This window comes from Crocodylus siamensis, chromosome 5, assembly GCF_052110815.1.
Source record: "Crocodylus siamensis isolate JL-2025a chromosome 5, ASM5211081v1, whole genome shotgun sequence".
NCBI lineage: Eukaryota > Metazoa > Chordata > Crocodylia > Crocodylidae > Crocodylus > Crocodylus siamensis.
In genome coordinates this window covers 161,566,298-161,670,588 of record NC_143399.1, presented here as the reverse complement: position 1 = coordinate 161,670,588, position 104,291 = coordinate 161,566,298, and the positions used below count along the sequence as shown (strand labels likewise).

The 104,291-nt window shown below is 42.2% G+C and overlaps 1 protein-coding gene across 2 annotated transcripts; it reads left to right on the top strand.

The window, feature by feature from the left end:
* The first annotated feature begins 8,553 nt into the window (after window positions 1–8,553).
* Window positions 8,554–99,232, top strand: SCIN (scinderin). Of its 2 annotated transcripts, none has more exons than XM_090046895.1 (16): window positions 8,554–9,052; window positions 16,209–16,363; window positions 18,858–19,019; window positions 39,931–40,080; window positions 76,246–76,338; window positions 80,203–80,335; window positions 81,748–81,836; window positions 83,362–83,454; window positions 84,933–85,054; window positions 85,245–85,335; window positions 90,210–90,380; window positions 90,852–91,029; window positions 91,576–91,697; window positions 93,970–94,047; window positions 95,934–95,994; window positions 97,312–99,232. In XM_090046895.1, exons 1-16 carry the CDS (start codon window positions 8,854–8,856, stop codon window positions 97,443–97,445), a joined length of 2,031 nt encoding a protein of 676 aa, XP_089903021.1. In that variant the 5' UTR covers window positions 8,554–8,853; the 3' UTR covers window positions 97,446–99,232. The 2 variants fall into 2 exon arrangements, with proteins under 2 accessions (XP_089903021.1, XP_089903020.1); XM_090046894.1 differs by having other exon boundaries at window positions 8,558–9,052; window positions 83,362–83,577.
* The last annotated feature ends 5,059 nt before the right edge of the window (window positions 99,233–104,291 follow it).

Genomic DNA, 104,291 nt, shown 5'->3' with positions numbered 1-104,291 from the left:
GATATGATAACATTTTGCTTTCTCTTGATTAAGAATAAAACAACACATTTGGGGGCAAATGCTTTTATGATGGGAGAATGTATGATAATATGTTTCCCTTTCCTTACTAGTTATTTTGTAGTTGGGAGAGTTTAGAAAAAAAGAAAGAAGAAGAATCGGTAAAAAAGTATTTTAGGGTGTGGTTCTGCTTGTAATTAGCTTCAGGGGAGTATTGTATAAGGGCTATGTCTGCATTGAAGGCCTATTTGATTTAAAGACAGTTCATATAATCCTGGCCCAGCAACGTGTAAGACTATTTATCTTGTAATAACTTGCTAGGAGAATGTAGTGGAAAAATTATGAGTCTGAAAATGGAGCAAGAACTGATGCGAAGATGGTTTTAGATCTGAAAATAAGTAATTTATTCTGAGCCAGTGATGGTTTAAGTTTCATCAATCCAGAATAACCTTTATCCACTGAGTCATGTTACTGTAATTTGCCTTAACTTTTTTTACTGGGAAAAAATGCTGGGGTGACGGAGATAAAGGATTACTATTTTTTTTATAAAAGAACTGGGTGCCTAAAGAGGAGGGGGTTGGAGAAAACTAGGCTTTGTGGTTTGATTAATTGTTTTTTGGTGTTTTCCTTACCCTAAAACGAAGTGTTGCTCTTATAATGTCTATGGAAAAAACCCTAATTATCCGGACTCCTGGGGGGGTGGGGGGGCGGGAGGGGGTTTTCCTACGGATTCTTTGAGGAGCCTCTGCTGAAGCAGAAGCAGCAGTACCGAACAAGGAAATGCAGTAATGAGGTAGGGAGAGTTATGGTTGCCTTCTGGGAACAGACATACAGATTCTGGTAAATCCAAGCCCTGCAACAAGCATAAATGGCAATAATTCCAAGAAGTCAGATAAGAGTTGCTCACAAAAACAAACCATATGTGCAAATGATATAAGCAGGCAGCACAGGGAGATTAACAACCATAATGAATGGGTTACTTTGGCCAGTTGTATTTTGCTTCCCTAGTAGCTTCTTCACAATTCACTTTCTTCTAATTTTAGACTGAAGAAAGGATGTCTCCAGGCAGGCCCTGCTGATTGACTGGTACTTCATTTTAGAAAGGAACCGGTTCTGGGGCTTGGGCTGAAGAAACTAGTACGGCTGATGCTTAAAGCGGTTCGTTTCTCTGGAGGCCACTAAAATCACAGACACACACTCATTAGATGGCACAAAAGGTGTATTTGCAAATAGGGTCAGAGCAGAGTCAAAAACTCAGATTACTCTGAACCCACCAAGGAATTTTGCAGGCTGTATTTATCTTTTTCCTCCTGGGCACGTGTGCAGAAACAGGAACTCTTACAGCTCACTTCCGTTTCATACAAGCATACATGTGGTTACATCACTACATACATCGCATGTATATGATAATTAACTACTTAAGTATGCAGGGCGGAGAGGTAAATATGCATCAGCTAATTAAGCATGCTCAGAGACTACTATAGGTCACCAAGAGTTTAAAACCCCCACTCTTTCAAGGACACAGTCAGTTGAATTCCAGCTTCTGTAATCTGCATGAGAAAGGCTAGGGAGAAGCTGGGGGAGAGTGTGCAATTTAGTATAAGAAAAGCTGTGGCAAGGCTGGGCAAGGAAAAAAGTCCTTGGCAGTGTTTCTTTCTTATCAGGTGCAAGATGCAAGCTGTGCATTTCTAACAATACTCCATTTCTAACAATATTCCCCCCTCAAGATGCTTTCTGCTCCCCATTTTCATTTAGGCAGATCAAGATAATTATGAGGAATTTTTCTGAGTACCATGACTTTTGCTACAGTCTGCGCTTTGAGGGGGACTGCTGCAACTTGCATCCCTTCAACTGTGGTGGTTATCAATCTAGTGAGACAGGGAGTAAGGCAAGGAATAAAAATCAAACCAGTCAGAGCACACAAAAATACAAACCCTACTTTCTTCCACCAGGGTCCTTCAAGTAGATTAGACCACCAGTCTTTATCCCATGTGTTTTCCCATGTTTGTATTGGTACATGGGCTATTTTCCTAATCTCTTTGGCAATCTCTAAGACTGCTTTTCCGTTATCATCTATTTGGAGACAACAATTAGAAAGGTTGAACTTTCCGCAGACTCCTCCATCCTCTGCGAGTAAATAGTCTAAGGCCATTCGATTTTGGTATATGGCTTCTCTCATCTGAGAACTCTGTCGGGCCAGTAACTCGAGAGCAGTGGCAGTTTGGTTAGTAATTATTTCCAAGACTGCCTGCAACCTGATGATTCTATTTAGCATGTATATTGGTGTCCGGTATCCCCAACTCCCATCATTAGCCCATGTAGCTGATCCATAATACTCAATAATCCTTTGAGGGGGCCACCCATCCTCCTTCCACTTTTGGGAGCCACCCCGTGTCAAACTTACATCAATACTTCTCTTGGTCCTTTTCTAATCATCATACAAAGAGACTCCCAACTTATTTCCAACCTCAGATGGTAGCAAAAAGAAAGCTGGTACAATTACCCCAATACAGAAGGTTCCTGTCCACCTTTGTGGCAGTACCGTATAGGCTTGCCTTCTGCAAATCCAATAATGTCCTTTTAAGGCCCTGTTCTCCCCTCCCAAGGCCAGGGGATCACGGTTCCACCAGAAAAGAGGGGGATAGTATTTGTTGTCCCTATGCCCTAAAGGGCCGGTGTAATGGTCACTCAGTTTAAGCTGACATCTCCATACGCCATCTTTATCCCTATGCTCGCACTCGGTTATTTCATTTGTGTCATTTGAGGCACTCCAATATCTATTAAACCATGCCATTGTGCCATTCGGGTGCGCCCATTGCCAATTATAGAAGTAAGGTATGAATCGTTCACTTCGGGTCTCATTATATGCCTGACATTTTGTAATGTTAGGATCGAAACGTGATACTCTTGCCCTTCTGACCTTTTTGAAGCAGGTGTCTTCATCATACAGGGATGATTGTGGAGTGGATGGGTTACATTTCATCCACGTGGAGTTTGGGAGCTTAACAGCAGTAGAATTCCATTGACCTGCATACTTGCTGCAATTAAGGGCATAACAGGTAGTGCATGTTCGGATCCATTTCAATGTCCATGTACACTGGCTATGTCCCAAACTCCTCCCTGTACCATTATTGCTAATACAGTACTCTCCTAATGCCACTTGGGAAAGATCCCAGCTGCGGTTCTCATCCCATTTTTGACCAGTACTCTTAACATCCGCCTTATCACTTACCAACCATTTTGGGGCCAAAGGAAAAGCCCTCCAAGGCCACTGTTCTCCAGCCTCTCGGAGTCCCCCACAGACCCAGCAGTTGGTAAGATTGAAGGTACTTGCAATTCTTTCCATCATGTCAACATACAAATTTGTCCCTGGGGGAGCAATTGGAGGAAGCGGGGATATAGGCTGGTGGCTAGGGCTGCTCAATCCTGCTTCTCTTACTACATAGATAACAACAAAGCATATTAAGATTCCCACCATATTCTCCCTTTCTTGAGATCAAATACAGCCTAAACTTTTTCTTTTTACTTTCTTGTCTAATTTTCTGAACTTTGATTAAGCCGTCTCAGGCGCACTTGGAGATCACCAGTGGGTTCACAGCTCCACTTGCTGGCTTCTTGTTCCAAGGACGACTCAGCTTCCGGAGTGAGTTCGTCCTGGGAGTTGGTGTCCTCTGACGCTCGTGGATGTTGTTTCACACGGGTATGGTGTATCCAACGGTCATGGCCAGCAATCTTTACAGGGGTGTGGGTTGTTAGAAGTACCTGGAAAGGGCCACTCCACCTCTCAGTCAAAGGTTCCTTTCTCCACCGCTGCACCAAGACCCAGTCTCCTGGGCAGAAGTCATGTACCGGTACATCTAAAGGCAGACGCTGAAAGGAGGCTGCATACCTGTGAAGAGAAGACAAGACAGACTGCAAAGCAATAACATACATATGAAGCTCGCTATTACCTAATTCAAAAGTTACACTTTCTCGCATCCCAGGGGGTAAGATTCGAGGGGGCTTGACAAACATAATTTCATATGGGGTTAATTTAATGCCCCGTCGGGGAGTGTTTCGAATGCAAGTAAGAGCTAGCGGCAATGCTTGAGGCCTTAAGCAGATCAAAGGCATGCTGCATTTCTTTATTCCATTTCCATTTAATGAGACTCTCCTTAATCAGTGAGTCATACAGTGGTCTAGCCTTTCCACCATAATCTGGTATCCATAGTCGACAGAACCCAGTTAGCCCTAGGAATGCCCGTAACTCCTTGGGTGACTTAGGTGAGGTTAGACCTTGGATTGCCTGTATGCGGTCTGCACTCAGGGCTCTGACTCCTTTTGAGAGCTTATATCCCAAAAATGTAACTTGAGGCTGACATATTTGGGCTTTCTCTCTAGAGACTTTATATCCTTTTTCCCCTAGAGTGTTTAACAGTGACCTGGTGGCTTCCTCACAGAGTTGCAAGTTTGGGCTTGCAACTAGCAGGTCATCCACATACTGGAGGAGAGTCACTGCAGGGTGTGATCCCTTCCACTCCTCCAAGTCCTTCTGAAGGGCAAGTCCGAAAATATGGGGGGCTGCTATGAATCCTTGTGGAAGAACTGTCCACATGAGTTGGGCTTTATGGAAAGTATCTGGATCCTCCCATTCAAAAGCAAACAATTTTTGACTCTCTCGGTGAAGGGGAATGGAGAAGAAAGCATCTTTCAAATCTAGCACTAAAAATATTTCAGCTTCCCCTGGTACTTGTGTCAAAATCGTGTGTGGGTTCGGGACTACAGGATGGTCTGAAAGGACCTTCTTATTTACTGCTCTCAGGTCTTGGACCAGTCTGTATGAGACCCCATCTGCCTTCAGCACTCCAAGAATGGGGGTATTATATGGTGAGGACCCTTCCACTAGCCATCCGCATCTCTTGTATTTCTCTATTAATGGCTTGAGTCCAGCTCTGGCCGCTCGGCTGAGTGGATACTGCTTTACCCAAACGGGCCCCTCCCCATCCTTGAGTATGATCCTTACCGGGGAGACCGACTTAGCTCGTGCAGGGGTTCCATCAGCCCATACCGAAGGGTCTACTCCAGTTATGTGATCTTCAGAACTTACTACAGGGCGTCGGTCCTCCAGGAGAGCCATCTGATAGTTCGAGCTCTGCTTGACAGGTAGCTGGACCACCATCTGGTCGTCTCTGAAAAATATCTCAGCTTGCAATTTTGTGAGTAGGTCCCACCCAAGTAGTGCAACCGGGCAACTTGGAGAATATACAAAGGAGTGCTCAAGCAAATGATCCCCCACTTTGGTGAGAAGTGGCTTACAAACAGAGAGTCGGGATTGCATTCCCTCAATCCCTTCCACAAGTACATGCTGTTCACTAGTTCCTGCACAGGGTTTTTTTTCTGGAATCATTGAAAATGTAGCCCCAGTATCCACCAAGGCTTCAAAGTTTTTGCCACCAACCCTAATGGTTACCATGGGATCTTCTCGGGCTCCAACCCGAAGGGTAGTGGTCTTAGATCCCCGTGCTCTTCATTCTGTGTCCTCACCCTTTTCCTCTGCCCACATGAGGTGACCTCTTGGTTCACCCTCTCTCTTCTCCTTCAACTTCGGGCATTCCCTCTTCCAGTGTCCTTTCTCCTTGCAATAAGCACAAACGTCTGCTCCCACTCTTTCTCCTTTCCCTTTCTGCATCCCAGCCTTTCCAGGGTTACCTCCAGTTATAGCAGCTGCCAGCGCTGCCATCTGTCGCTGAGCCTTTTTATCCTCCTTGTGCTCCTGCATATGCTCACGATTCCCATATACCTTATATGCAATTTCCACCAGCTCTGAAATCGGTTTCCCAGCACCTCCCTCAGTTTTCTGTAACTTCTTACGAATATCAGCAGCGGATTGACCAATAAACATAAGATTTACCATGCGTTGATTATCTGGGGCTTCTGGATCTAGGTCCGAAAACTTGCTCATACAGCCTCCCAAGGAAAGCTGAGGGATCCTCTTCGCTTCCCTGTCTCACTTCATACAATTTAGACAGATTAGTAACCCGAGGCACTGCCTTCCCCATTGCTTCCGCTATAATCCCCAGATACCGTGCACTCAGCTCTCTTCCTTCTGCAGTATGATTATCCCATCTCGGTTCGTCAACAGGGCAGGTATCACGCAAGGTACGACCAGCAGCTCCCTCCGCTTCTACCCTGGCTGCTGCAATGCGCTTTGCCGTCCCCAACACTAATCTCCTCTCCTCCGGGGTCAGGAGGGTTTGAAGCATCATCTGGACATCAGCCCAAGTGGGTCGATGGGTTTGTCCAATAGATCAAAACAGGTCTCTCATCTTTTCAGGGTCTTCACGAAAAGAGGGGCTCTGATTCTTCCAGTTAAATAAATCTGAAGTACTAAATGGGGTGTAGACAAAAGTTGCATTGCCCCCCTCTCTGATAACCTCTCGCATCGGGCAGTTCAGCAGCAGCTGTGATTCTACAGTCTTGCACAAATAATAGCCCTTATTCCCTGATTCAGATGGGGCACTTGGCTGAGGCTCACGCTCTGAATCATTAGGTATGCTTTGATACGCCGGTGGTGGTTTCCCTGAGGGAGGAAGCGGTGGTACAGAGGGACTGGATCCCGAAGAGGTGTCTGATTCATCCTCGCTACCCGACAGAGTGACCGGAGAGCAGGTCTGATACTCAGCCAATTCAGAATTCCCCGCCTCATTAGACTCAGGGAGTACAGGCGGTCCTCCTCGAGTCTTTCCTTTAACAACCATCACATGAGACTTTACTAAGCATTTCTTAATCCAAGGTGGCTGATTTTGAACCACCCACAACAAACAATCGATATAAGGAAATTGATTCCAATATCCGTTCTACATAACTATTTCATGGATAGCTATCACTTCTTTTACTACAAAGGATCCTTTTGGGGTCCAGTGGACCCCAAATGTTGGCCACTCGAGTTGACAAAACTTAATTAAATCACCCTTTTTCATCTTCACTCCATAATCTGCCTGCTTTGCAAATTTACTGAAATTTTGTAATATATAACTTAAAGGCGTATCCGAGTTTTCTACACGGGAGCGACCCGCACCCATATGCCCACAAAAGTGTGTCCAACGCACACCAATTACCAAAAGATCCTAGTTACAGATGGTTCGCATATACCAGGCCGAAAATTTCCCAGTATTAAACCAAATCGAACGCGTCTTTGTTCCCGGATCCGGACCAAATTGGGCAAGGGAATTCATATACTCACTCAGATACCCCAGAGATCTTGATCAGAATGCCGGAATGTGTGTCTGGCGTCCTCAGAAAGCAAAAATTTTGCACAGGAGCCTTTAATCTCTTGGGTACCCTGACTCACGTCTCAAACCCCCTGGGCAAGCCCAAAAAGGCGGCTCGGTGCCCACTCCCCGTGGTGGCAGAGACGATCTTGTCACTGAGCCCCGAGGTGATCCAGAGACGTCCCATCTGACGGTGCCAAATTGATGCTTAAAGCGGTTCGTTTCTCTGGAGGCCACTAAAATCACAGACACACACTCATTAGATGGCACAAAAGGTGTATTTGCAAATAGGGTCAGAGCAGAGTCAAAAACTCAGATTACTCTGAACCCACCAAGGAATTTTGCAGGCTGTATTTATCTTTTTCCTCCTGGGCACATGTGCAGAAACAGGAACTCTTACAGCTCACTTCCGTTTCATACAAGCATACATGTGGTTACATCACTACATACGTCACATGTATATTATAATTAACTACTTAAGTATGCAGGGCGGAGAGGTAAATATGCATCAGCTAATTAAGCATGCTCAGAGACTACCATAGGTCACCAAGAGTTTAAACCCCCACTCTTTCAAGGACACAGTCAGTTGAATTCCAGCTTCTGTAATCTGCATGAGAAAGGCTAGGGAGAAGCTGGGGGAGAGTGTGCAATTTAGTATAAGAAGAGCTGTGGCAAGGCTGGGCAAGGAAAAAAGTCCTTGGCAGTGTTTCTTTCTTATCAGGTGCAAGATGCAAGCTGTGCATTTCTAACAATACTCCATTTCTAACACGGCCATGAGTTGCTCTTGGAGGCGGCTTAGGATGGAGGAGTCTTTCCTCCTCAGTGTAGCCGTAGCAAAAGGCATGACAGAAATCAGGTCCACTTCAAACGAAACTTGCCAAGTGCTCTAAGAGCCATTATTGATCTATACCTGAACGCTTGCTAAGAAGAAGTTTTCCAGCTATTTGAGTTGGTCTCATAAAAAAAATGAGATCGGATTCACCTGAAGAACTGTGTCTGCCTTAAGAGCCATTAGGCTGAGATGGAATCGAACAATTAAAAGCAGTCTTGGCCTCTAGCAGCTGCCTGAAATGCGCCTTCCTTGCTCCAATCAGTCCTTTGGGCAAATGTGATACCTTTTATTAGGCCGCCTACTTGGGTGTGGGGAGTGAAAAGTTGGTCTGTGCAAGCTTTTGGGCACAGCCCCCCTTCCTGAGGGGGAGGGAGCCCATCCATATCCAACACGCAGGGCTGTGGAAATGCCAAGAGGGAGGGGGCAAAGACCCCCCGAGTGACTCCGACCGGCTCTCCCCTCCCGAGGGAAGCGGCGGCGTGAGGGCGGCAGGCCGGCAGCGCCCGGGCCGTGCAGAGCGGGGAGCAAGGCTGCGACTGAGCGGGTCTCGGGCTGGGGAAGGGGCTCTCCTGAGAGTCCCTCCTGCTGTCGGCGCCGCTGCCGCTAGCCGGCGGCGAGCCGCCCTCCCGCGCCCCGCCCCGCCCCTTCGCCGCGCCCCGCCCCGCCCCGCCCCGCAGGAAGCGGGGCTACTTCTGTAGTTGTAGCTGCGGCGCCTGCCCTGTCCCGTCCTGTCCTGTCCTGCCGCCGGCGGTCCGCTCGCCCCGTCCGCCTGCCATGGCCAAGGAGCTGTACCACAAGGAGTTTGCCAGCGCCGGCCAGAAGAGCGGGCTGCAGGTCTGGAGGATCGAGAAGCTGGAGCTGGTGCCGGTGCCCGAGAGCCTGCATGGCAACTTCTACGTGGGAGATGCCTACCTGGTGCTCTACACCGTCAAGAGGAACAACGGCACCTTCTACAAGCTGCACTTCTGGCTGGGTAAGAGGGTGGGGAGTGGAGGAAACGCTGCCCCTCTTTGCTTGTGGCCGAGACTCAGGCACCTCCTGGGGACTTCTCTGTGATGCCCCCCTTGGAGATCTGCAACTGAGGGCTGGAAGCCACCTCCAGAGGGCTTCTCCAAGCCCCACCTCAAAGCTGGGCCAGCCCCAACTACATGGCCCCAGCCAAAGCTTTGTCTTTTAGCCTGCCCGGGATGGAGAGTCCACCACCTCTCTGGGTAACCTGCTCCGGTGCTTTACTATCCTCCTAGTCAAAGCTTTTCCTGTTATCTAACCTAAACTTCCCTTCGGCAGCTTGAGATCGTTGCTTCTGTCCTCTGCCGCCACTGAGAACAGCCCAGCTCCATCCCCTCTGTAACTGCCCTTCAGGTACTTGAAGGCTGCTATTAAATCCCTCCTCAGTCTTCTCTTCTCCCAAGGTGCAGGTGTCAGATCTGTAGTTTAGACAGTGAACTGGGGGTAAGTTTTTGTTTTAGTTAAACTGTAAATATATACTGGGTCCCTGTTAGCGGTTTCTGCCTAAACCTGCCAGATCCAGATCCTAGACCTGAAGGCTCTTGTAGTGTTGTATGTAACTCTGTCTAAATGTTTAAGGAAGTGCTTTTTTTAGACTTGGGGTACCCCTTGTTGGACTCAAGGCACTGCTCAGAAAACACCCCCTCTTCGTTTCCATGAAAAAAACAACAGCAGGCTTTCTGCTGCAGAGAAATCAGGACTGCAACAGGTCAGCATGTTTTTAACACTATGGATTCCCATTTGAAGTTTCTGGGTTTCTCTTGTTTGCACAGCTAACGGTACTAATATTGTATGGCATGCACTGGTACCTTTGAAAACATCTCAAAGCACCCAGGGGGTTGCAGTATCCGGCTTGAGAATCATTAATTTAAGGTGCTGAAGGAAGAACTGAGCGTGTTCTGTACTTTAGCAATGGATCTAGGTCCAAAACCAAGCAGGATCTAGCCAGGGTATTTGTGATATGTTTGGGCTGGGATGCAGAGGCATCCAGGGTGCATTTGCATAAGAAGAAGTTCTACTATAAAGTGTAGTTGGAGAAGGGAGGGGGTTATGGCCAAAAATCTACACGTAAATCCTGGCCCACTGAAGTTATTGGAAGCTTTGCAGTTGAATTTTACTGGGGCCAGAATCCTTACTTCAGCATCCAAAGGTTTGGCAGTTTGCAGGGCTGTTGCACCAACATGCATCAGGATCTTGAATTTATTTGTAGACAGAACAGCTAGACTTCCATTTTAATGGTACACTGTGTAGGGGGAGGGGAGCAAAGAGCCTCTTTCCCTCCATCCCTGTACAAACAGACCTTCTAGGTGAGCACGAGGTCTTCCAAAGCGAGTAGAACAACTGAGGCTTATGTTTGTCAATTGGCAGCTATAGTCTCCAGGAAACAGGTTAGTATAATGTTAGAATCCTAAAGGGGGGAAAAAGGAAACATCTCAAGGGACTGAGACTTCCCATAGTCACCAATGTCATCTTACTTTTTAAGGCTATTTATGCAGCTGTAGAAACGTTTTTAGCTTATCTTCTCCCCTATCTCCCACCATTCCAAGGTCTGTGCTTGCATGTAGCTATGAAAAGTAAAATTGGTTGTGACGCCCATTGTCAGGTATCTGCTAATACATGGCAGTCTGTGTGAAGCCTCATTTCCCAGGGATCCCAACATTGCTCTGATTTTTCCAACAGGTGTTTTGGATGCGTTGAGGAGAAATCTTGGAGCAGAATTGTGGATCTAGTGTTATTCCTGGCAGGGTTATACTGGGCTCACCCAGTTTAATTTTTCTCCAGTTGAAAATGAGAGGCATTGTATAGGTGGAATATTGGACAAAATCTGCCTTATTGCCAGAAGTGCACTCAGATGTGGTAGAAGAGAGGATATTTTGACAGATATTCACTTATGCCAAAGGCATTGGATGCTATTATCAGGGTTTGACAATGAGAAACTTTGCAGTGAAATTAATCAGTTTTGGCACTATGCTGTATATTTTGCATTTATCTTTTATTATTTGTATAGTGGTCAAAGTATGGAGCTGCTTCACAGTCAATAATAAACCCCTAGCCTCTGCAGAACTTTTGATCAAAATAAGAACTGGCATTTTAATTACCATTAGAACCACATTGAAATAGGAACTAACCAGTTGTTTTCTGCTTGTCAAACTTTAAAAAGTGTAGAAAACCACGTTTGCAACTTCTGGCTTTGTACAAAACAGAGGTTCGTTGACATTTCCCCGCTTTATGGTGATATTGTAAATACAGTATTGAGGAATCTTTGTTTTCCATATCTTTGCACATGTAAAACAAATAAATACTTACCAAATATACAGTCTGGCTCTCTTTGCAAGTGGCCCAAGGCATGCCACTCTGTGAAATGTGGTATATCCTTTATACTAAGGATAGCTTCATGTGGTATAGATAGACATTGTTCTTTGTGCAAATGGAAGCTAGAGTTATGCATTTAGTTACTTCAGGGAATACATTAAATATTTCAAGAAAACTTTTCCTGCTATAAAGCAAGTCAGTCAAGGTGAGTGAGGTGAAAGCTCGAGGTGAAAGGGTAATGACAAAGTACATATTGTTAGGAAAAGAACATGGGTAGATCTTCAAGGGCCTATATGACAGCAAAGTGCATAAGTTGCACTGAATTTCTATTAGTGTGAGGCCTCTTAAGATTTTTTTCTATTTAGAATATCCCTGTATTCATGAACAAACTAACAGGGCATAGCAGGTAGAAAAAAATATTGGTATCCAGAAAAGTGGGTGCTTCTGGAGGAGGCAGGTGTATAGTGCTCTAAATATGAGTGTTCAGGCTTCATATTGCGTAATGTTTGGGAGAAGGCATTTGGGCTTAGGGTAGGAGCCCATCTGGATGGTTGTGATTGTCCTTCCAGCATCCCAGGCATTGGCATTTGTAGAGATGAGTCTCTGTTCATTTCCTTTCATGGAGAAGAAAGAGGATGAATATAGAAAATAGGATTGGTTTGCTTTACCTTTATCTTGTTGCAAATGTTTGTGAGGGCAATGATTGTAGTCAGATCTCATGTAGCAGGTTTAAACCAGGGGTCAGGAAGGAATTGTCTTCTTCTGATGCATGGGTTGATTTGTACATTTACTTCCCTTTCCTCCAAAGCCTCAGGGATCGGTTATCTAGGGAGACAGGGTAATGAGAAGCATTTGCAGATGCTCTGATGGTACAGTAAATCCTCTTAGGTGTCTAGCTGGTGTATCTTCCTCATACTCTCAGGCTCATTATTTGATCAAAAATCAGGCTTGTATTTAGTTGCATTTAATATCTTTGGCTTCCAAATGTTCATGGAGTTCCCATTTTCCAGGCATGCACTTTAGTTGGTAATTGGCTCCAGGGATGAAATCTCTGCATTTGTATAATAACCTCCCTGATCCCATAATTAAGCTAAGTAATATAACAGGGCCAAAGAAATATTGGAAGTATTCCAATGATGCATTGAACTTAGTTCCCTTATGTGGGGAGAACCTTGAGTAAAAGCATTTGAGGGTGTACTTTACAACAGTGAGTGAGGCTTTATCTGTGATATAATTGTAAGACTCAAAGTGCTTCAGGACAGGTACTGTCATTTTGTTATATCGATATAGTGTAAAAAGAACCTTGATCGTGGATGAAGCTTCTTGTTTGTAGCCTAGAGTAGAATCAGCAGAGTTTTTAAATGTGCATCTGGTTTTAAAAAGTTCCTTTGTATCCAGTCTCTCAAATGCTGTAAGACAGAAAGTGTACATACTTCAGTTGACTGAAGTATTCCAAAAGGCTCTTCTCTCCACTCTTCAAAAACATTTTTAAACAAAAGTCTCATGTAATTTATAGATGTGGCACTGGTGACACAAAAAAGAGTTTAGAATTCAAGAGATCTTTCTCAATTATTTGACTTTTCTAATCCTACTTCCCCCCCTGTAGAGCACACACAGGGCCAGATCATATAACAGTTTACTCTCATCTGCAAGAGCACTAAATGGACCAGCATCAACTAACTACTTGTATTCATAGCTGTCTTTGCTCTGTGTCTGTGAAGACTTCAACCTTGTGTAATAGGTTAGATCAGTCCCTTTTTGTGCAGCCTGTGTGGTGCAATAGGAAGTGGAGAAAGTTCATATGAGTAGGTCTACCAGGCACAATGCAGAGCTGTGCAGAAGGTTTCCAAATTATTGCTAAATGAGCCAGCTAGAATGCAGCTGTACTGCTGGAAGTAGTTTGGCTGCATTAGCAGAGTACTTTGCCTGAGCTAATATAATCTGCTGTCTAGAACCCAAAGGCTAAGACAGTCAAAAAACCCGAGGGTGAATCTTCACAGGTTAGTCTTTTGATTCCAGAAGTGCAGCCACATACTTGCAATGGCCCAGGTCAGAAGCCAGGGGCTGCTAGAGCATGCCTTCTTGCTTGGCTGGAGCAGACAGCTTGGGCCAAGGATAGCCTGCCTACCTCGAGAGGAGGTGCAAAGTATCCTAGGATGTTGGGGGACTGAGTTAATTTGAATCTTGGGGGCATCTGGGACAGAACTTCAATAAAGTGATTTGACCTCAATCAGTGGAGTCTGAAACTACATCCATCCAGGTTTATCTTATACCGGTTTCAGCCATTTTGTAAGTGGTTTATGTGCACTGAACTTTTTGTTGTGTTACACATTTAAATCGGTTTCTGATCACTTATACCTGTTTATGTGTCATTTCTGTCCCTAGCCAAAGTATCCTCCTGAGGCTGGAGAAGATCTCTGTGTCTCTTGGCATTCCTTTCAGCAAGTATTGGTTGGCGTTATTGCTGAGGGTAGCAGCTTGTGCTTTGCCCCCAAGGACTGGCTGGTTCAAACCATGCCTCCTTAGAACATCATTAATACCTAATATCCATTTACCAGTTGGATCTTCTGGTTCACCCTTGTAGTATATGGCAGAGCTCTTTGGATGCTTTATTTATGGGGTTTAGGTTTAGTTTTTGTATACCAGTGCTGCCAAATAGGATTGAGTGATCTGATGGTCAATGTTCTGGGTGCTTAGTTACTGAAAAAGTTAGCTGGCGATGCTGTCTTTGAAACCACACAAGTAAAGTCATGCTGGTCCATGACTTTTTCTAATTCTAAAGGCTTGGGGTTTTTTATATTTTTCCCCCCAGAAATTAATTAGCCAAGTAGACCCAAGGGGTGTCTACACACCTGCTCTGGGGCAGGGTGGTGGAGAGGTGTTTTAATTAAAGTAGGTCCTCACATGTATTCAGCGGTCCACATTTCAAATTGGCTCATTCAAAAAGTTTTAGGTAAAGTGCCTCCACCACTATTTTGAAATGCGGGCCACTGAATACATGTGACACTGCAGTGCTTGATTTAATTGAGTCTGCTTTGACATGTTCTAATTAGAATGCATTGAATCATGTGTATAGGTACCCAAGGAGCCCAGATCAACTCCAATATATATTAATTGGCCCTGAGTCTCTTTTTGGTTTACACTGAGGTAGACAAATGAAGAATTAGGCCCATAAACTTCCTTGCTCTATGTCTAGAATGATTTTCACCTGACTTTAAGTAATATCACACTAACAATCATCTTTGCATAGCACCTGTTATATTTGGTATATGAAAAGACTCAGTTGCATTTAATATCCTTGGTTTTTAAATGTGCATGGAGTTCCCATTTTCCAGCCATGCACTTTAGTTGGTAATCAGTATAAATATTTTATAATGGTACTCTAACGGCTATTTCCTTGAACCTTGAACCCTATATCATAATTGCATGCTGTAAAGATGTAAGATCTAGTCCTAATGGACTGATGTACAATTCTAATAAGACATTTAACAGTAATTTTAAACAGGTGCCCGTCTTCAGCTGTTAATAGATGAAAGTGTTTCACTACCATTCTGCCCTTGGCTCCTTAACGTTGTCTTGTGTATGACCTCACACTAACTGGTCTGGTATCTGGAAACGAATTGAGCTATGCTGTTCAGGATAAAGCTGTCAGGGACTGAGCTTTCTCTTGTCCGGTCCATCCTACATGAGGTGGAAAAGCCCATCAAAACTGTACTTTTAAAATTTCTCATAGTTGTCTTCTGGCTGGCTGATTCCTAGTTGTGGGGGTTGCTTGTCTACTAAACTAAAACATTTCTTTTAAAGCCAGGAACATGTATGATCCTGCCTTTTAGAAGACTGGTTATGCTAATACCCCTCCATTTGATTACAGTATACAGAGGAAACTCTGATACACAGGTAAAAACAGCTACACCATTCCTCTCAAAACCAAGTTTCAGTTGTAGTCACTAAGGTTCGATTACACGTAATGCACTTTAAGCATGCAGAAAGTGCTTTGCAGCTGTAACAGACCAGACATCCATGATGCACAAACTGCATTAAAAATGCAAATCCCACTTTAAGTTAACCCTGGATGGATGTGTACTAACCTAAAGCACTTTCTGTTACAGCGCTTAGTCGAACATCTGTGCCAGATCCCATCGAGGGTTAACTTAGCACAATCACTGCCATCCCAGGCGGCATTGCACAGGGCTGCTATAAGTCTTGGACAAAGCTTGTTTGCTCTGTCTGAGTGCTGGGCTGGCCCCAGCCCCATGCACAGCTTGCCTGGGGGTTGGAAATAGGGGTTTCTGTCCTGACACCCACCTCAGCCCTGTGACGCACTGAATTTATTGTACGTGGAAACTTGGTACTTCCAGTTCAGGAAACTTGGTTTCCCCATCCTATCTTGGATATTGGTATCCCAAGTAACCACTGTCTTTTGCCTCTTGGACTTGCCTAGGGTTTTCCATGCTTCAGCTCAAAACAAATAATAATAACAGCATAAAAAAAATGAAAGCGGCTTCTCACATAAAATAGTTTGTCTCATTAAACTCAAATTGTATTACTCAGGGAAGGTGAGATGGGAAAGAATCAGATATTTGCATCTCCTGTTTCATTCTATAGAAAGCCAGGTCTGAGAATACCTAAGACATGGTCCTGAAGGATGTTCAATGCTTTTGCTGAAGGGTCAGAACTCTGATGGGAAGGAAATGTTGGAATATACCAAATATATAATCTGCTGAACGTAGCCCTAAGAAACCACAAATCTATTAGGCAACACGTTGGGTTGAATTGTTAAATAAGTGTACTATTTCTTATAATTTCAGGAAAAGAATGTACTCAGGATGAAAGTGCAGCTGCAGCCATCTATGCTGTTCAGATGGATGACTACCTAGGAGGGAAGCCTGTGCAGAGTAGAGAAATTCAAGGATATGAGTCTACTGATTTTGTTGGATATTTCAAAGACGGCATTAAGTACAAGGTAGATCACCTTCAAAAACACCTTTATTTTTTTTTTTTCAGAAGGCAGAAACAACCCCTCTTGGGCAAAAGAAAATGTTTTGCTTTCTACCTACATTTAATAAAATGTAATCCCATTGGCACATTTAATGTCTTAGAACCGGTAGGGCAGGGTGACTGACCCAGGCACTGATTTAAGGTGAGGCTGGGGGCAGGGAAGGGGCAGAAAACCACCAGCTGCTACCACAGATGCACTACTGTGCCAGCTGGAAGTTTCTGCTGCTCCCATGTTGCAGCAGCCTCAGGCAGCTGGGTGCCTTATTATTCCTCTGCTTAGAGCTTTTGCAAAAACAGATTCTACTTGTAATTTTACAATTGTTTTTTATAGAAATATCATGGTCTGCAGTAATAACCATATGTGATCTGCTTCTACTTTGGTACTTAGCCTCGTACTTTTCTCCAAGTAACAGAAATGATTACAGCTGCAGTATTTTCAGCCTAAGGTGTTATTTGATTTATTGACAAAGAACAGGCATGAAAAGGAATATTTTTCAGAAAACATTACAGGCTTAAAGTCTGCTGACCGTGGTTGTCCAGCCTAACAGAAAAGTGCTTCCTGCTTGTCCACCACATGCCTGTTATAAGTGGAGGAAGTTGCCCAAAAATTTGAGATTTGCATAAGGGTTAACAGTTCAGTTCTGCAATCTCACAATCCTGAGGCTTTCTTTCATGTCTGCTCATAGGTGGGTGATAAATACCAGAGGAACAAAGCGCAGTCTTCTTCCTTCAGGGTATTTCTGCTTTTGGTTCCATGTAGCAACCAATGCATGGGGATAGATGAGAAAGAAGAACAATGTAGAAGATACCCCTCCTTTATTTATTTATTTTTGGCTTGAAAAAATCTTTTTGGTTTTCCTTCCCAACTAGATTAATTAAAAATGTTTGCTGGGTTTTTTGGGTTTTTTTTAAGCCAGCTCTTGTAAACAAATTATAATCAAACTTTATTCAACATTTCAAAACCTTAAAATCTTCAACCTGCACCACCCACCTCGTTTTTAGATGTTGCACTCTGAAAATATAACATTATAATGAAGTTGAAGAATCAGGTGTTATAAGCAAGTGTGCTTCAGTATAAATTCACAGTGGTGCTTCTTTCAATACAACCGTGTGAAGGGTTATTGTACTTAGGTTGTCCAATTCTGACTAAATAAATAAATGAAACCCTCAGGGAATGGCGGAGTTGTCACCAAGGTTCCACCTATTCTCCTACTTCTTTCTTCATCCTTATCAAGAATTATGTAGATGGATTCTTGGACAGTTTGTGAAGTGTTTAGTGTTGAATGTAGACATGTGGTCCAGGTCAGGCTAAGCTCTAAGGAAAAGAGTTTATGAATGCTCCTTTGTAGTAGCATGCACTTAGTCATGTTGTTTCCTGGATAGAAACTCCATGTTAGGCACAAGGGGCACCTATACACATGGAGCAAGGCTGCTCCGACGTACTGTAATTACTCAATTAATTACTGCACTCCAGCAAACTTGAGCGACCCCATGCTGAAAAATGGTGGCAGGGGCAATTTAACTAAAGTGTTCAATGAGCTTTAGTTAAAGCATCCCCACTGCCATTTTTCAGCGTGGGGATGCTGATACACGTGATGCTCCGAGTGCTTTAGTTAAAGTGCCGTCTTCACCCATACACTCCCCAAGCACATGTATACACACCAAAGAAGTTCACTCCATGCCATGTCTAGACCACAGACTTACTGTATCCAAAGCATAACCCTCAAACATGCTGCCTTGTTCTATGCATGCTTTTCTGCAACAGAAATTGAACTAGCTGTAACTGCCCCACTGGGGATAGAGTAACTGATTCTGTAGTTTCAATTAGCCTGCCCACAGGCTAATTAAGGGATAGGTAATAGGTAGTTACCACAGAGAGGCATCTACAGTGCTCCCGGTTAGTGTGTATGGAGCAGCATATTATGTTGGGTGCCACTACCAAGTCCAGTAAACTGTCTAGATGTAGTCCCGAAGAACTGTTTTAAAATCACCCTTCCTTTTTCGCTCACACTGTATTGTCCGTATAGACTGCCCTGTTGACTTCTGCCCTAACAGTTTGGGTCGCCAAAAGGCTGTACTTGATACCTCCACATGGCTGTAGAGAATGTGAAGAGACCAGTTGGTGCCACTTTCTCTATTCCTTATTCCAGAGGCTTTCCTAGGGATGTGTGCTGCTAATGTCAGGGCAGAATCCAAGGGTAGTCCCACACCACCAGGGAGCTGAATTTAAATGGCTTCCTTTTGCTGATAGAAATGCAGGGGCAAGGTCTGGCTGCCTGATACTCTTGGTGGTTTGTGGTCAGTACTGATGAGCTCAAAGTACACTCTGTGCGTCTCTTGTATGTATGTCTGAGGTCTGGGTTCTCACTTGCTGTTGTCATGCATCAAAAGCAAATTCACAAGGGGAAAAAAGCTTTAACCGAAGTGTTGTTTTTTTCTAATGCTCTTTTTATATTTAGGCAGGTGGTGTTGCTTCTGGCTTTAAACATGTGGTCACTAATGATCTGACTGCACAGAGGCTTCTGCATATCAAGGGCCGGCGTGTAGTAAGAGCCACAGAAGTTCCCCTCAGCTGGGCCAGCTTCAACAAAGGCGACTGTTTCATTATTGATCTTGGAACTGTAAGTTTTTTTCTAAAACTAAGATACTGAGACAATAAAAGCCACATCTTTACTTAAGTCTGGATCATATAATGGGTGTATATATTGATCTTCTCACTTGCATACAAACCAAATGGAAGTCCTACTGCCTCAGAAAGCTGATATAGCAACATATGAGGATTTAGAGGTTCTGTGATTTAGTATTCACGAATAACATTGGAAAGTTTATTTTTATTAATGTCAGAACATAATAAATCAGATTAGACTTAAGCTGTGACCCACCCCATCACTGAATGGTTTAATATTGACTTCAGTATGATCAGGATTTTGCTTGTTTCAGTTGCTTATACTGGGTGCATCTACACATGCCCTTTACTGCAGAGTTGACTAATTAGCTCTGCAGTAAATTGTCACCATCTACATGTGTGCCGATATTAAGGCACAGTAAATTAATTAATTTCACTGTAGGATAGTACAACATATGGTAGACTAATTACGTGCACTGAAATGCATGTGTAATTTGTTAAGGGCTTGCTGGGGCACAAGGATGCTAAAGTTAGGGGCTGCTTGCCACCTAGCCCCTCACTCTCGTGTCCTAGCCAGCTCCAAAGCTTCTACCTGAAGCTCAGGGCTGACCCACCTGAGCCTGCTGCCAGCCTGGGGCTGCTGCACCCCAGCTCAAACTTCTGTGATCCTGGGCACATGTGCAGATACTATGTCTGGGAAGCTTGCACTGGAGTTTATCGTGTCGCCTTAAATGGCATGGGTAGATGGACCCATTGGCTGGATCCAGGCATGCAGACACACTCAGTTTGTGGCTCTGCAAGCCTCCTTGCCAGGTTACAAACCACACATGTTGCACGTTAAACTGTTCACGTTGCTGCCGGCTCCCCCATCATGCACACTGCGGAGCCCCTGCACTGTGGCACCCTGCGCCTCAGCCAGCTGGGGTGCAATATGCCTTGAGACGGGGGAGTAGCCAGCTGCTCCCCTGTCTCTGCATGCCTTATACATTTAAAGAGACATATGAAGGGCTTAACCTTCTATGTTCTGCTCTTCTTACATGCATGATTCCTATGATGTTTTGTTCTTTATACAAGGAATGAACAAAAGATTACAATTGTTAAATGAGGAAATTGGCTTTGCCTAAGATTAAGTACTTAATATTCTTCATCCCTTTACGTGGTTTTGCATCAAAAAGAATGTGCTTTAAACGTAACTATAAAAATAACATTGCTATAACAATCTTACTACATATATTAAAACAATGATAAGCTCACTGTAAAATTATTTAGAGGCTCCTGTGGGTGCAGACAGAAGTGACAATTTTCACCTGATCTGGCCACAGAAAGCAGTTTATAGCCATGACCAAACACAGCGCGCAGCTACAGACAGCTTCAAAAATGGCTAATCGGGTGAAAATTTGACCGCTCATTGCATGCTTCTGTGTGCACTGCCTGTCACTGTTTTCAGAATGGAAGGGGGGGGAAAGGGAGCAGAGGGAGTTCAATCTGAAGGGTGGGTGGGGTGGATGAATTGAAGCCCCACCTTCAGATCTGGCTGGGGAATCCCTAGAACGAAGTTATCCCTTTTCTCCCTTTCCCCGCCCCCTCTGATCCCTTTTTCCCCTTCTGTTTTGAAACAGGGACAGGCTGGCAGGGAGGAAGGGCCATTGCTAGGGGAAACCAGCAGCAGGTTGGGAGCCGGCAGCTAGATTCCCCTATCCCCGTGGAACCAACAGTGAACTTCTGTTTGTTCCAAGGGATCGTTATAACTCAGAATGCTTCCTGCAAAGTGTTCTCAGTTACAGCAGGTCGCTGCACTTCTGTCTGCACCCTCTATTTCAAGACACAGTTTCCAACAATGTTTACAACATGTTGAAGATATTTGAACATAATCTTTTTGATGAGCAGAAGGGGATGAAGAGAAGCAATCCCCTACCTTCAGGCTCTTGAATGAAAAGTATAGAGAATGACTTTCTGCAGATGGCTTTTCTTATGTACTTCATACAGAGGTTTCCCTGATTCAAATAAGCAGTGGAAGTGTGGCTGTAGAATTAGCATTTAGCATCTGTTTTGTTTTTCATTTTTATATTAAAACTGGAATGTAATCATGATTTAAATGCAATCCATTTAGCTAAACAAGTTTAAGATTCTAATTATGCCTGACACATCTGTGTGTATATCAATTAATATATTTAAAGTATGAGAGCAATGTGAGGGAAAAATGTGGAGTCTTCTCCTTACAGCTAAAGTTTTAACTTGAACAATTTGGGAAGGAAAATGCTCAGCAAGTGAAACGGATTTTGAGATGAGGGCTTCTTAACTAGGGAACTCTAAACTCTTGTTATAAACTGACTTTACTATGAAAGAGTTGGGACTTGCATTATGTGGAAGTAGCCTCCTGAAAAACGCCTAGTATATGTCCTGATCGATCTTGTTGGGGCATAGGGAGAGAGTTATGTTCATTGTATAATTTCTTATATTTTTTGCTCGGAGAAGATATTGGCAGCAGGTAATGCTCTTTAGGGCTATGCAAAATGGGCTGTATTCAGTTTGGATTCAGCCTCAATCGGGAACAGTAATTCAGTTAATTGATTCAGATCACTGTCCTAATTTGATTCAGCTGAATCTGAAAATTCGATGCTGCTTCAGAGAATCAGAGATTCGGCCATAGACACAGCTTTAAATGTTTCTTTTACATGCCTCAAGCTACCAGATGCAGGTCGTGGATGAAGCATCTCACGGGAGTGCAGGGGGGCCCCCCTGTGTGTTTGGCGGCAAACCCGGAAGTGGATCGAAAGTACTTCCAGTCCACTTCCGGATCTGCTGCTGAGCATGCTGGGGGCCCCTCACCCCACCAGCTCAGTGATTAGCTATGGGGAGACCCTGGGTGCCCCCCCAGACCAAGGAGACATCAGTTACCATGCTGAGGGGATGCAGAGGAGCCCCCCCACATGCTTCTCAGCAGACTCAGAAGTGGACTGGAAGTGCTTCTGGTCCGCTTCTGGGTCTGCTGCTGAGCATGCTGGGGAGCCTCCCAGGCACCTATGGGACACTTTATCTGCCCCACCATCGCAGCATTCACAAGCTGCCTGGTACCTTGAGGTATGTAGAAAAAACATTTAAAGCTGTGTCTATATCCAAATCTCTGAATCTTTCTGAATCTCTCCAAATTGATTCAGAGGGTTCTGATTTGATTCAGAGAGATTAAAAGGTCTCCTGATTGATTCAGATTTGGAGATTTGGCCGCCAAATTGGGCCGAATCAAATCAGGGACTGAAGCTTCATACAGCCCTAATGCTCTTGATGGATTGTGTAGCTTCATAGTTTCTAGGGTCGGAAGGGACCTGAGCAGATCATCTAGTCCGACCCCCTGCCATGACAGGAAATAATACTGGGGTCAAACAACCCCAGCAAGATGTTCGTCCAACCTCCTCTTAAAAACCCCCAGGGTAGGAGCCAGCACCACTTCTCTTGGAAGTTGGTTCCAGATGCTAGCCGCCCTGACAGTGAAGTAGCGCTTCCTGATATCTAGCCTAAACCTGCCCTCTGCCAGCTTGTGACCATTATTCCTGGTCACTCCTGGCAGTGCACGGGGGAATAGTGACTCCCCTAATGCCTGCTGATCCCCCCTGACTAGTTTATGACATGCCACTAGATCTCCCCTCAGCCTTCTCTTTTGGAGGCTGAACAGGTTCAGGTCCCGTAGCCTCTCTTTGTAGGGCCTGTCCTGTTGTCCCCTGATCATACGAGTGGCCCTCCTCTGGACCCTCTCCATGCTGTCCACATCCCTCTTGTGTATTATAGTTAAAGTGCCCAGAGGTACTTGTTTCAACAGAAACATACATACGTACTTTTTTGTTGTTGTTGTTGAAACTTTCTCTCTCCTTCTACAGTAGTTCCCTCCAGTCATTTAACAAACAGCCAAAAGTGTTCAAAATTCAAACTCTTGTCTGTAAATAGCATCTTGGGATTGAACAAGAGACACCCAGGAAGAGCCAAATTCCCCTCTCCTTCCCTCCCTCCCACCTTTTTGCAAAAAATCCTTGGACAGATAAGGGGATAAACATAAATGGAAATGGCTGCTTTGGGAGTAGTCCTGTTGGAGGGCTTAATTCTCTTGTGGGGTACTGCTCCTAACCTTCAAACATTCACTGATTCAAGTGGGAGTTTACTCTACTCAGCAGTCCTCCCATTCAGGTTGCATTAAATAATTTACTGCTTACAGATCTGGCAGTGACATTAGAATTGTGCATGTGCTATATTTAGCAAATTAGTATCTGATTTACCCAGGTTGTTTAAAAAAGAACAACAACTATATTTTTCAAAAGAACTGAACAACAGTAAAACTTTTAGAGAAATTTCCCATTCTTTTGGGCACATCTTATTCAGTGAAAGGAAAGAATTAAGTCTTGCAAGTGATTTAACTTTTAGTTTATGGCCCAGATTTAACTAGGTTTTAAACTAATACTCACTTGTTGTGTCAACCTTGAGAGAGCAAATCAGACAGTGATTTCCTGTAGGCTGTTTGATAAACTAGAGGTGACATGGTGTTATGATATCATATGATGTCATATACAGGAAGAGAGAAGTCACAAAGCTTGTTGATGGAATCTATGTGATATTTTTATCATGCATGTTCAAATCATCGGATTGGCTGAAAGTTCCTGGTCTGCATATTTGTTATTGCTGTTTGTTTGATTTACTGAATCTTCAGGTTAATTGTGGGTTTAGAAAAAATGCATTAGCATCCAGAACAATGCCATTATTGTACTTTAAGGCATTATTTTGTAATATTTTTTTTTTCTGTAGGTTAGGTTAGGAGGTAAAAAGCCAAGGCATGTTACAATTTCAAAATTAAAAATGATATATGTAAGGTTTGGGTCACATATCTCCAAGAATAGAGCTGTCTTATTTGCTTTGCAAAAGGTTTCCCGTTATAACCTCCTGTTTTCTTAAAGATGATAATTTTGGGTGGAAATTTTCCATGGCTGGGCATCTCAATCCTTAGAAATAAAACCTCCTCTTTTTCAAGGAGATTTTTATTTCTTGGTTAAATATTTGAAATAAACTGCATCTTGAGTGAGATTCCTCTGAATTGGAACATCTGAAGGCTTTAGTAACTCTTCATTGAGGAGTGGAGTAATGGCTGGCAGTACATAAAACAGTGGCCTTATTGTGTCAGCACTTTAATACCAAGTTATTGTAGTCTGTCAAATTAGATGAATTTCCAAGAAGAAGCAATATTCCTATTTCCTTAGCTGCTGTAGAAATGGTCTCTGTGGTATTATAGAACATTTTGTATTTCCCATTTTGTGCCACACTTCATCAGGCCAGTCATCAAATATTAATATCAAGAAAATAAAACCTATCCTTGGGCATATTTCCTTGAAATCTCATTTGAATTCCTTATTGAGCTCAATTCCTTCAGTATTTTGAAACCTGCACTTTGTACAGATAATAAAGAGATCATTAAGAAAGTTTATTATGACCAGGACTAAAAAACTGTTGGCCACCAAGGGTTTTCCTGATTAAAGGCATGTGTGGTTTTTTTAAAGCATCTCTGGGCGCATCTACATGAGCCACTACGTAGTTGTAGTAATGACCTATGATGTCATAGTTTATTGCAACGGTGAGGTAGCGTCAGCGTCATGGTTGGTGCCCACCAAAGGTATGTTGCTGTAGCAATGAGTTATGTTGCCGTAGCCCATCACTACGGTGATGCAGTGTCTAAAAGTAACTCTGCACCACCAGCACTGTGCAATACTGGTGGGTACTGTTCAGTCATTTAGTACTAAATGACTGCACAGTACCAAATATGCAGTCAGGGGCACATGTAGATGTGTTCTCTGTGTATGAGGTTTGCCTGGGATATGTACAGTGCTGAACATGATGCTGACAGTTACTGATATCTAATCAGTGACAGCTACACTGAACTACTGCGTTTTAAATACCTGCCAAACTTTTTGAAGAGTGTTTAACTTCTCAGGACCTCCAAAACCTGAGGGAAACATTCCTACTATTTTATTTATGTGTTTGTTTGTTTGTTTGTTTATTGAGAGCATGCACTGACTTAAACAGAGACAGGAGGAAATGTATAAGTCTTTTTAAAAGTAAAAATGGAGCAAATTGTGTAGCGGAGATAGAATCATAGAAAGTTGGGGTTGAAAGGGATCTCAGGAGCTCATCTAGTCCAAGCTCCTGCTCAAAGCATGACCATCCCCAAATAGGTCATCCCAGCCAAAGCTTTGTCTAGCTGGGATTTGAAAACAGCCAAGGATGGAGTTTCTACCACCTTTATGGATAATCTGTTCCAATGTTTTACTACCCTCCTAGTGAGAAGATTCTAATATCGATCCTGAACTTCTCTTGCTGCAACTTGCGACCATTGCTCCTTGTTCAGTCATCTGTCACTACTGAGAATAGCCTAGCTCCATCTCTTTTAACCCCACCCTGGCTTTCAGGTAGTTGAAGACTGCTGTTAAGTCTCCTCGTCTAAACAAGCCCAATTCTCCCAGCCCCGTTACCATTTTTGTCACACTCTGATGGACTCTCTCCAATTTTTCCACATCCTTTTTGTAGTGAGGGGCCCAAAACTGAATACAGTACTCCAGATGCAGCCTCACCAGTGCTGAGCAGAGGGGAATAATCGCTACAATTGACCTGCTGGCAACACTCCTACCAATGCAGCCTAGTATGCCATTATCCTTTTTGGCAACAAAGGCACACTTCTGGCACATATTCAGCTTGTTGTTCACTGTGACCCCCCACATCCTTTTCTGCAGAGCTGCTGCCCAGCCAGTCAGTTTGCAGCCTGTACCAGTGCATGGGATTGTTCCATCTAAGTGCAGGACTTTGCACTTGTCTTTGTTGAACCTCATGAGATTCCTTTTGGCCCAATCCTCCAATTTGTCTAGGTCACTCTGAATCCTACTGTTCAGCATATCTGCTACTCCCCCCCAGCTTAGTGTCATCTGCAAAGTTGCTGAGAGTGCACTCTATGCCACCTTTGAGGTCGTTGATGAAGATATTGAACAAAATTGGCCCTAGGACTGACCTCTGGGGCACTCCACTTGATACTGGCTGCCAACTAGACATTGAGCCATTGATTACTATTATCTGAACCTGATGCTCCAGCCAGTTTTCTATCCTCCTTACAGTCCATTCATGCAACCCATACTTAGTTACCTTGTCTGTGAGAATGTTGTGGGAGACTGTATCAAAAGCCTTGCTAAAGCCAAGGTACACCACATCCATCGGTCTCCCCACATCCACAGAGGCCGTTACGTCATAGAAGGCAATCAGGTTGGTCAGGCATGACTTGCCTATGGTGAATCCATGCTGACTGCTCCTAATCACCCTTTTCTCCTCCAGGTGCTTATAAATAGATACCTTGAGGATCTGCTTCATGATTTGTCCAGGGACTGAGGTGAGGCTGACTGGTCTGTAGTTCCCTGGATCCTCCATTTTCTCTTTTTTAAATATAGGCACGGTGTTTGCCCTTTTCCACTCATCCTGGAGCTTTTCTGATTGGCATGAGTTTTCAAATATGATGGCCAGTGACTCTGTAATCACAACAGTCAATTCCCTCAGCACCCTTGGTTGCACTCCATCTGGCTCCAGGGTCTTACACTGTATAGCTCCAGCTGTTCTAAGTAGGTCTTAACCTGTTCCTTCACCACTGAGGGCTGCTCACCTCCTCTCCAAACTGTGCTGCCTAGATTATGTACAATTCCATTAAATTTTCCCATTATGGGGACATACATCATTTGCATACATTTTTAAATACATGACTAATATGGTGCACTAGTTCCATTTTATTTTTTTTTCTGATTATATTTAGAAACATGTATGAAAATGGAAACTAAAGACATCCTATTTAATTTTGCTCTTCACTTAATGCATGGATACCCAACTAGAAGCTCAGCAAGTTAATTTTTGTCCCCTCCTTCTCCCCTGTCCTCCTCAGCTTCTCCTTGGCTGCTGCTGCCTGCCCCCCCACCCATTTCTGTGGCTGCTGCTGGGCTAGGGTCTACAGCTTCCCCCTGCATTTTGTGGCTTTCATTTCCTGCTTTCACTTCAGGGCTAAGTACAGACAGTCAAAAAACATGAGGCTGCCTGAATTCAGTCTTCTAAGGCTGTGTAGAATGAACCAATAAGCAAATGAGCACACATTCATTTTTTATTCTGGAAATGCAGCCACATGCCGTCAGTGGCCCAGGCCAGAAGCCAGGGGCTGCTAGAGCAGACACCTGCTTGGCTGGAGCAGATATCTTGGGCCAAAGCTAGCCTGTCCACCTTGCGAGGCAAGGTTGTGGGGGAGGTACAAAGCATCCTGGGATTCTGGGGGACAGCGTTAACTTGAATCTGGAGGGGGTCTGAGACAGAAATTTAGTAAAGTGATTTAACCTGAATTGGTAAAGTCTGATACTGCATCCATCCTGGTTTATCTGAAACCGGTTTTGGTATTTTGAAAGCAGTTTATGTGCACTGAACTTCTGTTGTATTACAGATTTGAACTAATTTCTGATTACTTATGCTGGTTTATGTATAACTTCTGTCCCTAGCAGGGTGGAGATGGGGTATTGCAGCACATTTCAGTGCAGCCTGAAGTGATGGGGGAGCCCTCAGCCAAGGAGGCTGGTGGGCTTCTTGCTCACCCATGCAGTGCAGTGATGGAGGAAGCCACCTGCACAGTGGGAAGTGGAGGACCACCCACCACACTGTGCTGGGGGGAGCTTGCAATCAGGGAGATAAGGATGTGGTGGGGGAGTGGACAGGGACTTGGCTCTTGCTGTGCTGGTCTGGTCCCTGCTGTGTGCAGCTCCCAGCCGCTAGAAAAAAATAAAGCAGAAAATCTTTGCATTGAAAAATGCTAGTTTGTAGTGCTGTCACACATGAGGAAAAGGAACATGTCTCTAGATAATCCTTCAGGTAGGCAGAATTCTGATCCGATAACTATACAAAATGGTGGTTTTTCTTCTTAGATTAATAAGATTGCAACAATGTTATTAGCCAGTGGGCATTAGAGAGAAGGCTAGAATCTGTGCAGTATTAAGATTCCCTATAAGGAATTAGTGGAAGAATATCCATGCAGTAAGATAAATGGGGCTCCATATTAATTGGTACATATGTCTTTTATTAGGTAGCAATAGTGAGCAAGATACATTGCTCATTAAAGAGGTAAGATGCACTCAGAATTATTCCTCCTTCTGGTTCCTGGAGGATCAAGGTGTGGGATAATTCCAGGTTTCATAGATGCTAGGATCGGAAGGGACCTCAACAGATCATTGAGTCCGACCCCCTGCCTAGGCAGGAAAGAGTTCTGGGGTCAGATGACCCCAGCCAGATGCCTATCCAGTCTTCTCTTAAAGACCCCCAGGGTAGGGGAGAGCACCACCTCCCTTGGAAGCCCATGCCAAATGTTGGCCACCCTTACCATGAAGAAGTTTTTCCTGATATCTAGCTTAAATCTACTCTGTCAGTTTGTGACCATTGTTCCTTGTTACCCCAAGAGGCACCCTGGTGAACAAAGCATCTCTGATCCCTTGCTGTGTCTCCCTGATGAATTTGCAGGCAGCCACCAGATCACCTCTTGGCCTTCTCTTGCAGAGGCAGAAGAGGTCCAGGTCCCTCAGTCTTTCCTCACAGGCTTGTCCTGTAAGCCCCTGAACATACAAGTGGCTCTCCTCTGAACCCTCTTGAGTCTATTAACATCCTTCTTGAAGTACGGTGCTCAAAACTGGATGCAGTACTCCAACTGTAGTCTGATCAATGCTGCACAGAGGGGAAGTATCACCTCCTTGGTTCTATGTGTCCTGCATCTTCTGATTCATGATAAAGTGTGGTTAGCTTTGCTGACGATTTTGTTACGCTGATGACTCATGTTCATCTTGGAGTCCACTATGACTCCAAGATCCCTTTCTGCTTCTGTGCTGCTCAGGGGGTCACTTCCCAGCCAGTAAGTGTGCTGCATATTTTTGCACCCGCAGCACTTGGCACTTGTCCTTGTTGTACTGCATCCTATTGTGTACTGCCCACTTTTCTAACCTGTCTAGGTCTGCCTGCAATCGTTCTCTACCCTCCGGAGCACACACTTCATCCCACAATTTTAGTATCATCCACAAACTTGGACAGACTACACTTCACACCCACATCCAAGTAACTGATGAAGATATTGAAGAATACAGGTCCAAGGACCAAACCCTGTGGGACCCCACTACCCACATCCTGCCAGGTTGATACCGACCCGTCTCTCTAGGTGTGACTGCTAAGCCAATTTGCCACCCACCAAACTGTGTAAACATCTGTATCACAGCCTCTTAATTTATTTATGAGAATGGGATGAGATATTGTATTGAAGGCCTTGCTAAAATCCAAGAAAATGACATCCGCTTCTAGTCCTGTGTCTAAGCATTTTGTGACCCTGTCATAAACAGAACCAGATTGGTCAGGCATGATCTACCTGCTATGAATCCATTCTGGTTTCCCTGCTTCATTATTTTTCCCTCTGGGCTCCCACAGATACGATCTTTCATAATCTTTTCAAAGACTTTTCCAAGGATGTAAGTGAGACTGACTGGCCTGTAAGTGCTCGGATCCTCCTTCCTCCCCTTCTTGAAAATAGCGACCACATTGGCCCTTTTTCAGACCTCCAGTACCTGACCCGAGCACCATGAAGTTATCTAGAGTAAAAATCATATGACTATAGAGTTTCTCCTCTACTTGTGCTTATATCCCGAACATGGTGCCAGTAATATTTAGTAAGGAACTGAAATGTCCATCTCTTCTAAACTGCATTAGAGAGTGTCCATCTGTAAAATAATTGGAAAACTTCCTTTTTTTTCACTAAAATTCCTCTTTTCTTTTTTGTTTTGCCATCAGTGGCTGGTTTCCTTCCTGCTATAGATACAATGTTTTCTTTTTTTATTTCTTCTACATGGTATTAATAAGATGAAGAGCACAGATACCGACTTTGGATGTCTTACCAATAGCTATGATTTACTATCCCGCTGTCTACTTCTGCAATCTCCTTTCCTTTTTTTGGGTGGGTTTTTGTTCTGTTCCCCTGGGTATATTAGCTGCTTGTATTTAACCACTTTTTGGCAATAAACCAGATCAGTTTTAAATGTAGATTTTCAGTTTGGGGGGAGAGGGGAGGGTTCACCATCATGAATGTATTGTATTTTCTTCTCTAATCCTGTTCCCTCTGCCATGCTACCAGTAGTGTAGGAAAAATATTATGTATCTCTATCTCCTGATTGTCCTTCCTTCAAACCCCTTTTTCTCCTGCAACTAACTACTTCTATAATTTGAGGCAACTCTTGAATTAAAATTTTATGAACAGCTGTGATAGTTGTTAACTAAGAGTAAACTGAAATAGTACTTGGGATCCAGTTCAACTGATTCCATAACAGTTTAGCAGTTTAGAGAGACAGGGCCAGAATCAATTCCACCTATTAAACATCAAAGTGGATTTAGGTATCTATATGAAAACCTGTTCCGTTCTGTTCACGTTCCTGAAAATCTATTAATGTATCCACTTCCATAGTACACAGTGTAATCTTACTCTTAAGATAGGTCACAAAAAGCAGGAAGGAAGACAAGGACTTCCTCACCCTCTTTATTATCTGTTTTTCCAGGGACTCAGTGTAGAATGGAATTGCACTTATGTAGCTAAGAAGTGTAATAGAATATGGCCCATGGTTCATATCTAAATGCAGTATAGTTAACTTTGCTTGGTGTGACAGTTAATAGTGCTCTGTCCTTCCCAGTGAACTATGGTGGTTCTCATGTGAATATTTAGTGCCAGTATTGCTGACTTGGAGAATTCCAAAAACCACATTAGGCCTTCAGAGATGAAGAAAGGTAAACTTTGAATTTGATTTTTATTTGTGCTGCAGTTTTCCAGAGTCTATGTGGTGTTTTTAGCTATAAGAGCTACATACATAGTATTTTTAAATTCCCTGATTCCAAGAAAAACACTGCCATTTGCAGACTCCCAATAAAGGTGCGGTATCTGTAACACTATAATAGATGCAACTCTGTGCCTAAATAGATTCCTGACAATGGTGAAATGCTTACATGACCTTTCTTCCTAAAACTGTCTGTGGAATAAGAAATCCCTTGAGCGTATCATTCCTTGTGCTTCTCTCTGAGCTCATGTACCCTGGGTATTTATATCCTTTGCTGAGAGTCCAGAATAGTTCTGTAAGTTCCCCAAATGTACTAATACAATGGTTAGGTAATATGTCATGTGGAAAAATGGAAATGCTGTAGATGAATCATTGTGTCAAGCCAGTGGAAATATTTTTTTTCTCTCAGCTGTTTTTTATTTCTATCTGGATCAGATGGGAGAATCATAAATGGATTACAGAGACAATGGCATCCATATAATTGAGAGAGGGCCATGGTAGTCTCAGACATCAGTTTGATTGATTGAACTGTTTGTATGCTTCAGAGTCTCACAGGATCATGGTTTCAACAAGTTTGAGAGGCAGATTTAACAATTTAGCTGGGGAAGGAAAGGGCCGTGGGAGGGAGAGGCATGACTTTACTCCAGATTTCCTTTCTGGGTTCTGCCTTGCCCTCTGCTCTGAGCTGACAATTTGGAGTATTATTATTTTATTTTGGGGGGGTGCGGGGGGGGAGGCTTTTCTTTAACTTGTTTCATGCTCAGACAGTCTGTCTTCACAGGAGTTTACCAACAAAATGGATAACTGGTGAAATTTTTTTCAGTGTAGATTTTTAGTTTATTGATTAAATTCAACAAAGTAGGAAGCATTAGGAATGGCGAGAACAAGGGGGAATTCAATCAAGGGGTTTCAAATGCAGACTAAGTGGCCTGCTCCAATTACAGAAATGGGAAGTATTTAGGAGGCAGGAAAGCAATAATGGAGAGAAGACTCACTAAAAGGGCACATTTTTATTTGTATACAATATAATATTCTTGATGGGTGTTAATTAATCTAAGGTAAGTAACTTCATGTCGCACCTTACTGAAAACAGATCATGTTTTCATTTGGGTTAGACTAGTGGTGCTCAAGCATTTGGCTTCACAGTCCAGATGAATGGCATAGGGCTAGTCTGTGTGCCAGCCTGGTGCCATCCCCTTGCTCAGCCCTGCATGCTGGGATTGGGCCGTGGGGCCTAGCACCATTCCTACCTGATCTAGCATTCGAGGCTCCCTATGGGTCCAGAAGTTTGGCAGCAGGGGAGTGGTATCACCTGACCTGGCCCATGGACTGTGGGTTGAGTAACTCTGAGAGAGACAGTTGAGTTACAGAACTGGGCAAATTAATGCTGGGATTTGCCTTGACCTGCTAACAAATGTGAAAACTACAAACTATCTTTTCTCTGCATAGACTAACTGAATTGGAGATGTGTAAGCTTTCACGAGCAAGCTCTCACTTTATCAGATGCTGTCAAACGGCCTGTACGAAGTTTTGGTCACTGATTTGATTCAGAAGAGATTCAGCCTGATATGGTGGCCAAATCTCCAAATCTGAATCAAATCAGAAGACCTTTTAATTTCTCTGAATTGAATAGGAACCCTCCGAATCAATTCAGAGAGATTGGACGATTCGGACATAGACACAGCTTTATGTTTTTTCTACATACCTCAAGGTACCAGGTGGCTTGTGAATGTTGAGATGGTGGGGTGGATGGAGCATCCCAGAGCAGTGCAGGGGAGTCCGGTCTACTTCTGGGGACCTCCCCCTCCCTCCCCACCCCACTCCTTTGGAATGCTCCATCTGCCCCACCATCTACCATTCATGAGCCACGCCTGGTACCTCGAGGGTTGTAGAAAAAACATTTAAAGCTGTGTCTATGGTTGAATTGCTGATTCTCCAAATCATCATAGAATCTTCAGTTTTGGATTTTGCTGAATCAGATTGGGGCAGGGATCCAAATCAACGAATCACAGCTGTGTTCCACTAGCGAATTTGTAGGTGGCCACGAGATCACCTCTCAGCCTTCTCTTGAGGAGGCTGAAGAGGTCCAGATCCCTCAGTCTCTCCTCATAGGACTTATTCTGTAAGCGCCTAGCCATACAAGTCGCTCTCCTCTGGACTCCCTCAACATCCTTCTTGAAGTACAGCACCCAAAACTGGACGCAGTATTACAACTGTAGACCAATGCCGCACAGAGGGGAAGTATCACCTCCTCGGTTCTATTCGTCGTGCATCTGCTGATGCATGATAAAGTGTGGTTAGCTTTCCTGATGATTTTGTCACGCTGATGACTCATGTTCATCTTGGAGTCCACTGCTTCTGTGCTGCTGGGAGTGTCACTTCCCAGCCAGTAAGCGTGCTGCATATTTTTGTACCCGCAGCACTTGGCACTTGTCCTTGTTGTACTGCATCCTATTTTGTACTGCCCACTTTTCTAACCTGTCCAGGTCTGCCTGCAATCGTTCCCTACCCTCCGGAGCACGCACTTCACCCCACAATTTAGTATTGTGCACAAACTTGAACTGAGTACAAGTCAATGATGAAGATATTGAAGAATACAGGTCCAAGGCCTGAACCCTGTGGGACCCCACTACCCACATCCTTTCACGTTGATACTGACCCATCTACTACCACTTTCTAGGTGCAACCACTAAGCCAATTTGCCACTCACCGAACCATGTAAACATCTGTATTGCAGCCTCTTAATTTATTTATGAGAATGGGATGAGAATGGGTATTGAAGTCCTTGCTAAAATCCAAGAAAATGACATCCACCTCTACTCCTGCGTTTAGGCTTTGAAGAGTTTCCCCAGTATAAAAGAAAACAGAATTTAAGCCTTTTCTCTGTTAGTAAATGAATGAATAATGTTTTTGTGTGTGTGCGTGCATGTGTGTTCAGTGAAGCAAAGTTCAGATCTGGTTCCAGACTTCCCCAAAATCTGGGATTTTCTTGATCTAAGGTTTTGGTTTATTTTGTTTCAAGCTGTTTGAGTGGAAGGACCATGATGACAATATTTTGCTTCCTGTTTCTGTGTTCTGAATGCTTCAGTTCTAACTTGCCATGCATGTGATTCATAAAACAAGACATGGCAATAAATGGATAATCTATACAGAGAAAGGCGACTGCTGAACTTTATTTGGTGTATTCAAACCTTCCAGCTAGCTTCCCACTGTATTTACTTGGGTTCATTTAAAAGGAACACATTTTAAAAAGCCTTTGTGGCAGTGGGGGCTAGCCTTATTGGCAGGCATGCCACAGATTAGCCCCATACCCTCCCTGATCCCTTTCCTCTACCCAATCTGTTTCTCTGCTTTTGCTTCCTGCCCTGTCTGTTGCCGTTCTGCCTGTCTCCTCCCCAGTCAGCTGCATGCCATACACTTAGGATGCTGATGCCATACAGGGTGGATACAATTCTTCACAGCATGCACTGGAATGTAAAGACTCTGTGTCCTCCAATGAAAGCGTCTTTCCTTGTAAGCAAAGCTTAGCTTATTTCTCTACAATATGAATCTGTTTTTGCCACCAGGCCTGCTGCAGCTGTCCAAACTTGTAATATACTCAGTAGGTTCTAATATCTACTGAAAGTGCCTAGAAAAGAAAGGTGCCTATAGTACTGACTGCTCTTGATAATGCTGACTGGCTTCTAAAGTACGAGTGAGAGAGCTGCTGGGAACTTGAAGAAACACTGTGATATAAAACTCTTTTTACACTAGTGACAAAGATTCCCCTTTCCATGAATGCTGTTAGTCATGAAAAGCGGTGCAGCATGTGTTTTTGGCTTTTGCAGTCTTTGTGGGTTTTTTAGCCCTGAATAAGCCTTATAGAGCCTGGGCAGGTAATATGTTTTCATTTGCTTTCAATATGGAAAAGGAGCCAGTTGAATACAAAGGCTACTGTGTGTGGAGACAGAGAATAAGAACTGTTTTTATACCAAACCACCCACAAAATGAGCAAGTTAATTTTTGTTTTGTTTGTTTTGTTTTTTGCCTGCTCTGTTTTAGTAGCTCCCCATCCAGTTCAGAGCCAGAACTGGATATGCAGGGATGTGTTTCCCCTGTTTGTTGGATAAAAAATACCTTGACATTTTCCTTTTAAGATCTCAAAGAGACATGTAAACAAGCAGTCCATTCTCGTTTCACTTTTGTATTGTAGGCAAATATTTCAGATAGAAACTTCTTCATCTGCTTCTTTCAAATAGAAACTGTGTGACTTCCCCAGGGTCTCAGGAAACTCAGGGCAGTCTGAGGACTGCTGACTTCTACTGCCATGCTGTAACCAATACACCAAACACTATTGTACCGTTTGCTAGAGGGCTAGGTGGGAGAGGAGAAATTTTGAGATGGTAAATGCTGTCTTACTACATAGAAACAGCATGACAAGACCGCTTCTCACAGCTCTAGAAAGCACTAATAATGAGGACCAATTTCTTGGCTGCTTATGCTGCAGCCCCAAAAGAGGTCCACCAGTATGTGTCAATTCACATACTCTCAGGATGCATTTGCATGTGCTATTAATGTGCAGGAATAAACTTTGGCACATTATTGTACTGGAATTTATTGCTTCCGGGCACTGTATTTACATGTGTGCCTACACTCATGACTGCAGCATATTGTGCCAGGTCAGAGGAGCACCAGCTGGCAGGGGAGCTGGAGGGTCAGCCTGCCAGCCTGGGGCTCCTTTGCTCTGCCTTAATGTGATATGGAAGGGCTGGCTGGGGCACAAGGGTGCTCCAGTGCAGGACTAGTTGGCAGGCCGCCCCTGCGCTGAAGCACCCTCATGCCCCAGCCAGCTGGGTTAGCGTCTACATGTGTTGCTGAACACTAAAAAACTGCCACAGAAAAGTACTTGTATTTACAAGTACTAACCTGCAGTGGAGTTTATAGGGCCACATATGCAGATGTGGAGACTTTACCATGGAGCTAATTAAACATCTTGGGTCTCCTCTGCAGTAAACATTTTGTGTAGACGCACCGTCGGTTGTCTAGTTTAGTCACTGCTGACATCAGAACATAAGAGTAAGACGGCTGTTTGCTCTTTGTTCCTGGAAAGGGCACTTTCTGCATACCTTCTGGGTGAATTAATTATTGCTAGCGTTCACAATTTTATCGAGTTGTATCATTTGTTTTCCCCCTAAACATCCAGGGGGTTAGACACAAATCTCTTTTTTCATTTAAGAGTCCTGGTTTTAGAGAGAAGCTGGAAAATATGAACAACATATACCTTTGAGTCAAAACCCAGAAGGCCAATAAAGAATCTGACACTTAACATTAAAAACATACATTTAAAGCCACTTATAACTTTTTGGTAGCCAGATCTACAGTTTTTGATGTTGTGGGTTGATATGACTTCTATTCTGAACTCCTCGGTAGGTTACAGCAGCATATGTCATACTGGACAATATTGTTGAACTTCATGCTTTCATCAGCTGTGGCCTATTCCTTGTCTTTTAGAATATAGCATCAGATTATAACTTCCTTAGTCTCATTGTTGGTCTGTTACTCCCATACAGTTGAGAGTCGGTGTGTGTAAAGAGATAATTATTTACCCCACAGTTGCATTGAAAATTATATATAATAGAGGTGGATACCAGGTCTGTAACAAAACACAGCTCTGTAAAGTATTGTTTCCTCTACTTTGCTCAGCTGCCTTTTAAAAAAAAAAAAAAAATCAAAAAAGGACTTCTGAAAAATAAACAGGGTTTGGTACAGGAATTACTGATGAATGACACTCCTATTTTGAGGGGAGTGAACTTTTGAAGGTTATTTTCCCTTTAATGGATGTGTGTTCTTGTCAGTCTGCCAGTTCAGAATAAGACTAGAAATATAAAACTAAAAATAGTTTTCTTCAGTTAAGCCCAGAACTGTACCAGGCCCTGTGTCAGAACTGTATGAATAAAAGCAAACTGTAAACATTATGTTTTATGCCAGCCTGGAGCTTTTCACCCCCTGCCTCACCATGCTGCAGGGGGCTGGCTAGAGCATGAGGGTGCTCCAGTGTGGAGCTAGAAAGCAGGCAACTGCCACACTATAGCACCCTCATGCCCCAGCCAGCCCAGTCTCTGTCTACATTTGTCTATGGCAGAGTAAATTACTCCACTCCGGGATAGTACTTATATTTGGCAGTTACTCCAACCTAATAGCATCACGTGTCATGCTGACGTCTTACTGTGGAGCTAGTCAATTTTGCAGTAAACATCTCATGTAGATGTGCCCACTGAAGCCGAGGGGCACCAGATATAGTTTTCTGCAAGTAGGTCTGCCTTCCCACTGTAGACTGAAGTTAAGTATTTATGGTAATTCATCCCTGTCAGAAGGTCAGCTGTCACGTTCTGCACCAGCCACAGCTTGTGCTGTTTAAAAATAATTACTTAAACTTTTCAGCAAAGAAGCTGTATTTCATAGGTCAATTTTATGAAAAAACACTCAGATAAATTGCGGTTTTTGCCCTGGCTCGATTGTGACAGCAAGTTTTAGTGGCAAACAAGGACATGTTTAGAAACAGATATAAAGACTTAACTACCTCCAGCACTTTGGATAGTGGTAAATTGTCTGTACCTTTGCAGGAAAACAGTAGGGTTGTGCGAAATGTTGCCAAATGTTTCGTTCTGAAGCTGTTCAAGCTCAAAACAGCAAAGTCAAAACAAAACAAAAAGCATCGAGACAGCTTCAGAATGAAATGAGGGCACTCAAAACATTTTGAAAGTTTCTAAATGTTTTGAGTTTCAAAGCAGCTTGATAGTGGGAGGTAGGGGAGAGCCAGGGCTGTGCTCCGAGCGGCTCTGCAGTCCCATGTAGCTCCACAGCCCCGCAGAGACTATTTGTGAAAGTGGTTTCCACGGGATTTCAGCTTTCCTGTTTGCTTTTTAAGATAGAAGCTGTCGGCCATTTTGCAGCTTCTATTCCAGCAAAAAAAAAAATCCATCTTCCCCAGTTTAGAAATGAATTTGGGAGGGGTGAGGGGAGGGAAGGCATATGTGAGTACATATAGTTTCAAGAAATCATAGCCGCCTTTTTTTTTAACCATGTTTCCGGTACTGCTCCATCAACTACTACAACTGCTTGCTGTCCAGTGCTTTTTAACATCTTTATCAATAATTTGGATGTGGGGGTGAAGAGCTCACTGGCCAAGTTCGTGGATGACACCAAGTTATAGGGGAGTGTGGTCACGCTTGAAGATAGGCTGCAGATTTAGGCAGACCTGGACAGGCTGGAAAGTTGAGTGAAATGGAACCAGATGAAGTTCAACAATGAGAAGTGTAAAGTGCTCCATTTGGGGGCAAGCAATCCCCAACATACCTATAGGTTTGGTGGCGCCAATTTGACTAGCACCATGACCGAAAAGGATCTAGGAGTAATAACTGACCATTGCATGAACATGAGCTGTCAGTGCGATGCTGTAGCCAGCAGGGCAGACAATACTTTGGCATGCATCGACCGATGCATCTCAAGTAAAACCAAGGAAGTGATTCTTCTGCTCTAGTCAGCATTGGTGAGACCATAACTGGAGTACTGTGTCCAGTTCGGGGTGCTGCACTTCAACAAGGACATGGAAAAACTTGAGAGTCTAGAGAAGAGCCACCCATATGATCAGAGACTTGCAAGGCAGACCATACGAGGAGAGACTGGGGGACTTGGGCCTCTTCCATGTAAAAAAGAGAAGGCTAAGTGGGGACTGGGTACATCAGGGGAATACATTGAGAGGTCAGTGAACAACTGTTCACCAGGGCACCCTGCGGTAAAACCAGGAGTAATGGCCACAAACTCCTGGAAGTCCACTTCAAGATTAACTCTAGGAAAAGCAGCTAGGGTGTCTAGACTGTAGAATAAACTACCCCCAGAGGTGGTGCAATCACCTACTGTGGAAATCTTCAAGAGAGGACTGGACGATCACCTTGCTGGGGTCACCTGACCCCAGCTGTCTTTCCTGCCTAGTGCATGAGGGCTACACCCCATGATCTTGCAAATTCCCTTCCAGCCCATTACAATCTATGAATCTATTGATCATGTCCTGCTCTGCCAAGTTTTCCATTAAGGTCTGCAAGGACTGAAATCTGTATTCTTTCTCTGAAACACAATCTGCATTCAAGTCTGATGATTAGATTTGCCAAACACTTTACCTGTTCTAAACAAACTTTATAGTGAGGCTGCATTTGAAAGATTCCTGGTGATAACAGTATCTATGGAAGAGCTTACCCAAATCCTGAGCCTTAGTTAGTGAGCTTTCATGGGTTTTGGATCAGGTTCATATTGAGAAAATCCTCCAGTTAAGAAAATATTTCTTATGAGTGATTATATAGCAATGCTCAATTGGTGTTCACTTTCTGTGGTCCTAATTTTAAAAATGTGTCAGAACAAGAGTGGATGTACATGCATATGACTTTCTAGAATGAAAAGTCCCTAAATTAGGAATTGGTTAAATAATTTGAAGGACCTTCCTTCATACCTGAGTATATTGGAAGAACCTTTCTAAATGCTCTAAAATGTTTGAGCGATGTTGTTTTTGTTTTGCTTTCTGGATGGGATCAGAACTAGAATTATGTCAAAGTCATATAAGAGAGGCTCTAATTTTAACACCTTCCTAATTGTAAAATGAAGTGCCAGAAATTTCATGACGGAGCTGGACGAGAATCTCCGAAGAATAAACTTAAGAGAGCCATATTGTTTAGATAAGTCTCAGATACCCAAAGTACACAACCAGACACAAACTCTGAAGTTCATCCATCTCCTCACATGTGAATTGCTATACCTTAGATGTTACAGTTACATTGTTGTTCCAAGTAACATGGAAATACTCTTTGAAACAATTCTCAGCTGTTGTAAATTGATGTAACTTCATTGAAATCAAAGATGCTATCCTGATTTGAAATGTGCCTGATTTGAAATGTGTGCATTGGGTTAAAAACACTTTCAAACTATTGAGTCTGTCCAGTGTTGATTTGAGTGGCTGAAACATCTGTATTCATTTTTTTTTCCTAGAAAATTTTCCAGTGGTGTGGTTCAACATGCAATAAGTATGAGCGCCTGAAAGCTAATCAAGTGGCTGTTGGCATTCGGGACAATGAAAGGAATGGAAGGTCTCAGTTAATCATTGTGGAAGAAGGAAGTGAACCAAATGAAGTTATAAAGGTATTGTACAGTTATTTCTAATTCAGGCACACCATTATCCAAACACTTGGGCACATTTTACTGTAATACTACCTGAGGACAGAATGTCACTTTCATCAGAGCTGCTAAATTAAGCAGGATTAAGAGCAGTGTTTACATAGGTGAGATCTCTAATGGAAACCCAGATGCTTTATGTAGTTGTGAGGGTGGTGAATTCACCACAGGTAAGTGGTGCTCTTTTTCCCCAAATCATGCATTTTTGGGCATCAGAACTGAGAGTATAGGTGTCACCTCATCAGGGATCTTGGTATCAGTTGTTATTGTAATACACACTGGGCATGTCTACATGAGATGCTAACTGTGCAGTAGCCTAATACTATGGCACAGTAGCACAACAGCTCAAACAGTGCTAACATGCTACTGTGCTGTATTATTAGGCTACTGCACAGTAGCATCACTAAAATGGTGTGTGCCGGCATTACTGCATGGTAACTCTGGTTACTGTGCATTTAGTATTAGATTATACACATACTAAATTTAATGCGCAGTAACCACCGCACATTAATGAACATGTAGATGTTCCTACTGGGCTTGTCTACACAAGACGCTTTACTGTGCAGCAGAGTAATTTGCTGCACAATAAAGCATCACAGTCTGTATGTGCATTGTAATTAGGGCTGTCAGATACAAGTGGTATCCAGCAGTGTAGTAAATTGCTGCCGTTAAATACACATGTAGGCAGTGATATTGGGATTAGTTTACTGTGGCTCAGTTTGAGCCAGAGTATATTCAGTTGTGTTAATTGCATGTGTAGACTATGTATTACAGTTGGTACTGATTAAGAAGCATGCATGCTGCTTAGGGGAGGAAAACCAGTTTAAACACTTCTAGGCTTAGTCAGAAATGGCTGAGTATTCACACACTGGAACTTTGTACCATCACTAATTGTGCAGATCATACACTGAATTACTAACAAGTAAAATATATTCTGGTAGTTCTTAAAGTTATAAGTTTTATTTCTTTTTAATAACTGAGAAATGGTCAGATTTTATTTTTTTTCCTAAGATAATTCTTAAACAAAATGGAATGTGTCCATTTAAAATATTAATGTTTGGCTTGGATTGTTTACTCCCTCTGCATGAAGCAATAGTAAAGGAGTGTACCTGAAGAGCATTATTTCTGTTGGTGCTTACACCACTATTTTCTCATGCTGGTTTTAACTAATAATTACTTAAGAAAAAAAGAATGACAGATGCTGTACTTTTAATCCCTGTGGCATATTAGTCATACTGATTTCATGATTCATTACTGCTGTAGAGAAAGTGTTAGCTGTGTTTTTGCCTATGTGCAAGGTAATGCTAGAAGTAGTCAATGTGAATAGTTTCAATTGAACTGCATGCTTTCCAAATAGAAATTATTTCGGACTAAAAAAAAAATGTTGGGTAAAAATGCCCCTTATAGACTAATTAAATCAGATATGCAAGCTTTTTTCAGCCTAAGCTGACTTCATCAGAGCCTGTGAAAGGACATGCACAGAGCAGTCTATGGAAGTATCTACATGAGATGCTACATAAATTTCATAGACGTTAGGGCTGGAAGAGACCTTGGAAGATCATCGAGTCCAGTCCCCCGTCTGAAGGGCCGGAAGTCAGCTGGGGTCATAGGATCCCAGCAAGATAAGCATCCAATTTGCTCTTGAAGGTGTTCAGTGTAGGTGCTTGAACCACCTCCGATGGCAGGCTGCTCCAGACCTTGAAGGCTCAGACAGTAAAGAAATTCTTCCTTATGTTCAGCCTGAAACGGTTTTGTAGTAGTTTATGACTGTTCGACCACGTCATCCCTTGGGGGCTGCTGTGCCCTCTTGCTGCCTTTCCTCCGAGATGAAATAGACTTAGCTTGTGCACTGAGGATTGCTCCCTTGAGGAGCAACCACTCTTCCTGAACTACCCTCTCCCTGAGTCATGGTCATGGTCCCTTAGGGCCTGACTGACAGGCCTGACAGGCCTCATGAGCTTGTCAAAGTTGGCTTTCCTGAAGTCAAGGACTTCCGTGTTGCTGACTGCCTTGCCAGCTTTATGGCGGATGGTGAAGGTGATCAGCTCACGGTTGCTGTCACCCAACTTTCCATCAATCACTACATCGCCGATTAGGTCTTCCCTTGTAGCCAGTACCAGGTTGAGCAGAGCTTTGCCTCTCGTTGGCCCATAGACTTCTTGAGTCAGGTAGAGGTCATGCATGCATGAGAGGAAGCTTTGCGACTGCTCGGATTTTGCTGAGTAGTCCTCCCACGAGTTGCCCAGGTAAATGAAGTCACTCATGACGACCATGGTCCTGGAGCATGCGGCCTCAGCCAGTTCCCGGGCAAACTCCTGGTCAAGCTCAAGACTTTAGGTCTGTAGTAGCCTCCCACTGTTGTGTCCCCTGTGCCATGTTCCCCATGGATTTTAACCCAGAGGGTCTCCAGTCATCCACCCTGGTCACTAACATCAGCTTGCAGGGATGCATAGCTTTCCTTAACATAGAGAGCTACACCCCACCCCACCGCTTTTATCTACACGATCCCTCCTGTACGGGGTATAGCCATCTATTCCCGAGGTCCAGTCATGGGTGGAGTCCCACCAGGTCTCCGTTATCCCTATGACATTGTAATTATGTGCATTGAGCAGGAGGACGAGCTTCTCCTGCTTATTCCCCAAGCTCCTGGCATTTGTGTAGAGGCAGGCAAGTGTCCCCTTGGGGCTCTTGCCTTGCCCATGGATTGTACCAGGGCCGGGGCAAGGGTGGGCTTCCTTAAGTGCCTAGGTCTGCTGGCTTTGCAAGGGTTGCTCAGCGGGCCAGCAGTGGTGGTGGTCCCCCCGTCCCCCAAAGAGCTTAGTTTAAAGCCCGGTGGAGCAGGTCAGCCAGCCTGGCTGAGAAGAGCCTCCTCCCCGGGGAGAGAGGTGGAGGCCATCTCTTCCCAGCAGCTCGCTGCCTCTCTCACCAAAAAGCAGGCTGTGGTCATGGAAGCCAAAGCCTTCCCAATGACACCAGCGCCACAGTCTTTGGTTGACTATGTGGATTCTCCTCTTCCTCCTCAGCCCATAGCCCGAGACTGGGAGGATTGATGAGAACACCACCTGTGCCCCCAGACCCTTTAGCCCCGCTCCCAAATCCCTGGGAGCGCTCTGAACTGTGTCATTGGTGCCCTCATGAGTAAGGAGCATGGGATAGTGGTCTCTGGGCTGGAGGAGCTTTGGGATCTTCTCCACAATGTCCTGGATGTGGGCCCCCAGGAAGTAATGTGCTACGGCAATGTACCATCGGCGGACACAAATCATAACACCACAGCTATGTCACCAAGAGGCGCACTGATAGAGATTTTTGCAGCCGATACTTATAACCAATTTTTAAGGAGGCATGTTGGCTGATACCAATCCGATTTCCGATACCAGCCTCACAGCGTGGAGAGGTGCCTTCAGCTGGTAAGTCTGGTGTGGGGTGAGGGGGAAAAGAAGGGGAGTGGAGTGTGGGGGCAGATCAAGGCCCCCACAGGGAGGGAGGAGGAGGGGTGGGGCTGTCACCATTTTTCAGCATGGGGATGCTGGTGCACATGATGTGAAGTCTGCTGGAGCGCAGTACTTACCACGCTCCAGCAAATTCGATTAATCAAGTCAGCTCTGACATGCTGTAATTACATTTGTATAGATGCCCAAAGTTCCCAAATCCCTTTGCTTTGGAAAGACACAGTGATTGAGTTCACTACCAGACATTTCTGGCAGGGGAGCACATCCCAATGTTTGTGAGGGTAGAGCTTGCATTTTGTTTTCTTTGGAAAACAAGAGTCATACCATGTCACTTAGCTTGCCAGTTGCAACTAAGCATGAATAACTTAAATTTGTGTTATGGCCATCAATCCACAGAATAAAAATGGGAACGCTGCATTAGGAAAAAGAATAATGCCATAAATACATGTTCATGGTGAGTTATTCACTAAGGTTCTGTGCTTCAATCTCATTCTTTATACCTTCTGGACAGTAAGAAAAAGGGGAGAGACATCCCTTTCTTTCATCTCTAGCAGCTGTTTCTACACTGCTGATTCAGTCCCTGGCTGTGTTCTGGCTATCGCACAGCACTCTGCCTATTCAGCAACAGCCAGAGGACTGCAGAGACAGACTCTCATGCTGTTGGTTTGATTCTCTTGCTGCTGCTAAGGGAACAGTATGAATTAGGCTCCCTGCTAGCATAACCTAGGACAGCTGAAGTGAGGTACTGCTGTGACAGTTTCCACAGCATGTTATTTGCCTGTATGAATATGACAAAGAGCATAGGGACAGTTCTTTTGGGGTTTCAGAGGAGGAATTTTAAAAACTTGGAATGGCAGGGGAGGGGAAGAAAGGGTGGGATGTGTGGGTTACCTGTAGTCTCTGACAAAAGTTGATTCTTTGTATCCACTGTTGCCAGACTAGTTCTCATGATTTTTATCTTGTGTTTTTCTTAAAGCCCTAGCCCCTGAAGTCATGTGATTATGTGAGAACCTCAGCTTTATAAAGTCCAACCTTGTGGTTGTGGACAGAAGCTTCTGCATAAAGCCCAACAGCTCCAAAAACAAATAGCAAATAAAAAGAATTTAGACCTGATTCTTTTAATAACCTCATGATTTCCAGTGGTGGGAGGGTGATTCACTTTTGAATGTTTGGGGTTCGCAATAACGTGTGTCACCAGATGTTTAATAAAAATAGACTATTTCTTCATTGCTCAGTCTTTGGAAGGAGAGACTTATCTTTCAATTAAACAGTTTTGTTTTGCCAATTGGTATCTTTCTGAACTCAGAGTGACATCCCTAAAGCTTTCATTCACAGTCAAAGTTGGGGAAAAGTGATTCCCTGTCTGTTAATTTGCGAAGAAATTGTTATGCATGCTTGATGTGTGACAGAACTAGAAAAGAAGTTTTTGTCCTGCAAACATTAGTATGTAACTAGCAGAAAAGAAAGGGGTGATTCCATCCATAGCTCATTAGATTAAATAAATTTTAGTCACTGTTGATAACAGCTTGTATCCCAATATGCAGAACAATATCTGTGTTTCTGTTATTGCGCCTTGTTACTTCAATATCTCTTTAAAACTATTATGAAGACAAATAAATTTCAGTCATTATCCTGCAGTGCTTCTCCTGAACATATTCACACCAATTTTTTTTAAGTAAACCCTGTATAAATTATCTCCCATAGACATCCCTGTTATGTTTCAGTCTTTAGGAGGAATACCAGAACAGATGTTGTTTTACAACTTTCTTTGAAATTTACATGGGCACTAATGTATCAGTAACAGTTAATTATGAGCTTGGTTTGATTGTGAAAGTTTAAATGCTTGGCAAATAACTGGGTGTAACTTTATACAGGGTAACTATATATACAAATTTAAGCCAAGTCTTTCTTAATCTAACATATTTCCAATTCCAGTGACACTCCTTTTTTTCTATTTCTTTTTCTTCTTTTTTTAATTTTGTTTTTCTCTATTTACAAAAGTGTCCTTTGAGAACTTCTGTAAAATCGAATTAAGGTTTTTATTTTTAGAATAATTTTAGGCTAGGTGGGGAGTAAAGTTTCAAGTAAAGCCTTACATCTTTGTAGTTATGTGGACAAAAACTGTTCCTGTGTTAAAAATTTCCTGTAAAGAACCTAGACCTTGTTGACAATGCAGTTATTGTGGGGTAATTCCACTATAGCTATTCTGTTATAATGTAGGTATTCCAGATTGACATTCTGTTTCCAAAGGAGAGTGACTCTTTCAGAATAAAAGTGACTTGTATGGTTTATCTCTTCTACTGTTTCAAGAATTCTCTGTGCTTTGCCTTTTTTATAACGTTGATTAAATAGCTTTGACTACGTCTGTTCTTGGATTCTGTTCAGCAAGTCTCTATTAGGTGAGATATTGTTAGATATATTCTTAAACACTTGTTTTTAAATACATGAGTAGCAGAGTGGGTTTATTCATGTTCTTGAGTGTCTTGTTCATTCTGGAGTGCAAGTGTTCACTTCTGCGTTCCCTGTAGCCTTTAGCTGAACTTCATAAAACTAATCCAAGAACAGGTGTTAGAGATGCCTATTCCTTAAGGGTGCATACAGATGTTCATGGAGATTAGGAGTAGGTTAGATAGTTAAAAATGGCCACCTGAACTCAGGTAATTCAGGATGGGGGAGAGAGGGCTAGCAGGGGAGGAGCTTAGGGGAGAGCAAGCAAGCTCAGCAGGTGGGGGGGGATCAGAGGGATTGCAGGGGTGGGGGGTTAGGCAGGGTCCATGGGAGGGTTTCGGGAGTCCAACATTGTCCCTATCCAGCCATATTAGCATTAATCAGAAGGATCAAGGAGGTTTTTATAAGCAAAGAGAAAAGCTAGTTTTGTGGTTAGGAAACTGACCGAGGCCTTGCAAAACTTTTGAGTAGTTTGGACAAATTATTTTAACTGAATTAACTTGTTCACCCTTTCTGACTGTTTAGACTTGTTAGGACTTCACAGAGTTGATTCTCACACTGTTTTGTTTATGCATCTTCTATCATGCTAATCTAAATTGGGGCTTTAGGATGCACGTATAGTAATATTTATAGATTAGTCCTATCCTTTTGCCAACCTGTATTAACAAAAATAACCCCCGCTTTCTAGCCACATTAACATGTAATATTTTCTAAAATATCATGATTTGAATCTCAGATAAAATGCTCAAGGGAGAAAAAATGTTGCTAACTAAATACATTATCTTTAAAGTCACCTCCAAGGATCTCTTTAACCAGCACCAGTTTGAAAAATGAGCATGTGGCTGATTGATTTGGTGAAGTACAAGTGGTGTCTGCCTCCAGTAAAGTGTATATTTGCTTGGATTATGAAAGCTGAAAAGTTCATACTGCCAGTTTGTAGCATTCTGCGATTTGCAACTATAGATAAGTTAGGGTATGTTTATAGAGTTAAACTGAAGTGCAGTTGCAAACATGCCTAGAATCTTAAGCTAGTTTGGGTTATTAGGGGCAGTCCAACCACAGCAGCACAGAGCTCTGAAGGCTACAAATGCCACCTGTAAAACAGAATAAATGCTTGGGTTCTTACTGTCCTGAACTCCTTGCTGCTGCAGTTGACCTATTATCAGTACCTGAGCTAGCTAATATAAAACTAGTTTAGCTATGTATCAACCACACTGTAGTCACAGGAACTGCAATGTGTATCAGATCACATCCCATTCTAATCAACAAAGGTAGAGATGCACTTCAACTGCTTTGGCACATCTGTGCAAGGCCAGTCATAATTTAGCCCATAATTTTAATGTATTGTTATTCAACACTTAGTGATGAGACCTTAGTCTTCCCCATTAAGTTGAGTGTCAAATCCTTCTGCAGTCTTTGCATTAAAGCTGCAGCCACTGGTGTCATGTCACTATGCGAGACTCAGCTTCTACATAAAAAACAAACAAAAAAAGGTTTACTCTTTTGTGGATCCTGAGAGAGCTAGAACCATCTCCCCCACCCCCTGTAAAAGGACTGCATATTAGTATTATTTTAAAATTAACTTCCTGATTGACTAAACGTAGATCTCCTGCATTTTTACTTGTTTCTTGTCATTGGCATGGCTGGTTTTGATTAGAACACACACAATCTTGCAGAAAACTCTGGCACTAATTAATGTTCCATTACTTTTTCCTGTGTTTAAACTCAATTCTTATGAAGGAGTGCACACACATTCTTTTTACCAGTTAATATTGCCATTTTTGAAGTCAAGTAATAAAGGAAATATGGATGATATCTTCATTAATGTCTTGCTGATAAAGTTTAATAGTGCTTTCATTTCACTTTATCTGATGCACCTAATTAAAAAGGATATTCTGAAAATGTCAGACCCCATAAAATAAGCATTGTTGTTCAATGTCCTTGTGCCTCAAATCAAAGGAAAGTTTGTTTAGCTGACCTGTGAATAAAAATTAAGGTGTGGTCATTTTCCACAGCAAATTTCCCTCTCATTAATTGTAAAACTTCAGGATTGTGATGTGTTGAAGGAAGTTGCCAAGTAAAAGCCACACTTAATGTTGATCAAGAAAGTACTGTGCGTAAAATGTCAAGCATGTAAGGCAATAATGCATCTCTTAGGTTAGAGAAATAGAGACTGGTTCCCTAAGGACTCAAATAGTGCAAACATCTTTTTAGTGCTTGCTGGAGCCTGAGGTTCAAAATCTGGGGAGAGAGCTGGGAATATCCACAACAAGCAGATGCTCCTTTTAAAGAAAGGATCCATCTCATACATTGTTCTAAGCAAATAATATGCAGCGGTCTAAGTTTACCAGAAATATACATGGTTCAGCAGGAGGCAGAGTTACCAAACCAGTAGAAATTAAGTTGAAAACTTCAGAACCTTTACAGATTGTATAAACAGCTTCCAAATAGGTTTCTTCAGACAGGTGAAAGGATGTTATAGTTTGCTTTGAAGTCTGTATAATTGTTTCAAGATACCTGGGTCATTGTGAAGGGTCAGCTTACTTGGTCCTTGTAAGCTCATACATTTGTCAAGAATTTGCTTCTTTTGAAGAATATGGTCCCTACCAACCCAACACTGACAATGCTAATATATCAAGCTGCAGGTTCCTGCATGTTGGAACACAAGTGTCGGGGAATCGAGCCCCAAGGTCATGGTGGGCCGAGGGTTCGGATCGAACAGGTGGGATTAGCGGCGAGAAGTCAGAGCAGTTCGGGACACGTGCGGTTTCAAATAAAGTAGATTTTATTTTCACTTACGCTACAAGATGATGAAGCGTAGGCAGAAGACTTGCTTGTTCAGTTACAGTATACACGAACAAACAAACAAAGTTGTCTGTCGGTTCACGGGGTTCCCGAGCCGAGCCCTTGCTTTCTAGCCCGGAGGCTAAGTGCAGCTGCCCGACTCGATAGTCCCAGAACTGGTCGACAGCTCATAAAAGGGAAAAACGAACAACTGTAACACGTCGTCAGTGATGGATGAACGAGGTAAGGTGAACGGTCAATGAGATGAACAAGGAGCGAATGTGGGTGAAGCCAGGTCGGTAACAGCGATGATAACGATGCCGAGGATAAGCCGGGTGCGTAGTCGGTGAGGTCGGAATAAAGGTCGGTACCAGGTAAACAAGATGTAGACGAAATCGATCAGTCAAAGATGGGCTTCAAAGCCACGACAGCGGGGAGACCAGTGGAGCTCTGGGATCGAACCAGGGCTCTGGGCCTAAAGGCTCTCCTGAGGAGCAGTCCCTGCAATAGCAGCCTCTGCTCTCAGGTTGGGTCTGGTCTCCCCTTGGGCAGAAACGTACAAGCTTTTTATATGGTTTTAGGTGGCCAATCAAGTGATTCTCCTCGTGGAACTTTCTGGTCAGATTGTTATTCTTCAGGCAGAACTAGGCATGCGCATGGTAGCAAGTTAAGTTACCTCATGGCTGAGCCATGATTGACAAGCCCAAGGTCACACAGGGGGCACGTGCTGGGCATTTTTGTCAGCCCTCTGGGGATTTTCCACTACCTCGTATGCGTATGTCAACACTTAACAAACATGTGCCAAGGAAAGAAACGTCACATTAATACAGATGCATGATGGATGGAAACAATGACAATTACACAGAGTCCTTTTGAGACCGGCGAAACATAAACAAGTAGGGGAGAAAAGAGAAATAAAATTTTAATGAGAAAATAAAGGCTTCAGAGCATGGAGTCATCTTAACATGCATGAAACACTGAAGACTAGTGTCAGACATTTCAGATGAACAACTGTCAGGTGTTGGTCTAATAAAAGATATCAGATTTCCCCAAAGAACCTTGTCTACCTATGTCCTTAGACCAACATGACTACAGCCTCTACCCCTGACATGAGAACAGTACTTATTACAACAATGTCCTCTGACATACTTTGACGTGAGATCACACGTCAGGGAAATCAATTGGTACTTCATCTCCTAAACTCAAATTCCGAACCCCAGGTTCCTCCCTGCATTTCTGATGCAAGTTTTTGGAGTTAGCAATTGTAGTTCTGCGTCACAAGAGAAGTGCAGAATCCCTAACAAGGGAATTGCCAGCCAGTGATAAATAAGCTATTAAATCATTGTTTCTAGTTAAAATGTATGTATATTTGAAAGCTTCCAGTAAGAAACAACTTTTAAAGTTTTCAATGTCATTATTATTATTATTATTTAAAAAATGTATTTCAGGTCACTAACCACGTGTACTATACATCCAGTTAAATGTATTTGTTCAGCCTTCTAGTGTATGGATGTCCCGCCACAAGTGGTGCAGGGATCCTCTTTGTGTGGCATGTAGGAGAGGGCCGGCAGCACAGGGGCGGCTTGGGCAGGGAGCAGAAAGCAGAGCAGTAGATCAGGCAGAGTAAGGGAATTGGAGTGGCACTTGGGGAGCATGTGGGACTCATTTGTGACATGCCTGCCAAAAGGTTGTCCCCCCATCCCACCTGCCCTATTGTACTGTGCACATTTACATATGTATTCCTTTCATTTAGGAGGAACATAACTTAACAAAGGTAACATAGCCAATGTGTTTTAATAACATTTGTGTGGAAGGCCAGAGATAAAATTGTTAAGTTATCAAATTGTTGGCCAGTGAATGTCACCAAAGGTTGCGATTAAACTTTTTTATACTATGTTGTCTTGTGCCACCATACTTTTGCAGATGGCTTACAAACTTTTGGATGCAATGGGCTGAGTTCATCTTCAATAATAACAAAGTACATTTAGGAGTAACTCTGTGTATGTTATTGGAACTACTCTGGATTTACAGCTGATAGCAAAATCTGGGATTTAGTGTTTTTAAAACTTCAAGTAATAATATGCAGCATTTTGAATCAATAGAATCGGGGGAATACTGAGAATGCTTTTAAATTATTTAAATGAATAGTCATGTGACATGTTCATTTTAGTGATATTCATTAAAATAATTATATGAATGTTACATGATCAAACTATATATCCATATCTATAAATACAGTTAAAGTTGCTATTGTCCTATTTGCATATGTAGAAAAGCAAATACAATATTTTAAATTGAGTGTTTATTTAAACTGAAGTTTTATTTTTTAAATATATATTTTTGTTCTAAAATATAAATTTGAAAATAAATTTGAAGTTAAGATAACATACATCGAAGCCTAAATTAGCCTGATAACATAATTGCTGAAGTTTTAAAGAAAGTCAAATCACTGTACTAGTGAGGTCACTGACTAAAGTTATGGGCCTAGTTTAGTGAATTACTAACCCTAATTTTTTCAGCTGTGGGTACAGTGAGATGATTTTTTTCATTTCAGTTTATTCAGTTTACTCAGTTCAGTGACTAACTCAAAGCCAAAAAGAAATCAGTCAAATTGAAAAATCAGGGGACCTTGTTTGTCCTCTTTCAGTTAGTGAATATCAGTAAGGAATGAATAGATAAGACTTAGTAAATCTCAAACCATGAAACATATAGCGACCAGAAGCAAGCAATTTAATTACATGTAACCAGCTAATACTTCTGCTGTTTAAGAAAAATTTAAATGCAAGACATGTTTTCATCAACTAGATGCAGCACAGCCAAAGTTAGTATTATAGCGGTATTTTGTTAGTAAATTGTTTAAAATGTTATTGCTAATTTTAATTAAATTCCCTTTTCTACCCAAATACAGCTTGTCACACATCACAAGTAAAAGCTAATCATTTAATCATTTACCATTTCCTAAGGTAATGAAATATAAATCTCAATTAATGTATTTTAAGGTAGCCACTGCTTGAATAAATATTTAAAGAAACATATCCTTCTAGTTAATATAATTTGGTACTTAAAAAACAGATGTGAAACAAAATTATAATAACCTATTTAAATCAAGGTTTATTTTAAGTAAATAACGTTAAACTCAATAGCAGCTCCCAGTGTAAGAGAAAACAGGACCATCTTACAGTTTTAGACCGATTAAGTATACACTTAATGTATGGATCACTGAGGGAAAGTGCCATAAACATGTCACAAGGATCTTATTAGTTTTCAATACTACTTTGTATATATCTTTCATGAAGATATTTATTTGAGTAATACAAAGCATTTATACCTAAATAAACTTGACTTTGGCTTGGCATGTAAAATAATCTATAAAAGAATCCATAGCTATATTTCTTTGAATTAGATTATCTTTGTTTTTATTGCACCCTTTAATAAATTAAACTATAGATAATTTACCTAATGGATAATTTTCTGCTATGGTTTAATTCACCAGTGTTGTAAATTCCTGCCAGTGCTGCCTCCCAAATACCAGCTCCTTATTGTTGGTCCCTGCAGGATAATTTAACTTTATTGCTCTAATGTGTGTTTATAAAACTCATTTTCCTTGGAGTGGTGAATTAACCATTTCGATTTTTTTTGTTGTAGAAATAACCAAAATCCAGTGAAAATTAAACCATACACCCACATTTAAATAATATAATGGACTAGAGTTCAGCTTTTTAGAGAGAGGAAAACTGGGTATGAAGACTCATTACCTCAGATACATTTACACACTTATAAAGTTAATATGATGTCATAATCTCTTACTTCAGACATAATCTCTTACTTCCCTTTGAACTGCAGATTGTCTGCAGTTAACATGCGTCCAGCAGTGTTTCATGCATGTCAGATTGTGACTGATCCTTTACCATGTTGCATGCACTGTTTCCTATATACAGGGCACATCTACATGAGGTGTTTACTGTGTAGTTGACTAATTAGTTGTGCAGCAAACGTTGTCTGTCTACATGTGTGCCTCTAAACCAGAGTAAACTCATTTACTTTACAGCAGTCTAGCACTTGTAAATACAAGCAGTATCCTGCCTCAGAGTAAAAACCTCTGCAGCAGCATGCAGGTAGCTGCTGGAAGGGCTGGCTGGGGCATGAGGGTGCTTCAGTGTAGAGGCTGCCTGCCAGCACATTGAGCCATGGGGAGTAGCTTCAGGCTGGCAGGCTGACCCCCTTGAAGCCCCTGCCAACTGGGACTGCTCTGACTTGGCTCAACAGGCTGCACATGAATAAACTCTGGAGCTTATTGCTCCTGGGTGCACATTCAAATGGTACACCCAGGAGCAATAAACTCCAGCACAATAAGCTCCAGAGTTTAATCAACTGCATTAATTGCCCACCCTGGGTCAGAGAAGTACAGAAATTTCCTGTTCTCTGTTGATGTGAATGAATGCTTCTTAGGGCTGTGTGAAGCTTTGGGTGCTGATATGATTTGGAGGAGATTCAGCCTGATTTGGAGGCCAAATCTCTGAATCCGAATCGAATTGGGAGACCAATAAAAAGGTCCGAACCAATTCGAAAAAGATTTGGAGAAAGATTTGGAGAGTTGGCGATTCAGGCAGTCCCCGCTCACCACCGTATGTAGCTGGACCTGGGCTCCATGCTGGTAAGTAGAGGGTGAGGGGGGACTGAAGGAAAGGGGAGACAAGCATGGGGGGACCGCTGCCATACCCCATCCCCTGCCTGCCCCCCCAGCCCATCTGAGTGCCCCCCTGACCCTTGCTTGCTCTCCCAGCCCCGTCAGTGGTTGCCCTGCCCAGCCCCAGCTTCCCGGCACTTTTTAAAAAAAACCCAAAAACCCTGCACTCACTGGCTGCTACAGCAGCCTTTGGTGCTTCTGGGGACCCATGGCCGAGCCCCCCTTCATGCAGCGAGGTACAGTGGGGTGCAGTGGGAACCCCTGCCTGGCCCCCCTGCCTGGCAGGAACCGGTGCGTGCAGAACTTTTTTTTTTTTTTTAAACAAGCTGCAATGCTGAGGCCTGGGCGAGCAGCCATTGACAGGGCTGGGAGAGTGGGCGGGTGATGGGGCCTGTTTGATTCGGAGACTTAGCTGATTCAACGGTGGCCAAATCTCTGAATCGGATTTGACTGAATTGATTCAGTACAGTGATTCCAACCACCAAATTGAATCACTGACTGCTGAATCCAAATCTGAAGCAAATACTAGCTGCTTTGCGCAGGCCTAGTGCTTTTCCTTTGTTTTTGATGGACTATTGCATATTCATACAACCTAAATATTAGGCCAATCTCAACCACCAGTAACTGAATTTTCTTGTTTTTTTGTGGGGGTTTACAGTCATATCTCTTCTCTTAGCTTTGTCAGTGCTGGGGTGGTAGGGATTGCATTGTATGATTTACTTATTGTCAAACAGCAAAATCAGACTTCATGTATCCCATGCTAATCACTAAACAATTTTTCTTCATTAAAAGAAAACATGCGACTCAGTGCCACTGTGGCACATTAAGCAGAAAATTTTCAGCAAAGGGCTCGCTCCCACAGTCCTCTCAGTCCTTCAGGCCCAGATCCTCAAGTTGTGTACATCAGCACAACTCCACTGAAGTCAGCGCATCCATGCTATTTTACAGCAGTTAAAGTTATGGCCCGTTTATTTCAGTGAGTTTAATAAGAAAATGAAAGGCTTTCTGAGCAGGAACAGTAGAATCAAGTTATGAGTGTGATATATTTGGTAAAGATTGCTGTTACACACAACATTATGGAAACCATAGTTTTCAAACATGGGTACTTAAAGCCAGGCACCTAAATGTGAGTGAACTGAGTAGAAGTCCCAGCAACACTGCTATTATTCATGTATGAATTTAGGTGTCTAACTTCAGAAAATTATCTCTGAAAATGTTCATGTACGTTATATCATTACATGTTAATCTTATATTTTATGAAGTGCTCTAATTCATGGTTCTAAACCTCAATATTTTTTGCCAGAAGTACTCATATAGTAGGTATTTAAATTATTCTCTGAAGTAATTATACATGTCTGGAAGTATAATTAAATCATATTCTGCTTCATTTGCATTTCTGCAGGTGAGAAACTACTCATTTTTGCTATGTGGTCTCCTCACCCCAGCAATTGGCATTCTCATGAGGTTATCTGTTAGTCAATCATAAGCTTATAATTACACATTAGAAAATGCATGGAAGTAGCTAATGGCTTTTCTCCCACCCTGCTAAGCTATTATGAATTTGCTGATGAAGAAAAACTACTCTTAATTCACAGTAACTTAGTAAGGGGTAGTTAGGAAGAAAATCACACACAGGAGTTTCTAGCTGTTATTTCCATACCGTCCTCTGAGTATCTCCACAGGTAGAAAATGAAAGAGGAAAGCATAGATTTTTTTCTCTCCCAGTTCATCTCCCATGACCTAGCAGCCATCCTCCCCCTAAAAGTATATGCACTTTTGAACAAGTTAGTCTCTTCGGTGCCACCCTTTCCTGCCATTATTGGTGAATGCATATGGCTACTGAAATTAAGATATCATTTTTGTAATAATTTTCCTAGCAAAAAGGAATATTCAAGAACGGATCTTGCCAACGTAACTCCATTGTTGTCCATATATCAGCTGGCCCTACATGCTGAGGTATTTAGTACCTCATTGAAGGCCAAATTCATAAAATGTTGAAGCACTGACTGCTGTGACTCATAAGAGAATTTACACCCCTGAGTTAGGTGTCCAGGCTCCCTGTACAATGCCAGGGGAGAGTTAGACCCTCAAGAATGCGATTCACAGAAACCAGCAACATATTTGAGGACTTGCATGAACTAGCCAGGATTTACCAAATGGTGATCCACCTTAGTAAACTGGTAGGAAATGACTGTCAAATAGGAATAGGTGGAGCATAAGAATCAGAATCCTTCTAGCAAGTACTTTGATGGCCAAGCTAAAGACTCGTCCTTACTTTCTCTCTGGCCCAGATTTAATTATACAATGCACACTGGAGCAGCTTTAAGAGAGGAAAGTGAAAGAGCAGTTGCTAGTTTAGGGAATTCTCCTTGCACAGCTGCAGGCCAGTTCAAAAATGGCTGATTTGGCAAAAATTGGAGCCCTCATTGCATGTGAAAATCTGAACCCTCATTGCATGAAGCTTCAAATGAAGACATTTCAAAACAGAGCATCTTCTGTAACTTGTGTCTGCTCTGCCTCCACATCTGTTGCTGTTTTCAGAATGGGAGGGGTAAAAGGAGCAGAGGGAGTTTGGTCTGGGGGGTTTTCAGCCCCCACTGGAGAGTGGGGTGGGTATATTGGAGCCCCCCTGAGCTGGGAGGGTTCCAATTCACCCACTCCACTCTCCAGTGCCAGTTGGAGAACCCCTAGAAGGAGCTCCTTCTGCTCCCTTTTCCCCTCCCTTTCTGAGAACAGCACGGGCTGGGAGGGAAGAGGGGTAATTGCTAGGGGAAACAGGCTACAGGCTCACAGTAGCTAGATTCCCTCCCCCTTCACTCCCCCCTCCCCCCCCCCCCCCCCGAGCCAACAGTGAACTTCTGCTTGTTTCGGGGGACCGTTGTAACTCAGAACATTTCCTGCAAAGTGTTCTGAGTTACAGCAGGAAGCTGCACTTATGTCTGCATCCCAGGTTAAGCCTCCTCTTGAGAATCTAGTCCTAACTATTTTATCACTTGCCTGTTGCATGTGCATCAAGTGGATGGTATTGTACTGCTGCTTGATATACGAGGTATAGCATGATGTTCCCTTGTAATTTCAATTAAAATGCAATTAATAGTTGTTATTTTACATACTTACTTTTCAGTATACAAAGGTGTGATGGGACTATATTGCATGGTACCTAAGTTTTAAACCCTGTCTTGCGATGCTACAAAAACTTATACACAAACTTATCTTTATGCATTGAAGCCAAATGAACCCCAGTGTGTAAAGTAAAGAGCATGTATAATGGTGTAGGATGGGGGTGAAAAGACAGGGAGTTATGATAATAATGCAGGCTTGCTTATCTGAATAGGACATAGGATATTACATAAGAAAGAGAAGACCAGCAATAAAGTGGTTAGAATAGTCCAATGCAGTGGTTTTCAAGCTGTGGTCCACGGATTCCCAGGGTCCACAGACTGTCAAGGCATTCACAAAAGATACCTATGATCAAATAAAAGTATGTGAATACCTACACTTAAAATTCAAAGAGGTCCACACCTCCATTCAAACTTATTTAGGGGTCCACAAATGAAAAAAAGCTTGAAAACCACTAGTAGTGTAGTGCAGTGCTACTGTTGATACAAATAACTATTCTGGATCCACTGATAAATCCAAAGTGGCTACAATTTGAAAGGCAGTTTGCTTTCTTTCTCATCTTAATAGGATTACTGTATTATGCTGAGTAAGGGAATAACTCAGTTCTCATTGTTCAGCTATATGACTAGAAAAACCTAGAATTTTTGTGTGCATAATGCGATTCATTCTGTAAGTGTTTTAACTTCTGGGATCAACCTTCTCTGGGAGATACCCATCAGAGTCAGATGTCAGAAGTAAAATAAATGAGGCCTTTCTCTTCCCTCCTAATTAGGCATTTGCAGATTTTTATGGATTATGTTTGAATACTATGAACTCTAACACTGTAGAGCTGAAGACAAATAAGAAAGCCTGGAACTGTTTCTCTCTTAACTTTAAAGGTATGGGGAAGCATGCATGATACAGATAGGTAACATTGGGCAGGGAAATGCCCTGTGTCATCTGCTGCTTGGTGACTATGTGCCCACTTGTGGTCTGTGGTAAGTGAAAGAAACAACAGTTTAAGTCAGATCATAATCTTCTGATCACTATGGGTAAGGGCAGGTATCTAAGCCATTACTGCAGAGCAGCTGATGCATGGTAGATCTCAGCTCTCTTAACTTGCTGCCATTGTAAGTTTGTCCAGCTGGTCCAGAATTACTATTGCTCTCTCACACCACACTCCAGCTGTTTCACAGAAATATCTGTCTGACTGCTGTGTTGACAAGCCCTTAAAAGCTTGATTTTTCAAAAGTATTGAGATGGCAACCTAGTGGCAACATTAAACACAAATACTTTGAAAAATATGACCTTGAGAGTATGTCTGCAGGACTTTCACTGATGTGACTGTAGTGTGATTTAGAACTATGTTTACAATAGCTGGCTCAGGTACCAAAAGCAGTATAAATACAGCTAATCGATCCAAGCTAAAAATTTCAAAATCTCTTCTGAAAATTGGACTTTGGGTGCTAAATGAGCAAGGATGTGCCTGTATTGTGACATCTGTGTTCCCATCAAGACATTCCTGAGCATGCCCTCCCCACTTATTAACATACAACCCTAGAAATGTGCTGATGAGACTGCTCTAGGGACTTCTCTCAAGACCTGAGTCTCCAGGGTGCAAGAGAGTGGTCTCAATGGGCTGTCCTGGAGTAGTCTCTCTGGTGCATTTCTGGGTGTGGCGCATATATATGGGTGTGGGAAGATGGGAGCATGTCTTGTGGTGTCCTAGTCTGGTCATACTGCCATCGCATTGCAGACAAACCTGAGACTTTACCCTGGATTTATTTGTAGTGTAGCAAAGTACGTTCGTAAGATTTTTTTCTCAATAAGTTACTGAAGACTCTGAATTCAAATTGCCTATCCAACGTGTTTGCAAAGCTGAAAACTAATATTTGATGGAAGGCTGCCAAAGTATAGTGTCATACATTTAGGAAGTTCAGCATACAGCCATGAATAAAATTATGATTTATGCTTAAACCTCCAGAAACACCAGTTAGAGGGCAGACTGTAATGTGAATATCAAAAATGCATAAGCAAATAATTCCTTTGACTGTTTTACAGCATTGCACATGCTTACATATCAGGTTTAAACCCCAGTGTCATAAAGTCCTTTGATGAATAACTTGACTGAAAACTAGCAAACAAAAAAGCCAGTACTGTACTTGAGCATACAAACAGGTTTATCTAGTCCTTTTGTAACCTCCTTCATCTTAATCTCAACTTCCCTTGGCTAAGTGGGAGGTATTTCTGTTAGAGGCGTGCTTGTGAAGTAGTTGGTTGCTACTGGGTTTACTACTGATATGATCTACTCTGTGAGGCAGTTAGTCCAAACTTCCATCCCTTTAGTGTGTTCCTGCATTCATGAATCTCTTTGCACAGTTTTGAAGCTCACTGAGTGAATAATCAGTGAAATAAATTCATGCAGCTACTCATGGTTTGACTAGCCTCAGAATAGGTTTCTGATTATATCAAAATTTTACTTCGTGGTGTTTGTGCTAATGCATGAGAACCAGGAAGTAGAATTGATCAAACGCTGGCATTTTATAGATTTCATAGACATTAGGGCTGGAAGGGACTTCAGTAAGATCATCGGGTCCAGCCCCCTTCCCAAGGGGCAAGAAGTCAGCTAGGGTCAAAGGATCCCAGCAAGGCAAGCATCCAAATGTTTCATAAAAGTGTCCAGAGTAGGTGCTTGTACCTCTGGGGGCCTTGGGGGCTCAGACAGTAAAGAAGTGTTTTCCTTATGTCCAGCCTAAAATGGACTTGCAGGAGTTTGTGACCCTTGGATCCTGTCATACTCTGGGGTGCTCTGGTGAAAAGGTATTCCCCCAGATCCTGATGCACACAGCTTATGTACTTACAGGTTGCCACCAAGTCACCCCTGACCCTGCACTTCTCCAAGCTGAAGAGTCCCATAGCTCACAGCCTTTCTTCATAAGGCCTGTTCTCTTGCCTTCTGATCACGCACATGGCTTTCCTCTGGACTCTTTCAAGCTTCTCCATGGTCTTCCTAAATTGTGGAGCCCAGGATTGGACACAGTACTCCAGCTGTGGCCTCACCAAGGCCAAGTACAGTGCGAGGCTGACACCCTGGGTCTTGCTCGAGATGCATTGTGTTACCAGATTTGCCCACTACTTTGGGGTGTGCTCATTTATTAGGGCTAGGGTCTTGGTAATTCCATTAATGTGCTGCTTGTGTTACTGGTGTTTCTATGCGGAGCTGTATCTTTCCCCCTACAAGCCCTCACCCCCAATGGAGCTATCTTGCAGGACTCAGTTCAGTGAGGCTGGGTTCTTCCAGTCCCCAAATCAGTCATACACATAAACACACACAGATTAACGTGACACGCCTGACCTGGCCGGGTTGATCAGCGTGGACAGACTGACACCCTCATATGCCAAGAATCAATTCATCCGAGCAACAATAACTACAGTCAGACACAAGCACACAGTTAAACAGAATACCTCTGAATCTGGCTGGGTGTCCAGATGACACCCTCCTGGGCCAGCATTCAGTGCATTAGGGCACGTCTGAGCCAAACTGGGTCAATCAGCCTGTACAAGCTGATCCCCTTATGTGTTTCAAACTCAGCACGTCCCAATCTTTTAGCCTCTTGATGAGCAGACCCCACAGTATTTTTGGGCTACACAGGGATCTTTACCTTGGGTAAAAGGAGCATTGCTGCAGAGCAAGTGGGGGAAAGAGAAGTAAAGAAGGAAAAATATACCCAATTACCACCAGTTTGACTATAAAAGTTATTTATTGCTAAGTAGATGAAATATATATTGACACTAGTAGTAATAGACATGCAAAGGAAAAACAAACACAAACAGTCACAGTATACCCTGGTTTCACTAAGTATTTGGGGAAACTTAGCTCAAGCTTAACTAATACAGTTCAAGTTCAGAAATCTATGCTTAGAGAGAGAGAAGAGAAAAGAGAGAGAGAGCTGGGATCTCACCAGTCCAAGGCACTCAGGTTGCAAAGCTGACAGGTCAAAGTTCTCAGCACGATCCTTGAAGGGAAATGCTCTTCCTCCTGCAACCTCTCCAGAAGAAAGCGGGTGGTGTCAGCATACACTGCTGCTTCTTTTACAGATTTTTAAACCCCCAGTTCAGTTTCTTTCAAGCATTCTCAATAGTGTAAATCAAATTGTCCTCTCTATTGACAAGGGGTTATCTGGGTGGAACATCTCAGGAACTTGATTGATACTCAGGAAACACCTGCTTGGGAGCCAGCTTGACATTCCTATGGATAGCAGATATACTTGATGGGATATCTCTTGGTGTCTTCAGAAACCATAGATTGCAGCATCAGGGTTTTGGATTTTTACTTGCTGTGAACAAGCCTCAGCTTAGCATGACTTTTTCAGATCTTACTATAGTCTTTTAACAGACTTCAGGCAATTATTGGAATGTTCATAACCTGTTGTGGAGAGGAATTCCACCAGTCGTCTCGGGAAAAGTATGACAACACTTGTGGACAGGGCTCCAATGGGCTGGATGCTGTGATGAACCCTGTACCATTGTTCAAATGTTGTCCATACCCCCTCTGACTCGGTCTATTGCCTCAGCATTCCCTAACCCGGCAACCAAGTTTTAGCCAAAGTTTACATGGGCCTCCCATAGTGGGACCGGGGAATGTACGGCCTGAGATGCCTAATAAACTGAGTTTTGCTTAGAGGTGGTGGGGGGGGGGGAGGAAAAGTCCTTTATAAATCCAGATTAGAACTTGTCTGATAAATGCTGAGTTGGGTATGAGGGTTGATTAGCATTTGGAACACAGCTTCCCCATCATGCAGTGCTCCCCTGCTTCGCTGATCCCAGAATTCACTGCAGTCTCTGCTTCAGGTTTTCTGTTCTCCATCACTCATGTAAATGAGTTGTCATCTGGTTCCATCTCGGATGCAAATGAGACCTAGGGCAGTTGTTTCTTTTTTGTCACCCTTATCTGGAGGGTTTTAGGTGTGTCTCTCACTGCATTTTAATCAGTTTCTGTTTAGGTGGGGGGGATTCTTTGGGAGTCAGACAGTCTGCATCCTGTGTCAGGGTTCCCCAAGAACATGGAGCTGGCAGGTAACAACTGGAAGATACAAGCAAGGGTTTTATTTGCTTTGCCAGCTGCAGTATTGCATTGGTGGCTCATATTCATCTTGTAGTTAATCATGGCAATTCAGTCAGCAACACGGAAGTCCTTGACTTCAGGAAAGCCGACTTTGACAAGCTCAGGAGGCTTGTCAGTTATGCCCGAAGGGACCATGACCACAGGGGGAGGGGAGTTCAGAAAGAGTGGTTGCTTCTCAAGGGAGCAATCCTCAATGCACAAGCTAATTCTGTGCCAGCTCGGAGGAAAGGCAGCAAGAGGGCGCAGCAGCCCCCCCCCCCCCCCGCCCCCCCCCCCCCCCCCCCCCCCCCCCCCCTGGTTCTCCAGGGATCTAGCAGACCTCCTGAGGCTAAAAAAAAAGGCCTACAAAGGATGGAAGATGGGATTCACCTCCAAGGAAGAATATTCTGCACTGGTCCAGTCCTGCAGGGAGCAAACTGGGAAAGCCAAGGCTGCAACTGAATTCCAACTAGCTTCGAGCATCAAGGACAATAAAAAGTTCTTTTTCAGATATGTGGGGAACCGGAGGAAAAGAAAGGGAAACACTGGACCCCTGCTGAACCAGATGGGGCAACTGACGCCCAGGAAAAAGCCAACCTATTAAATGGGTACTTTGTGTCGGTTTTTCATCAGTCCCATGGGACGCCCATGCCCACCATGGGACAGGGAGGTCCGGGTGAGGGAGATCCCTTGCCCTCCATTAATGCTGACCTCGTGAATGAACACCTTGAGAGGCTGGATATCTTCAAGTCAGCCAGCCCTGACAATCTACACCCAAGGTTTACTCAAGGAGCTGGCTAGCATCATAGCCCAGCCTCTGGCATGGATCTTTGAAAACTCCTGGTGGTCTGGTGTAGTGCCCAAAGACTGGAAGAAGGCCAATGTGGTGCCTATCTTCAAGAAAGGGAGGAAAGTGGATCTGGAAAACTATAGGCCCATCAGCCTGACTTCTATCCTGGGGAAGGTCTTATAAAAATGTATTAAAGAGGCCATCCTTAACGGACTGGCAGATGCCAACATACTGAGGGATAGCCAGCATGGGTTTGTTGTGGGTAGGTCTTGCTTGACCAATCTCATTTCCTTCTACGACCAGGTGACCTATCACCTGGACAAGGGAAAAGAGATATATGTCATACATCTTGACTTCAGAAAAGCCTTCCATCTGGTATCCCATGATCACCTCTTGGCAAAACTGGCCAAATGTGGCCTTGGATCCACCATGATCCGCTGGCTGGGAAATTGACTCCATGATCAAACCCAGAGGGAAGTCAATAGTCATGGTGCCCTGTGACCAGTGGGGTCCCCCTAGGCTCTGTCCTTGGACCCATATTGTTCAACATCTTCATTAATGATATGGACATTGGAATCAGAAGCAGACTGGCGAAGTTTGCCGACGCCAAACTTTGGGGCAAAGCATCCACAACTGAAGACAGGAGGGCGATTCAAGCTGACCTGGACAGGCTCAGCAAATGGGCGGACGAGAACCTGATGGTGTTTAACACTGAAAAATGCAAGGTTCTCCACCTTGGGAGGAAAAACCTGCAGCGTCCTTATAGGTTTGGCCACGCTACACTGGCTAGCACTACGGAAGAAAGAGACTTGGGGGTCATCATTGACCACAAGATGAACATGAGCCTGCAATGCGATGCTGCCGCTAGTAAAGTAACCAAAATGCTGGCTTGCATCCATAGATGCTTCTCAAGCAAATCCCAGGATGTCATTCTCCCCCTGTGCTCAGCCTTGATGAGGCCGCAGCTGGAGTTCTGTATCCAGTTTTGGGCTCCACAATTCAAAAAGGATGTGGAGAAGCTTAAGAGAGTCCAGAGGAGAGCCACACGTATGCTCAGAGGTCAGGAAAACAGACCTTTTGACAACAGGCTGAGAGCCATGGGGCTCTTTAGCCTGGAAAAGCGCAGGCTCGGGGGTGATCTAATGGCCACCTATAAGTTTATCAGGGGTGACCACCAGGATCTGAGAGAAGGTTTGTTCACCAGAGTGCCCCAGGGGATGATGAGGTTGAATAGTTATAAACTACTGCAAGACCATTTCTGGCTGGACATAAGGAAGAATTTCTTTACTGTCCAAGCCCCCAAGGTCTGGAATAGCCTGCCATTGGACACCTTCAAGAGCAAATTGGATGCTTATCTTGCTGGGATCCTATGACCCCAACTGACTTCCTGCCTTTGGGCGGGGGGCTGGACTCAATGGTCTTCCGAGGTCCCTTCCAGCCCTAATGTCTATGAAATAACCCCCAAGTCTCTTTCGGTCATGGTGCTAGTGAGTGTAGCATTGCCGAGCCTAGAAGTGTGATGGAGGTTTTTATTCCCAAGGTGGAGCACCTTGCACTTCTCCATATTGAATGCCATCAGGTTTTTATCCACCCACCTTGCAAGCCTATTGAGGTTGGCCTGGATCACCAGCCTATCCTCAAGTGTGGACACTCTTCTCCAAAGTTTAGTGTCATCAGCGAACTTGGCCAGTCTACTTTTGACACCAGTGTCCAGATCATTTATAAAAAACATTAAAGAGTAAAGGTCCAAGAATGGAGGCTTGGGGGACACCACTTATCACCGAGTGCCACATTGATTTGGTTTTGTCAACTACCACTCTCTGGGTCCAACCTTGGAGCCAGTTCCCCAGCCATCAAACTATGGAGTAGTCGAGGCCACAGTTGCCCAACTTTTCCATGAGGACATCATGGGACATCAGGTCAAAGGCTTTTTTAAAGTCCAAATATATGTCATCAACCTCTTCCCTTTTGTCCAGGTGATGCATCACCTGGTCATAGAAGGAAATGGGATTGGTCAAGCAAGATCTACCCACAACAAACCCGTGCTGGCTATCTCTCAGAATGTTGCCTTTTGTTAGCCTGTCAAGAATGATTTTTTTTTTTGATAATTTTTTTTCCAAAATCTTCCTGGGGATTGAGGTCAAACTATAGTTTCCCATGTCCTCTTTCCTCCCTTGCTTGAAGATGGGTACCACATTGGCCCTCTTCCAATCTTCAGGTACTTACCCTGAGCACCACAAGTTCTCAAATATCCTCACCAGTGGCTGTTAAAGGAGTTAAGGAATTAAAGGCTGTTAAATTAAAGGAGTCAGTGACAACAGAGCCAGTGGTTACACTTGGGGGAGTGCTCTCTGGCAAATAATAGCTACTGATAATTTGGAGGAGATTGGGGGAGAAAAAATGTCTTACTCTCTTCTGTTAGCTTTGATTCTTCAACCTTGTGCAGTTTTAGGACCATCCATTTTCACAGTACACAATAGCTCAGACCCAAAGTAAGCTCCTGCCAGACTCCCTTTACTCTTTTTTTTTTTTAGGCTGCATCCAAAAGTAATGTAAGGAGAAACAAGAGGAGTCTTGGCCTCCCTACCCAGCTGGCTGCTAAGAGGGGTACAGAGAGAGTATTACTATCTCTTTTCCCCTTTAGAACTACTTCTATGATGCAGCCACACATTGGTTTTAATTTGGGGCTGAGCCTACAGGGTTTTCAAGTGATTGTCATGAAAGGCGTAGTAACTAGGGGTGCACCAATAAAGATTTTTGGGGTTGATACCGATATCCAGTTTTTCAGGGGACATATCGGCCGATACCAATCCGATTTCCAATACAGCATGGAGAGCTGCCTCCAGCTGGTAAGTCCATTGTGATAGAAGGGGAGGGGGCAGGGAGGGGGCATGACAGTGAGCAGCTCAACCCTCCCCCCACAGTGACGGATGAGACAGAAGTAGGTGCTGCCCAACTGGGGTTGGGCGGGGTGCAGGACAGAGCTGTGGCTTGTCGGGGTGGGGGAGGGTGGCTCCCAGCGCTGTGCTCACCTCAGGAGGGCATGGAGCGGGGGGTGCCCTTGGACCTGCACAGGCAGGGCGGGTGGGCTGGACTTGGGCTCTCCTCAGCAGGGGCCCTTTTTTTCCTCCAGCTCCCCACATATCTGAAAAAGAACTTTTTATTGTCCTTGATGCTCAAAGCTAGTTGGAGTTCAGTTGGGTTTGGAGGGGGGCTATGGAGGGGGCTGCAGTCACCCCAGATTTAGCCATAGCTCCCTCCCAGTGCTGCTGCTGCATGCCTGACACAGCCCTAGCTTTTCCCAACTCAACCCCTTCCTCACCCCACATACTAGGAAGATCCGGAGCTGCACAAGGTGTGTAGGGGCAATGGCACTGGGAGGGAGCTATGGCAAAGTTTGGGATGGCTGCAGCCCCCTCTGCAGCCTTGCCCTGAGTCTAGCCACCAGTGAGAAGAGCGCGGTGCAGCCCCGGTTCCAGCCTGCAGCTGCCGCCTACCTGCCCGCCCCGCCCCATGAAGATCTGGGGACACCTACCCCTTCCCCCTGGAGTAGCTACAGTGGTGCAAGCTGCCCCCTCCCCAACGAGCCGTGGCTCCATCCCGCATCCACCCCACCCGGGCAGCACTTACCCCTGCCCCTCCCTCAACGCAGTGGGGCTGGTGTTGATCTGGCCCTGTACTTCCCTTCCCTCCCCACCTCTCCTTCCACTACAATGGACTCACCAGCTGGAGGTAGCTCTCCATGCTGCAGGGCTCTGCTTCTCACTGTCTGAGTGTTGCGCTGTGGCTGTGCACACACAAATTATTGGCTGCATCAAGCCAATTTCCGATGCAGCCAATTTTCTTTATACTGGTACCAGTCCGATCTTGGACCAATGCATCAGTGCACCTCTAGTAGTAAGATCTTACTCATGGAAATCAAATGAGTTACTAATAGTTTTGAATAGGCAATTGGGGAATGCTGCATTCAGGAAGTTCTTTGCTGTCCTAGAAGGAGCTCATAGAAGGAATTCTGACCTATGTGTACCCTTTCTTAGTTCCCCTGTCCATAATGAGAGTATGGTGGGGGTATGATAACTCATCTTTGTTCGAGTCATTTCTCCATAGTTGCTTCCATCTCCCCAGAGCTATAATTTGGGTGCTTTTATTGTGGCCATACAAGGAAGGGGTAGAGTTCTTAATCCCTCACTACTTGTGTTAAGAGCTAGTAGTAAATGATTATTTGCTGTAATGAGATTTTCTCTTAATGCAAAACCCTGGAATTGAACTTGGGCAATGTTTATTGTAGAAGTATGTACTCTGTAGCATGCCTCTCAATTAATGAATAAATAAACTGCTAAGTGCAGGTGAGTCTACAGAGTTTTTGTAATTCAAAGTAAATCTTTTGCATTAAGATTTGTTCTCATCAGTATGCATGAGTGCCTCTCAGTGGAACTAGACCTGTGTGAATCAGGAGGGCATCAAAACCATGACATTAAGTAGTTTGTAATTCCAATATCATTGAGTCAAGTGAGAAAATAAATAACAGATGACTAATCCCGCAGTTTTTCAAAATATATAGAGCAGAAAAATATTATCAAACCCATGTGGCAGATATAACTTCCTGCCAACTTGAACTAACCCATGTGACAGAGCAGAGCTGCCTTTTTTTCTCTTTATCTTGATTTTTGTATGTAGTGATAGATCTTTGAGTTTTCTGAGATGGGACACTTTGGATCACAGCCATAACAAATAGCTCAGTTTCAGTCCAGAAACCTAACCCAAATTAGCAGTAGTAAGGAGAAACACAAACAGAGTACTAAAGTTAACAAGTTCAACTCTACAAAACTGGTTCTGTTGCTGTGGACTGCCTTAATTAACTTTCACCTGACCCATTCTTTCATGCAGTTCACACTTCCTTGTTTAGGTGTCCTTTTGTTCAACTCATTGGTCCAGTCAGCTTCTCAATGCCCCATAATCTTTGTGTTCCCATTAAATCAATATCCACTTTGTTAGGATCCACTGCCTGCATTTCAAGATGTAAAACCTCTATTGTTAGATTTATCTGTTTTGTGAAGATGTATTTTTTCAAGGTTCTTGTTCCTGGCATTTATGCATGTAACCTTGCTCCTTTTCTTTTTTTTCCTCCTCTTCCCTCTTCTATAACTCTCACCTTTTATTTTATTTTATTTTTTTGGTTTGGCTTTGTTACAGAAAGCCTTGTAATTTGCACCATCTAGAATGGTGGTAGATGCACACTGTGGGCTTGCCTACACAAAGACACCGAGGATGGCTAAGGGCTTGAACACGCACCAGAAATTACCATATACGAGGTAAATGAGGGTGCAGATTCTTGAAAGGCCTTATCAGGTACCTCATGTTAACTGCCTTGGTTGTACCCCCTCTCCTAAATTGCAGGACCTTTCACTGAGGGGTAAACTACTATTATCTTTAATTTGCCACAGGATACAGGTATGCAGATGGCACCCAACAGCAGGGCAGCTAACCACAAACAATACCACTTGTACAAGGTTGAGTTGCACAAAATAGCTGTGAAAAACAAAAACAAAACAAAACACGCCTCTCCTACTAAGAATCCACAAAAATCAAAACAAATTCAAAATTTAATTAAAACCTCAAACTGTGTCTTGATCGACAAAGTCATTGACATCCAGCATTTTTCCAAATGCTAAACCCCACCATCCACAGACCTTGTTGTCTTCAGGGCAACCCCCTTGGATTCAGTGGTTCCTCTCCTGTCTTCAGAATGATGCAGGTGGCTTCTACTCCATCCCATTCACAGTAAAGGAATCCAGGATGCAATTCCTGAGCCAATCTTCAAGTATTTTCAGGGAGATCACATTTCCTTTTGTGTGTCAGCAAGATAAGTAAAGGTCTATTAAGCTCCCTAGAATAGTAGTTGTCTTGTTAATGACCCATACTCTAATTAGGGGGCCCAATCCTTGGGGCTGCTTGGGAGTTTTGCAAGATCAGATTGTTGAGAACCTGGAGCATGTCTGCATTTTATTTAAAAAATATTCTGTGATTCGGTTTACTGGTTGCATCTTGAGCTGCTTGTTACCTGACTGTACCAAATTTACTTTTTTCTGAAAACTCTTGCTGGGTGTGGGGAGTAAATGATCAAGATAAAGAGAGAGAGGTGGGGAAGGAGAGAAAGAAAATCTGTGTGTCTGTATGTGCATGTGTGTGTGGTAGCTATGTCTAGGGTGGGTGAGCAATCTATTGAGGTTATTGTTATTTACTGACATTTGAATACATCTACCTGGGCAATGCAGTGGATATGCTAAAGAGATTGTCTGAGCAAAGAACTAGTTTGCTTGAAATATCTCTGCAGGTAGCTGAATCTTAGGTAGGGTAAAATTACCAGAAAAAATAAGCAATCCAAAAGATACATAGGCATTCATAGAGAAAACTGTGGGCAGAATATGACGTAAACATGTTTTTACAGTGGGAGAATGGAGAGTGAAGTGTTGGCTTGACAGCCTGATTGACTAGGGTCAGAGAAGGTGAACTGAACTGAAAAAATACCATGCCTCAGTTATCAAACCATGATCTGCACAGGACGCTAGAGCAGCTGAATGTGGCCCAAAGAACACTTCAGAGTGGCAGCGGAATGAATTAATGATTTTTTTTATTTATAATTTATTTATATATTATTTGTGTATTTCCTCTCCTGTTGAGTAAAGAAAAATGGTTCATAAAGCTTGTGCAAATCCCAGCTCTGTGGGTGCCTGTACATAAGCAGGGGGGCTGCTCTGATGCACTGTAGTTCATTTCACTCCCCACAGCACTCACCAACTTGTTCAGATACAGTGAACATGGCAGAGAGTGGCACATACCATTTGACAATATTGAAATACTGTCACCCTACACATAAGGAGTCTGACAGATTAGCACAGGACCCAGGGTAGCATGCATGGGGTTGAGCTCTGGGAAGGAGCTATCTGCACCCTAAGAGTCTACCTAGAAATGCCAATTCAAAGATAGTACTGTTCAGATTCTGAAAGAATCTAAGGAAGATCAGGCCCAGTGGTTTAGGATGTCACACTGGTGAGCATCTGGTCAGATGAAGCTTGACCAGATCTGTGACACAGATCTTACATTGCTAGCTGCCCTGCCATAAATTCCATTATGAAGCCAAGATAACCAAGAGCCATACCATTCTGTTTCACTAGAACTCACCATTAACTTAAATTATTTCATTAGGGCTCTCTGCTGAGAAATCAGTATCCTTTAGCTAAACCTTTCTCTGCCGCTGCTATAATAACCTCAGTGATGAGTAGTTTTCCATTTGAGGACCCACGCTGAGAAGAAAACGAAGCAGCGTGAGGAATAGCAATCTAACTAAGCATAGGCTAATTTAATTATACAATCAAATTCCTGCTAACCTGTTATCTCTGTCATACAAAAGTTTTAATAAAAACTTCACAATCTTATTGATAAAATTGTCACTCATCCTAAATTAATTCTAGCCAGCTGGCTGTGCCAAAGGACTTTTGTTGTCATTTGCAGTTCAGAGAAGCAATAAAGGAGACAGGACATGTGTTGTATGCTATTGTCAACACTAGATTTTAATTTGTTAGGGAACTGGGTTTGTGCATAAGTTGAAAATGGTTCCTGTTAGCCTGAGGTAAACATGATTTATCAAGCCTTGAAGACCCAGTATAAACATTTTATGGTTGTTTTAAGTCTGCACTTACGCACAGATTTTATAAAAGTACAACTATTTTAGTGAAAATATTACTAAAATATTTTGTAACATATTTTACCAAAATATTTATACTGGTACAACTTTTTATACCATTATAACTTTATACTAGCATAATTTATACCAGTAACAGGGAGAGTCAGTAGGGCTAGTTAGTAGGGTGGAGCAAAGCTTCGGATGCTGATTCAATTCAGAAAAGATTTGGCCTGATTCGGTGGCCAGATCTCCAAATCCAAATCGAATCAGGGGACCAATTAAAGGTCCAAATCGATTTGAAGCTCTCCGAATCTTCGGAAAAGATTCAGAGAGCTTTGATCCGGACAGTCCCTGCCTGCTGCAACTGGACTCAGAGCTGATAAGTAGGAGGTAGGGGAGAGAGGGGCTTTTTTGAAAAAAACCCCAGGACTCACCACTTCTGCAGTAGCCTTGGCGCTTCGAGGGGCTCTGCAAGAGCCCCCCATGTGGTGGGGGGCAGCAGGGATCATCCCCCACTGGGCAGGAGCAGCGAGGCCTGAGGTTATCCTGTTTTTTTTTTTTTCTTAAAGGGCCAGAGCTGGGACGGGGGGGGGAGGCGGGGGGCAGTGGGGATCACCCCCTGCCCAGCAGCACCTGGTGAGTTGGGTTTTTTTTTTTTCCAAAGTGCTGGGAGCTGGGGTGGGCAGCGCAGCCATTGCCGGACTTGTTAGAGTGGGCTGGGGATGGGTCTGTGTGATTTGGCCAAATCAATTCGGAACATGGATTCGAATCACTGAATCAAATCACTGTCCCCCGAATTGTCTGAATCAGAAGCAAATACTAGCCGCTTCGCAAAAGCCTAGTAGTTAGGTGTGTTAGTCTGAAGTCAGAGAGAAGGCCGGCTAGAGATGCACCTCCACTGACTGACTAAATGAGAGATGAAACCATGGCTTACTTCAAGGATAGTGGCTTACTTTAGGATGGCAGTGGAAACTATGCTGCTTTCAAAACAAATTTATGTCACATAATATGCAGTTTGCACAAGGGATGTTTTTATGTGGATAAAAAACAGCTTATGCTAAAAAACTATAGTTACTCCTTTCCCCATGAAGGGAATGGCATCCACCCTTCTTCCCTTCTCCCATCTAAAGTCTTCGCCCCCTTTTCTGTTGTTTTTTTCCTTGTATAGGGCAGCATAGAGATGTTATAGACCAGCTGAATCAGAGACGCATAAGTTTTCATGAGCAAGATGTGTCTGATGAAGTAAACTCATGCTCACAAAGGCTCTGATTCAGTTGGTCTATAAGGTGCATCACTACCCTACCTTATATTCATAAAGAATTGGACAGGTTCTCATTCCTTCATGGGGAAAGAGAATAACTGAATTTTTTCAGCATAAACTTTTTTGCATCCCAATAACAACGTTCTTCTTGCAAATGGCATATAATGTTACTTCAATCTGTTTTGAACACAGCATAGTTTCTACTGCTATCCCAATTCCATTGCATTTTTTCATACCTGGATTGGCCTTTCTGAATACCTGTGTGTCAGGTACTGTTGTAAGGTCACTCTGAAGAGATGTTACCTTCCTGTTTAAATGCTGTCAAAGCCTATGTCACTCTTATAACTTCTGTGTCCCTGGGTTCCTCCCCTCTTCCTGTTCAAGTGACCATTTTCACATGTATATGATGGGATTAAACATAATTGTTCTACCTAGTATTTAGCAGAAGTTATAGCTGCTGTTTTCCCAGACTGGAGAAAGGGTATTTGGGGCCTATAAGTTTGTGAAATATCCACCCCACCCCCATCTAAAAGATATAACCAGAAAAACATTGCTACTTGTAAGACTCAGGTATGTCTCACTGTAATTCCAGCTTGTTGTGAGTTTGCCTATCGACAGTCCACGGCAGCTACACCCAATGATCGATCCCATTTGGTCCTGGGGGGGTGCTCTTGTCTGGGGAAGTCTTATCCTAACAAGCGTCAGTGAAAATGCCACATCTCCAGGAGGCTATGACAGCAAATCATAGCCCCCCTTTAGCCTCAATGCCACTACCAGTAGCAAAACTAAAGCAAGATTTTGGAGGCAAAAATAGTTCCCATCTATATGGTTGGATGAAACTGTGTGGTAATCATGCACAAACAAATATCTGTCGCTGTTGCATCTTTAGCACAGTTGGGTTTGTATGTAAAGAGGTCTGTTGACAGTACTGCACATGCCCTATGAATCAAAAGAGAAGTATTAACATGAGTGGGAGAAGATCTTACAGTAGCCCTTCATTGTTCATATCGTGATTCTCAACCTGGAGTGTTCTGAGACTTTCAGGTGTGCTATGGGGTGCCACTCACTGTTGCACAAGATGAACCCAGAAATTGAAAATAGGAATTCATTGCATTAAAAAACAATCTGTTCTGTTATGGTCTTTCTGAGTTCTTTGCAACAGAAGAATTCCTCTATTATGTTTACATATTAAAAAAAAAACAGGTTAAAATGAAGAGTTGAGTTGGCATTTTTGGAGGGGTGCCTTGGATACGAAAAGATTGAGAAGCGCTGGTCTAGACCTTCAAAGATATTTCAGTTTTATACAGCCTCAGATATGCACCTTGTCTGCTTACGTAAAGAAACATGTCTGCTGTCTCACCTCTTGTCACTAACCCAAAGGTCATAACCCATCACAGGCTCTTCAGCTTTGAAGCCTGCAGTTTAGTATGAAAGCATAGGAAGGGGAACATATTCAAAGCAGTTCATGGAGATGTTGCTATACACTGGCTTTCATAAGTCATTCATCTGTGTTGTAACACACTACTCAGAAAATGTATGCCCACTTATTTTAACTGCCTTTACATTTGCAGCCATAATCCAAGTAGTGCTGACTTCTAGCTATTAAAGAGCACATGGGAACAACTCACCTGTTTCTGTGTTTTCAGCGAGTTAGAAATTAAATACTTGAAGTTAACTTGGTTCAGTTGCATCCACCAAGGCTTTGCATCATTTTGTGTTGCCAAGTCAGAAACTTCACAGATGGCTGATGACTTTTATTAAATATTTATGATATTTTTTGTCCAAACATTTTGTAACTGAATTCTTAGTGCAGCTTCCCTATTATCAAATATTGACAGTCATTTAGCCTGAGATTATGTCAACAAGAAGCTTTTTTTAAAATTTGACTATCCATATGCTTGATTACATAGATATTGAATCAAATATTGAGCCCACCAAAGAGCAGCACAAGTGGGGCTGGGCAGCCAGGTTAACCCTTCCCTGCCTGCTCCTCTGGGGCAGATAATGCAGGAGCTACAAGTAGGTGGGAAGAGTGGTGGCAGGAGGACAATGAGCCTGAATCAGGCTAGCCGGGGTGTGGGTTGGGTTGGGTGTTTACACTAGAGTATAGCCTAGAGTGGCTACACCTAAGTGCAACATAAGCTGGGTTTCATAGATCAGAGATAATCCTGCCCTGGAGTGGCATTACTTTGAGCCACATAACAAATATTTATCTGATAGTCTCCAAAAGTAGGGCCTTTTGGAGTATGCTTACTATCTATTTATTTAGTACATAAGGGCTGCTTGTAGACGTTAAAAAAAAACAAAAAAAAAATGACGGTTTACTTAAATTCCACATGCCCCCATTCTGAGCCCAGCACATGCCAAGAAGAGGGAGTGTTAGAGGCAGATTAATGTGTGGGGCCTGGGCCCAGAGGCCCCCACCAATCAGGTGGACATCCTGACTGTAGTCATCCAGGGTGGGCAGTGTGCACCTCCTCCCCTCTGGCCAGGCCAGGGCTAGGGGTGGGTGCAGAGTTCCCTGTGAGTGATGGCAGCTTCCCAGGACCATCTGCAGCTGTCTGAGTGGCCACCAGCTCCAGCATCTCTGGGACAGGATGGGATGGCAGCTCTTAGCCCACCCTGCTGAGGCTGACAGAGGATGGGTGGGCAACCTGGAGCCTGTGCCCTGACCCTGGCTCCATCCCCAGCCTGCAGCAGTGCTGGACCACAGCCCCAGCTGTGTGACACCTACTGTGCAGAGGGGCTGAGTTGGGCCAGGGCCGAGGCCATTTTCACCTCAGTGGTACTTGTGCCCCCTGGCTCACCCCAGATGTACCAAGGAGGCTGGGCGGATCCAGCCACAGCCCCCTGGTTGGGGAGAGGCAACCTGCCCTCACCTGGTGGGGGGCCTCCAATAAATCTTAATCCGCACTGGGCAGCGTGTTAGTGGGGCCGGGCTCACCCAGTATCAGTATAGATTGGGTACTTTAGTGGAGCTTTTTTGGTGCCTTTATCGAATAGCTGATTGATATGGCTTAGTTAAAAGCACTAAAAAGCCCCACTAAAGCACCTGATCTATACAGATCACATGGATCCAGGTTGCAGTAAAGAACTTCCAGTAAAGTGTGATTTTTTGGGGGTTTTTTTTGTGGGGGGGTGTGAAGATGGAAAATTAATATAGATAAAATGGATAACACTATGGAGCCTGTTGTATATTTATTTTTTTCTGCCAGTCTTCACCACAAAATTTAAAGGATATTGGATAACTAACACAATAGCGATAAAGAGATAAGAACTTAGACTAGGAAAGGGAAAGAACAGGTCAGAGACAGGATGTATTTGGTAATTTTTTTCAAATTGATCGGGACTGAAGAAATTTACCTTTGAGTAAATTTGAAGTAATCTCAGAACTGTTGGCAGATATCTTTGAGAATGAGTGGGGGTTCCAGACAGATGAAGAAGGTCAAGCCTCCCTTTAAAAATGGGGGAAAAAAGAGAAAGGAGGAGAATGCTGAGAAATACAGTTTAGTCAATGTAACTTCAAGGTGATAAGAAATAGTCAACATAGATGTGTTATGCATAAATCACGTGAAACCAACCTAATTTCCTTCTTTGACAGAGTAACAGGCACTATGGGTAGGGAGGAAGAAGTAGATGTGCTATGTCATGACTTCAGTGAGGCTTTTGTCATTGGTTCACAGATTTATAAGCAAACTGGGGACATATAAGCTAAAGGAAATGACTCTCAGATGATGCACAGCTGATTGGAAAACTGTCCTGAAAGAGCAGTAATCACTAGTTTTCAATCAAACTAAAAGAATGTAACAAGTGGAATTTTGTGAGGGATGGCCGTGGTTCCAGTATACATCAATATTTTTATTAATGCTTTGGGTCAAGCAATAAAGAGTACACTAAATTTGTAGACGATACCATGCAGGGAAGGCCTGAAGGTACTTTGGAGCACAAAATTAGAATTTTAAATGATCCAGCCCTTGGAGCTCTAGCAAATGGCCCAGCTTTAGTGCAGGAAATTGTACTGGGTGCCTGTTGCCAGGTGCTTGCCATTCCCTGGACTTATAAGGAGCCCAGTCCTTCCTTTTGCTGAGCACTGGGGCTGTTGTATTAAAATAGAAAATTCCTGAGCTATGTGTGCTCCCTTTGCCCCCCCGCTTCCTACCTCTGGCTGACGGCTCAAAGCAGCCATGCTCAGTTGAGTTCTAGTGAAGCTCCATGGAACGAGGGAGTTTGTGGGGGGAGGCACAAAGCATTTTGGGATGCTGGAGGACTGCAGGTAACTTAAAGTTGGGAGGGGATCTGGGACAGAAGTTTGATAGACTGGTTCAACCTAAATCAGTTAAGTCCGATACTACATCCATCCAGGTTTATCTTAAACCAGCTTTGGCCATTTTGAAACTAGTCTGTGTGTGCTGCACTTCTGTTCTGTTACGGGTGTAAACTGGTTTCCAGTCACTTTTGTCTTTGATTGCTTATGTGCAATTCCTGTCCCTAATCACAGAGAGCAGTGAAAATGTGGGGAAAAATAAGTTGTTTCTTACTTGTTCCACAATCTTTCTCTCTCTGAACAAATTACCTTCTTAGCTTACCTACAGGACTTGACACATGGGGAAAGACTGTCTGTAGATAAGTGACATACCATACTGATACTGCTGCTGAAAACATACCTGTATATTTGCCAACAGGCTAGTCAGCGCATGGGTGGTATATTTGATTGTTCATAGTTATGTACAGAGATTACCAAGACTCAAAGCATTAAAATACGTAAATATCCTTACCAAAGGAGTCTGTGTTGCCTCTGCAAAAATTCATGTTCTTTTGGTATACAGGTTCTGGGGGCCAAACCATCTCTTCCTGAGGGTGATGAAGATGGTGATGAGACAGCTGATATTATGAACAGAAGAATTGCTAAACTTTATATGGTAAGCAATTAATTTTCCCACTTTTGCAGCTAGATACACTTGAAATAACAACAGTCATATATGCAGTATCTTTAAATCTGCTACATTCTGGTTTTAGGCCCTGAATCCCAATTGTGTCAATTTGAACTCAGTGAGCCAGAGCTTCATAAGGTGTTAATCACTAGAACTCAGTTGAATTCAGTACAGCCATATTTTTTTTACATTGTTTGGCTCAGAACTTTTTTTTTTTAGCAAAACTATGGCCCAGAGCCAGGATATTGCATCACTTGAGAGACTTTTATAACATGTTTCTATTATGGTTTATGAACTACAAGACATGGGTGGAATGGTTAATAACTTTTAAATTAGGTTTTGTGAAATATTTTCAAATCAAGAGCATGGCTTGTCATGATTTAGTTACTCTAACACAATTTAAGATGTACTTGGTATTTACCAATGAAAATCCTGAAAAGTTTGAGTGTGATGCTATTTGCTTTGCTGTTCCTTCCCCATAGGAATTAAAGGTAACTGGCTTAATGTTAAGCCGATAAAAATGCAGAATAATTATCAACAGGGAGAAGGAGTTAGGGTGAAATTGTGGCTCCATTTAAATCAACGGGGATTTGCCATTAACTTCAAAGATGCTTGAAGGAGGAGGTGATGAGGCCCAAGAGTCTCAGCAATTCAGTAGGATCTATGCAGCCTATGGAAGAATTTACTTATTTTTTAACTCTGAATCATTCATAGAATAAAATATTTGACTAGCAGGTGGGAAAAAAGGATTTATTAAGTTAGTTGCAAGAAAAGAAACCAAAACAATTGCAAAGATATCAGGACAGCTCCCTGTGTTGTCACCTAATATCCTCTCTTAGATACTGTTTTTGCTTAAAGCATGGTATTCTTCTAGAGTTTATTATGTTATATAACCTATGTAAAAGTCTACAAATATACTTCCTTTCCCAAGTGTAAGTATTAGAAGAAGTGTTTTTTCTGGAAAATTTTGGGGAGTATTTGGAAAATATGCAATTGTCTCCTCTTTCCAAATATTCTCAAATTGAGCTTTAAGAATATTTCAGTCTGTAAGATGAGTGAATTATTGTAACAACATTTTGAATAAGTTATTCAAAATATAGGGATATTTACTGAATACATTTTACAACAAATCATGTGGGACGAACTAATAGAGAGCCATCACTCTTCGTATATGTCATAGCAATCAGTGATAGAGTTAATCAACATTTTTCTTTCAAAACTTTTTTTTGGACAAGAAAAATGGGCTTTTTTGACTATGAATAAATGAATTCTGTAAATTGTTGTTTAATGGAAATTTTTAATATTTTTTTCAATGTCACAAAAATATTTAAAGATTAAATATTCCTCTTCATTAATAGTTTTGTCTTTGATTTCTTTTCTTTATTTGGCCACTTAATTAGACACCTATAATTATTTTGGTTTATTTGGAGGAGGGGAAAGGGTGAGGCTTGAAAAGTTATGAAGTTTCAGAACTTCTGGAATAATGATAAAAATGATTGTTTTCAGTTGTGTGAAGAGTGAAATGTATTTATAAGACCAGGTCTATTCAGCACTGAAATCTAGACTCTCTTGTCTCCTTTAAACTTCTATGGGGATAGAAAGAGTCCAGAATTCAATGCTGACCAAAGTTGGACTTATAAACGCATTCCACTCTTCCCCTAACTGAAAACAGTCATTTTTAGCATTATTCCAAAAGTTCTGAAATGATTCCTTCATGATTTCTTGCTGTGTTCCCGCTCTCAAAACTATGTATATCCAGTTCTTATTTATTATTCCAGCCCTGTAAAAACTGGTCCATGCTTAACCTTACACTTGGCGAATACACACTCGCATCTTTGCAGGATTGTGGACAATTTTAGTAAAACGTATGAATATTAATTATGAACAAAGTAATCTTATGCAGTGTTCTACATGTATTTAAATAGTAATGAGCTAGCTATCATAAAATATTCTGGTGATCCTGTGAACTCTTCTGTCCGTCTGCTTTCAAATCCTGCAAATACATCTCTTAATTCAGTTTTGTGTGTGCTGGAATATAGTGATGAAAAATGATAGTCAAATCTACAGCATAGATTCATTATATAAATTTAAAATCTGTATCCCATTATGATAATTAACTTAGGTTTGAATCATGCAGCTGTCTGTCATGCCTTCACAATGTATGGTTATCACATAACCTAGAAAAAATATTGAACTATTTCAAATACAAAGGAAAGATCAGTGGAAGAATGGCACATTTAACCACATCGATAGAGTTGTTGCTAGCCAATTCAGCAATAAAGGAATGAATTTTAAAAGCCATTAAAAATCATCTCCTTTTTATGCTCTTGCAAATAATGACACCTCTTGATAACTGTGGGTGTGAATCAATAGCCAGGTTGCAGAGCAGACCTAATGTAATTATTTCTTATGACGTGAGAGTAGTTCATGAGTAAAGGTATTTTATTTATGAATCTTAGGGTTGGACACATTTATAGTTAGCTCAAAAGCTGTAGTTCAGGACACGATGAGCCTTTGGCTACAGGAGGAATTGCTTGTGAGATGACGAGGCCCAAGAGTCTCAGCAATTCAGTAGGGCCTATAGGGTGCATGGAAGAACTTATTTTTTAACTGTGAATCATTCATAGAACAAAATATTTAACTAGCAGGTGGAAAAAAGGATTTATTAAATTATCTGTAAGAAAGGAAACCAACCACAAAAGTAATAACATAGCTCCCTCTGTTGTCTGTAAAGTGAAAAGAATCAAACTTTTAAAAATCCCTTTAGCTGTCACTACTTTTCAGTCACTCACAGATTTTATCAAGTCATTTCTAAAAGAAAGAATTCACGAGGTTGATATCATATACTTGGATTTCAGAAAGGCCTTTGACTTAAAATTGGGAAAATGCGGCCTCAACTACTTTACAATCCAGTGGCTAGTAACTGGCTCCGAGATAGGACTCAGAGAGTATTAATGGATGGCACTGAGTCAACATGGCAAAAGGTGAGCAGTGGTGGCCCTCAGGGTTTAGTACTCAGACCAGTGCTTTTGAACGTGTTCATCAATTATTTGGATTCAAATGTTAAAAGTGTTCTGGAAAAGTTCACCAACAACACCAAATTTGGGGGGGGTGCAGTCACGTTTGAGGACAGGTTGGGGATACAGGCTGACCTGGACAGACTTGCAAAGTGGGAGAATCAAAACCTACTTATCTTTAACATGGAGAAATGAAAAGTGCTTCATCTGGGGAGAAGTAGTTCACAACACACAGGCTTGGCGGTGCTACACTTGCCAGCACTGCAACTGAAAGAGACCTTGGGGTTATAATTTACCATGGAATGAACATGAGACACCAATGAGATGCCATAGCTGGAAAAGCCAGTAAAACATTGGCATGCATCTACTGATGCATCTCAAGCAAGACTGAGGAGGAGAAGCTGAAAGTCATGTTAGTGTTCAGCCTGGAGAAAAGAACTTAGAGGAGGCTTGGTGGCAGCCTGTAAGTGTATAAGGGGCGTACATCAGGGTCTGGGGGAGCATCTGTTCACCAAGGCACCCCAGGGGAAGATAAGAAACAATGAACACAAACTGCTTGAAGATAGCTTTGGATTGGACATAAGGAGAAACTTCTTCATGATTCGAGTGCCTAGGGTCTGGATCAGACTTCCCCCAGAGGTGGTACAATCACCTACCCTGGAGATCTTTAAAAATAACTTGATGCACACTTTGCTTTCATGTCCAAGTTCAGGGGGCTGGACCTGATGATCTTGTGAGGTCCCTTTCAGCCCCTAGCATCTATAAATATATGAAAATCTATGAATTTGAGAGTAAAAGGTTCAGTTGCTTAAATGTGAAATTACTGCATTATCAGGTATCAGATGCAAGCGGGTCCATGAAGGTATCAGTCGTTGCAGAGGAAAATCCATTCTTGAGGGCTATGCTTTTGTCTGAAGAGTGTTTCATTTTGGACCAGGGTGCAGCAAAAAAGATCTTTGTGTGGAAAGGTAAGAGATGACTTTGCTTCTCGGGTATTTGGGAAGTTGATGCATAATTCTATACTGCCAGGACTTGGGAAGCCCACATAACACACATCAAACACATGGGAGAATAACAGTCCATGCACAGTAGCCTTTAAACCCCGTCTCACATGAAGTGTTTCCTCAGGTTCATCAGTAGATAAAAAAATGTTGCTCAGATAAGTAAAGGATTTCAAGGACTGGTTCCAGTCTACATTTCATGGGTATATTCTGCTTGTATATCATAGCATGTATTAGCTCAAAGCTTAAGTTCTATAAAGCATTTATGAAAAAGTATAAAGAACTTGGAAGAGGCTCACTTATCAAATCATTACAACCAGAGACAAAATCCAGAGACCGGATGCTTAATACTGAATATATACTGTATTCACACATGCAGTACTGCTAAAACTTCAGACCCAAATGTAGAGTGCAAACCATGCTCAAGGTAGTATATTGAGAATCACTTAAAAACAAACTTTTATCATTATTTTAACAGTCCCTTTTTTTGTCTTCCCCTTATAAACATTCTTCTGTGCCAACTTCAGAGCTTGCAACAGTGGAACTTTGATGACAGCACATTTTCCCTGTAATAGCATGCTGCTGAAAAGTCAAGAATATTAGAATATCTCACAGCTAGCTAGAGCTAATGAGTAGTGTTCTCTGTTTTCTGACTAAGACATAATTCTCAACAAATTAATTGTGGCACTTGCATTTCATTTTACTATGTGCGGTAGCAAATCTCACATCAAGTCAATTGTCAATCTTCTGGAGTCAATCCGGGAGTTATTTCAAACTTGATGACAGAAAAAAAAATCATCTGCAGAATGCATAAGTATCATTCAAGCAGAGAAATGTTTAGGAGGGCTGTATGTCTGCCCATGACATACTGTTCCTTGCATCCTCACTTTGCCATCTTGTGCTACCAATATAATAAACTATAACCCTTATTAGTCACCAAGTCTGTTGTCTTAGGCTGCTTTCTTGTATTAAGGCTCCAGCAGAATGGCTTAGGAAATTCAGATGTGGCCTTTGGGGTAAGTAGTGGCATGGTGGAGAACAGAACCAGTCTACAGTACAATCCCACAGAGTGTTTCAGGGGTATTAAAAATCTCTGGCTGAACAAGAAGCAATGGATAGAGGCCAGTGGTAGCAGATGACATGGCCAAATATCAGTGCAAACAAATAAGCAAGTGATCAACTAATTTTGCATTTGCTTTCTAAATCAATACAAGAAATATAGGCAGTTTTACCTGGTAAGAGTGTGTTTGGTTTTTCGTTTGTGTGTTTGTTTGTTTTGTTTTTTACTAGTTCTACTTTCACTTTTTAGTTTTATAATTATATAAGCTTGAGGTAAGAGTAGGGTTCCCTCTGTCATCTTGTCTATATATTTTAATCAGGCAAAGATGCTAACCCACAAGAGAGAAGGACAGCCATGAAGACTGCTGAAGAATTTATACAGCAAATGAATTACCCTGCCAACACTCAGGTATGAGATGTTTGTGAGATAATACAATGAGAGACTGAAAGATTCTTTTCAATACTGATGAATTATTACATATGCACATTGTCTAGTAATTAATTTGGCCAGTAGATTTGTTCAATTTATAGATCAAAATCATTTAAAAAATATGCCTAGCAGCACTGATGCAGGATGTTCCAGTGTTGGCTCTCACAGGGTGCATCTACACATTCATTGATGTACTTTTGCTGTTGTACATTACTAATGTAATGTACATTCAGTACTTCCATTGTGACATACTAGAAAAGGGCACATTAGCCTATTTTAGTGCACATTAGGGAAAGCATATGGTTTTTTAGTGATGCTTTAATGTGCATTAAAATAGGCCAATGCTCATTGAAGCACACGTGTAGATGCACCCACAGTTATCCAAAAGGCTGGAGACATTTGCACAAGTTCAGATACTTAAATTTGTGAGTCATATACATTTGTTATTCCTCATTTAAAGTAAGGCAGTTTGTTCAATCTTTCCCACACACTGGACATGTCTACATGAGATGCTACATCACCATAGCTATGTGCTATGGTGATATAGCATCAGCAGGCACAAACCGTGATGACAACACTACAGCAACACAGAAATGAGCTCCTTGCTGTAGTGAATTGCTACAGCAACATAGTGGCTAAAAATAACTGCGCTGCCAGGATGGTGCAGTAACAGTTGTTACTGCACCATCATTTAGTGCTTCCTAAAGGAAATAATACATGACAGTGCAGCAACAGCTGCACCATGGGGGCATGTGTAGACACACTCGGTATCTGGCTTCAATTCTATATCTCATCTTTTATTAACAAAATAAAAAAATTCAGGTAATACATGGAACACCCCCTCCACACTCTAGCCTAAGCTTCTTGTCTCAGGCATCAGACTCCAAGTGATGTGATGTGGCCCATTCCTTCCTAAGGAACTCCTTTGCGAGGAGGTAGGGTGTGCATCAGAATTCAAAGAAGCCAACCTAATCTCTGATAGGAGCTTGGCTCCGTGGTTGAAGGCCCATTGCTAAGATCTCTCTTTTCCAGGATCTTACCAGGTCAACAACCCTTGTGTCCACTGTATATTGTAGCTGCTTTCATGATTTTTTACAGTGAAAAGGAAGACTCTGAAATAACTAGGGCTGTATTTATTTAGAACCTTATAAATTATGAGTGAGGGTTTCAGTTAGATTTGGAGGTAAATAGGTAGCCAATATTCAATGGTAAGACCTGATATCATCAGTTCTTGATCTTGGTTAGCAGATGTATTGATTGGTGCTACTTTTAATATCTGCTACTATTCTGTCTACCTCCAGATAAAGGTAATATAATCTAACTTAGAGGTGAAATGAGCATGGAACACAGTAGTTGCATCTCATTTGAGAGGCTCTCAAAACCAATAATAGTAAAGCAATTACCTATCAAAAATATTCCGCTTCACTCTATGCTGCACAATTTGAAAGCAGTTGTATTAGTAAAATAGTGACTTTCCTCCCTCATCCCTTTTCTTTAACTTCAGATTCAAGTTCTTCCAGAAGGAGGTGAAACTCCAATCTTCAAACAGTTCTTCAGAGACTGGAAGGATAAAGATCAAAGTGTTGGCTTTGGGAAGGTATATGTCACTGAGAGAGTGGCTAGAATTAAACAGGTTGAATTTGATGCTACCAAGTTACATGAATCTCCACAAATGGCTGCACAACACAATATGGTAGATGATGGTTCAGGGAAAGTGGAGGTAATGTGTCTTTTTTATTACAATCCAACTCTCCTGTTGCAGAGTTAAACTACTGTACAGTGTTACTGTTTGTTTTCTAAAATCAGCAGCTTTATGCCTCAAAAGCATTTGAGGGGGGAGTGAATAAATCCCTGTGTTAGTTTATTATTCTGCAGAGTGTTTTGATGCTCATGGAAAATGCCATATCAGTAACTTAGTACAAATAAAAAAGTAGAATGGTTGTTCTTATTAACAAATTTTAAAAAAATGCTTTAGACATGAATCTTATTTAAAAGAAACATTGCTCCCTTCCCTCTACTTGCAGTCCAGAGAGTTAAAGTATATGGGTAAAATCCTGGCCCACTGAAGTAACTGAAGCCAGCATTTCATTCACTGTAACGTTTTCCACTTTTTCATTCATTTTTCCTCCTCCTGCTTCATGGCTTCTGAGGCTTGTCACAGAAGCAGTTGCTTCTACTGCTCTGCCTCAGGTTCTAGGTTTGAATAAGGGGTGACTTCATGAGGTCGTGCACCTTTTTATGTTGTTGGAATCCATGTGGGCATACAAATCCTTTGATCACAGCCCCTATAACAGAGATGTAGTGTAGGATACTTGGAACCAGCTTAACTGGTAGGCTGACCAAGATAAAAATTCTCCTTGTTCCTTGTGTGGAATACTCACTGCTTGAGATATCAACTTATTGAATAACTTTTTTTAGTCAGCCACAGCTTAGGTCTTAGACATGTTTCACTAGTTTTGTCCTTGAGCTATGATGAAAGAAAGGACTTAATGGTTTAATATAAGTTATAGGCAGGGATTTTTGCAGGTGATATCTATTATTGGACCAGCTTTGTAGTTGGGAGGGACATAGACAAGCTTTTGGGTACTGCTATACCCTTCTTCAGGTCTCTAAGGAAAAAAAAAAGTAGACACAGCAGATTGAAATAGCTGATAGCAAAGTTCCAGGTATTTTGATAAAAACAGGATATAAAAGATATGATCAGGTAGCTAACAGATGAGAGATGTAGTAAGCAAGCGTAACCTGCAGAGAGATCAGTGGAGACCGGATATTGAAGATCAAGTGATGATCAAGCTGTTGAGGCACAGAAACAATATTGTTAATTGACTCTGTCACTTTTGGTTGGTTGGCAGGGTCCCATTCAATGCACAATGCTTCAAACTGCACCACTGCACAATGCTTCAAACTGCTTCTCTTAAGATCATCTGGTATTTCCCGATGTCAGCTTAGTTAAGCTGATCTCAAACAGAAAACAGGGGTTGCTCAAGAGGGAAACACATGATGTCACTTAACTATTTCTCTGGTGGCTGGTCCTATGAGTTCTTATATTTTCCAATGTTGTCTTTGGTTTCCTAGATCTGGCGTGTTGAAAGCAGTGGCAGAATCCCTGTAGATCCTGAGACATACGGAGAATTTTATGGTGGTGATTGCTATATTATACTGTATACTTATCCTAAAGGGCAGATCATCTACACGTGGTATGTTCTGTTCACACTACATTGATCTTCACTCCATAGATACTATTAAATTCTGATTTTGTGAATAATGCTACTGAAACCAGTGGAATTACTCATGTTTAAGGGCTGCACCAGGTATTTTGCTTGGAAGATACACTTTGGGCTACTTTGAAACTGGACTTCAACTGTGTTTCTTTCTGTTTCTTCCTAGGCAAGGAACACATGCAACAAAAGATGAATTGACAGCATCTGCTTTTTTGACTGTCCAACTTGATCGGGCACTGGACGGACGGCCAGTGCAGGTTGGTGTTTTTCTGATGAGTTTAAGCAGATGTGCCTTATTCCTTTGAAGGGGCTGGTCAATCTCTCTGACTTTCTAGTAGCACTGTATTTTAGGTCACACTGCTAATTTTATCAGGGCTTTGTTTATAAGTGAGCATAAAACAAATCTACTTGCATAACCTTATTTTCTTCTTCCACATTAGCTTAATTTAGAGATGAAATAAAACAAAAGTCCTGTCTGTTAGCTTTCTACCATCTTTTTCTCACTAATAATTCCACATATTCTCTTTCTTGTCTTGGGTTGTAATATTTGAAATTTATCTTACTCTATTTGCAGGGTACCACGTATAATACTAGCTGGGTGATTTATGTTTTTCTATCTCATTATCATTAATAATCATCACCACATTTTTTTTACCTAATAACATGAAGAGGGTAGCTATGGGACACATTTCAGGAAGTTCTATCTCCCTTTTACTCAGATCCCACATAAAAAAGTCCAGGATCATAGTAGTGAAGGATTTATGTCAGTGATTCTCAACCAGGGTGCTGCCACATCTTTTGAAGGATCCTGTGAGATGTGAAGAGATAAGCAGATAAGCCAGGCTCAAGCTTATTCTTAACTGGGAAATACCCCACTCCTACTGCCCAGCCCTTTTGGCTGTTTCTCTAAACAGTGGAGGTGGTAGGCTCTTACAGGTTTAGGACCTAATGCATAGCAGATAATGTGTGCCTTTCCTCCCTTCATACTTTTCACACATATACAACCCCCAGGCTACAGGAAATCAGGATTACAGTGTGCAAGGAAAGGCAGAGGTCTGTGGCTGCTGACAGGAGTGGATTCCAAGGGACAGCCCAGCCCTTGTGACCTGCTCTCCTGTTGCTAAAAATATCTCTCTCTCTCCCTTCTCTGTTTTGTTGGTACTACCTCCTGCAGGCACATAGGGGAAGAATAGGCATAAATGGGTGTAGATTTTCACAGGACCCAGAAGCAATTTAGAGAAGATAGGGCATTAAGGCATGAGCTTCATTTCTGTCACTAGTAAAGGGTTGTTGCAGCAAAAGAGGTAGGAAATCCTTTGTGTGTGAAGACGTAGTAGGAGAAAAGAAAAAGTAATAAAGAGATATGAGGAAAGGAGGCAAAAGGAGGACAGCGTTTATGTGCCTTCCCTTCTTCACTTCTAAATATTAACCGCCCTCATTTTTCTCAAAGTTAGTATCAATGATCATAGAAATCGTGAGCAGTAATGTACTGACATTCTATTAAATTCTATTAAGTGATGGTTGCAGTCTTTCCATATAATTACTCAGCTAAAATAAAGCAAAATGTATTTTAAAATAACATAATGGTCTGTGTTTGTACAGCATCTAGCACAAAAGTTTGCTAGGCCATAACTAGGGCTCCTGCACGATGGTAATTCAAATAATAAAAAATACTAACAATTGATACCGGTTTCTGTTTCATTAAAGTTGAAAGATTCCATTTCTTTGCAATATTATTAAATTTAATAAAATAATTCATTTCAACATGTGTGTACCACTGGCAGGATCATAGGAAAGTAGGGCCGGAAGGGACTTCCAGAGGTTGTCTAGCTTAACCCTCTGCCTGAGGCAGGCTCATCCATGTCCAAACTATTCCAAACAAATCCTTGTCTAACCTATACCTCAAACTACACAATCAGTCCTGTAACACAACTATGAGGTATGTTTCCCAAAGATACCAAAAGCACCCTAACCTGTCACAGGTAAAGCAGGGGGACAGTGGAGGTCAACAGGTGTGTCTACATGTGCCTGTTAATGCCCTGCAATAAGCTCCAGAACTTACTGCTGCCCAAGCGCATGTCTGCACCTGTGCATTATGTTGCAATATGTTGAGCTGGGTTGGAGGGTCATCCTGCCAGCCCAGGGATGCTCCCCGCAACTCAGTATGCTGCAGAGGGACTGGCTGGGGCACAAGAATACTCCAGGATGGGGCTAGCCAGCAGGCAGCCCCCAAATAGCATCACCTTCACATCTCAGCCAGCCTCTCTGGTGTCCATGTGCGCAGCTGTGGAGTAAATTAGTTTATTCCAGCCTAATGAAGGTGCATGTGTAGATTCCAGGATGTTTACTTCACAGCTAATTAGTCAAATGCGCAGTAAATGTCTCATGCAGATGTGTCCAGTTAGCAATTATTTGTATTTTACCATCTATATTATGTGAGACCAGGATTTGTTAGGGTGATATATTTCATTGGACCAGTTGGAAAATTGGGATGGGATTAGACATGTTTTTGAATGAAGGTAATTTTTGTCAGGTTTCATCATTTGTGGACCATCACAGCTCCAACTTCACTCTTACACTACAACAACATCCATATTAGTCATAATTTCTAATATTTAAAACTGTAACCTTCATTTTAGTCACTAGGTGGTACTACAGGCTACATTATAGTAATGAGAGGCATTGACAGTAAAAGATTTAAAGCAACCTATTTCTCAATAATCCCTCATTTTATCTTCATTTTACATTCTTTTAGGTAGCTTTTTAAAACTTGCCTGCTTTTTTGCACCTTCAGAAAACTGATACAATTTGCCCTTTGCAAATGTTGGTGGTTGCACTAGGTTTCTTCTGTCTTCTCACGACCTGATTTGTACCTAAATATCTGATAGTGAGACATCAAAATTACATAGAAAGTGCAAAATAGCTGTGCCTTGTAGCACTAATCTCAAACAGGCACTAATACTCCATGCAGGCGTCTTTGTAAACATGGAGCAATATAGATGCTATGGTCAGGTTAATTGGCCATCTTGCTCAGTAATACTAATTAGACAGCCCAAAGCAGCACATAGGTATGCACACACAGTGTCAGATATAGGAGAAAAGTGGTATAGAGTGGCCTAGAATGGTTGTGGGTGCTGCTGCTTGGCATGGTAGATTTACTAAACTGTCACAGCCATAGAGGGCTCATCATCACTTTTGTGTACTAAATTATAAGAGCAAAATGAAGGGCAGGTTATGGCTGGTCTGAAGGTGAGGGGAGGTGTTGAAAGGTTTTGTCCTATTCATTCTGTCTTTTTATCCCCTTGGACTGCAATTTGGTACTCCAGAAAGATAAAAGGGCTGTGCTGCTTGAGAAGAAAGAGTAGAGATGGAGTCAAAATCTGGTTCTGACTTCCAGGAGGAGTAATCTGCACCAGTTCTTTTGGTGGCAGAGATTAGTTCTCTGTGCCAGTGCTGAGGTACTCAGTGTGCCAGGACCTTAGCCACTAACATACACAGTTTAGCAGTTCATGGCTACACAGTATGTCAGTGTGTACTTGTCCCACAAAGTGCATCCATTCCCACCAGCACCTTGTGGGCTTTGCTTCTCAGAGCTCCAGTGTCAGGCCCAGGAGCTGCTTTTCCACCAGCAGGCAGCACTCAGCAGTTTGCAGCTTTGCGGCTGCTGGAGATAGAGGTTATGCTGGGTGGTACTGAGGCACTTTCAGGCTCTCCCTCTGCCAGTTAATCATTGCTTTCTTGTTCGGACTCGTCGTTTACCTCCCCTGTTTCTTTCATTTGAGAAAAGGCAGTCACTGAGTAGCTGTCAGGGGAGGGGAAGTAATTGTGGCCATCTGCCCTCTTTGTGTTGACATCTGACAGGAAGAGTCAGAGAACCCAGCTGAGCCACCAGGTCTCAAGCATAAAAGCAGCTAGTGCAGGCTAAAAGCCAGAGTTTAAGCAGCTCTGTTTTTTATGTATACTACTGTTGGGTATATTAACTCCCCCTACTGGCAAAGCTCATTCAGAACAACAAGACTGGCATCCAAATTAAGTCTGGCTGCATTAGGGACTCTGCTTTTTTCTTTGCCCTCTTTTCGTCTACACATTTTTTAAAATCAGATGTTAGTCATTTAGCCATTTTCCTACTGTTCCCTCCAGTCTCTTCTGTCCCATATCTTCCCTTCTGTCCTCCATCTTTCCCATCTTCTGAGGCATACTTGATATAGATTCATACTCTAACGTGTACTTGAAACATGCTGTCTTGTATAGTGCAGATTGGCAAAACTGAAGAGACTTGAGACAGATTTTGGCCTTTTTGCTTCTTTTGGAGTAAAGGAATAGGGGATTCTGCTATAGGAGAATATGCAAAGTTCTGTTACACACAGTTGCCATCTAAATTAACAATAGCAGCCTCAATTACCATCCGAGTACCATGGAAGGTTATAGCTGTTCCCTACTAAGTGGATATGTGTTCTCTTTCTCCTCTTTATGCTGATACATGTACTGCTAGAAATAAAGGCTATGATATAAAATCTTCCTTTCTTACTTCATTTACATACAAATCCTCTAACCCCCAGAGGTAGATTCTCCTTCATAAATCACTGTAAAATGGAAGTGTTTTCAAAAAGGAACCTTTTTAATGCTAAAATAGACAGCAGTCATCAGCTTTTTAATCACTAAAGGTAATGTCTGTACTATGGCAACAGCATATCCCTGAATGGATGACTTGAGGCACGCTCCAATTTGGAAATGTTCCAGTGAACACTCTGGGGTGTTCCTCTGTGGCCCCCTATGAGACCTTGGTCTCCAGTACGTTTCAGAATGCATCATACTGCTAGGGTCTGCTGGGGACAACTCCAGAGAATTTCCACGGACCTATTTATCAGTTTGGGACATGAATGCAGGTGGGTGGCCTGGCTGGTTGTATCTGTGTTAACATGAGTGACAAAACAATTTAGGAATACTGTACAACTGACTACAAGCCTCTGAGGCCATGTAGACTTAGATATCTGAGATGGTTTGCCACTTGTAATTCTTGTTAATCTACTTATGTTTATTAATCATCATCCCCTGTGTTCTTCCATCAAGCTAAACAGATTTAATAATGTTGTAATTTTATTTTCCTGTATTTGTGTTCCTGTATGCATAGATACGAGTCACGCAAGGCAAAGAGCCTGCACATTTGCTCAGCTTGTTCAAAAATAAGCCACTCATTGTCTACAAGGATGGAACATCTAAGAAAGGAGGTCAGAAACCCGCTTCCCCCACACGCCTGTTTCAAATACGCAAAAATCTGGCCTCCACTACTAGGATTGTAGAGGTAAAGTCCATTAACAATACTCTCTATGTACAGTTACAATGAATACCAGAAACAAAGTTTCTGATATTTAATGACTATAAGGTTATAAGAATTCTGAGTTGAAACAGATGCTGTTTTGGTTTAATACAGTTATGTTGTTTCTGACAATGATCAGGATTCCATAATTCAGAGGAAACTGCAAGAAGCTATCTAGAGGACAGCTGAAGAATCATTTGAGCATAGGGGACATTTCTTCATAAGCACAGGGAACTAACACTAATATCTTTTTCTTTCTGGCCAGTTACTAATATCCAGCTAAATCCTTGTCTTGCCCCTGCCAAGTATAAATCTAGAGAAACACCAGTACTAAGAACTATTGTGAGACCAGAGTCTCACAATTTACACCATTGTTAAATCTCAGCACCCATGTAATGAAGATGAAAATTAGAGTTATTTGAAAATCAGAAGGAAACAATCTCACTCTTGTTCTAGGTTGATGTTGATGCAACTTCATTGAACTCCAATGATGTTTTTGTTCTGAAACTGCCAACAAACTCAGGCTATACCTGGGTAGGAAAAGGAGCAAGCAAAGAAGAAGAGAAGGGGGCTAAGTACGTAGCCAGTGTTCTAAAATGTCAGACGGCTAGGATTGATGAAGGCAAGGAACCAGGTGAGCACTCTGCAGTCTGGCTGTTCATTGTGAACTGAGGCTGCATAGCACCTCACAGAATTGGGTCCCATGTATTCACACCATGGGATACTTGCAGGCATTTTTGTGGAACCAGCTGATTGAATCAGCTATTAGATAAAAGCACCAAAAAACCCTGCTGAAGAGCCCATTCTATTCAGATGCTGGGGAGCCTGGTAAAATTAACACACTTCTTCTACTGGTAAAGTGTTGTTTGGGTTTTTTTTTTCTATGTCTCAACAGCTAAAGGCATTTGCCTCAAGTTGATTTACTAATAGCGGAGCCTCAGAGAAGTCATTAGGGTTACAGTGGAGGCAGATCATTACCGAATTTAGCATATAGTCCTTTCTATATGTTGGGCAACTGAAACAGAGAGAGAGAAAAAGAAAGGTGCTGTTTTGTGGTTGCATGTAGATATCTGCCAATAAAGAAAAATGTTCACATCAGAAAAAGTGAAAAGGGGATTCTTGAAAAAATGTTTAGCATTATAAAGCTCAGAGCCAAGTAGATGATTATTATATATTCCAGCGGAATTCTGGAAAGCCCTTGGAGGCAAGAAACAATACCAGACTTCTACACAGCTCCTGACTGAGTCTGAAGACCACCCTCCTCGTCTGTATGGCTGTTCTAACAAAACTGGCAGGTTTATTGTAAGTATGTTATGGATACTTTCCCCTGTGCTAACTCTGTACTCTTTAGTACATTCTAATATTCAGCTGCAAGACTGCTAAATGAAACTCCTCTTGGGGCTGCCATTGATACAATATGATACCTTTATGAATTAATAGGTCACCATCCCAGTCCTTATAAGCAGCACAGAAGAAATAATGAGTGTTTGTTCTGTTGCTGTAGGGTTAGAGACAGATGACAGTTGGAGCATAATAACATTTCAAAACCATTTCCTTCTCATTTCATTACGCATAGGGATAAAAGTGATGGAAGAGATGAATGTCTCAAAACCAAACTGGAAGTCTATTAGGTTGTTTCAAGAATTGAAAATGCATCACCCAGTTGTGGTGAGGATAACACTGGTGAGGATCATGGGGTAGGGTGAGAGAAGAGGCATGATGTGCTGAGCATTCTCACTGAGCAGGTCAGATAGTGCATAAAGGCCATAGAAACTTCTGTGGAAGACCCAGCTTTTGAAGGAAGCCATTTGTTCTCTTGTTAGTATGTGGTACCTGATACTACTAAGTGTACAAGCAGGTATGGGCTTGACTGTACCTAGCCAGCTATGTGTTATGGAGCTTTGTCCAGCATGAGAGTTGAACCCAAAGCTGATGGTTGAAGGAAGTGCTACGTTTGACATCCTCAGCAATCCCTCAATGTGAGGTCCACAGGTAGTTTTGTAGCACTCCCTAGTGTCAGAAGCAACCAAAAGTGTTTTTTTCCCCCCTAGAGATTGGGTGCATTTACACAATATGTTTACTGCACAGTAGACTAATTAGCTGTACAATAAACGTCTCATGTCTATATGTGTGCCTGTATTAGGCTGGAGTAAATTAATTTACTCCACAGCAGGATAGGACTTGTTAAAACAAGTACTATTCTGCTGCGGAATAAAAGACTCCACAGCAGCGCATGTGTAGATGCTACCCCAGCTAATTCTGTGTTGAAGTACCCTTGTGCCTCAGCCAGCCCCTCTGCCTCACATTGGCCTGGGGGGGAGGGGGGAGAGCAGGCCCATACTGGCAGCTGACCCTCTGGTTCCTCTGCCAACTGAAGCTGCTCTGCCCTGGCTCAACATACTGTGGTCCAAGGTGCATGTGAAGTCACACGCCCAGGAGCAATAAACTAAACTAACCATTTAGAGCTATAATTATGCTATTAAGGCACTGTTGTATTAAAGGAAGAGGGAAAGTGAGCATCCCCAGCTGGAGTGTCCTGAGCTGAGATGGGTACAAGGATTTACAGAATCCAGGGGGCAGAGGGGTCATGCTTGGAAAGGAGGAACTAGCTCTTCTGAAAATTGAATGCTGCTAGCTGGTATAGGAGTGGGGCTGCCCTGTACTTGAGATGAAATGTAATCAGACAGGATAGTATAGAAATTTAAAATCCGGATGCAGTAAAAAACCCTTCCTGAAGGGTTTTTTAATGTTCCTGTGATGTTCCGTAGCAAGAATAGAATTATTTGTAATGGTCTATAGAATTAATTAAAAACCAATAGAAAGTAAATGTTTTCTATTAACTTCTAAAGGACTTTTCCTTATGAGATCAGGAGAGGCCCACCTTGGAGAATTCATGCACATACCTGACCATTTCCAGGAGAGGGGAAAGTTCTCTGCATCTCTAGCCCTCTCTTCCCTTAGAACTGCCACTGGACCAAGACACAGCACAAGAAACTGGAGCTGTTTTCCCTCTTGCCGATAATCATTTGAAAAAAATAGCAGTTTGTCTTTTTGTTCCCCTTGGGGCCTAATTTTAAATTGCTTAATTAAGCAGAGTTCAGTGGGTGTTTTATTTGAGTTTGGATTTCAGGACTCAGACCAGAGATTGCATCTCAAAGCTATTACTTTCCATTTATTTATTGCTGCTATGGTATCTGGTAAATATGCATGGGCACACAACCTGAAAGGCTGACTCTGTCAAGGCATATAGTACAGATGGTGCTATGCAAATTTCCCAGCCCTCCTCTGCAGTGAATTATCAATCCCTATTTACAGCAATCAGTGCTAGTATTTAAAATCACTGGTAGTGTCTCCTGAGCTTAGGCTTCCAGTTGTGCCAAACTGAGTGTTGGGTTTATAAGAAGGCCAGATGTCTAACTTGCTCCTATGAGTTTTATATAATGTACTTGAAGATCAAATAATATTGAGCTTGGCTGTGCTGAAAAGGAATACAAAAGTATGATACTTTGTCCAAACACAGGAATGATAGAAGGTCTTGAAAGAGCCTACCAAAAAAGTTTACTATCCATTTTAGATTGAGGAGGTTCCAGGAGAGTTCACACAGGATGATCTGGCTGAAGATGATGTCATGTTGTTAGATGTTTGGGATCAGGTAAATTATATATTTTATATATATATATTATAATTTATTATTGTCTTATTCAGTGACTAGACGTATTTACTTCCAATAGTAACTTACAGCTGGCAAACCAGAAACAAGGAAGGAAGGGAAGGCATAAGAATACTTTATCAACAATTGAAAAAGAAGATAACTATTTGCAAAAGGAAAAAAAAAACCAATGGTTTTGGAGAAACAATAGAATTGTCTTAAGGATGGAAGGGATTTTACCCTTTTGAAGTTATAACTAAGGAAGGAGCTAGAGCAAAAGTTTCTTGAATGTGCTTTGAAAAACTAGTACAAATGCCTGCAGCATTTTTGAAGTATCCTGCAAGGTCATAGTGAGCATTTCTCATTAATGCCAGTGGGACTTGCCTGGCTACCAGCCTGAGCAGTGCTTTGAAAGTGTCCCTCATAATGTTCTTTACATTATTACTCAAGTTTGTTTAACCTTTTTTTTTTTCCAATTCCATTTGTACAACCCTTGTCAAAAGAGGCAGATTGTACAAGAAGGATGTGACGACATGTGGTATGAAAGTCCATTAATAGTAAATGAGCCAGATTGGAGACAGTGAGAAGAGAACCTCACTTTTTACCTTGTACTTGCAGAAGAACAATACAGATGTTGAGCTGCTGTTGTTATAGTCAAAGGGTGGTATCAAAACTTTCTCTAGCCTGCCAGACAAGATGTGGGCTTTCGGCTCCATTATGCTCCCAAACCCAAAGTTCCAGGTCTCATTGCTTTGACAAGAGTCATCCTCAGATACTACCTTACAAAATACAAGAAGTGAGGAATGCTCTTGAAGATGTAGTTATACATTTTAAGGATCTGGACTGGAGTCAAGTTTTCACCCAATAACCACAAATGCTAAGGTCTGAATCCATGTGCTAGCCTGAGTTGCCATTATGCAGCTAACTTTAGCCCTGTAAGGCCCTTTACTTGCCTAAAGGAGAGTTAGATTTGAGCCTAAAATCCAAATCCATATTTCTGATGTTGTTTCTTTTACACACTGAAAAATTCACTTTATAAATAACACAGGCAGAATGCACTGCCATAGCTTGTGATCTAGATTTGTGATCATTTAGTGTGGGATGTAATGTTCACCTTGATTCCCCATTCTTTATACATATGCAAAGTAATTGTGAAATGCCTACTATCTTTGTAAGCAGAGAATTCTGTTTGACAGGTCAGATCTACACTACAAAGTTTTTTGGCCAAGATTATATTTCCTTAGCAGTGCAACCATGCTGGCTTGTATGCATTCAACTCCTTGTATGCATTCAGCTATGACAACAGAACCATATTCTGACAGATTAAAATGCATTTTTCAGGGGGTGGGGTAACTACCTTGTCAGATAAAAGGCTTATTCCTCCTTGCACTGCATCTCCAGTTGGGCACCTTTCCAACATAGGTATCATGGTTTCAGCTTCATAGAATAAACAAGCTGTTCGTGTTTTTATCCACTTTGTACAGAGGTTAGCAACAACATAATGTGCAGACCAGATGAGACTCGGGCACTGTATTTTAGCTAAATTTCAAAACTTTTAAGTGCCAGTCACAAACAAGAGTGAGGCTATCAGTATTTCATTAATTGTAAGATTTAGCACCATACTTGTCAGTACCTAGGATGTAATGGGATTTTGAGGTATAGAACTGCATCTGTTGAAAAGGTATATCATTAAATATAATGAGCCAAATCTCATTTATACCAGTGAAACTCTGGAGTTACCCCAAGCTTGCCTGCTTTTTTCTCCTAGAGGAGTCAATTAAATTATTCCAGATTTTATACCAATATAAAAAAATATATATATCTATATAAGATTCTGGGCTGAAGCCCATAAACATTATGGCAACTAAACTTTCATATTCCATTTACAGGTGTTTATCTGGATTGGTAAAGATGCCAATGAAACTGAGCGAAATGAATCTCTCAAATCTGGTAAGAACATTCATGTGATAAAACCCTGTTTGAAATAAATGCAGTGGTGTTTAAATAAATCTGTGAAAGAAAAATGTGAAATAAGTTTAGTCATGTTTTATTTTTCCAAAGGATAACCAGGTTTGGTAGGCAGTCATTCCTAAAGACATAATGATTAGTATTTTCCCTCCTGATCTGCTGTTTAAAACAATGCAATACTCACCAAAACCTCAATTGTATGTTGAATGAGAATCAACAACATAGTGTTCCAAGGCTGAGATAACCTCTGCTGTATATAATTTGTAATGATGATAGCAGCTCCAGGTACACAACCTGCATTGCAGTCAGTGGAATTTTTTTTTAATGTGGATGGCTAAAATTGGACTTTAGAGGATATGTCTATACAAGACACTTAATGCACAGTAAATTAATTCTACTGCACATTAGCGTGCACAACAAAACCTGTGCTAATATGCTAATGTACAGTAGTATTAGTCTACTGTATATTAAGTGTCACCCAAAAAGAGTGCAGTCACACTATTACGCATTATGGCAGCCTATTAAATATTTATTTAGTACTTGATTATAGAAATACTAAATTGAATGCACAGTAGATACTGTGAATTAATGAACATGTAGACACACCCAAACTCTCTCAAAAGTAAGCTCTCATAAACTGCTCTCAGGTCACTCCCGTTGTCACCTATCTCTAATTTTAATGTAATGGACAAAAGTCTGCTCTTAATTTAAAGATATACAAATCTGTCCACTAACCCAAACTACTTAGACAGTAGCTTTAAGAGCATTGAATCTGAACATACATTTCAAAGAAAAACACTTCTTCTGTAAGTGTGCTAGCTCTCCTGTGACTTAATACATTTCAGCCCATGGTTTACATTTCTCTTGCATACCCATCCTTCTTTAGCCAAGGTTATCCAGCATGGTTTCAGACCTTCCTTAATATCACACAGTAATGCTGAATCAAACTATAATGAGTAGATGCATAAGGTCCTTCCCAGGGAAAATCACAAGTGGAGCTTCTGTATGCCAACAACCACATGTGAGTTCCAGTGCCAAAGGAACTCTTACATAGTAGAAGCCTATGCTCAAAGTAAAGATCCTTATGCTTTTTGCTTGTGCTTTTTTAAATTGATCCAATATCTGATCTGAAAATTCTGACAATTACACTGGCCACTGAGTGCAATCAATAGTTATGACTTCATTATAATTAAGTGGATTAACTGTAATGGTCATGGATTATTTTACCTCAAATCCTGCAGAAAAAATTAACCTATAATTTTATAGGTTTTTATTATTATTATTATTTTTTTTTTTTAGCCAAACGCTATATTGAGACAGATCCTTCTGGAAGGGACAAGGGAACTCCAATCATTACTGTGAAGCAAGGACTTGAACCCCCAACCTTCACTGGCTGGTTCCTGGCCTGGGATTCCAACAAGTGGAAAAACTGATTTGTCAGAGAAGGTTTCTGCTACCAACTCATCAGTCGTTGGAATAGGCCTATGCTCTGGCATTTTTAAGCATTAGCTTGCAAAATGGTCTTGATGCAGCTATTATCACCCATCACCCATTCCCCAGCTTTGAGTAAGGTAGCATATCTTAGCTTTGAAAGGCTTAAATGAAAATAGCAAAATAATAAGATGGTGGTAGGTTATTTTTATGCAGTAAATACACAACACACTATCATTGGTTTGGTTTGGTTTGGTTCCAGAGTGCCTTTTCAAACAGAAGCTGTAGATCAGTTTCATCAGAATACAAAATGCAAAAAATAAAATAACATTCCTGGGCCAAACTCGGCTCTCAATATACCTGTAGAACTTCAGAGTAAGTCCAAAGAAAGTACTTCTGATCTACAGTGATGAAACAGAGAGTAGAATTTGGTCTGATGAAGGCCTAACGTTGCATTTATTCAGACCCATGGGAAAAACCCCAAAAGCAAAACTCATCCTTAATTTTTCTAATGAGCCAAAAATTTCTAGTCCTTTCTTGTGCAAACCTCCAGCTGAAGGCAGAATCACGAGTGGGAGCTCTGTTGGACTCGTACTGGGTTCAAGCTTCAGGTTGCATGCATTCCAGTGAGCCATCACTTCTGAATGGCATCATGAGTGACAGCTTAAACCAGTTTTAGACTGGCATGGCACAAATTAGCCCTCAGAACTCCCCCAGTGCCACTCTGATTCCCTTCCCCTGCTTGATTTCCTGCTCTGCTTTGTTTCCTGCCCTATTTGCTGCTGTACTGCTTGTCTCCTCCCTCATCTGCCAAGTGCCACTTATGTTGCAGGATGGCCACCTCTCACGTAAACAGTGACTGGGAGCACATCATCTGGATTCGTTAAGTGGCAATTAAGCACGTACTGCTTGTCCCAGTAGAAGTCATCGCAGCCCCTATCATGCTCACTCCCCTTGACTCGTCTGCATTCAGTTTGTTTCAGAGATTCGTTCAAACTGCCAAACACAGCAAACATTTCTCATTATACAGAAGACATCAGATGCACTATACAAGGGCTTTGGCAAACCACTTTTCTCTCATTAGCACTCCTTATTCTGGGAACATGTTGCTATATGAATAAGTTCTGTTGAATTTGGCGAGAAATTAAGAAGGGACCCTAAGTTATTTTGTTGCAAAGAATGCAGTCTGTTTTATTCTTAGGAATCAAGAGAGATATTTTCAAAGGGATGTGTTTGTGTTTTTCGTTTAGCTTCTCAAGGCCTCCACCCCACCCTCCCAGTCCCCTGCCAAAGCCTGCTGGGATCATTCCATTTCAAACTTAGAGTAATCTCTTGACTATTTACTTCATAATGCTTATTTTACAATTCGTATAAGTGCAACTCAAATTGCCTATGTACCAAAGTGGATTATTAATAATGAATGTTAATTGTATTTTTATGTATTTTTAAATTAGTTAGAAAATTCAAGTTTTAAACTTGTGTTTGTACCTTTTCCTACATAACTATTTAGATTTTAAAGCTCAGTAAAGCAAAGAAGTGAAAACAGCCTCCGCTCATAGTCAAAATTATTGAACAAATTGCATTATCTGGGCAACTGAAAGTATAAGAACCAGAGGATGCAGCAAAATATTAAAACGAGCATTAAATCCAGCTTAAAGAGCAGAGAGGGTGGTGAGTTAATTCTGGGAGTTTATTAGCTTGAGGCATTTGTTTAAATCTGTGTTACTGCAATTTAACTATATCTGGAAGTTTTACGTAAAATAAAATTACAGAACACAGTATTATAAGAGTATGTGTAATGCTGCTTTCCTCTCTAATTGTTTTTGTTTCATCAGTGATCCCGCTAACATTTAGCAGAGCATGTCCAGGCAAGAATAGCAAATCCTAATCTCCTTTTAGGGGTACACTTTAATACAGGTAATTTAATCCTCTGCTTGTGTGCCAGTTTATCCCAGCAGAGATCTAACCCACTTTCAGATCATACAGGTACAACATTGTACAGATGTTTCAACCGGTGTGTGAGGTGAGCAGCTAAGCTGTGAAAACCAATTGATGTATTACTTTAAGGATAGTTAATAGTGCTCTGAACAGATATTCAGCCAGGTACCAGTGTGTTGCTTGCAGCTTCACCCAAGCACAACATGTATAATAGGCAAAAGGAAGAGAGTAGGTTTGAAAAAAAAAATGTCTCTGGCATGTTTCTATGAAACTAGAAAAGGTAAGGTCTTCCCTAGCTTTCTGGAAGGAAAGCTTAAACAACCCCCCCCCTTTTTTAAATCAGTTGATCAGTTAGAGGACTTTACACAAACCACACAAGTCAGTAGGTACATATACCCCTGCCTCCCTATGCTGTTTGACCTATCAGAGGATTTAATTATAAAACATAATAGCATCATAACTGCATTTTAACAGTTGGTCTCATACACATGGAAAGGGTTAAACTCTTCTTTTAAGCATGTTCCAGAATGGGATTATACCTCTGATCTTTCCAGGGCTTTGTCAGTACATTTCAAAACATAGTTAAAACAGTTTTGGTTCATCTATGCAGGCAAGATAAATTGTAACCTTGGCTGAGAATTACATGTTCTCTTGACATAGTACTGCTGTGTAGATTGCATAAAGGCCATGTCAAAATGGCACCATAAACTAATTTAAGCATAGAGATTGCTGGCCAGGCTTCCTGTGGTTTTGCTGGCTGATCTTGTTTTGATTTTTAATTAAGATTTGTGCTGTAAATTCCTTAAGGAAGAAAAATGTCTTTGCCCACATTATGGAGAATAACTTCACTGATTTCTGTTTAGGTACCTAACACTAAGTACCTAGATTATTTGTTTCTGTTCATGTTTGAAGTATATGAGGTGCTGCACATATGCAGGAGTTTGTTTTCTTAAAGATACTGGGCACTATGTGAGGCAAATTATGAGAGAGGAGGGATAACAATCTTCTCAACTATGGAAAATCTTATTATCAAAGTATGTATCAGCAGTGACAGCTGTAAATACTCAGTGTTGCTCAGTTAAGGATACTGTTCACTTAAGGTTTAAGTGCATAGCTTTAAAATAGCAAACAGCAAACTCGTCTCCTTTATAGAAAGAAAAAGGAAAAATGTGTGTAAATATTTAGAACTGCACCCAAGATTAAGCCGCTTGTGTTATTATGAAATAATAGATGGCACTAGTTGTCTAATTATAATGGTGAAATATATCCCAGGGGCAGGGGTGGCAAAACACAGTCCATATGATGATCTTTAGTCCACCCCAGTTACAGAATAGTCTGTCATACACATGCTTCTGGGCTGCCTCAGAGTTGCATGTAACCTCCTGTGACTATCACTAGAAAGTGAAAAACTGTACTCTCTCTAAGCTCTAATTTCATTTCAGGGACACTGGAAAACAAGAGACTCAAAATGCTGCAGGATGAGTAGACATCTATTCTGACTTTGCTTTCCTTGCACTTTCTTTTCCAGCCTCTCTCCTTAGCCTGCCTGACTTAAGCTTTAGGAAGCAAACACACATACAAAAACAATTTCCCCTCTCTATTGCTCTTCTGTTGTACAAGCTTTAAATAATACTTCAGCTGGGAATTGTCCAATTTATTTTTATTACTCCTTCTAAATCATAACAAGCAGAGTCTTTGTACAGAAGATAAGCAGCTGGGTAAATCACCCCATGCAAGGCTACTTGTCAATTAAATAAATCAATACTATCAACAAAAAGATACTATAGGGACAATATTTGCCTCCTTCCCCTGAAAAACCTGCCCAGAAAGCAAAGTAATTTGGAATCCCTGACATATAAAATGAAAACAGCAAGAGGCAGGTCCTTCTCCAAGGAACTATTAACTGTTAAACAATTTCTGGCTAATTTTTTATTATTCCTTTGATAGAATTACAGACACAGCAATTATTCAAAAGATAGGCAGAAGCCTCCTAAAGTTACTTGCACTCCTATGGTATCTCTATGCATCCCTGATGTCAGCAGGTGCTATGAGGATATATGTAATGTTTCTTTAGGAGTCTAGCAGGAAGCCAAGAGGAATCAAGCTGGGAAGAGCTGTGTTCTAATCACCGATTTCTATAGAGAAGCTCTGCTTCCTACAGATACTTCGTAACAACTCATGAAATAAGCTACTGCTTCCTTTCTGATTTAGTTAGGCTATAAGGTGCAAATCTACCCTGCCTTCTGCCTGTGTTCAGACTAACATGGATAACTACCTCTCTCTGGGGAGGGAGAGAGAAAGACTGTTGCCATCTTCAGTGGTACAGTTGTTTTCTAACAAAGCTCCTTATTCAGTGTTAGAAAAACACAGTTCTTTACACTGATTTCATATGAATTGCACCTGTGTATGTCAAGACTGAGTTTGGTCACCTGACCCCTAAGGAAATTGACCTAAAAGCCTCTTTTGAACATTAACCTGAAAGGTCTCTGCTATTTAAGACCCCTTCTACACTGGGATTAGAGCTCAATGAGCAACAGCTGTGTTTAAACAGGCTAATTGGTTATAGGTATCAACCTTTGGGTGGAGAAGTTTAGAGTGGTCGGGGAGGGGAGGTGGTCTCTCACTCTCTCTCCCTTAGCTGCTGTGCTAAGGGAGGGAAGAGGGATGGAAGGGAAGAGATGATTGCAAGAGCACTGAGAAGTGTTAGTAAATATCTGAACATCGGGGATTACAGGTGAGGGAGCTCTACTGAACTCATTTGGGCCCCAGTCTGCCAGTAATATGTGAGTTACCCTCCCATATGCCTACCACACCTAGTTATGTTTAATGGACCCATCAAACTCGGAACACTTGTCCAGGATCTCGCTCTCAGCACCTAACCCAAATGCTTTGGATAACACCCCACATCAGAAACTACCCAAGCACATCATCTATCCCTAGCATCTTGGTACCATCTTACATGCATCGACCAAAGCAGTTCATACATCATTTGTTAAGCCACAGCCCATTTTGAAAAGAACCATCTTGCTCAGGAAGATGAGAAATGGCAGAGGAGGAAGGTAAGTGCACAACAGCCTGGCCAACAGTTGTGCCCTCCCCACAAGGCACCACTTGTCATATCTATGGAAAAAACTTGCAGAGCATGGATTGGACTCCTCGGCCACCTTATAACTCACCAGGAACTACCCTCCCCACCCCCCAGCAGACACGTGTACATGCATATATACCCCTTCTGCCAAATTTTGTGCAGATCCCTTGTGGCTCAGGGAAGATTATGTTGCCCATAAGCTGAAGTACATGATTATATGGAATTGTTTCTGTTTCACTATATATAGCTACATTGGAAGTGCTATTGTTCATAAGAGTCCAGGGGACATGTTTAAGGTTGGTGTGAGGAAGGATGATTTCACAGGCAATATGTGGGGAGAGTACTCTGGATATACGAGTTCCTTTCCCAGCTCTGTCACGAACTCCTTGTGTAATCTTTAAGTTAATCACTAAATCTCTGTGCCTCTGCACCATAAATTGATGGTAAGACTTCGTAAGATGATAAAAATTCGTCTGGTCTATTCAAATGCGTGTTCTTCTAGGGGATTTTCACTTCTTTTGTACAATGCCTGATGCAATAGGGCTGCCTCTGTGTGATCTTCTAGGCACAACTGTCTTAAAAATACTAATCATAATTCCAGACAGCAGCCAGGGTTAAAAGCATAGTGTATGGTTTTGCTCCAAGCAGGATTAGACAGCTTGGCTTTTATAATATGGACAGCCACCTTGACTTCTTCTTATACATGTCTAACATTAGGGCAGCTCCACTGGAGGTAGTGATAGTGATAAACATGTAACACCAGCTCTGCTGTGTAGACAAGAGCACAACTGTATGATATGACACAGGCCAACTGAAGAAAAAAATCCCTGTCAATATTACTCAGGGTAAGTTTGCCTGAGAACCCCATTAGTAAGGACTATCTGTATATTTATACAAGTTTGTTCTCCTTTTCAGCAAGAGGCTGTACTGGTGATGGGAATCACTAGGTCAGACAAGGCTCAGCTGTATTTGAGGCCCCTCTCGGCATAAGTCAAATATGACCAGCATTCTCCTTTCTGCCAATCCTTCTCAGTACCCACTCCTCAAAACCTTTTCACATGGCAGGTAAATCCCCACCACCAGCCTGCGGTAATATCGCTTTTGCTGGTACTGACAGAGCCTGAGCTTCTGTCTTTCTGCCACAACTATTACAGTGGTTATCAAACGTATGTTAATGTGGTTTTGGTACATTAATCTAATGCTGCATGGGGTCCTATATACTGCAAAGTGCATGAACTGAAGCAACAATGATCTCATGCTGGTTGCTGATGGCAGCACCACTATAAAGGATGGATTCCCTGTGCACGCTGTTGTTCTTTGCAGTGGTCCTTCTCTCTCGAATAGTGTTCTGGTAGGAGTCTTTGTTTCAAATGAAAAGCAAAGAACATAATTGTGTAATGATAAAGGACTGAAGTGAGGGAATCCCTTGTCACAGAAAACGCTCACCTGAATGAATCAAAAGAGATTCAAGAAACTCAGATGTTGTTCACTTTCTGTGCTAGACTGCTGAGCTCTGGATCAATTAGCAACCAGGGTTCAAAGGGCAGTTAGCATTTCTCTAGGTTAGTGCTAGGATGAAAAATCATTGATTTTAGCATCTGTGAATAAAAAGGGCTAAATTCTTAAATAAAGCCCACTGGATAACATCTGCACATATTTCTAACAGATAAGTCTAGGCCCTCAGTAGTAAGACCTGACATACAGCGTGACAAACCATGGGCTTTATAGTAGTAAAAAATGTTGCATGCCTCATTTTCCCTGCCTAGGCTGTATGCAAGGAAGGAAGGGTTAATACAGTCCCTGATAGGTCCCAGAGCTGATG

Bases quoted from the DNA above. Each gene is read 5' to 3' on its own strand.
- SCIN (XM_090046894.1), top strand. From the start codon at position 8,854: ATGGCCAAGGAGCTGTACCACAAGGAGTTTGCCAGCGCCGGCCAGAAG. The intron at 9,053-16,208 runs GTAAGAGGGTGG...TTATAATTTCAG, and splicing joins CAAGCTGCACTTCTGGCTGG to GAAAAGAATGTACTCAGGAT. The intron at 94,048-95,933 runs GTAAATTATATA...TTCCATTTACAG, and splicing joins TGTTAGATGTTTGGGATCAG to GTGTTTATCTGGATTGGTAA.